Source organism: Podarcis raffonei, chromosome 17 (assembly GCF_027172205.1).
Source record: "Podarcis raffonei isolate rPodRaf1 chromosome 17, rPodRaf1.pri, whole genome shotgun sequence".
Lineage (NCBI taxonomy): Eukaryota > Metazoa > Chordata > Lepidosauria > Squamata > Lacertidae > Podarcis > Podarcis raffonei.
Window position 1 is genome coordinate 30,238,044 of NC_070618.1, and position 121,858 is coordinate 30,359,901.

General features: G+C 45.2%; 4 protein-coding genes across 11 annotated transcripts; 2 read left to right on the plus strand and 2 right to left on the minus strand.

Moving 5' to 3' along the window:
* Window positions 1-9,117: 9,117 nt before the first annotated feature.
* On the plus strand, window positions 9,118-69,386 carry LOC128405193 (ovostatin-like). The gene is made up of 36 exons (XM_053371543.1): window positions 9,118-9,336; window positions 10,118-10,301; window positions 18,338-18,494; window positions 19,651-19,703; window positions 20,787-20,807; window positions 22,360-22,528; window positions 23,277-23,361; window positions 25,294-25,405; window positions 28,101-28,215; window positions 28,343-28,452; window positions 30,234-30,392; window positions 32,269-32,487; window positions 33,678-33,735; window positions 35,223-35,380; window positions 36,470-36,619; window positions 37,958-38,125; window positions 38,762-38,897; window positions 40,320-40,437; window positions 42,619-42,847; window positions 44,010-44,136; window positions 46,026-46,147; window positions 47,892-47,943; window positions 49,468-49,551; window positions 54,013-54,189; window positions 55,613-55,694; window positions 56,160-56,316; window positions 57,092-57,166; window positions 57,686-57,851; window positions 59,830-60,050; window positions 61,155-61,370; window positions 62,857-62,981; window positions 64,133-64,223; window positions 66,965-67,033; window positions 67,120-67,222; window positions 67,681-67,756; window positions 69,177-69,386. Exons 1-35 carry the CDS (start codon window positions 9,269-9,271, stop codon window positions 67,731-67,733), a joined length of 4,389 nt encoding a protein of 1,462 aa, XP_053227518.1. The 5' UTR covers window positions 9,118-9,268; the 3' UTR covers window positions 67,734-67,756; window positions 69,177-69,386.
* Window positions 69,387-73,208: 3,822 nt separating this feature from the next.
* On the plus strand, window positions 73,209-84,930 carry M6PR (mannose-6-phosphate receptor, cation dependent). 3 transcript variants are annotated; one of them, XM_053370714.1, is made up of 7 exons: window positions 73,209-73,495; window positions 74,958-75,130; window positions 78,123-78,283; window positions 78,376-78,485; window positions 79,352-79,482; window positions 81,857-81,983; window positions 83,330-84,930. In XM_053370714.1, the coding sequence occupies exons 2-7, from the start codon at window positions 74,973-74,975 to the stop codon at window positions 83,450-83,452; spliced, it is 810 nt and encodes a 269-aa protein (XP_053226689.1). In that variant the 5' UTR covers window positions 73,209-73,495; window positions 74,958-74,972; the 3' UTR covers window positions 83,453-84,930. The 3 variants fall into 3 exon arrangements, with proteins under 3 accessions (XP_053226689.1, XP_053226688.1, XP_053226690.1); XM_053370713.1 differs by having other exon boundaries at window positions 73,210-73,401; XM_053370715.1 differs by having other exon boundaries at window positions 73,210-73,315.
* Window positions 84,931-87,096: 2,166 nt separating this feature from the next.
* Window positions 87,097-113,930, minus strand: PHC1 (polyhomeotic homolog 1). 6 transcript variants are annotated; one of them, XM_053372109.1, is made up of 15 exons: window positions 113,620-113,930; window positions 103,857-104,015; window positions 102,475-102,585; window positions 100,839-100,916; window positions 99,710-99,859; window positions 98,673-98,828; window positions 96,928-97,429; window positions 95,281-96,068; window positions 94,198-94,360; window positions 93,450-93,586; window positions 93,115-93,229; window positions 92,516-92,624; window positions 91,221-91,368; window positions 88,732-88,963; window positions 87,097-88,116 (listed from the first exon to the last, which is right to left on the minus strand). In XM_053372109.1, exons 2-15 carry the CDS (start codon window positions 103,968-103,970, stop codon window positions 87,962-87,964), a joined length of 2,958 nt encoding a protein of 985 aa, XP_053228084.1. In that variant the 5' UTR covers window positions 103,971-104,015; window positions 113,620-113,930; the 3' UTR covers window positions 87,097-87,961. The 6 variants fall into 6 exon arrangements, with proteins under 6 accessions (XP_053228084.1, XP_053228083.1, XP_053228082.1 ...); XM_053372108.1 differs by having other exon boundaries at window positions 93,450-93,658; window positions 96,928-97,423; window positions 113,620-113,929; XM_053372107.1 differs by having other exon boundaries at window positions 93,450-93,658; window positions 113,620-113,929.
* A 3,832-nt stretch (window positions 113,931-117,762) lies between these two features.
* Window positions 117,763-121,045, minus strand: AICDA (activation induced cytidine deaminase; the record flags this gene model as incomplete). The annotated part of the gene is made up of 4 exons (XM_053371877.1): window positions 117,763-118,421; window positions 118,674-118,789; window positions 119,260-119,530; window positions 120,890-121,045. Coding segments are annotated over 4 exons (597 nt in total), but the record flags the coding sequence as incomplete, so codon positions are not given.
* Window positions 121,046-121,858: the final 813 nt, after the last annotated feature.

Sequence of the window (121,858 nt, forward strand, 5' to 3'; positions counted from 1 at the left end):
ACAAATGCCGGCTCCCTCGGCCTGAAAGCGAGATGAGCGCCACAACCCCATAGTCGCCTTTGACTGGACTTAACCGTCCAGGGGTCCTTTACCTGTTTTACCTTAATGTCTAAAAGGGGTTAAGGGATAACTATCTTCACCCTGCTCTGTTTACAGAGCTTCCCAGGGTCTCGGCTCTGTTTAAACAAGAGCTCTGGATTAGATGAATGGCAATTCCCATGTGGTTAGAGCAGCTAGGAGGATACCTCCTCTTTGATTGGCTGCTTCAGGCAGTTCTTGAAAGGAGTGACTGTGTAACACAGGAAATGCTTCAGTACCTGAGTGAATGGGGACAATCCCTGGAGGATGAGATTGCAAAATGTATGTGCCAAGGGGGAAAAGACAAAGGGTGGAAACTCATTGACCCCCACCTGGCTGTAACTGCTACAGAGAACATTTCCTGAAGAAAAATGAAAGAAAGGTTAAAGAACCCTGGGAACAAAGGCTGAACCCATTGTGTTTTTCATTTTTTAAGAGGTGACCTTTCATAGGAACTACAGAATTATATAGTTGTGGAGCTCAACTTCTGCCAATGTTACATTTTTCATCTCACTGTGCACTACGTAGCTATGAGTTATACAACATGATTTACACAATTATTTATGTGATTACTGACTTAACATAACAATGCAATTATTTCCCCCACCATTCGTGCCAATGCAAATACCCCTTTCAACAGACAATGCAAAGGAAATGCAATTTAAACGAGACAGGGGGGAGCAGTCTATCATATATCATTTGCAGACCGAAGAAAGCAATATTCATTCTAGACATGGGGCAAGTAAGTGAAGGCCAGCAATTCCCACTGCTGCTTCTGCTGAGCCAGTGTGGTGTAGTGGTTAAGAGCGGTAGTCACATAATCTGGTGAACCGGGTTCGCGTCTCCGCTCCTCCACATGCAGCTGCTGGGTGACCTTGGCCCAGTCAAACTTCTTTGAAGTCTCTCAGCCCCACTCACCTCACAGAGTGTTTGTTGTGGGGGAGGAAGGGAAAGGAGAATGCTAGCCGCTTTGAGACTCCTTAAAGGGAGTGAAAGGCGGGATATCAAATCCAAACTACTACTCTTCTTCTTCTTCTTCTTCTTCTTCTTCTTCTTCTTCTTCTTCTTCTTCGTAAGAATCCTCTGACAACCTTGTAAGGTTCTGATTTGATCACAATCTGAACAGAAGCTCAAAATAGTCATCAAAGTTCATTTTGATATAGTGTCAGATAAAGCCACTTCCGACCCTAGGGAGGAGGTGGGGTTGCGGGCTTCCCGCCCCCATCTCCTGTGCGGAGGCTGGCTCTCAGCCCCGTGCGTACGGGGGGAATCCTCTGCCGCGTCATCCCTGGCCAGCCTATCGGGTGGCTCAGGGGGCGTGGCTTGCCGCTCTTAAGGCAAGCACGGCAGAGGAGCTTCCTCTTTGCTGCCGATCAGCTGGCGAATTTCCCACCCACCGTCCCTTTAAGGTTTCCCTTTGACCTTGCTATGGACTTCGGTTGGTCGCCGTTAAGGGGCCTGGTAGGAATTTTTCCACTTGGCAAATTGGCACCGGCCATTTGGTCTTTTCGCCTACCTTGTAGCAAATCGTCACAACTTCCACGGTTTGGCGGTGAGGCATTGGTCAGGGTATTGTTATGTAGATGGATGGGGGGGAGGAGCGCCATCACCTCCCCCGGTTGTGAAGGGTAATTTGGTAAAGGACTCCGGGGGCGTGGCCCTGTCCGAAGTCTGGGGAGGCCAGGGCCCAAGGCACACCCCTGAGCGGTGACCCCAGGGGAGTGCCTAGTTGATGTGCATCAGCAGGGCTCCCCCTGCTGGTGTTAACCCTTCCCGAGGACCAATGCCTAGGCCAATACCGCTCATTTCCTGCAATCAATAAAGTTGTGGCCAATTACGCCCATTAACCTTAACTATGGTGTCTGGCGTCTTTATTTTTTCTGGTGGGAGGTGGGAACTCGCCACGCAATGTTCACACCCTCAGGTGTTGACCTCCTAACATACAAAAGTGCCTGTGGGAATTTGTGGGGGTTGTGTGCCTGGCATGTTCTCTCCCTCCTGGTACCATCAAGGGCCGAGGTTCCTCGCAAGAAGGCCCACTTGCCCCCATTACACATTCAGCTGAATGGCTGGAGAGAGTTTTAGCGATGGCAGCAGGCCAGGGAAACTGGAGCCACAGAGGTTCTATACTGCAGGTCTAACACAGTATAGCACATTTGTCATGGAGGTGGGTGGGGAAGGGGCATGATCTGCAACACACCAGGCAGCCCCTGCCATTTCCTTCCTAGGGGCAGGAGGAGACCAGCAGCACCTCCTATTCTCTGAGATGCCACTGTAGAGATGGCACTGGGACTGCCAAGGAGGTGGAAGATCTGGCCTCCATTGAGTGTACCATAGCTGTTGCGGTTACTGTGGTCAGTAGTGGAGCAAGGTGGGGGCAGTGGGGGCGGGTTGCCCCTGTTAGAATTCCTGCTCTGTGATTGCAGTCATGGGATTGTTGTGTTTCACATGACATGATATGTTTTGACTCCACAGAGTGGGAAGTGACGAAGACAGGATGTTTGTGTTACTGTGTTCCATGAAGTGGGACTATTGTCCTTTGTTCCTTTTCTCTTTGCTGTCTGATGCTAGAGAGAGAGGGAGCCGTGTTGCAGTGTTCCTTGTGTGTTTACAGTGTTACCTCGGGTTAAGTACTTAATTTGTTCCGGAGGTCCGTTCTTAACCTGAAACTGTTCTTAACCTGAAGCACCACCTGCGCTGCAGGAGCAGGATTTCTGTTCTCATCCTGAAGCAAAGTTCTTAACCTGAAGCACTATTTCTAGGTTAGTGGAGTCTGTAACCTGAAGCGTATGTAACCTGAGGTACCACTGTATATGTAAATAAAGTAGATTAGCCAAAATGCTGAGTTGCTGAGGTCTGTCATGCATGGTGCGCAAACTCTGCGGATCCCTAAGTGTGCTGGCATCGGTCTGTTGGCATCGGTTGCTGTGATGTTCATGCTGAAGAAGGCTTTTGAAGCTCCTGAACGATCGACCAGGAGGGAGAGAACATGCCAGTCGGGCATGTGTCTCTGCCAGGGTCCTACTCGAGTGTAGGCTGAACTCCTGACAGCCCTTGGTGCCACCACTGAGGGGGGGTGACAAAATGCTGGGGGGCACTCACCCCGGGGTCTGCAGCATGCCCAAACCACACGTCTCTCCCCACGGAGCATCCTGCCCCAGCTGGCCCCGCCCCCACATGCGGCTGGCCCCACCCCCAGGCACAGGGCACGCACACCGCCCCAGATGCCCGATTGGCTTGCTCCGTCGCTGACTGTAGTGGCAGCAGTGGTGGCAGCAGGCAATGCATTCCTTTGAGGCTGGGTGTGCCCACCCTGCGGGTCCTGCCACCCCAAGGGGTCCCCTCGCCTCACCTCATGGGGGGACCAGCCCTGAATGTGAGAACACCTGCTTCTGAAATAGTCAAGTAGCAGAAGAGTTGCAGGAACTTGTTCTCTCCCCTCCCTCATTTCAATTGAAATGCCACAGGTTCCTGATTATGAAAGCTCACCTTTTCAGCTCAGAAATGTGGCAGGGGGACTGCCTTTCTAAATCTGCTTCCCAAGCCTCAGCTCCCACTGACTAGCACATCTTGCCAACAACAAGTGGAGGAAATTTGGCTCATAGCGCAGCCAATTTTCTTAATTTGTTGTCGTGGTTGATTCAGAAACGATCCCTCTGGATGTAACACAATTTGGTGCTAATCCCTACTGGAATGCAAAAATATTGAATTACCAAATTCAGGCCAATAACATCACTAAAAGTACACGTCAATTGCTTCTTGTTGAGTAAACAAGGTAGTATAACTTTCTCATTCTTAAATGGTGGATATTGCTAAGAAGAAAACTAACCAGAGCAACTCAGAGAGGGTGAAAAAGGATTATTTGCTAAGATATTTGTCAGGGAAGGATGGGTGAAATCCCCTCCCACGCATTTAACTGACAATAAAGTGGGTTTATATTTGCTCAGCTGAACCAGTTGAACAATTCTTTTCCTGGGAAACTGTCCCTGCAGATAAACAATAGATTATGGGCTCATCCACATTTCTGCTTGTCCTGTACCTAAAAAGATAGGGTCCAAGCAGTTTCCCCCCTGTTCTGCACATTTCTCAGGAGAAACCCACTTTTTAGCTCTAATTTGGAACCAATGGCAAGCTGCAGAAAACTCAACTTGCTGTTTGCTCTGATTGAGCACTAAATAGCAGTTTTTGCCAGCAGGACAAGAGGGAGTATGGACAAGCCCTAGGTTTTATGCAGCATGTAGACCCATTGAAATTAATGGACCTAAGTTAGTCATGTTCTTTCATTTCAATGGGTTTACGCTGAGCAAAACTTAGACACACCATTCTGCTTCAGAGCTGCATAGCAGGAAAGTTCTGTACCAATCTCTAAAGAACTGAAGAGTGTTGAAAAATTCAAATAAGACAACATCATACACACATTATTTCACTGAAATGTGGTTCTTATGATACCTCTATTATTTGACTGCATATAACACATACAGTGGTACCTCGGGTTACATACGCTTCAGGTTACATATGCTTCAGGTTACAGACTCCGCTAACCCAGAAATAGTGCTTCAGGTTAAGAACTTTGCTTCAGGATAAGAACAGACATTGGGCTCTGGCGGCGCGGCGGCAGCAGGAGGCCCCATTAGCTAAAGTGGTGCTTCAGGTTAATAACAGTTTCAGGCTAAGTACGGACCTCCGGAATGAATTAAGTACTTAACCCGAGGTACCACTGTATACGTATCTTGTGTCTGTTGTGAAGGTACATGTTTCGCATAAAGATTAAAATCATGTTCCTCAGCTACCTTTGCCCATACTGCCATTTAATCCAAGGATGGGGAAACCGAACATATCATCATCATTTACTATATTTGTATCATGATGTCATCAACAAAAACCACAGAAAAGCACAGAAATATGCAACTATGGCTTGTGTCCCACGTGCACCTAGGTGTGACATTCAGGTACAATGACTGCAAAGAGAGAACTTGTGGGATGAAACGTGGCCACAATTTATTTTAGTTATCAGAGTTTGGTGCGGTGTGAAACAAGGGTCCATCTATTCAGGAAGTCCGCCTCCTGAGCAATACCTCTCTCAGCCCACCTGCCGGACAACCGGAGGAAGGTCTCCACAAACTCGGGCCCAACATGGCGCAGGCTGCTGCAGCCTGAGCGTGTGGCAGGTGTCCTCTGCTCACTGAATTAGGCCTGAGGCCATAAAACTCCACCTTATGGGAGTCCCCTCACAAGCTATAGATCCTGCCCACAGTTGTGTCAAATTGGAACTGCAATACAAGCAGCGCATAGCCTTGGGGAAGTGAAAAGCTCGCCACCTCAAGCCAGTTGAGGCTTCCCAGTTGAGCCAATTCCTTCCCAACCGCACCAGCCAGTGGCCAGTCAAAACCCAAAACACAGAATCAAGGGAGAGGAGCAAGTTTTCCCCATTGCCTCACACCCAGGGCCGGATTTAGGTTTAAGGATGGCGCTAGGGACGGGGGGGGGCGCTATGGGTTAAACCACAGAGCCTAGGACTTGCTGATCAGAAGGTTGGCGGTTCGAATCCCCATGACGGGGTGAGCTCCTGTTGCTCGGTCCCTGCTCCTGCCAACCTAGCAGTTCAAAAGCATGTCAAAGTGCAAGTAGATAAATAGGTACCGCTCCAGCGGGAAGGTAAATGACATTTCCGTGCGCTGCTCTGGTTCGCCAGAAGCGGCTTAGTCATGCTGGCCACATGACCCGGAAGCGGTACGCCGGCTCCCTTGGCCAGTAAAGTGAGATGAGCGCCACAACCCCAGAGTTGGCCACAACTGGACCTAATGGTCAGGAGTCCCTTTACCCTTTACTAAGCTACTGAAGGTAATGGGGCTCATTATATGTCCAGCTGTCCTTTGTCAACAACAAAGTGTCGCTGTTTTTTGTGTTGAATATATGCTATATGGTAATTTATGGACCTAATTTAAGGCCATTTGCACCTGTTGCCATGCAACCAGTCCATGCAGAATGTAGGCACCCTATATATAGAAATGAGCAAACCAGTGATATTTTAGGGAGCAGACGAGCAGGCGGGGCCCATTACTTACATCATAGGAGCCTACACAACACAAAACACTGTTGCTGTATAGAGGTTTTGTTTTATTTGCTTTTTATCTTATATTTTGGAAATGTACATCCAGGTTTTTTTCCTTTACATTTTTTGGGGGGGCCCAAGAGAGTGGGGCCCTAAGCTATAGCTTGTTTCGCTTATACGTAAATCCGGCACTGCTGGACGTCACAAAATGGCCCTGTTATGTAATGTCACTGTGCCAAGATTTCTGATACAACAAAAATGAACACAAAACAAGATAAACTCTTTCCTTTTTTTTAAAGAAATATTTATTAAAGTTTTACAAAAACATAAATACAAGAACACATAATAAAAGAAAAAAGAAAAAATAAAGATACAACATACAAAAGCAAAGAAAAAATAAGAAAAATTAAAAACAATTCCATTTTTCATAACTTAAAACTCATTTGCTTGTTTCTTTGACCTCCTCACACCTCCCCTTCTTGTATTCCCATTTAAATAATCAAATCAGCAAATCCTTACCCTCTTTCATTTATCTTAACTCTATATCTTAACATTTTATAACCCTATATTTTCATCCATTATCAATTCATTTTTGCATATTCTTATTAACTTTGTTGCTAGTACCACTTATTTCCAATCCAACATCATTTTTAACATTCATTAATTTTACAGTGTTTTCGCAAATACCGTATTTTTTGCACCATAACACTCACTTTTTTCCTCCTAGAAAGTAAGGGGAAATGTCTGTGCGTGTTATGGAGCGAATGCCTGCGGGTGGCGGGTGGCGGGGGGATCTGCTGCAGTCGTGAGCAGAGGATCCATGGTTCCCCTTCCATCCCTCCTCCGTGGTTACAAAGCATGGATCCACATGGATCCTCAGGATTTTTGCATTGGGCTACTCCAAACTCACTGTCAGATCACATGTCTGTGGCCACAGCATGAACCACAAAAATCATATATCCACTATTTCGTTTAGAATATTTTTTTTCTTGTTTTCCTCCTCTAAAAACTACGTGCGTGTTATGGTCTGGTGCGTGTTATAGAGCGAAAAATACGGTAGTCTTTAAATTTCTTCCAATCTTCTTCCACCAACTCTTCTCCCAGGTCTCGGATTCTGCCAGTCATTTCCGCCAATTCCATAAAGTCCATCACTTTCATCTGCCACTCTTCCAGGGTGGGTAGATCTTGTGTCTTCCAATACTTTGCAATAAGTATTCTTGCTGCTGTTGTTGCATACATAAAGAACGTTCTATCCTTCTTTGGCACCAATTGGCCGACTATGCCCAGGAGAAAGGCCTCTGGCTTCTTCAGAAAGGTATATTTAAATACCTTTTTCATTTAATTATAGATCATCTCCCAGAAAGCCTTAATCTTTGGGCACGTCCACCAAAGGTGAAAGAATGTACCTTCATTCTCTTTACATTTCCAACATTTATTATCGGGCAGATGATATATTTTTGCAAGCTTGACTGGTGTCATGTACCACCTATATATCATTTTCATAATATTCTCTCTCAAGGCATTACATGCCGTAAATTTCATACCGGTGGTCCACAACTGTTCCCAGTCAGCAAACATAATGTTATGACCAATGTCTTGTGCCCATTTAATCATAGCAGATTTAACCGTTTCATCCTGCGTATTCCATTTTAACAGCAAGTTATACATTCTTGAAAGTATCTTAGTTTTGGGATCTAACAGTTCTGTTTCCAATTTTGATTTTTCCACCTGGAAGCCAATTTTTTTATCCAAGTTATAGGCCTCTCTTATTTGATAATAATGCAGCCAATCTCGCACTTTATCTTTTAATTTCTCAAAACTCTGCAATTTCAATTTGTCTCCATCTTGTTCCAATATTTCCCAATATTTCGGCCATTTGGCCTCCATATTGAGCTTTTTCTGAGCCTTGGCTTTCATTGGTGACAACCACCTTGGGGTTTTATTTTCCAATAAGTCTTTGTATCTTATCCAGACATTAAACAATGCTTTCCTGACAATATGGTTTTAAATGCTTTATGTGCTTTAACCTTGTCGTACCACAAATATGCATGCCACCCAAAAACATTGTTGAAACCTTCTGTGTTTCTCAAAATGTCTGTGTTCTCAAGAAGGAGCCAGTCTTTCAACCAGCAGAATGCTGCTGATTCATAGTAAAGTTTAAAGTCTGGCAGGGCAAATCCACCTCTTTCCTTTACGTCAGTTAGTATTTTAAATTTTATTCTGGGCTTCTTGCCCTGCCAGACAAATCTAGAAATATCTTTCTGCCACTTCTTGAAACAGTCCATCTTGTCCAGAATTTGCAATGACTGAAACAGAAATAACATTTTTGGCAATACATTCATCTTTATAGCTGCAATTCGACCCAACAAGGAAAGCTTCAAATTTGACCATATTTCCAAATCTTTTTTCACTTCTGTCCAACATTTCTCATAATTATCTTTAAATAAATTTAAATTCTTAGCAGTCATATTAACCCCCAAGTATTTTACTTTCTTAACTAATGTTAAACCTGTCTCCTTCTGAAACCTCTCTTTCTCAATTGGTGTAAAATTTTTCTCTAAAACTTTGGTTTTTAGCTTATTCAACTTAAATCCTGCCACATGACCAAATTCTTGAATCAATTCTAATACTCTTTTTGTACTAGATTCTGGCTCCTGTAACGTCAAAACTAGGTCATCTGCAAAAGCTTTCAATAAGATAAACTCTTTCCTTCCCACTTCAGATCAACCTCTGACAAGTAGCTTTTAAGACTCCATAAATGCCTTCAGAACTGGAGGCCAGGGATTGCCAATGCAAATTCAAGTAACCACGACAGGCTTTTTCTGGCTTTGTTATTTTTTACTTTCTTGCATCAGATTAAGGAGGATGGCCCAATTTCCCTGTACTAGGTCACAGAAGATATTTAGATAGCCACAACCAGATACAGCTGGGTGGCAGAAAGTTCACCTTTTTCTGATAGGTTCTGAGGAGTGTCAGGGGGTGGACGTGTGGCTCTTTCATATGTCCTTGCTGGGTTTATAAAGCTCTGGCCTCCAAACGCAGCCAGGGAGACAAAGGCAGAACTCGCTTTTCCATTGTGGAGATTGCAACATTGTGGTCATCCTCAACAGAGCTCCAGCTCTCTAATCATTCAGGGCCATGTTGGGGCTGCAGTTTGTTCTGGGTATTCTCATATTCCATTTTGGTGCTGCACAGGAGGCAACGTTGTAAGTTATAACCAGCATCTTCTTTTAATATTTATTAGTTGACTGTGATTAGCTTCTTTGTTTAGCACAATGCTGCTTTTATCTGATGTTTATGAACTTCCATGCCTTTGGTCAGGCTGACATTTCCAGCTAAGATGAACAGAGTCGTCGTAACTTTTCTCCAGATATTATTAACAGGGCAAGGTTAATAAGAGCAAGGTATGAAAGTCTAACTGTAGGGAGTTTTAAAATATATGCATTATTGATTTATGCCCCAGCTTTCCCCCCAATGGAAAGACGGCTTACAGATAAAAACAAGAACCGCTGAAAAGGTAGAAAAATACCACGAAGCACTGATAAAACTAGAACTATATACATTATACATTTTATACATGTATAAAATCTTTTTAAAATATACCAATGATTACAATAAGAAAGCACAATTTTATGTCAAAGTGTTGTCAAGCTTTTGTTGGTGTCAAGTGGCCAGCAGTTGTACAGAATGTCTCCTGCGTGACAAGTTTCACTTGACAAAATCCCCTTACCTGTACAGGTATTACAGGTGCAGTAGCCTGAATGAACCAGATTAAATTTGTTCCTAATTGTCTGTGAATAATAAAGTACTGAATTTTATAATTAACTCATAGTTCTTCTCGGCCAGTATTGCCTAACGGCATAGTAACTTTCCTCATGCATCTGAAAGCAGGCTTTCTGCCAAATAGCTAAAGGATTAGCTTTTCATGTGCCGTGAGTTGCTTTTGCTGGTACAAACTAATACAGATGCTCTTTTGGGATTTCACAGGCAGTATCTCCTAGTAGTGCCTTCAGTACTGCATAGTGACTCTGCAAATACAGCCTGTGTGCAACTTCTCAACCTCAATGAGACTGTAAACCTGAGTGTCTTTCTGGAATATGAGAGGCGTAATGTAACTGTTTTCCAAGAAGCTGTGCAAAGGAAAAACTTCTTCAAATGCAGCTACTTTGTGGTAAGTATTTCTTGCCTCCGTGACAATTAGAAAGAGACATAAACGGAGAGGAAAAAGGGAAAGGGGACCACCATAGACTTGTAGAGGTGGAAGGGACACCAAGGGTCATCTAGCCCAACCCCGTAAGGATGTTGAAATTACAAAATAGGATAGGGAAGAGGAGCAAGAAGGGATAGGAGGCCTGGGAAAGAGCAGAAAATATTGTTACTTGCCCCCCCCCCAATCTCCAAGCAATGCGAGATTCCAGGTATTCCAGATGCTTACTCATGGTTTGCATTCCCTTTTGGAAATGAGGCACAGCAGAAGCTGTGGTGTCATTATGATATATGGTTTATTTACACATATATACAACCTCAGCTTACAATGGAGGGGTTCCAAGCAATGACTTTCAAGCAAATTCTGTTTCTCCCATTCCAGCCGTTTTGGAGTCAAGTTGCTAGCCCACATCGTGCTCTGATCTTCACCCCCTCTTCAGTTTCAGTGTTTTTACACTGGCACCTCCCTCCCCCACTCACATTGGGCAAACTCTCTCCCTTCTGAAACTCTCTCCTAAAAACTCTGGCATTATCTTCTGCTAACTACCCAGAGCCTGGAGTGGGGCTGGCATATCTTTTACCTTCTTGCCTTATTTTTATTCTGTGAACAATCCTGAGATCTTTTGATGAGGGGTGGTATATAAATATAATAAATAGATAGATAGATGATAGATAGATAGATGATAGATAGATAGATAGAATACAAAAATAATTGGTCCACCACCTCTTTTCCCCCTCTTTTAATGGCCCATCTCTCTAGGTGATTTCCTGAATGGCTTGGCCTGTGTTTTAAGCACTTTGCTAAGTTTAGCATCTGGCACACAGGAATTAGAAGAGAGGTTCTGGGATGAGAAGGGGAGTCTTATAACAATAAAATAATTATTAGCTGAGAATGCACGTGAAGCATTTTAAATGCTGTCTTTGCAATAACCCTTTGGAATAGTTCGTTATTCAAAATATTCTTATCTTCCTATGGCAGACATAGTGCAGAGGCGGGAGGCCTCACACTACTAAATAAAGGTCCCTATCAGGGACTGCTCAACTGAGAACTTCCCAACTCTCACCTGCTACTTCGCCATGGTGCTACATCACCCTACCATCAGAAACAGGGCAGCCAGTTAAGTTGGTCAGTCTGCCAATTTCAGAGCATTATCTATCTTGTAGCTCAAGGTAAAGGTAAAGGGACCCCTGACCATTAGGTCCAGTCGTGACTGACTCTGGGGTTGCGGTGCTCATCTCGCTTTATTGGCCAAGGGAGCCGGCGTACAGCTCCGGGTCATGTGGCCAGCATGACTAAGCCGCTTCTGGCGAACCAGAGCAGCACACGGAAACTGTGCCGGAGCGGTACCTATTTATCTACTTGCACTTTGAGGTGCTTTCGAACTGCTAGGTTGGCAGGAGCAGGGACCGAGCAACGGGAGCTCACCCTGTCACGGGGATTCGAACCGCAACCTTCTGATCGGCAAGTCCTAGGCTCTGTGGTTTAACCCACAGCGCCACCCATGTCCCCTTGTAGCTCAAAATACAGCGCAAATAGAATTGTGCTTTTAATTGGAACAACTAATGCATTCCTGTAGACATTTTTCATTAGGCTTTCAACATGTGTTTAGAGAAAAGAGACTCCAACAATTTGCCTTGTTTACATGCTCATACTCAGGTTTTTTGTTGGCATTTGTCTGACTCGAGAGACAATGGACTGCGTCTCTGGAGGTGAAGTCAAACTGCTGAAGAATCACAGCACCTGCTGTGGTTGCAGAGACCAGCAACTCGTAACAACTGCTGCCTCCTGTGTTGTTTTTGCTGCGTTAGCAGCACTGAAGTGATCTCTCTGAGGCACAAGCCTGGGCAGTGTGTATGGAGGTCCTGGGGTGCCCAGACAACAAGACCCCCCTCTTGACCTTTGCTGATAAGGTCCCAAGGAAAGCAGAGTAATACGTTTGGCACCAGCCTGGCTGCAGAAGTTGCCGGAGGGAGGTGTTCAAGGCAGCATCCAACTCTATTCCAGATTTGTGAAGGGTTTACTCTTTAGCCTTTTCTGCTCCCAAAGATAGCCTGCAAGGCAGGGGATGCTTAGGATCAGTTTTCCTTCTCCAAATGGGCTAACTTCCTAGGCTGATGAGCCCCATCTGTTCCACAAGGCAACATGGGGGAAATTAAGTCCCCAAATAGATAACATATCTGATATTAAACTGATAAGAACTTAGTTTGGCTAACATCAAGTTTATTATCTGTTCTATCACATATGTTTACTGTTGTAAACAAAAATTGCCCTTTTCCCTTATGGGGTATCCAAGAGCCCATATAGAGTCTGTTATGTACTGAGTTGAATAGGCTCCAAACTGCAGCAGTCTGATTGGTCCTAGAACAATAGGATCCAAAAGGCAGCAGTCTGATTAGTCCTAGAACAATAGGATTCAGAATGCAGCAGTCTGATTGGTCCTAGAACAATGCAGCAGTATGATTGGTTGGAAGGAACCACCCAATCATGCTCCAGATTGAAGTGAATCCACAAGCTGATTGGCTTACAGTAGAATTCCGGAATTAGCCAATCATGTGCAGCCCATTGTGTAAATAATGTATATAAAGCAGATACTTTGAGGGGACATTCATTCATTCCTCCTCACCACTATGAGCTGAATAAAGAGCATGAAATCACTTTGCGACTCTGAGTATATTTCACTGGCGACGAGGATGGGATCCCGCTGAGCTGACTGCCACACACAGCACCGCAGCACCGCCACCTGCCGCACCGCTGCCTCGCACCGTGTATCCAGGCTTCAGCTCCGGGACACAAGGAACTCAGAATGGCAACCGACAACAGCTTCTCGCCATTCAACCCAGCATCTGGAGACTGGGAAGCGTACGCCTCCCATTTCACCTTCCTCCTAGAAGCCAAAGGGGTCACCGACGAAGAAGACGCCAAGAAGAGGGCGATATTCTTCAGCGTCTGCGGAGAGGAGACGTTTGAAATCGCCCGGGCTCTCCTTGCGCCTGAAGACGTCGCTACTGTTCCATACAAAACAATAATGGAACAGCTGAAGGGGCACTTTTCGCCACAGCCCTCAGTGGTGGCTCGTCGAAATGCCTTCTACGCAAAGCGGCAAGCCCCTGGGGAAACCATAACTGGGCTTGTGATCTCTCTCCGCCAAGCCGCCCGGTTCTGCAACTTCTCAGAGCTGGAGAACATGCTTCGTGACCGCCTTGTCGGTGGCCTGAAGGATGAGAAGCTGCAACGACGCCTCTACGCTAAGAAGGACCTAACGTTCCAGGTCGCTCTGGAGGAGGCCCTGGCAACGGAAGCTGCCGAGAGGTCGACGCAAGAGGCACGGCCGAGCCAGCTGTCCCAACCGAGGGTCCACCACGAAGACCTCACCGACGACTCAGGATCCGACAGGGAGGAGGTGCACCGAGTACAGCAGCGCACTCAAGCAGCCCACATACCACAGCTGCCTCGACGAGAAGGAGGGAGCTGCGCAAGCTGTGGAGAAAGTCACGAGAGGAGGACCTGCCGTTTCCGCAACGCAGAGTGCAGGCAGTGCAGAAAATTGGGACACATCGCCCGGGTGTGTCGGGCTCGGCCCACCCGACGCCAGGCATCAGATGACCAATCCAAGAGCCCCAGGTCCCGGGGCCCAACGCACCAAGGCAACTCGACAGAGCTCACGGACTTCCAGGTATACCAGTTGCCCCACCCCAACGTAGAGAAAATTTATGTTGACGTACAGATAGAGGGGGCCCCATGCCGCATGGAGCTTGACACGGGTTCAACTCTATCCATAATCTCGGCAAGGACCTTAAGGAAACTGTGTCCTACTGGGGGTCCCAAACTCAGGCCGGCCCCATTCACCCTCCGGGACTTCCAAAAACGTAAGGTCCCCACAATGGGGGTGGGGACCTTCAGGGTGCAATACCGAGGGCGGACGCGGCAACTGGACTTGCTTGTGGTCAAGGGCCCCTACATTAGCTTACTGGGATTGGCATGGTTTGGACCACTGGGGCTAGCCGTCACCGGGGTGAACCACACTAGCTTACAAGTGGACGTGGACGCCATATGCAAGGAATTTCCGGGGGTTTTCGATGGGAAATTGGGACAGTATACGGGCCCCCCCATTGCTCTACAGCTTGACCCCGCAGTACGACCGGTCAGGCTCAAGGCCCGCCGGGTCCCGTTCGCCCTGAAACCCCGTATAGACGAGGAATTGGACCGGCTCGTGGAGCAAGGAGTGCTGGAGCCGGTGCCTAATGCCCCCTGGGAAACCCCAATCGTCACGCCCGTCAAGCCTAATGGTTCAGTCCGCATCTGCGCAGACTACAAATGTACCATAAACAAGGCCCTCACGGCCCATGCATACCCAGTGCCAGTGGTCAGCCATGTTCTTGCCACCCTGGCTGGGTCGAAAATTTTTGGCAAGCTGGACTTGGCCCAAGCATATCAACAGCTGCCAGTAGATGAGGCCACAGCAGAGGCACAGACGATTGTGACGCACAGAGGAGCATTCAGGGTAAAGCGGCTGCAATTCGGTGTCAGCGTGGCACCAGGCATATTCCAGAATCTAATGGACTCTCTACTTAAAGGGATTCCTGGCGTCACCCCCTTCTTCGATGATGTGTTGATTGCCGGGCCCACACCAGAGGAGTTTGAGGACCGCCTCCGCACCGTTCTGCACCGTTTCCAGACGGCGGGTCTCAAGGTGAAGCGGGAAAAATGTCTACTAGGAGTGCCTCAGGTGGACTTTCTGGGATTTATGGTGGACGCAGAAGGGGTCCACCCGACTGGGGACAAGGTACGGGCCATTTGTGATGCCCCAGCGCCCAAGAACAAGACTGAACTTCAGGCCTTCTTGGGACTATTGAACTTTTACCATTCCTTCCTTCCCCACAAGGCGGCGGTAGCAGAGCCCCTACACAGACTCCTGGACAAGCGGGCCCCTTGGGTGTGGGGCCAGCGCCAGGAGGCCGCATTCCAGGCAGTCAAGGACTTGCTTGTCTCAAACTCGGTCTTGGCACACTTCGACGAGAGGCTGCCGGTGGTGCTAGCATGCGATGCCTCGCCCTATGGAATTGGCGCTGTCCTGGGACACCAACTCCCGGATGGAAGAGAGGTACCGGTGGCATACTTTTCCCAGACACTCAACGCAACCGAGCGGAACTACTCGCAAATCGACAAGGAGGGTCTGGCAATCGTGAAGGGAGTAAAAAAATTCCATGATTTCTTGTACGGGCGGCCCTTCACCGTGGTGACTGACCACAAGCCGTTGCTTGGCTTATTTGCCCCTGAAAAGCAGACCCCCCAAGTGCTGTCTCCTCGCGTCCTCAGGTGGTCAATTTTCCTTGCCAGCTACCAGTATGCACTGATTCACCGCCCAGGGAAGGCGATGGGCCATGCGGACGCCCTCAGCAGGCTACCACTACCGGAAACAGGCCCCGACCCAGCACCTGCACAAGAGGTTATGAGCCTGGAGCTGCTTCCCGACCGCCCCATTCAGGCACAAGAAGTTGCACACCATTCCAAGAAAGATAGGGTCATCTCCCGGGTCCTGGACTGGGTGTGGAGGGGATGGCCCAGCAGCAGCCCCGGGCCAGAATTCGCCGGCTACACAACCCGCAAACATGAACTGTCGGCCCACAAGGGGTGCCTGTTATGGGGAAGCAGGGTCGTTGTTCCCCAGCCCCTCCGCAAAAGGGTCCTCACAGCCCTACACGAGACACACCCAGGGGTAGTAAGAATGAAGGCCCTTGCCAGGAGTTATGTGTGGTGGCCGGGGATCGACGGAGAGATAGAGGCCTGGGTCAAACACTGCCAGGCCTGCCAAGAATCCCGCCCAGATCCCCCAAGGGCCCCAGTCCAGTCCTGGGAGTCCGCCCGAGCACCATGGTCACGCCTGCATGTGGACTTCGCTGGCCCCTTTCAGGGGAAAACATTCTTCATAGTGGTGGACTCCTACACCAAATGGCTGGAAGTCGCACTGGTACCGTCCACTTCTACGTCCGCAGCCATCCGGGTACTACGCAGGCTGTTTGCAACCCACGGGCTCCCTGACACTCTCGTCTCAGACAACGGGACTGCATTTACGTCAGGAGAATTCCAAACCTTCACAGCGCAAAACGCCATCCGCCACATCTGTTCGGCGCCATTCCATCCTGCCACCAATGGCCAAGCAGAACGCATGGTGCGGACCACCAAGGACACCCTTCGCCGCATGACGCAAGGGGATTGGGAGTACCGCCTTGCCACATTCCTTCTAGCACAGCACAGCACCCCCAGCTCAACAACTGGCCGGAGCCCCGCTGAACTACTAATGGGTCGGCGCCTTGCAATCAGATTGGACCGCCTTCACCCCGATAGAGCTCAGGATGAGGTAGTGGTGGGGGAAGGCAGGAACCCCCGGACCTTCGAGGCCCAGGACCCAGTGTACGCAAAGAATTTTGGGGCAGGCCCAGCATGGGTACCCGCCACAGTCACCAGGGTCACTGGCCCCGTGTCGTACGAGGTGCTAACAGATGGGGGGCAATGCTGGCGCCGCCACTGCGACCAGATACGGCGACGATTCCCGGGAGAAAACCAGGAGGAGGAAAGGTCAGAGGAGTCCCAAGGGAACAGAGGGGCAGTGAGGCCCATAGAGCACGAGGGGCCAGCAGGAGAGGCAGAATCAGTAAATACAGAGAGGACCTGCGAGGCCGAAAGGACACCGGAACCAGAACCACGACTGAGCGAGCCGGTTGCGCCAGACCAGACAGCCCCATCACAGCCAGCATCCTTGGAACACGAGCCAGAACCTGAACCCCGGACCAGGGAACACCCCAGGCCGCAACGCACACGTAGGCCGCCAGCGTACCTCGAGGACTATGAATGCGACCTCCCGGGCAGGACGGGAACTTAGAGGGGAGGGGTGTTATGTACTGAGTTGAATAGGCTCCAAACTGCAGCAGTCTGATTGGTCCTAGAACAATAGGATCCAAAAGGCAGCAGTCTGATTAGTCCTAGAACAATAGGATTCAGAATGCAGCAGTCTGATTGGTCCTAGAACAATGCAGCAGTATGATTGGTTGGAAGGAACCACCCAATCATGCTCCAGATTGAAGTGAATCCACAAGCTGATTGGCTTACAGTAGAATTCCGGAATTAGCCAATCATGTGCAGCCCATTGTGTAAATAATGTATATAAAGCAGATACTTTGAGGGGACATTCATTCATTCCTCCTCACCACTATGAGCTGAATAAAGAGCATGAAATCACTTTGCGACTCTGAGTATATTTCAGAGTCCTTACATAGGTTCCCTATTGGTAGGAGAAGATAACAGAGGCCAACCAGAGAATATTGAGAAGCAAAGCAGCTAGTAAGCTTGATCTTTATTGATCTGTTGCAACAGGGTGCTCCCCTCACCCGCAGGAGAGAGGAGGAACCCAGAAAAATGGCTCGCAAGGCCTTATAAAGACTTTTGAAATTGCCACCCTGTAGATCAAGACCACCCCCAGAAACATCATACATACATCACAGAAGGGGTGTAACCTAAGACCACCCCCCATACATCATACCTACATCACAGAAAAGGCGGTCTTAAAACAGAAATTTGAATGTTGTTTTTCTCCTGTCGTTGTTTATCTCCTGTCTGGCAGGTTACTTGATTGGATTGCCTGGGTAGCCTGGCCAGTCTTTTGTAATGATAAATACTTAGTTCCTGGGCCAGGTCACAGGCTCACACCCTATTCATATCTTAAATGTGCCCTTAAGACAGGATTTGTGAGGAAAGAGACAATGGGAGGTTTCCCACTTTGACCTTGCAGAGAAAACATTTGCTCAGTTTAGGAATCAAAATGGTTCCAGGTTGGTCTTCCTGTGCTGATCTATGTACGTGCTTGGTTGGTACGCTTATGAACATTACCATATATCTAAGACCTCAAAATTCCTATCACATTACCAGACGGGTAAGCCATGTAGCTGTGAGATGCACGGAAGGCAACTACAGGTGCTGGAATCACTTGCTTTCTTCCCTCACAGGTCCCTGAGGCCACTTCCAACCCTGTGGCTTACATCACCATCTCTCTCAAAGGTGCCACCATCAATGTGACAGAGAGGAGGGTTGTGGCCATTCAGAACAAAGGCAGCGTTGTTTTTGTTCAGACTGACAAACCCATCTACAAACCTGGACAGGAAGGTAAGTGATGGTCACGGCATTATCTCTTCTACAGCAATGTGTAAAAAAGTGTTTTGCAGCCCTTCCCAGACTCATCATGAATAGTCTAAATGCTGTAAATATGGGGAGTTGTGGCAAGAACTGTGTGTTCAGCAGCAGACCCTGGTCTGGAAAGCCAAGACACTACTTTTTCTGGGACAAATTTGTGGAGGGGGGAATTATGGATACCACATCATCATCATCATCATCATCATCATCATCATCATATAATTTACTTATACCCTGCTCATCTGGCTGGTTGTTCCTAGCCACTCTGGGCGGCTCCCAACATATTAAAAACACGATAAAGCACCAAACATTAAAAACTTCCCTAAACAGGGCTGCCTTCAGATGTTTTCTAAAAGTCAGGTAGTTGTTTATTTCCTTGACATCTGACGGGAGGGCGTTCCACAGGGCGGACGCCACTACCAAGAAGGCCCTCTGCCTGGTTCCCTGTAACCTCACTTCTTGCAGTGAGGGAATCGTCAGTAGGCCCTCAGAGCTGGACCTCAGTGTCCGGGCTGAAAGATGGGGATGGAGATGCTCCTTCAGGTATACTGGACCGAGGCCGTTTAGGGATTTCAAGGTCAGCACCAACACTTTGAATTGTGCTTGGAAATGTACTGAAATGTGGTCTGACTGCTGACATGTCCATAAATCTGCTACCAGAGGCAGTGGTAGGTTAGTGTAATCCATGTGGCACAACTCAGCACCACCACAATCCTATAGAATGGAGGGCAAGAAGCAGAGGGAGGAGCACTGAATTTTAGCATCATACAGGGTGCTGCAGAAATTTTAGAGCCCCAAGTCCACCACTGCTGCAACAGATTAGTACAGGCTGTATACTGGGTTGGGAATGCAAGGAGGAAACTTAGAAAGGTTAAAATACTTAGGTATTAGGTATAATAACCCACATTTCAAACTCAACCCACTTCACAAACCATGGTGAATAGAACTGGTAATCTGAGTCAAAATTTACTGTATGGCTGAGGTGGAATTTGAATGCAGGTTTTTCATGTCCAAATTGACCTCTTTTTTTCCCCTGGATTGCAGTTTCCCAGAATGATAAAAACTTGCTGTTAGCTAGTGGGAAAGCAAGTGAATTTCTCTCACAGTCTTTTCCTTTCCTCTTTCACAGTGCTCTTCCGAATTGTTTCTCTAAATACGCATTTTCAACCTGATCCTCAAACTGTAAGTATATGGTCAGGAGGAAGAATTTCCAAAAAGCTCCTGGTTTATATTAAAGTCTTTGTGAACCATCTCATCCGCTTTAAAAAAAAGCAGATGCACAACCCATAACCATAGCTTAACACCCAAATAAGCACGCAGAGTCTGAGGCAAAACTTTTTTGGTCCGGTGTTTTCTTGGTCTGCTCCTAAATAGTAGTCTATGCACGTAACTCCAAATGAGATTGAATCAGACCAAAGTAAACCGTTTCAAAGAAGCTGTCTATGCAATTTGGCCTACTAATAAGTGCTTAGCACACATGCAGCATTTTTGCTTTGAAGTTAAAAGCTAATGTTCTCCACTAAGGTTCCTGCAAATGGACTGAACATATCTATTGTTTCTGTGAATGATTCTGAATACTCTTTCTAGGAAATGAAGCAACTCTGGTCATTGTTGGAAAGTCAGTAAATAAATTAAACTTGTGGTAGATGGAATGGAAAGTTTAGCCATGGAACAAAGGGATACGATGACGTTTTAGTTATCCATTTAAAACGTATATCAGCCTTAGCAGCTGTTTTAACAGCAATTATCTGCATTCTTTGCAAATTTATCAAAGCAGCAAATCTACAACATACGCAGACAACAATAGTTTAGTACATGTTACCAATGCAGACAGGCTAATTTGTGAAAATCTAGAATTTCTTTTACCTCTGTTCTGATTAATGATGTCCTCAGGTTTGGCCATTTATTGGGGAAAAGGCAGTCTGCCTTGAAGGAGAGGAGAACTGTCTATGGCTGTCTGCTAGCAAGCATATTCACCTGATATATCTTTGTTCATCCATATGCACAAAATGCACAAGAAGGCTTGTTTCTAATCTTGCTCACTGCCTGAAACGTATTCCCTTATTTTGTTCCACCATCACTGGGATATAAGCTATGCTGCCTCATATATTTAAAAGAGCAAAACTGCACTATTTTTCATTCAGGGTTCAAATCCTCCCTTTAAACACTTGTTGATTAGGAGTTTTGATGCTCAACTCTGAAAAGCTGTTGACATTTAAAATATTTTTCAAACACTAACATTCTCTTCACATTCATCTCTTTCAGTATCCTTTGGTCACCATTCAGGTAAGACTCTTTGTTTTTAAAAGACGCTTATCTGTATTGTATTGTATTGTATTGTATTGTATTGTATTGTATTGTATTGTATTGTATTGTATTGTATTGCATTGTTGCAAGCCCAATTGTTGCACCCCAGTCTCTGAGCAGTGTGAGATTCCAGGGGTTCCAGGCATGCTTACCCAGGATTCATGTTTCCTTTTGGAAATGAGGCACAGTAGAGACTGTGGTGTCTTTATGATAGATGGCTTATTTACACATGTATACAAGGGGTTCACAGCTTCAACACCCCCAAAAGGTCTTGCTTATCCCTTAGCCGCAGCCTTGGATTCAAACAGAACTCAGACATTGCTCTCTGAACCTCTGCTCACTGCTTTGCATCATCACAGCAAACTCTGCTCAGAAACTCAGGCTTTGTTCTCCTATCTAAGAAGTGGAGAAAGGTGCTACTCATTTGTTGTCTAGCACAGAGCCTTCTTTTCTTTGTTCTCTTAATGGCCCATCACCCAGGTGATGGGTAGCTTATATTTAACACTTGCTGGATCCAGGAGATGGGTGAGTCTCAACCAGACTACTCAGACTCATAACTCTATTGTGCTTGAAACTGATTAAGTTTATGTGATTATTTGTAATATTCAGCTGCACCAGGGAATAAAGCAATTGGCAAACAACTTCTGTGAGGAAAGGAAAAGTGCAGGTTGGCTGGGCTTAAGGCACAATCCACATCTATCTTTGTGTGAGAGGCAAAGGACTAGGATGAGGGTTTAGGAGGGGAAGAAGAGAAGGTACTTGGTGCCAGGGCTGGCTCCTGTGCAATGCCCCAGGCTAGCATCCCCTGTCAGGGACTGGCTAGATGATGAGGAGTGGTGGGGGTACCAGCTGGGGAACCCTAAGGGAAGCTGCAGAGGAGGAACACTCAGAGCCCTAGGATTGGTGGTGGGGCGCTGAGGTGGGTCAGAGGAAGAATAGAGGGAGAAATGGTTGGATGCTGAAGAAGAAACATGCTTTAGTGAGCAAGGAGAGCCTGTGACAGAGAGCAGCTCCAAGGACACACATGGCAATGCGTAGGGCAGAACAGAGATGACAGGTGCCCCGATGTAATTTGAGGCTGCTTGGGAAACATCTGGCAGAGAAGGAGACCTAGAACATGGGTAGGCAAACTAAGGCCCGGAGGATCTGGCTCAATCGCTTTCTAAATCTGGCCTGCGGATGGTCTGGGAATCAGCGTGTTTTTACATGAGTAGAATGTGTGCTTTTATTTAAAATGCATCTTTGGGTTATTTGTGGGGCATAGGAATTTGTTCATTATTTCCCCCCAAAAAATATAGTCCAGCCCCCCACAAAAAATTTGCTGACCCCTGACCTAGAGGAAGTAGAGGGCAGGGACAGTCAGTCCTGTCAACTCACAAACATTTTCTTTGCCTCTATGTTGATAGCCTTCAGATTTGGGCTAGTGTTGACTGCTACCTGCTGACTGCTAATCTAGTTCCTCCTGAAACTAAGCAACCTGAGTTGAATCTTTGGCTTCTTGCCTTAATGTGCCTTTATTCTGTGCTTCTAGGATCCCCAGAGGAACCAGATATTCCAGTGGAGAAACGTAACGTCTGAGATCTCTATTGTTCAGCTCTCATTCTCAATAATTTCGGAGCCAATTCTGGGAGACTATGAAATCATCGTGCAGAGTCAATCGGGAGCTAAGACCTCTCATATATACTCTGTCAAGGAATATGGTAAACATATGTACCTGTTATTTTCTAAGGTTCAGAAAACAATTAGGACTTGCTGGAAGATGAAGGTCCTTAATTTTCTGGCCTGGTATAAAAATGTAGCAACTTGGATTTTCAGAAAAGCCACATACAACACACAAAATGTTCAAAGGCAAACACGTACATATCAAAGCTGGAGTTGTATGTATTTGCTGGTAAACAAACCTATTAAATAAACCTGACATTTTAATAAACCACCTAAAATGCAATTACGAAATGAAACGGTAAAACAAATCTTTCCGTGAGAGTCAACCGCTTGTTTACAATGCTGTTTCCTTATAATAGTATCACCATTCTCTTAGACGATTCTCAGTGCAAATGACATAAATTACCTTTAGAAGGTTTTCCCATTTTAAAGCAGTATAAAATATATTTTAAATAATAATTCTCAGTGCTGATAATCATCTGGGAAGTGTGAGGATGGTCTGTCTTTCCTCCTCTCTGCACCCAGGTCTGACCTGACCCAGGAGTGGAGCTGTAGCGTTGGGCCATCGTGAGAGGAAATTGTCTCTGCAGCTCCCTTGCGTGCCAGAGCAAAGCTCCAATGAGAGAACCTGTCATGGGGCTGCCTAGTCGTGCCCCCTCAAAAAAATGTGCCCAGGGCCATGGCCCCCTCACGCCCCCCCCATGCTACACCAATGTGCCAAAGTGTTCAGAATCGCAAACTGTTTCTCTGGAATATATGTTTGAATGTGTCTTTTTCACTCTTCAGTATTACCACTGTATGACATCACTATCAGTGCACCGAAAACAGTCTCTGTGGAGAATCCAGATTTCGTTGTGAAGGTGTGCGGCTCGTAAGTATTGGGCCCAATGGCTGAAGTAGACGTTTTTAGTGGTGGAGGCTGATCTACTGGGGCTAAGGCACAACACTACCTTTGAAAATGCCAGGCAATTATTAAAAATTCCCTACTTACAGTCTCAAAGCCATGTACTCTTTCCTGTCCCACACATAGTTCCCTCCATTCACTCATTAAAAGCTGCAGCAACTGTGGGGTGGAGTCAGGTAAGTAAACTAAGTCTGAGCCACATGCAAATCCAGAGCATTTTTTCAGAAGGTATCAATGGTTCTGCTTCTAACAGATCCCTTCCCTCGCTTGAGTTCAGAATATCTTGAATGGAGAGGGGTGAAAGAAAATGCTGTTAGTATTATTTAGAGCTTGCTTTTTTGTGAATTTATCAGTGAATTTTGAAAACAAAAAGCTTGGTCTCTGTACCTATCTGGATATGACTCCACATCCTTCCCCAAACCTGGGAGATCTTCTCCCAAAGCTCAGAGATAGCAGCAGCTGATAATGATTATTCACATTTTTAAGACTGAGATATGCATGGAAAATATGTTCTGCTGTGCTCTGATGTACTCAAATGAAACATTTATTTATTTGCCTGTTGGTGGAATGCTTTGTTTAGAAAAGTTTTTAATGTTTGATGTTTTATCGTGCTTTTAATATTCTGTCGGAAGCCGCCCAGAGTGGGTGGCATATAAATAATATATTACTATTATTATTATTAATATATATATATTGAAGCGGTATGTGCAAACTCAGTATCCCACCTTCCTCCTCTATTGTTTTCCTCATTTAGAGAAAAAGATGTTTTGGGTACTGAATAGTTAAATAGATTTTGTGGTGGAGAGAAAAGTATTTGCGTTAATTTCTTTAGTGATTGATGTGTAGGTATAAACAGTGCATGAATTCAAAAACTTATGTCATGGTATGGCTTAAGTTCTAAATATGCAGTTTGGAGTCAATCTTCTCTGAAAAGCATACTTGCCCCCGCCCCTTACATGGAAAGTCTTCCTGTGTCCATAGATGTGCAGAGAATAATTGATGCTTTTTCAGCGAGGAGGAGACAATGGTACTCTGCACATGAGTAATGGCACCCTTTCATAAATACCGTATTTTTCGCCCCATAGGGCGCACCGCCCCATAGGGTGCACCTAGTTTTTTGGGGGGGAGGAATAAAGGAAAAAAATTATTTTATTTCCCCCCCCCAGGTGCGGGGCTGGCGCGGGGGAAGCCCGAGCTTCCCCTGACCCCAGCCTCCAGAACAGGCCCCTCCAGGCAGCTCTGCGCAACCCTCGGGAGACCGGCGCACCGACCCCTCTCGCTCTCCAGGCTTCAGGAAGCTCTGCGCAACCCTTGGGAGACTTTGCGCCGGGCTCCCTAGGGTTGTGCAGAGCTGCCCAAAGCCCGGGACTGCAGGGAGCTCTGCACAACCCTCGGGAGACCGGCGCAAAGTCTCCCAAGGGTTGCGCAGAGCTTCCTGAAGCCTGGAGAGCGAGAGGGGTCGGTGCGCACCGACCCTTCTCGCTCTCCAGGCTTCAGCCAAAGCCTGCATTCACTCCATAGGATGCACACACATTTCCCCTTCATTTTGGGAGGGGAAAAAGTGCGTCCTATAGGGTGAAAAATACAGTAAATGATGCACAGGTCATATTGCGATGAAAACGGCAAGGTTACAAATTGCAGTCGCACCAAGTCAAAATGTTACCAGCCACCACTTTAAGGAAGGTTATGTAGGAAGGTTATCAACCGATGCCTACAAAATTTATGTCAGCATGCAGAGGCAGCTGACATTTGCTGAGGCTGAATGCAAAACTCATCAGGTGCATTTATCAGAGGAAACACATTTCAAATGCATCTGTGAATCTGTAGTCCTTTCTGTATTTCTAGCTCTTACGTCTAGGCCATCTATTCTCAAATACCGTATGCTTCTTTCCCTTCTAGGTATACGTATGGGCAGCCAGTTGAGGGGAAAGCTCAGCTCAGTGTGTGCAGAAATCTCAATTTTTATGGAACTTGCAAGAGGGACCCTGTCTGTGAATCTGTTAATAAAGAAGTAAGATACATAGTTCCTTATCATTTTCTGTCCTTCTTCTCCCTCCATTGTCTTCTCCTGTTTTCCTTTCCCATTAGGCTTTTTGCACAGTCAGAAAAATTTATTCCACAAATAATGATGCAGTCCAGTTTGCAATGAAGTAAAAAGTGCTGTATCGTCCAATCCTTTGAATTATACTCTGCAGACCTCAGCCCAGGGTAATATCCACAGTACTTATCCTGCCCTCATGTAATGGATAGGGATGGAGCTGTGTACAGACTTGCTGCCAGGAGACAGATCATAGAGAATCACAGAATTGTAGAGTTGGAAGGGACCACAAGGATCATCTAGTCCAACTCCCTGCAGTGCAGGAATATGCATCTGTCCCATGCAGAGATCAAGCCCACAACCTTGGCATTATCAGCACCATACTAGTGGCGGAGGAACCCTCTCTGGCACCCAGGGTGGGATGCCAAGGGGTGGGGTGAACCGCCCGGTGGCGCATGCACGATGTCCATACGGAGTGTGCGTGTGCGGCATCCCATATGGAGTGCCACTTGGGGGGGTGACTGTACATAGCTATCAACTTACAGATTTGAAAATAAGGGACCAGCAGCCAAAATAAGGGATTTTAGTCAACCAGCAGCCAAACGAAGCCTCAAGCGGTGGTTCCCACAGCGCAGCAACCCGGCAAAGGGGATGCAGCAAGGAAAACCACCGTCACCTCTCTGCTGGGAAGCACTGAGCAAAGGTGAGTCTCCAGGCAACGCGGCCGATTTGATTGGCACAAAGCATGCAAGCTCCACCCCCCAGTCGTTCTTAGACTCCTTATTGGGTGAGCAACGCAGCCAAGCAACACAGTTGGAGCTCCCTGCTCCCTGGCCGGCAGGGAAGGAGGGAGAGGAGCTGCTTCCTTTGAAACCCAGGAAATTTAAGGGACATCATCAATAAGGGACAGCAGTGGGACACGGGGCTGGGATAAGGGACTTTCCCGCCAAATAAGGGACAGTTGACAGCTCGGGGGTGACAAGATGTCCCCTGCCTCCCCCCAGCTGTAGAGCAGCTGAGGGCGCGCACAGTCAATATGAGCGCCGCTTACGGGGTGTCTGTATGGGCTGCCACATATGCGTACTCCGTATGGGCTTCCATGCATGCACCTTCCATATGAGCATCCTAATGGGCTGCCGTGCAAGCAGCATCCTGTACAGACTGCGTATGTGCGACATCCTGTATGGAGTGCACACATGTGGCATCCATACTGACTGTGTGCGCCCTTGGCCACTCTACAGCTGGGGGGAGGCAGGGGCCATCTTGCACTCCCCCCCCAAGTGTAGGACTGCGCCCCCCACTTCATACGCCTCTGCACCACATTAATCAACTGAGCTAGCCTCCCCCCTTTTCCAGTCTGTTGGATGTGAGCTCTAACACTGCCTCTACAAATCTGAACAAAACAAAAATGGTTCATAAAACTGGGGGCATGCGGGAACATAAGAATAAGGAGCCATTGCTTGGTGCTCATTTTTGCTTTTCATTTATTGCTGCATCCTGGAATTGACTACAGCTCACCTCACTGGTCTACAGAGCCCCAGGAATTTTGAGTTCCTTCCTGTCTGAATAAGTATCTGGGTCACAGCACAAAGCCAGGGAGGGCCATGGAAACCAGTAGACTGGGGATTTGTAGAGTGGGATCATTTTCCTACTGTATTCTTCCTTTTGGAGTAATGGTGTCATAAGTCACCAAGTTCAGTCTGAAGCTTATTGGGTATAGGCTTCTTAGTCACTTGGCGGTGGCAGTAATTGGTTAAAGCACTCTAATAGCCTGAAAGCTGTTATTGGCTGAGCTTCCCCAGAATTCCAGAGAGGAGATAAGGGCAGACAGTAGGATCAAGAGATGCTGTGACAGAAGAAGTAGGAAGCTATGAGAATACAGGTCTGAGATGGCAGGAGGCCAAAGGACCAGACATGGACATGAGGGTTGTGGAAAGGAGCAGCCCAGAGGAATCTCAGAAGGGAAAGAAATCTGGGAGAGAAAGCTGCAAAGATAAGGAAAGTTGGCTTGTATTGATTTAAAGACCTCTGATACTTCTCTCATTTATTAATGGTGGGCCTCCAGAAGGAATTTCCAGCATACATTGGATACCACCTGAAGAGGAAGATGCTTTTTTTTAGGGCTGCCTTGGCTTGAGGAACTTAGGAGCAAAGGATAGGGCATGCAGTCAAACTTTCTCCATGAGCCAACTGAACGTGGGCGAGGGAATTGAATCATGTCTGCAGGGCCTTTGAAGCTGTCCATGGGTACCTTTCAGATCTTCCATGGAAGTTGTGGAAGCAGTTCTGGCAGTGCTATAGCTGTGTGAACAGGGCCATAGCCACTCCTGCCAAAATCTTCCAAATGGATATTGGATAATTTAAGCAAAAGCACACATGGGAAACAATACTTGGAGCTGGTCCATGGGAAATTGAGGGGCAACATGTTGCCTTCAAACTCAGCTCTCTTAGGGATGCTGCAAGGACTGGGCATGGCTCCATGAGATCAATAGCGAATATCAACCTAAGTAGGTGGACACTGAATCATATTCAGACATCTGGCATGTATTAAAACACAGTGGCTTCTTGTAAGCTGTTTCTATTGTAATCAATGGCACTGGGCCAGATTTAAGCAACACCAATTAATTTTCCTTCTTGTGTTGGATTCCTTACCCCTCCTCTTTTTCAGCTGGGCAAAGATGGCTGCCTTGCCCATGTCTTCAGTTCCAAGACTTTTGAGCTTAATCGTTCAGGGTACTGGATGAACCTAGATGTGAAAGCCATTGTCACTGAGAAAGGAACAGGTAACCCCTTCCACATAATCAAAAAGAGACTGCTGGGAAAATAAATAAACAGCAGGCATGAAATTATTTTGCATAGTTTATTTCATATTAGTAAGCTAATTATGTTTGTTCTTGGACTCTTGCACAGGGATACAGAGTGAACGTTCAGCCTACATTTCAGTTTCTCGGATACTGGGGACTGTGACATTTCAGAATATGGACCGGGACTATAAAAGGGGGATCCCCTATTGTGGTCAGGTAAAATGAGAAGCTGAGTATGACCCAGCCTAAATGCCTATATCTAGAGATGAGTGACTAAATTTCATCTCTTTTAGGAGTGAAACAGCGAAACTGAAGGAATGCCTTTCTAACTGAGAAACAAAACCACATTTGCCACTGAAATTTCAGCTGAAGGGAAGTTTTAAGTAAATGCAGGGTGGGACATAAACTGATTTGCACAGGCGAAATATCTAATAAAGTCTAGTAACAAACATTACGACTGTCCTACAGATCCCCAGGTTGTCCCTAGATTTCATGAAATCTGAAGTGAATCTGAGAGCTTCTTTTTACTACGAATTTTTTGTTTTCCAAAATAATAAAATTCTTGAAAACAACAACTGGGTACAAGTCTAGTTATGGGATACAATATCTACAAAAAAATTAAATTGAATATGTAGTGTCATTTCAAGCATATTCTTAAGACATATTTGAGAAGTTGGTGGGAGGCAATTGTTATCTTCTTCCCTTACATATGAAAAGAAAGGAGACCAGAATTCAACTGAGGTGGTTTTACTACCCTTCTAAGCCTTGTTAGTCACTCTGAGATAGCTACATCCTGGATGTTGTTGAACCTCAAGGGGTAGCTCAGCCTGAGATTTCCAAAAACATGCTATCGCCAAATGTGTGGCCACCAATAGGAAAACCCCCCCACAAATTCTTATGTCAAATAGTGAGGCTAGAATCTATGTTTAACGAAAGCAGGGCTAAATCTGGATTTGGCGAGAGAGGTTATTTAATGATTATAAAAATAATATCAAACCCTGGTCCAGAACGTATGAATGATTTTTACATTCCCACCAAGCATGAAATAAGTTTTGAGATTCCCACATCCCCTTCAACAGAGAGGGAATAAGGATTTATTGTTTTTCCTAATCAAAACGTGAAACGGAGAGCTCTTGTAGAATACTAGGAGTATGAGCAGCAAGCTGGAAAATCTCCAGTTCAAGTCCCATCTCAGTATGTGGAGCACTCTGAAAATTTGAAATTTACTCTGTAATTATCAACATTAACCTGAAGGTTCTTCCTCGTGTGAAACCCATGAGAAATGTTGGGGAAACCAAAATAAACAGTTCAGTCCTAATTCCCTGATCTTTGCTGCTTGATGGGTAGGTGGGTAGGCAGTGAAATGTCCGCTTCTATAGAGACCCCTGCTGCTCCTTCCAAAATATTGTGTTTGGAGGCAGGCTGCCATTGGCTTTGGATCCACTGGATCAAAAGTCCATCTGATTTCTCAAGTATACCTGAAGGAGCATCTCCACCCCCATCGTTCTGCCCGGATGCTGAGGTCCAGCGCTGAGGGCCTTCTGGCTGTTCCCTCATTGCGAGAAGCAAAGCTACAGGGAACCAGGCAGAGGGCCTTCTCGGTGGTGGCACCCGCCCTGTGGAACGCCCTCCCATCAGATGTCAAAGAGATAAACAACTACCTGACATTCAGAAGACATCTTAAGGGAAGTTTTTAATGTATGACATATTAGTGTATTTTTGGTCTTTGTGGAAGCCGCCCAGAGTGGCTGGGGAAACCCAGCCAGATGGGCAGGGTACAAATAATAAATTATTATTATATTATTCTCAAGGGGTCCAATTTTAAATGCCACCCAACTTCTGCAAGGTGACAGGCCTTCAGGTGTGGTGGTCGCTTCGTACCTCTGCTCCTTAGCTGGGGTTCAGGATCGCTCTGCAAGATAAAGCCTTGGTTTTGGAGAGCGTTGCTTAGTCAGAGATGAGCCACTGATGCTTCTGGGCTTTTCCTTCTCCTTCAGATAAAACTGGTGGATGTTGATGACTCTCCCCTTGGAAATGAGATTGTCCAACTACATGTCAACAACAAAAATGTGGGCAACTACAGCACCGATGGAAACGGCACCGCTGAGTTTTGTATTGATACCTCAACGTTCTTTAGTTCAGATATCTCTCTCAGAGTAAGTGACCGACAGAAGCCAGGGCTATTGCACACTTCTCCAAACACCTCTCCGCCTTTCTCTTTTCTTAAAGGTGCCAGTGCTGTATTGCACATGTTTACATGTAATAGGTGGGTGCGGGTGGTTCTGTGGGTTAAACCAAAGAGCCTAGGACTTGCCGATCAGAAGGTCAGCGGTTCGAATCCCTGCGATGGGGTGAGCTCCCGTTGCTCAGTCCCTGCTCCTACCAACCTAGCAGTTCGAAAGCACGTCAAAGTGCAAGTAGATAAATAGGTACCGCTCCAGCGGGAAGGTAAACGGCGTTTCCGTGTGCTACTCTGGTTCGCCAGAAGCAGCTTAGTCCTGCTGGCCACATGACCCGGAAGCTGTACGCCGGCTCCCTCGGCCAATAAAGCGAGATGAGCGCCGCAACCCCAGAGTCAGTCATGACTGGACCTAATGGTCAGGGGTCCCTTTACCTTTACCTTTACATGTAATAGGTAGCTAGTACCCAAGTCCAGGACTAGGGAACTGTCCCCTTTAAGTAACTACCGTATTTTTCTGTGTATAAGACGCCCCCATGTATAAGACGACCCCTATTTTTTTAAAACCCAAAATTAAGAAATCAAGTTGTGTAGCTCTTTCGGGGGGTGGGGGAGGTCACTTCCGCCAATCGCTTACCCGCCTGCCCACCACTGCTGATCGCTTGCCACAGCCACTGCCAATCGCACACCTCGCCGCAACCACCAATTGTCTGCCCGCTAGCTGCCACCAACAGCCCACCCGCCCACTTGCCGCAGCTACAGCCAATCACCAGCAGGTCTTGCTGCAGCCCCCAATCACCCGCCCAATATCTCCTGCTTGCTGCTGCCATTAATCACACGCGCGCGCCCCTCTGCATTCACTATCCGTGTATAAGACGACTCCCAATTTTTGCCTAATTTCTTTTAGCAAAAAGCATTGTCTTATACACAGAAAAACACGGTATCTCCTGGATCCTTTGCTGTTGCTTGAGGCTCAGGTGGCCTCAGTAGCCTCCGAGTGCCTTCCATCAGCTTTGGCTGGTGGCCCAGCTACACCCCTATCTGGACAGGGATAGCCTAACTACTGTTGTCTATGCTCTGGCAACCTCTAGGTTAGATTACTGCAATGCGTTATACGTAGGGCTGCCTCTGAAGACGATTTGGAAACTTCAGCTAGTGCAGAATTCAGCGGCCAGGTTGCTCACCGGAGCAAGACGGTTTGAGCATTCTGGTCCAACCACACTGGCTACCAATTAGTTTCCAGGTCCAATTCCACGTGCTGGTTTTGACCTATAAAGCTTTAAATGGCTCAGGACTGCAATACCTCAAGGACCACCTCTTTCCATATGAACCTACCTGGACCCTGAGATAAACTTCTGAGGCTCTCTTTCATATGCCTCCTCCTTGAGAGGTCCGGAGGGTGGCAACACGGGAACAGGGCCTTCTCTGCAGTGGCTCCCTATCTGTGGAATGCTCTCCCCAGGGGAGTTTGCCTGGCGCTTTCATTATACACCTTTAGGTGCCAGGCAAAAACATTCCTTTTTAACCAGGCCTTTGATTGATCTGATTTACATCCCATGCCCTTTTAAAATGTGGGGTTTTTTGGGTGGGGGGCCTATTGGGTTGTTGTTTTCATGGGTTTATATCTTGATTTTATTCTGTGAACCGCCCTGGGACCCCCGGCTCTAGGGCAGTATCTAAATTCAATTTTAAAAAAAACAAATCAGTCACTAAAGCTGTGTGTCCCTATTTGCAGCTTGTAATCTGAAGGCCTCCAATGACCCTGACTTATCCAATTTCCCATAGAGAAATAATGTGATGAGCTGATTTCTACATCTTCCTCCTCTCTGCCCTCCCTTCCCCATTGCCTACAGCTAATATATAAACCCAATGACAATTGCAACAGTGATGGCTGGTTATTACCCTACTATCCAGAGGCCTATCATTCAGTCCAGCGCTTCTACTCCAGAACAGATAGTTTTGTGAAGATACACCAGGTGCCAGGAGAGTTGCCATGCGACCAGGTCAGCAGAATCAAAGTCTCCTACAGCCTGAATATAAAAGGACAGAACACTGCAACCTTCTATTTCTTTGTAAGTATCAAATTGCTGCTCAGCTTTCTTTATTTGACATGGAAGTATTTATTGGGGGTGGGGGGGGACATATGCCTGCAAAAAAAGAGAAAGAAGATAAAACAAACAGAGGGCGCCACCAAAATGCAAAAGGAGGTATGTGACCCATAAACAGATGTCAAGAAGGATTTTTTATTAAGCTACCTGACTTGTTTCAATGAAATCTTTTTCTGGAATGATTATTGTAAAACCGTTCTGTGGCAAAAATATGTTCCCAAAGCATTTGAGCCAATGCAGAGCCAGCGGCGGAGCAAGCCAATCGGGCGCCTGGGGCAGTGCGCATGCCCTGCTCCCAGGGGCGGGGCCAGTCGCCTAGGGGGCGGGGCTAGCCAGGGCAGGACGCTCCACTGGGCCTCCGAAGAATCTGCCTGCCTCCTCCCACTCAGCCGCCCCACAGCTGAGGGGGAGGCAGCGGGCGGACCTTTTGGGGCAGCGCAGAGCCTGCGGGCACCCAAGCCACCGCGTCACTCCCAGCTGGGTTCAGTTGTGGCAAAGCCGGATGAGTAGATTTCCCCCATTCTCTATCATTGGTTTTTCTCTGCACTCTTCCTGAATTCTGATTTAACTAGGAGATGATCGTGCGTGGTTAACATTTCCTTTTTTATATAAAAAGACATTTAAAAAACTAGGAAAACGGTGAAATTCATTCTGAATGCAGGTTTAATGCTCCATGCTCCAAAGCTGGAATGAATTTTGAAGTTTTCCTAATTTTTCTCATATCTCTTAATATAAGTTTATATATCCCCCAACCCCCAGCCAGGTTACAGATATGCACTGACAAAACACTGAGTGTGCTGAGCTCAAAAGAATTGATTCCCTTGCTCAAAAGGATAAGAACTATCGGGAATTCCACCACTGCCACTATGGGCCATAGTTACTGAGTGACATGAGGACACGTGGCAATTTTTGCACGGTAAACATTGCAGGATTTTGTGTGTGCACGATCATTAATATATTTTGTACAAGGTGAATAAGGATTCACTGAACAGGAGAGAGAAAAATTAGTTTTGATACATTTCAAAATATCAAAGGGCTTCCAAACTTGTATTAATAATTTGAGATTCTGCTGTGAGGTGATTTTTTTGAACCATATTTCTCCCATACCCTTGAGTTACACTGCCTATTGCTTATTTCCCTCTTGGTGTACACAGGTACTGGTGAAGAACAAAATTATAAACTCAGGCAGAAAAGTTGTCACCCTCAGTCGTGGTAAGTAGTGCTGTGCCAAAATTTAGTGGTGTTTGGTTTTCCTCATGAAAACGGCCATTTTGAAGGGTACGAAAGGGTCTGTAAACCCCCTCCTACTGTTGTGTGTGTTTTCTTGTACCTGTTCACAGCTATTGTTTCCCTTCATTCTGCTCTTAGCTGTTGTTGGCAAGCATTCGGTTCCAATATGCCCAAAACGTTGAGGACTTTTCTTCATTAGTTTCCAAATTGGGCTACACTATAGGGCTGATCTTGGAAAAACTGTTCCTGGAGTACAAACTCGCTGCCTCGTTCCACAGTAAACCCTTAGGGTATTAGACTCCTCTTCAGTGGGGTACCATATTGCCCCCACAATAACAGTTTCTTTGTTTTCCCCTGCTTGGGAATTATTTGGGACCCTCCAGCCTTTGAAATCTCATCTGGCTGCTACTCCATCTTTCTTCCCCAAGGTGATTTGTTTTCTTGGAGGGGGGGTACCATATGTTAGAGACTCAGGGTCAGGGCCAGCCCACCCATGGGGCAGACTAAGATAACTGCCTCAGGCATAGCTGTCAACTGAAAATAAGGGACCAGCAGCCTCGAAAATAAGGGATCAGCAGCCAAAATAAGGGATTTTCAGATCACAGATATATTCAACTTCTGAGCCCCTCCAAGCCAAAGGCAGAAAGCCCAGCCAGCAGCCAAACGAAGCCTCAAGCGGTGGTTCCCACAGCGCAGCAACCCGGCAAAGGGGATGCAGCAAGGAAAACAACCATCACCTCTCTGCTGGGAAGCGCTGAGCAAAGGCGAGTCCCCAGGCAACGCAGCCGATTTGATCGGCACAGGGCATGCAAGCTCCACCCCCCAGTCATTCTTAGTTTCCTTATTGGGTGAGCAACGCAGCCAAGCAATACAGTTGGAGCCTCTCTCCTCCCTGGCTGGTAGGGAGGGAGGGAGAGGAGCTGCTTCCTTTGAAACCCGGGAAATTTAAGGGACATCATCAATAAGGGACAGCAGTGGGACACGGGGCTGGGATAAGGGACTTTCCCGCCAAATAAGGGATGGTTGACAGCTATGGCCTCAGGTGGTGGAGTCCCCCAGGGCACCGCACCCACAGGTGCCCAACAGAAATGGCAGCAGGTTCTGGCGAGATCTCATGAGACCTCACGTTCCCATTTTGCCTCAGGCGGAAAAACTGGATGAGCCACTGTAGCTCTGGGTATAGGAAGAATGTAGGAAGAATGTAGGTGAAATGTCTGCCTTGATTTTGCTTGCAAAATGTGCTCGTGTGTCTAATTCTTGCCCCACCACATACATTCTTTTTTAAAAAGCCCCATTGGTTATTTATTATATTTGTATACCATGATCCTGAACGGTGCTTGAGTCTGTTGAGCCGGTGTAAATTTTGTAAGTGTGCAAGCCTCTTTATCGTCTTCTCTCAAAGCCCTCTGCCAGGAGCCTTGTGTTTCAGACTGAGGATTCCAGCTTGTCTCTCATTGTTCTCCATGCAGATGATTTGGCAGCTTCCAAAGGCCACTTTTACATCTCACTTTCTGTCGATGCAAACATGGCTCCCGTTGCCACGCTGCTGGTCTATACTCTACATCCTGAGAGGGAGGTGGTTGCCGATACTGCCAGATTCGAGATAGAGAAGTGCTTCCACAATAAGGTAAGATAATGCAGTGAGGTAAGAACTGCAAAACTCTTCATATGCAGGTAAAGGTACCCCGACTGTTAGGTCCAGTCACAGATGACTCTGGGGTTGCGTGCTGACAACAACAACAACAACAACAACAACAACAACAACAACAACAACAACAACAATTTATTATTTGTACCCCGCCCATCTGGCTGGGTTTCCCCAGCCACTCTGGGTGGCTTCCACAAAGACCAAAAATACACTAAGATGTCACACATTAAAAACTTCCCTGAACAGGGCTACCTTAAGATGTCTTCTGAATGTCAGGTAGTTGTTTATCTCATTGACATCTGATAGGAGGGCGTTCCACAGGGTGGGCGCCACTACCGTGAAGGCCCTCTGCCTGGTTCTCTGTAGCTTTGCTTCTTGCAATGAGGGAACCTCCAGAAGGCCCTCAGCGCTGGACCTCAGCGTCTGGGCAGAACGATGGGGGTGGAGACACTCCTTCAGGTATACTGGGCCGAGGCCGTTTAGGGCTTTAAAGGTCAACACCAACACTTTGAATTGTGCTCGGAAACGTACTGGGAGCCAATGTAGGTCTTTCAAGACCGGTGTTATGTGGAGCATGTGGAACATGGCGATTTGTTCTTAGGAAAGCTCTTGAAAAGCTGGGTGAGTTAAGCTTTAGTCTCTTTTTGGTCTTCTGGAATTTCAGAAGTTTGCTCATTGTATGGAAGTTGTATGGCTTACAGCAGAATGTGAGGACAAATGTTTAGTGGTTGTCTAACAATCTCCCTCAGCATCAGCTTGCCTCCCTCCCTGTTTCATAGCCTGGGGACTAGCCATCAGTTCCAACAAGCATAAGACATGTTTAGCTAGAAGATGAAATAAATGTGCCCCGCTCCATAATTCATTTTCTTATTCAGCTATACAGGAAGCCCCTACTGATAAGTGAAACAAACCCAGTGTAACACAATAGGCCACAACAGGTTTCTCAGTCTAAGTATGGTGGCTTTCTAAGAGTCTAAGATGGAAAGAAGGCTTTATATTAAGGTCATCTAGAAATCAGTTGGCCTTCCCATGAAATTAATCCTTCAAATGTTTTATACTTGATTTCAGGTCAGCCTCCAGTTCTCCGTGAAGGAAGCTCTTCCAGCTTCAAATGTCAGCCTTGATGTCAAAGCTGCTGCCAACTCCCACTGTGCTCTGCGAGCTGTGGACCAGAGCGTTCTTCTCTTGAAGCCAGAGACAGAATTGTCAGCTGAAAGTGTAAGAGCAAAAGCCACCTGCCTGTTTGTGCCCACACCGAATCTTGCATGCTGAGTGTAATGACCTCAGGCAGGCAAGCAAGCCCCAATAAGAACTAATGAGTCTCTGGCAGTTTTATGCCACATTTAATTACAATTTATGTCCAGAGCATGGCTCTGAGCCTGCCGCTTTTAGCTACGAGTTGGTCATTCTGAGTCTCTGCCCCTGTCACAGCATGAAGGGCGCCAAAGTCCAGTCCTTCCTCTTTTGTACTTCCGTTGCATTTTAACCCTTTCAGCTCTTCTGGTTCTACCTCCCGGTTGCCTGGCAACCCCCTCAATGTCATCTATCTCCTCCCCTCCCTCTGCCTGTGAGCTTTCCAAGTCTGGGAACTCTTGATGAAGGGGGGCTGAACTAACCCACTCCTGCTCTGTCTGTGGCTGAAATCCCTCGCTTCCAGAGTCAGACTCTTGCTCCCTTTGTACTGGCAATCCTTTGTCTCCAGAGTCAGACTCTTCCCAGGCGTTCGATTCAGCCACGTCCCTGACACTGAGTGTCACAGTAAAGAATGCTGCCACCTTTCCAACCATGGCCAGAGGTGGATTTAGGGCAACACGACCAGTTCCCCTGTGCTGGCCACCGAGTTGAAGGGGACGCTGTAGGGCACTGCAAGTATGACGCAGTGCACACCCAGAACAGAATATGAGAGGTGGGGACACCAAATTTGGGGCTTGTACAGGGTGCCACTGAAATTTGAAAGACCAAACTCAGTCACAATGAATTTGCAAGCTCTGGCGTTTCTAGACCTTTCTCACCACCTTCCTTTTTTTCGGGCTTTCGTACCCTAGTCGAGAGACATGTTTTGTCCTGCTCTGAGTATGAGTCTTTGCTTGCTCCCATCCTGCCACCCTAAGTGGTAACCAGGATGACAAAGGGTTGGCTGAGAGGTTGCAAGGGCAGCAGAGATGTTTATAACAGAAACCTCTGCTTTGCTGATGTGCCACTTCTGTAAGGGATACACTAAAAGTTAGGGTTGCCATATTCCCAAAAGTGAAAATCCCCCCCTCCCCCCAGAAAAATATGGCCAGGTTTTCCAGATAGGTTTTCCGGATATTTTGTTGACTCAGCAAAAATCCACTCAGCCGCCATTTTGGCAGCCCGAATCCTGGGCATATGGCAGCCCTACTAGAAGCCAAGATTGTACAGTATGGAATCTTCCAAGGCAAACACAAGTCCCACCCTGTGCAGGCTGAACATTTCAGTCATTTGTGACACAAAATTTCAGTGTCTGTGTCCAGAATTTCATTTTATTTTTAGCCCTGTTTATAACAGACTTCTGCACTGGTTTCTCCTTCTTAGGTCTACAGTCTCCTTAGCTATGATATGTTTGGTTACTACTTCAATGGGCTCAACCTAGAGGATGATCCCCAAGAGCCTTGCATTCCACCAGACAACATATTTCATGATGGCTTGTATTATGTTCCTGCTAGCTTCAACTATGGACCAGATATCTATGGAGAAATAAGAGTAAGACTTGCACATAGTTCTTTTGTGAGCAGTTGAGAGAAAAGAAATGTCTAACCATCTCCATTCTCAGTAGTGTTTTGGAGGGTATTTTTTTGTATTGATTCTCAGCAACATTTCACTGGTACATGACTAAAAACGTATGATTTGAATATTTCTAACTAGCTTTCAAATTACAAAGCAGTCAATGAAATGGAGTTTGGAATATTAAAGGCTATACATTCCAAAGTGGGCAAAGTGTCAGGTGACTCAGCAGGAGACCCATATGACTCAATCAGCTGACATATAGAGGAATCAAGTGGGGTAGAGCTGGAATGTGGTCGAAGAGGAGAACTGGTGTAAACTGTTTTGCAAATATGTTTATACTAGGCAAAAACGGCATATAAAATAAGGAGAAATTTGCACTAAGATGTTGATTAATTTTCATGAGAAATCTTTTTTCAAAAGTTGCAATCATGTAGAAATGTGGAGAATTTAAGATTAGAAATATGAGAAAGAGAGAGAATCTGAAATTGACAGATCCCTCTATCCCTAGGAATAAATGATCTAAATAAAGAAATAATGGAGATGATAGTAATATTAAGAAAAAGAGGAATGTGTGCAAAATCTTGAGCTATTTATTATTATTTTCAAATTCAGGCTACAGGTGTAAAGTTTGTAACCAACTCCCGGCTTCGGCAACCGGTTATATGCTCCAGTGGCCATGGTCCTTTTCGGCCTTTTGAGGAGTCATCTGAAATTTTTGCCAGAACCACATCTGGCCCTATCTTTGCAGGTAATTTGGGTGGGGATGGTGCAAACCCATAATGTTAGATGGAGAAGGAAGTGTAGAACTGCAGAATATCCTGAACTTTTCCTCAGCTTTTGCTACCATTCAGCATGGTTTCCTTCTGGAGTGCCTTTTTGGGATGGGAGGGGGGCTTACTATTCTGGGCTTACCTAGTGAGTCGGTTCCAGAAGGTAGCAATGGGGAACTGCTGTTCTGCCCTGTGCCAGAAGCCTGTTGCATCTCACAGGCTTTTTCACATCTGCATGAAGTTGCTTGGAGATGTCACCTGGAGTTTGGTGTCAACCATATGTAGATGGAGGTAGTGGAAGTTCTGAATCGGTATGTGGCAGCAGTTTTGGACTGGATGAAAGTGAACCAGCCAAACTTTATTCCAGACAAGTTGCCTGGGGTTCTGGTAGGTAAAGGTAAAGGGACCCCTGACCATTAGGTCCAGTCGTGGCCCTGTGTCATTCCCTCTTTGTGATGGCCTGGGACTAGGGCTCGGACTCGGAGCCAGAGGAGTCTCAGTCCGCACCGGATCCTTTGCCCCAGGTGGCATCTGAACCGAGTCTGGGGCCTGATTCTGAAGAGCCCCAGTCTGCAAAGGTTCCCCTGCCACAAACACCAGCTGGGCCGAGTCAGGGGCCTGAGCCTGCCCTGGCTCCAGATGCAGGGATTACCTCATTGCCTTCAGCTGGGCAATCACTTACAGCTGCTCCACTACCAATTGGGTTAGGAGAGGCTGAGGCGGCCTCTGGGTCTAGTAACCCACCAACATCTCCTGAGCTGCAGAGACTGAGGTCTGAGAGAAGGAAAGACCTGAGTACTCGCAGGAGGAGTGCTTGCCTTCGGGCGAGACAGGGAGGCGAGATCAGGACCGGCTGTTACCCTGACAGAGATAAAAGGCTGCTGGACCCCACCCCAGGTTGCAGGAGCAACGTTGCTGTTTGCCAGAACCTGCCTGTGATCCTGTGCCTGACCTTGCCTGGTTTCCTGCCTTGTGTCCTGCTTTGGCCCTGTCGGACTGAATCCTCACAGAACCCTTGGATTTGGGACTGGACCTGGACCGCGTTACTCGGGTTACCCCCGGGCCCAGCACACTCTTCTATTTCAGGAACTTACGCCTTCCCCATGTCATATCTGCCATTTTGCTGAGCATTTTCCAGCACTTGCTCCATATAACCAATGTCATTCCACAGGAAGGGTTAGGCTCCAGGTTGTTGGTTTCTGGGACCCAGGGGAGCTGGATAGTCATCGAAGTAAGCCAGAGCATGGTCCAAAACAGGCACAACTCCTTCTCAGACCAAGCAAGATTAACGTCTACAGATTTTTTTGCATAGGGGATAATGTAGCTGCTCCTGCGTCCTGCCACTTACCGCTGCAAATTCATAGAACTAAGAGTCCAGATATCCTTTCTTATTGTTTTAGAATCTGCGCCACCGCCACCGGCACCACCTCCTTCAGGAGACGTATCTCGAGATAGAGTTATTGAGACAGTTCGGAGGTTCTTCCCTGAAACTTGGATCTGGGAACTGTTTGGTATTGGGTGAGTTGACATTGGCTGTTATTGGCATTGGCCAAAGATTTTGCAAAGAACAATGAGTATCCAGAGTTGGCCAGCACCCAGTTTGTTCTACCTGGGGAGGAGGGAGGATACTGTTTTACTTTGCATTTAAAGGTGAATATAGCTAATTCTCACTTTCTGAAGCAATATGCAAATCAAAACAATGTCATCCTTCAGAATTTGCATGTCTCCAAATTTTGCAGTGAAGTTCTCCACCCATGTATAAAAATGCATGTATCAGTAAATGTAACTTAGGAGAATGCGTAAGATTAGGGGAAATATGCAAAAAAATTGATATATTTGGCAAGATTGCATACAAAGCTGTGTGTAAGAGAAATTTGCACCAAAATGCTGGTGAATTTTCATAAAGACTTTTTTAAAATAACAAAATGATGTAGGCATGTGGGAACTGGATTTAAGATTGGGAAAACGGAAACCTGAGAGAAGCAAAATTGGCAGATTCAACCATCCCTGGTTCTACCTCAGGGGTGGTTAACATGTGGCCCTCCAGATGTTTCTGGTCTACATTGGCTATGCTGACCAAGGCTAATGGGAGTTGGGAGTTCAGCAACATCTAGTGGGCCACAGAATCCCTCTTCCTGATCCCTCCTCCTTGCATGTCATTCCTCTTTCAAGTTAAAAGGGTGCTTCTGAGGGTACATTGCCTGAGATCTACCAAAATCTTGGGAACAGCTCTAGCTGGGAATGACATTCCCTGGGTTCAGTGCATACAGTGGTGCCTAGCAAGACGAAAAGAATCAGTTCTGCGAGTCTCTTCGTCTAGCTGTTTTTTCGTCTTGCGAAGCAAGCCCATTGGCGGATTAGCGGATTAGCGCTATTAGCGGCTTTTAGCGGCTTATCGGCTTAGCGGATAAGCGGCTTAGCAGCTTTGAAAAGGGGGGGGGAAGGGGGAAAAAACCCGCAGGAACTCACAAGACATTTTCGTCTTGCGAAGCAAGCCCATAGGAAATTCGTTTTGCGAAGCACCTCCAAAACGGAAAACTCTTTCGTCTAGCGAGTTTTCCGTCTTGCGAGGCATTCGTCTTGCGGGGCACCACTGTATTCTGAGTCTTGCAAATAAGATTGTGTTATGCAAACCACAGAAGGCCTTTCACTGGCCTGTCTGGCAATTTCTGCACAGGTTTGATTCTGTTTATAGAATCCTAGAATGGTAGAGGTGGAAAAGACTCTGAGGGTCATCTAGTCCAACTCCCTGAAATGCAGGAATCTCAAGAAAATCATGCATGGCAGATTACCTGCTTAAACACCTGCTTAAAAACCTTCAAGGAAGGAGTGGGAGTCTATTCCACTGCCAATCAGCCCTTATTGTCATAAAGTTCTTCCTGATATTTAGTCTGACTCTCCTTCCTTGTAACTTGAAGCCATAGATTTGGGTCCTAGCCTCTGGAGCAGGAAAAAACAAGCTTGCTCCATCCTCCACGTTGACAGCCTCTTAGCTATTTGAAGGTGGCTATCATATCTCCCTTCAGTTTCCTCTTTACCAGGCTAAACATATGCAGTTCCCTCAATTCTCTTTGCTGCTCCCCGCTAACAGAGTTTCTATGCTGCAAACCAAATGATTTTTGCATCTGCTGTAACCCTAGACTTAGTCCTTTCAAGGTCATGTTGCTTCCCCCACCCCTACTGCTATCCAAAAACAGGATATGTTTTTGAGGGTCCTGTCTTTCTCCAATTATCAGAAGCGGGTTAGCAAGAACTGTACAGTCATACCTCAGGTTAGACGTTTCAGGCTGTGCGATTTGGGGTTGTGCACTGCGCTGAACCCAGACGTACCGGAATGGGTTACTTCCAGGTTTCGGTGCTTGCGCATGTGCAGAAGCACTAAATCATGCTTTGTGCATGCACAGAAGTGCCGAATCGCTACCCGTGCGTGTGCAGATGCGGCGCTGCGGGTTGCGGATGCTGCGGGTTGCGGACGTGCTTCCCACACAGATCACGTTCGCAACCCGAGAGTCCACTGGACATAAAGTGTAGCCTGCTGCAGTAGGGAGAGTGATTTTTAAATTTTTTAAAAGTGATGTGGGTTTCAACTTAACCCAACGCCATAAGAACATGGTGAGGCTTTTCATCTCGGTAATGTGGATATAAATAGTCAACCCTGTGGTTCTATATATACCTTTTTTGTTTTTCTCTCCTTATTAGTTCAGATGGACATGCAAAACTCACCTACGTCGTCCCTGATACCATCACAGAGTGGAAAGCCAGTGCCTTCTGCTTGGAGAAGCAGGCTGGGTTTGGCATCTCCAGGCCGGCCACCTTGATTGCCTTCCAGCCATTCTTTGTTCATGTGACGCTGCCTTACTCCATAGTTAGAGGGGAAGATTTCCTCTGTAGAGTCACTGTCTTCAACTACCTGCAGGAATGCATTCAGGTTCATCCTCTCATTCCTTCTTTGCTCTCTTTCATGTCTAGAAAAGACCCTTGCATATTGTTTTTGTGGGTTGGGGTGCAAACCATTCACATCAGTGAGATAAACAGGAAAAAGCTAGACACATAGATTCCAACTGAGTTTGTACCAGTTTAGATATTGTGCCTTTTCTTAGGAATCCTGGGGACTGTAGTTAGTTAAGGTGCTGAGAGTTTCCTTTCAGAGATCTCGAGCTCCCTTCTCACTATAATTCCTTGGGAAGTGAGACTGATGGCTAAACCAGTTGTACTCTGTCAGGCCTTTATTGGCCTATATAAACAACTTGTCTTTTTAATTAGCTGGCTTAATTTATAACACATTCCCATTTATTGTTTTTGCATTTGTATTTAAACAGTTAGATGCTATTATGTGCAAAGGATTTACTTGGAACATTTACAGTGCCTTCTGATGGCCTACATAATAAATGTTGAACTACATTGGTTCCTTGATCTGGCAGAGATATTTTTTACACTAGTGCTGTGCACCAGATTCAGATAAATCCTGAACCCAATTGGGCCAATTCAAGGCCCTTTGTGCCCTGTCTGGCTCAAGTTGAAGTAGCTACAAATAACTGAAGAATGGATTGAGTTGTCCCAAATCTGTAGATCACTATAGTTTCTCAGAAAGCCAGACAGACTGTCTCCAAACTGTTGCAATTATTAATTACAGCACCATATAAGGAAGGAGAAGGGGAGGAAGGGAACTGGAAGAGGGCTAGAATGATCTCACCCAACTTCACCAATGATGGTGTTTGGGGAGAGAAGCTAGATTTTGAGAGCTGCCAGGATATCCTAGAATACTATCACACAACCCAACACTTTCCAAGTACTGTCCCTTAGAAAGTGTTTAGTGGAGTTGAGTGGCATTTATTCAGCTTGTGTTCATCCTCTATCCTTTCCCAATCCATCCCAGTACTGTCCTTATTTTAAGTTTGTCTCCAAATTTTGGCTCTAGTTTTTAGGTAAGTTTTCTGTTACTATAGATCCCTGATATAGTAGAGAAGACTGAATGAAATACCTTTTTGTCTTGGTTTTCTCTGCCCTGTCTGAGGTTAAAGCATCCTCCCTTAGTTCTAGGAAGCCACGCTAACTTTGTTAATTAACTGTAGTTTCTCCCCTTATGGCAGGTCAATGTATCAATGGCCGTATCCCGGGATTTCCAAGCCCATCTTCTCTCACCTTTGAATGATAAAGGATGTGTGTGTGGCGGTGAGAGGAAAACATACATTTGGAATATTAGCGTTAAAAAACTTGGTGAGTGAGCTTCTTTTTTCCTCTCTGCTTTGTAAACTGGTAGTCTTGTCTGTTTTAAACTTGCATAAGAAATGCAGTTCACCAAATGTAAATGCAGAATGCCTTCACATCTGACTAACCAAGTCTTTTTTCTATAACCATGCCCTTCCTGCAAGACAGTAAAATCAAGATATTTTGTCAAGCTTCTGGTGGGGTACATTCAGCTTGATGTTTGGGGATGGGTGACTATATCCATTTTGTTTTCTCTCACTTTCTGATTTTTCCATTCTTAAATTTAGTTCTCTACTTCAGTTTGTTCATTTCCCCCCTAATAAATAAATTAAAAAGCCATCATGAAAATTCATCAGCATTTGGGGGTGATTTTTTTCTGTGGTACACACAGTGCCGGATTTACGTATAAGCTAAACAAGCTATAGTTTAGGGCTCCAAGACCCCCAAAAAAATTAAAGGAAAAAAACTGGATGTACATTTCCAAAATATAAGATAAAAAACAAATAAAATAAAACCTACATACACTGTGTAGGCTCCTGTGATATAAGTAATGGGCCCCACCTGCTCCCTAAAATATCACTGATTTGCTCCTTTCTACATACATTCTGCATGAACTGGTTGTGTGGCAACATGTGCAAATGGCTTTAGATACCTATTAGGTTCATAAATTACCATATAGCATATATTCAACACAAAAAACAGCGACAATTTGTTGTGGACAAAGGATAGCTGGACATATAAAGGGCCCCATTACCTTCAGTAGCTTAGGGCCTCATCAAACCTAAATCCGGCCCTGGGTACGCATTTTTAGATGCAGGTTTGTGTAGCCCTCCCCCTGTCAGGGCAGAGTGGGAGGGTCTCAGAGTTCTCTCTAGAAAACCTCCAGGAAAAATTCTGTGAGCTTCAACTCATATCATGTCCCTATAAATTGTTGGCCTGACTGCTCTTTGAATATCCCACTGTTTGCCTAATACACACATATTTACAAGGCAACTTTTTCTAATAAAATGAATTTTTGTATGTTATTTTCACTAATTTATGCATCCATATGCATGTTTTACCCTAGTACATGCATTTTTGTACACATTGCTTGGCTGGAGAACTGCTTTGCAAAATTTGCGGAAGTGCAAATTTTGAGGGATGGGTGTGTGTCAGTTTGCATATTATTTCAGGAAATTATAATTAGGTATATAAACCTTTAAATACAAACTGAAACAATTTTCTCCCTCATCTGTAACCACAAGTTTGTAGGTCTATAATTGGCCTGTTTTCCAGTGTTGACCATCTCCCTAATTTTGTAGCTCCGTAGAACTCAATAGTTTAATTCTATTTTTGTTCATTTGCATGAACCGCCAGCTCTGCATTCTATTAAGCTCAGGTCCAGTTTCCCACTAGGAGTTTTTCAGTTTCCTGACCCTTCTTGCTTTCAGAGTTGTATCTGTAGAAGAAATCTGAGAAGCTGAAAATTTGCCCATGAAAGGTTTTATTTTGGGTTTTTGCTGCATCTTTTCCAGGAAGCATATCAAAAATGCAACCCGCCATGGGTAAATTACAAGTTCCAGAGAGAAACTGGCACAATGAGAGCAAGATCCTTGTGCAGAGAGACGGCAAAAAACCTAAATTAATCGGTTTTCTATTTGTAATCTTCTTTCTAAGGGCTCATCCAGACTTCCTTTTGAGTTGCGCTTTAAAGCTCCTTATTCAAGTGGGTTTTGTTTTCTGGTTTTTGTCAGCAGGAAAATCCATGTTTTATCAGTGAATTGGAGCAAATGGCAATACACACACACACACACACACACACACACACTATTACTGCTTGCTTCGATTCAACAGTAAAATGCAGGTTTTCCCAGGGAAAGTGCCAGAACAAAAATAAAAATTAATATGTTTGCTTTCAGGTGCTGTGACCTTGTCTGTTACTGCTGAAGCTCCACAAAACAGCGGGGACTGTGGAAATGGAACATCTGGGGGCTTGGATGTGGGACGGAAGGACACCCTGATCAGAGAATTGCTAGTAGAGGTACAGTGGGAAGATCTGAGCTTCCAAAAATGTGCTTCCTTCTCAGCGGCTAATTAGCTAATTCAGTCAGGATCAAATGTGGAGCAATTCCCGTTTTCCCTGTAAGGGTATCTCATACTTGCTACACACTGCGTTTTACACCCAGTGGACTGGACATTCGTTTCCTTCCACCACTTTATCCTTTCTTTCCACTACTGTGCGAATACAGTATAACATCCGAAGTACTTCGTGTTATTGTCATTTTGAAAATGTAAGTAGCCTTTATGAGTTGAAAGGCAGGAAAGAAAAACATTAAATGATGGTGATGATGATAATTTATTTATACCCCACCCATCTGGCTGGGTTTCCCCAGCCACTCTGGGTGGCTTCCAACAGAATATGATTATGATTAACAAAGCAATAAAACATTGAACATTAAAAACTTCCCTAAACAGGGCTGCCTTAATATATCTTCTAAAAGTCAGATAGTTGTTTATTTCCTTGACATCTGATGGGAGGGTGTTCTACAGGGCGGGTGGCACTACCAAAAAAACCCTCTGCCTGGTTCCCTGTAACCTCACTTCTCAGTGAGGGAACCGCCAGAAGGCCCTCGGAGCTGGACCTCAGTGTCCGGGCTAAACGATGAGGCACTCTGCATTGTGAAATTCCAGTAGCAATGCTGGATCAAAAAGCACCCCCCCAAACTATGGGCCTAATCCTTTAGCAGGGAGTACAGCCACCCTCCAGAACACCTGAATACCACCATCCAAGACAGAAAAACCACCAACCAACAGGATCTCTTTCTTTGGTCAGGATCCAGTTTTAAATTCATTGACCCTCATAAAGCTAAGTGTCATTCATAGACAGAGGTCCAACAGTTCTACCACATGTGGATCTATTAGCTTGAATCACTGCATGAACTAGAATTAAAACAGAGCTGGTAATGGTGGATAAACCTTCATTTACTTTGGACTGGAACGTCATCCAAAAATGTAGTATCTTGATTCCTTGGGTGGGACTTCAAACTGTACTTGTTGCAGGAATAAAATTTGACTTTTAGTAATTCACTGGCATAGCAATCTAAAATAGGTATATTTTGGAGATTAAATGGCAAAGGATTCTAGTATTGTACAAAAAGGCACTAGAAATCAGTGTGCTCTTGGGCTGCTTCTGTTTATTTCCACGGGTCTCATAGCATAGTTACCTGATAGATTTTGTCTTCAAGATCTAAACAAATTAATAATATAGACGGCCAATGTGCAGAACTGCAGTTTCTGTCTTATAACTAGCAGAATGGTCAGTGACTACTGTTCTCAAGAGGAGACAGAGGCAGAGAAGAGTGGGGAGATATGAGAACTCAACAATTGTTTATATATGCAACAGTTTAAATGAATGGCGGAACTGGACAGTTTTAAGTTTTGACAACTTGCTGGGGGGGGGGGTCGGGGTGTATATGTTTAACTTGCTCTTAGACTGTCTTGTTTGTTTTCGTGAATTACATTGTAATATCCAGCATCTACAAACAACAAAAATCTGATTGACGATAAGCAAGGGAATTCAGATTCCAAAAGCCATAGTAAGCCTAGACAGATTTAAGTCAGCATCATGTTACACTACAATATAATATTGCTTCTCAATGTGAGTGTCAGTGGTGATAGTTATCGTTTATAAAGATCTAGGATTTCCCTGTTTTGCTATTTCTTTGTTTCATTCATTCTTCATTCATTCATTTGTATGTCCTCTTTCTGCCTCTTTGTTCACATAGCCTGAAGGCATTGAAAGAGAATTAACCCAGAGCAGCCTTATCTGTGCAAAAGGTAAGAGGGTTGCTCTCTTCTGGTGGGCTGCTATGAGCATGGGAACTGAAGGAACCTGTCAAAAAGTAATGAAAGGTTCATGGGATCAACTAATAGTACTGTACTGGGGATGCTGGCTTTTTCCTGCTACCTGCAAATAAGTAAAAATAAAGAAGAGCCTTGCATCACTTCTGCTGCAAATTTTCTATGCTCGGCTTATATGGGGGAAATGATTAAACCAGGGTTTAAGGGTTTGTTTTACAGCCCTGTCAAATCATTAGGATGCACCAAGTCAGAAGAGGAATGTTTCCAACATACTCCTCAGCTGAATTTCTGTTGATTTTTGGCGTTCCAAATTACCTGGGATTGTTTCTGAAGTGGAACTGGGCTCTTTTGTTCTAGTTTTCATATACCGGTATATATCTGAATGTTGTACAGAGCACAAACACAGGCAGTTTGTTGCAGTTCTTTATTCAGTTCATTTTGTCTTCCATTCCTCTACATACCTAGTGTGCAAAAAATCACTTTTGTTACAGTATTTGTGGCTAGTTGACTATTCTTTTTGCATAGCGTTTCACTAATGTGCAGGAACATCGGTAAGAAAATATACCGAAAGCCTTGTATGGTAACATCAAGACTGCTCAACTGTGAGTGGGTTGTCATGAGATCTAGGGCTTCAGTTCTTGTGTCCCAGTTATGGAATTCCTTGTCCAGAAAAAATATGCCTGGCCAATCTTTGTGCAATGGCCAGACAATTTTCTCTGGGCAAGATCTTTTGTGAATGGGATGGCATCAGGGCTGAGCTGCTGTCAGCTATCAGAGATGAACCAGGAATGGCGTCATGGTATCGCAGCGGAAGAACTGAGATAGGGGTCGGAGTCATGGAAGGAAGCCAGGAGAGCTGTGTTGCGAAGGGGCGCTTGGAAACCTGGAGACCTAGAAAAAACCTGCCTCACGTAGCAGTGACACTCACAGCAAGCTTTTGAAATACATATGTAAACAAACAGAAGAAGGCTCTCCCACGTTTATAAATAGGTAGCAAGATCAATCTCTTGAGGTTGATTGTTGTACACCTGTTTATGCTTATTTTCTGCTTGTAGCACTTGGTTTCTATACTCCTTTGCATTCAAATAAATAAATAAGAAGGAAGGAAGGAAAGGAAAGAAAGAAAGATTGGTAAAATAAGCTATTGAACTATGCAGGACATATTAGTTAATTTGAAACCCAAGAAAGAAAGAGGACTCTGAAATGTTTAATGCATATCTGTTAAGCTTTGTGTATAGATTTTTACATTAGGAAAACTTTTATATGTCACTTGTAACACGATGAAGAAGGTTTAAAATTGAAACAATAGGAGTGTAAGGTTTTTTAAGAACGTGCGTGAAAGAGTATTAAATAATGAAACCAAGAGGGGGATGGGAGTCAATCAAAATTATGGTTCAAAAATTTGTTGAAGGTTTTTTTCTTGTTATATTTGGAAATTTAATAAATTGTTATTTTTAAAATGCATTTAAATACATTTTAAGTTTAATATTTTAATTGCAGGTGCTGTCGTCTCTGAGCCAGTGTCTCTGAAACTCCCTGAAAATCTTGTGGAAGGATCAGCCAGAGCTTACTTCTCTTGCATAGGTCAGTTTGTAGGTTTCTTGCAAGGACAAGGTTGTCATTCACTCTCACTCATTTGGGTAATAATCTTGGAGATGTTTTAATTGGAATCTTATTTTGCTTCTTATGAGTCAGGAGACATCTTGCATGTCAGAAAAGATTTGTCTGTTCTGAGATCCAGCGCCAAGGGCCTTCTGGCGGTCCCCTCATTGCGAGAAATGAGGTTACAGGGAACCAGACAGAGGGCCTTCTCAGTACAGTGGGACCTCGTGTTACATACGCTTCAGGTTACACACTCCACTAACCCAGAAATAGTGCTTCAGGTTAAGAACTTTGCTTCAGGATGAGAACAGAAATCGTGCTCCAGTGGCACGGCAGCAGCAGGAGGCCCCATTAGCTAAAGTGGTGCTTCAGGTTAAAAACAGTTTCAGGTTAAGTACGGACCTCCGGAACGAATTAAGTACTTAACCCGAGGTACCACTTTATGTGTCTGGTTGGCTGCAGTGGCTAAAGAATGCTAGACTAGATGGCCCTTTGGTCTGATCCAACAAGGCTCATCTTATTGCATAAAGGGTAAAGTCAAAGTAGAAAACAAAGATGTGAACAAACATTCAGAACAAAAGTAAGAAAATCCTGCTCCAGTCTGCTCAACATACAACAACGCAACATAATGGAGGAATGACATATGAAAGTCACTTAGGCTGCAATCTTCCACCCACTTACCTGTGAGTAAATCCAATTGATCTCTGCAGACTTACTTTTGAGTAGTCATGGCTAGGATTATGCTATTGGAGCAGACCTGCCCTGCTTGGTTCTCATTCCTCTTCGCAGATGCAAAGGACTCCTGTACCTTTGCAGTTACACACAAGAGGAGATTTGTGACAGGTGCAATGCATTGTACAGCGACAAGAACATCTGGAAGCAAGGGGGAAATAGCTCTGCAGATTGACAGTTCCAAATGCATTTTTTTTTCTCTATTGGGGAAATTTCTTTGGTACAGCAACACGGAACGAATTAAGTACTTAACCCGAGGTACCACTGTAGTGGCGCCCGCCCTGTGGAACGCCCTCCCATCAGATGTGAAGGAAATAAGCAGCTATCTTATCTTTAAAAGACATCTGAAGGCAGCTCTGTTTAGGGAAGTTTTTAATATTTAATGCTGTATTGTTTTTAACACTTGATTGGGAGCCGCCCAGAGTGGCTGAGGAATCTCAGTCAGATGGGCGGAGTATAAATAAATTATTATTATTATTATTATTATTATTATTATTATTATTATTATTGCCTTTTACTACTTCTTCATAGGTGTAAAGTCTTTATTTCCACTTCTGACTTTGCAATTCGCAGAGATACAGATTTCACATGCCATGCAGCTCCTCCTCAGTAAACCGTTCCTGTCTTGGCAAAGATATATGGCATTATTACTGGTGTTCCTGTGACTATTTTTGCTCCCTCGTTGAGCCTCCCTAGTTCAAATGCAACAGCTCCCATGTTCAGGCATCAGGAAATGAGTTCCACGTGGTAACACTCCATATAGAAGTCATATGTTCATAGGTCTAGCTATGCACACCAGCCCAGTTGCAAGGAGCGCAATTTCCACACAAGCATATGTTCTTGGCAACCAGTGATGTTTGATAGGTAAAGGTAAAGGGACCCCTGACCATTAGGTCCAGTCGTGACCGACTCTGGGGTTGCGGCGCTCATCTCGCTTTATGGCCGAGGGAGCCGGCGTACAGCTTCCGGGTCATGTGGCCAGCATGACTAAGCCGCTTCTGGCGAACCAGAGCAGCGCACAGAAATGCCGTTTACCTTCCCACCGGAGCGGTACCTATTTATCTACTTGCACTTTAACATGCTTTCGAACTGCTAGGTTGGCAGGAGCAGGGACCGAGCAACGGGAGCTCACCCCGTCGCGGGGATTCGAACTGCCGACCTTCTGATCGGCAAGTCCTAGGCTCTGTGGTTTAACCCACAGCGCCACCAGCTATCTCCATGCAATAAGGCAAGCGTGCATGCAAGTGTAGCAATTTCTGCATGTGTAATGAGCCTCCAGAAGCATTTTTGGGCAGCTTTCATGAGGGGACTATTCTAGGGTTGTGCATCAACAAATAAAGCTTAGAACTCCGCCCCCACCCTTTGCATTTTAAACAGTCTGATTTGGCTCAGACCACTTTGGAGCTGCCAGATCCAACTCGAGGGTCCATGTCTTCCTTGTTCTTTCTTCTCCATTCACTACAGTGGATGCCCGGGTTGCGAACGTGATCCATACAGGATGCACGTTCGCAACCCGCAGCGTTCACAACCTGCAGCAGCACGTCTGCGCAGGCTGCAATTCGACGCTTCTGCTCATGCGCAAAGTGCAATTTAGTGCTTCTGTGCATGTGCGGCCGCCGAAACCTGGAAGTAACCCGTTCCGGTACTTCTGGGTTTTGGTGGTCCATAACCCGAAAAAATGCAACCTGAAGCATCTGTAACCCGAGGTATGACTGTATTGGGAAATTTTAAAAAATTGCCTTTACATCTCTCTCTCTTTATGTTATGTCTCTTCCCCCCATCCCACCCCTACTGCTAAAGAAAAAAAAGTCCCTCCAGAGTGGATAAAGCCAGCCAAATTAACAATGCTTTATTCTGAAATGTTTAATATAATTTTTGTTGTTGTTAATTTTACTGTGTCAAATGTGCATTGTGTCGTTGACTTCCTTGGTAATGTATTTATTTTGAAATCTTTAAGATAATATTTTAGTTTCCTGTTACTGCATTCCTGCCTTGAATGTATATTTTATATTTGACATTTATTCCAGATTGTTTTATTGAATGTAGTTTGTAAACCTCTTGGATAATTTTTTTTCTTAAAAATATAAAGCGGTATAGAAATGAAATGACGATGATGAAGAAATTAGGGGCAAAAAGGTCTAGAGCCTTTTGTACCAAGTGCCTCTAAAATACAGAATGTGATCTTTTTAAAAAGCAGCTTTTTTATTTTGGGTGAAGAACTGGATGAAATTTGCAGGCAAGGTTGCCCCTTCTGAACATATGAATCCTGGCAAATCCCAGAAGGCTAGCTTCAGTGGTTTTCTCACAAGGGCAGCCATTGTAGTTTTAGGGTCGGAATAACTTAATTTCTCCCAGTGTTTTCTGGACAATTGGTCTAAAATATTATAGACATAAGAGAGGTGCCTCTGGTTAAGAAACCTGTCAAACTGCAGACAAATATGTTTTTTTGCGCAGCATCTTTCAAGTTGCTTTTGGGATTGGGAAGAACTAAAAGGGATTTGCTTTTCCAGGTAGAATCATTCCCTCTGGTTATTAACTGAATTTGGCTGTCCCAGCAGGGCTTTTCATTTGGTTTTTCACCACTCTATTGCTTGCTCTTCCTCCAAAATCCCTGATATCACAGTGTAGGATAAGTAGGTTGGGGAAGAAAATTGATTCAGGTCTCATTTGAAGATGAACCTATCAAATTCACACTTTCAGAAGCAGTGTGTGAATGGAAACACAGCAGTCTTTTGAAATGTTCACAGTTTGCAATGCTTACAAAACAATGCTTACAAAAATGCATTTGCAAAAATGAAGGGGGAAACATGCAGAAAAATAGGTTGGTGAAAATACACACAAACACACTGTGCTGGAGGGAACTGCTTGAAAAAATATGCACATATGTCATGCTGACAAAACCATATTTCTCCATACTTCTGTTAGAAGCTGGTGAATGCCCAATTTCAACTAAAGCGTGGTGGGCTGCCCTAAAACATTGGCTCAGGATTTCAGTGTTTGATCTAGGGAAGGGTTTGTACTAACACCTGACCAATGAGGAGTTTGTCAGCAAATGGCAGAAAAGCATGGCTAGAAAAGCCACCTCTATTGGTCTGTCACCACCCCCAATTGCATTACCTGGGTTATGAATGCGCCCTAAAGACGTTAAAGCAAAGATTATGGGATAATGCACACAGTGACTTGCGATCTCAATCACACGCAGTCTGTAGTCCGCTGGCAGTAGGAGCACAATATGGGCATGCCTTTAAGTTAACATCTTACATTAAAAACCTGACAGTACCAAATTATCGAAGGCTTTTCACCAAAGCCAGACTAAACGTCTTTCCTTCTGCAGTGTTGGATGGCAGGTTGAGAGGAGTTCACTACCAGGACAGACTTTGCTCGTGTGCTCAAGACATCGATTCCATAAAACATACTTTGCTGCACTGTGCAAAATGTGAGCAAGCCAGGGCTGAACTGATACTACCCTTGCTGGTACGTTTCTCGGGAAAATCAGAGGCTCACTATGTCAGGTTTCTATTGGAAGACTGGACAAACACTAGCACATTAGCAGTGGCAAAGTTTTTATCAGTGGTTGCAAGAACCACTGATCCCTATCTTTTGAACAAAATGCTTGTTTAACCTGGAGGTAGGCTGTAGGAATTGTGCATTGCTTTGTAACGATTTGTTGGGTCTCTGGACCGTAATAAAGATTAATTGATTTTTTTACAGGAGACCTCATGGGCACAGCCATGCAGAACCTTCATCAACTTCTCCGGATGCCCTATGGCTGTGGGGAGCAGAACATGGCGCTCTTTGCACCTATCATTTACGTCATGGAATATCTAAATGCAACAGGACAACTGGATGAGGAGACCAAATCCAAGTCCATTGGATACTTAATCAGTGGTAGGAGGCTTGTGGGCTTTCCATGGCTGTCATGTTTGCCACAGTGTGAACAGAAAACCAGACTAGATGGACCTTTCCTCTCATTCATTAGTGCTTTCCTTACATTCTTATGGCTAACACTTACCTTGGCATTCATTTTGCCTGGGACTAAATGTGGCATTGGATTGAACTGCATGTACACAAACATACATACTGCCCGTCATCTTCTCTGAAAAGGTCCACTGGAAAGACCATTTTACTTTTGAAACACAATGTGGATCCAGCCTTTTAATTTAAGAACTCTTAAAGGTAAAGGTAAAGGGACCCCTGACCGTTAAGTCCAGTCGCGAACGACTCTGGAGGAGCCGGCGTTTGTCCGCAGACAGTTTTTCTGGGTCATGTGGCCAGCATGACTAAGCCGCTTCTGGCGAACCAAGAGCAGCACATGGAAATGCCATTTACCTTCCCGCTAGAGCGATACCTATTTATCTACTTTCACTTTTATGTGGTTTCGAACTGCTAGGTTGGCAGGAGTAGGGACCGAACAATGGGAGCTCACCCCATCACGGGGATTCGAACTGCCGACCTTCTGATCGGCAAGCCCTAGGCTCTGTGATTTAGACCACAGCACCACCCATGTCCCAAAGAACACTTAAGGGTGTTCTAATCATATAGTCAAAATTTATGTTGAGCACTTTAGGGGGAAAATGCTGTTTCTTTCCTGCGGCTGAGGGCTGGCTGCTGGTTGCTCTGCTCCTCTCTCTGGGGTCACATTTTTAACTCTTCCTTAACGTTAAAAACCATGAGTGTAGGTTCGCCTTAGGTACATTTCCAGAGGCAAGATAGTACGTCTTGGGTAGGGGCTCTACACACTTGAAGCCTTCTTTGAGTTGCTCAACATTTTGCTCAGAAGATGCACAGAATTTGTTTTCCGTAATAATGTCACCAGTGCCAGAGTAGGCAATTAATCACCCTGGTTAAGGCTGCAATCCTAGGGCAGGAGTCAACTAATAAGTTCCACTAGTGGAAGTCAGTACAAAGTCTCCCAGTAGTGCAACAGGGATCCTCACATCTTCTCCCCCTGTACACACCCCAAAATTGGCTTGGGGGTTCAGGAGAACCCCTAGACCAGTGTACAAGGGGAGCAGTGGGGGGGGAACCATTACATCTGCCAAACTGAAAAGTTTGGACTGACAAAACAATTGCTATAAAGCCACATTGAATTCTTCCCCTGGACACATTTACTTGGAAGTAAGCCCTAGTCGACAACACATGAACATGCTTTAGAAACATACATAGGATTGTGCTGTACTTTTAAACTGCTAAATTGCAAACACAAGTATTGGGGGCTTTTAACTTCATGTTAAATGAATGTTTTGTTTTAAAAATCTGTGCTCAGTTTTTAAAAAAACCCTGCGGACTTTTCCACATTCTTTTTTTCCAGGGTATCAGAGACAGCTGTCCTATAAGCACCCCGATGGGTCCTACAGTGCCTTTGGGAGCAGGGACAAGGAAGGCAACACCTGGTGAGAGCTTGGAAAATGCAGTAATGTGATTGGTCACAGTGAGTGGATGCTTTAAGCAAGATGGTAGCCAGTTCTTCTCTGTTTACGTGGGATAACATTTCATGAAGTGAACTATAGTCCACAAAAATGTTGCACTGTAGTGTCACTCTTCAAGGTGCCACAAGGCTCTTTCTTTTTCTCCTCTGGTCACTAACAATTCACTAACAAAAACGTTTACCTTCCTGCCACAGCAGTACCTATTTATCTACTCGCACTGGTGTGCTTTCAAACTGCTAGGTTGGCAAGAGCTGGGACAGAGCAATGGGAGCTCACTCCATCACAGGGATTCAAACCGCCGATCTTCTGATCAGCAAGCCCAAGAGGCTCAGTGGTTTAGACCACAGCGCCACCCACTCCCACTGGGCTCAAGAGAGCTTGACCCGAGTTTGGCTGTGATTGCTAATATTCCATGGCATTCTTTTGCAGGCTCACTGGCTTCACGTACAAGTCTTTTGCAAGAGCTTCAAAGACCATTTTTATTGATCCAAATGTCCAAACTCAAAGCGTCATCTGGCTGTCCAGCAAGCAAAAATCAGACGGATGTTTCCAAAATGTTGGAAAACTCTTTAACAACGCATTGAAGGTGATGGCTATGAGCTTGTTGGTTTGTTGCAAAGCTCTCCTTCTTGGGTGGTGATGCTTTTTTACTTCCTGGCAAATGCTTCCTCTCCCTGAGATTTCTGACCCTTAGCTAACTTAAGTACCTGTATTATTTGGAGATACATGACCTAGATTTAAGTGAGCCATGAAGTTTCCTGCCGTCACCTCTGAATCACAGCCTAAACCTCTCAGCCTGCTGCACATCACAGGACTATTACGAGGATAGAATGGGATAACTACTAGGTATGCCAGCTTGAGACACTCGGATAAAAAGCGGGTGTTATGTACTGAAGTTCTCACCCTGGGCCAGCAGGGGGATACTGTAGATAGTTCAGGTCCACATATGCAAATAAGGGATCGAAAGTGATGTTCAGTGATTGGATAGTTACAGAAAATGGTTACTGTTGCGTTCTAGTGGAGCTCTATATAAGCAGGCTAGCTGAACCCTTCAGTTCAGTTCTGTTCTGGCCTGTGAATAAACAGGAGCTGTTTGAAGAATCGCTGTGTCATCTGATATGTTCACCCACAACTCAACAGCGGGGAACCAATGTGATTTTAATAACAAACATAATGGGCCTTTCAGCAGCAGGTAAATGCCTTCATGTTCCAAGAGGCTTTGGGGAACCTTACCAAGTCTGCTATTTGCTTCCATGTTGTCCCCTTCCTTCCTTCCTTCCTTCCTTCCTTCCTTCCTTCCTTCCGTCCTTCCTTCTTCATTTTTTAAACTTGTTCTCTCTTTCTGTGTTGTGCATTTCAAGGGAGGAGTAGAAGATGAGCTTTCACTGTCGGCCTACATCACTGCAGCTCTCCTTGAGTCTGGATTCCTCAGCTCGGTATTTATTTTTTGGTGTTGTCCAGTTGATTTAGTTCAGGGTCAAAGAAAGTGCATGTAATAGTAGACTGGGAAGAAATAGTTTAGGCATACAGTGGTACCTCGGGTTAAGTAGTTAATTCATTCCAGAGGTCCGTACTTAACCTGAAACTGATCTTAACCTGAAGCACCACTTTAGCTAATGGGGCCTCCTGCTGCTGCCGCACCGCCGGAGCACAATTTCTGTTCTCATCCTGAAGCAAAGTTCTTAACCTGAAGCAATATTTCTGGGTTTGCGGAGTCTGTAACCTGAAGCGTATGTAACCTGAAGTGTATGTAACCCGAGGTACCACTGTATAGAAATGGTGGAGAAAGGAGGCCATACATGGACTATTGTCCATGTTTCTGTTTTGAATATCTAGATTGGATGCAGTGTGCCTGGAAGAACAGCACTGGATGTTTGCTTGATGTTTTTAACCTGTTTGATGTTTTTTGTGGCATCTGCAAACTCTGACAGAGCCTTTCTCTCCCTCCAACCCAGCATCCAGTGGTCCGAAATGCCTTGTATTGCTTGGAGGCCGGATTAGAAAAGGGAAATCTCACTGTCTATGACCAAGCACTTCTTGCTTATGCCTTTCGCCTAGCTGGTAATAAGCCCAAAGCGGATCTCTTATTGGATGAGCTGATTAAATCGGCTACGAAAGTAGGTGAGTCGCATTTCCCAAAATGTGGACACATTTGACAGAATGAATGACGTGTTGAAACAAGAATGAGCAGTCATGTGAGCAAAATTATATAATGTTGTGGACATTCAGGAGTGCCAACCAGGGCCTTCTACAGTAGTGGCACCTGCCTTGTGGAACGCCCTCCCATCAGATGTCAAGGAAATAAACAACTACCTGACTTTTAGTAAGCATCTGAAGGCAGCCCTGTTTTTAATATTCTGTTGGGAGCTGCCCAGAGTGGCTGGGGAGGCCCAGCCAGATGGGCGGAATATAAGAAATAAATTAATAATAATAATAATAATAATAATAATAATAATAATAATAATTTACTTTCTTTGCACATAGGCTGGGCCCTCCATTACACTCACCAAATAAGACCCAAATTTGCATAAAATCTGCATGCACTTTATGTCACATACAAATTTGTACCTTTTTTTCAGTCAGGGGTAGAGCACACATAAACAAATCAGAAGTCACAAGTAATAAGCTGTCCAGCAAACAGAATATCAGCAGGTGAAGCAATCCCCAGAATTGTAGTCCCATACTATGAAAGGCTTACTCAGTTGAATAACTGCCTGTCACATAGTTGATAAAGGCATGAGAGCTATGCTGACCTCTCCTGCCAACCCTAAACCATGCAAAGAACTCAGGTTTAATGAGTTGTAACTTGTAAATGAGCCTATGCTACTGAAAATATTTTATGGAGCTTTTAGGTAGACAATACTGTATTTGTTGAGTGACCAGAAGTAGCATTTCAGATGGAGGAGGTCAAAACTGACTTAAGATTTATAGCAGTTCTGCTCAGATGCTCACGTTTGGATAAATTCAAGATTTAAATAGTTAAAAAGCAAACAGTGTGTTCATTTGTTGGTGTTATTTATTAATACCTCATAACAGCTACAGCATTCCACCCCCTTCATTTTTGAACAAAAGGGATTTGAGATCCCCGCTCATAAAACTCACTTGCTGCCTATGAGTCAGGCACTGTCTCTTTGGCTAACTTGCCTCATGAGTTTCTTTGGAAAGTAAAACGGAAAGGGAAAGAACTGCTATCAGTAAATTGCAGCTAGGAAGGCAACATCATGTGCAATACTGACTCTTTTCTTGAAATTGAAACAACGTCCAAATACTTGTTAAAATATTCAAAAGCTTTAACTTGCCGAACATATAGCTAAAGAAGGATATATATACATCAATTCCAAGAACCTCCATAACCAGAGAGGGGGTTTATGGGGGGGCATTCTCCCTGAATCTTGCTGCTATAGTTACCGTATTTTTTGCTCTATAAGACTCACTTTTTCCCTCCTAAAAAGTAAGGGGAAATGTGTGTGCGTCTTATGGAGTGAATGCAGGCTGTGCAGCTATCCCAGAAGCCAGAACAGCAAGAGGGATCACTGCTTTCGCTGTACAGTGATCCCTCTTGCTGTTCTGGCTTATGGGATTCAGAATATTTTTTTTCTTGTTTTCCTCCTCCAAAAACTAGGTATGTCTTGTGGTCTGGTGTGTCTTATAGAGCGAAAAATGTGGGAATTTAACCAACCTGCCCCCCATTCCACTGTTGCATTTCCTTAAGGAAGAAAACAACACATCAAGAGATCGTATAACAACACTACTTCAATTGCGAAGCACATAGTGAACATTTCTCTCCATTCCACCATTCCACGCTGTTAAAAACAGCAGCAACAAAATGTTTGGGCTGCTCAATATATGTTTAAGATTAACTTGTGTAACTGTATATGGGGGGAGAGAGAGAGAGAGAGAGAGAGAGAGAGAAGTGATGACACTAGAAACCGAAGCTGAATAAAGTCTGGTGGTCTCTGTACAGGGGCTTAATGAGGCAGATCTCTGCTTCTGTGATATTTCCTCCCTGGATCTGGAGGATGAGTATCAGATTCCTGCAAGGAAATATTGGCTTGACCTGCCTCTGGACTGTTTCCTTAGCCTCTCTTTCAATTGTTAGGTGGCTCATTATATTGGGAGCGTGAGGATAGGCCACCTGCAGAAGAGTCTCCTTCCTTCTACCCTCGTGCCTCATCGTTCGAGGTCGAGATAGCTGCTTATGTGCTCCTTGCACTGCTCACCGGAACCACACCGACTCCAGCACAACTGACAACAGCTTCGCAGATTGTCCTTTGGCTTACCAAGCAGCAGAATCCTTATGGAGGCTTCAGCACCACCCAGGTATAGTAACTCCTATGCTCTGTCCTCCATCGCATGGGCTACAGCCAGGCCTCTGCATACTTGGCAATAAAATCATTCATATATATATGAATAACTCAGAGGAGTTATGAGCTATGCCATGCAGGGCCATCCAAGATGGACAGGTCATAGTGGAGAGTTTTGACTAAATGTGATCCACCTGGAGCAGGAACTGGCAAGCCACTCCAGTATCCCTGCCAAGAAAACTCCATGGACAAAGACAACAACAAATATATATATTTAAAGGGAGTATGCAAATTAAAAGTGAAATGAAAAGAAAAATTAAAATATGATACCTCCCATTTATGCTCCTCTGAGTACCTTGAGGGAAAGGGAGGGTGCAAATATGGGGAATAAAAACAAATTATTCACCAAGAGAAGCTTTTTGAGATTATGCAAATTTGTGTTTTAAAATGGATGTAAGAGTTGTTTGTATTGTCTTCTTTAACTGGGGAAATTGCTCCTGGCTTCAGGGAGACAAGGGTCTTCCATATCACCTGCTAAGTGAGATCATTTTAAACAGGTGGTTCTGGGGAACAAGTATGAAAACTTCTGTGTGCTGGTTTTTTGTTTTTGTTTTAGTGAGCATAGGTTATTCTTCAGTTTTTGCTATTTAAATCACTAACCAGCTTAAATAAAATACTGAAGGACCTCAGAAAAAAATGCACATTAAGTTTGTGAAATTAAGGCCTCCACCTTGGAAGAGGAGGAAACTGGGAAATGGTGCAAAGACGCAATTTTCCATGGAACAATGCTATTTTATTGCATACATGAGTGGAGAACAAAACAAGAGTCTACGGGATTTTTTTGTTGATCCTAGACCAGATACAGTAATATCCTTTTTTGTTTATGCACCCATAAATAGGAAAAGAAGAAAGAGATATGTATATTGCTTTTTGTATTGTGCTGTATCCTGGGGTGGAGGGAGGGCGTGCTTTTAGTTACCAGTGTTGAAAATTTCAATTTAAAGATATTAAAAGATAATAAAGGAACCACTCTGGCCTGTAAGAGAAATTTATAAACCTTTCCTACATAGCACTTGAACAAAGCTTTAAGCATCCTTTCATTGCCGCTATTCTCTTGCAGGACACAGTAGTGGCTATACAAGCTTTGGCTCTGATCAGCCAATATACCTTCTCTAAGGATGGCCGGAACTCAGTCAGAATCCATTCCAACAAGCCTTTTGAGAGAGTCTTTGAAGTGAACAATGACAATCGCCTATTGCTGCAGCGGACTTCCCTGCCTGACGTTCCAGGAGAGTATACAGTGGAAGTGAATGGCACTGGGTGTGTCTTTACACAGGTAATTGTTGATACACCTTCAGGGCTGTCTTAAGCATATGCGGTGCCAGGGTGCAAAGATCCAGGCACCCCCCTGCCCCCAGGTTGCCCAGTCCCAGGTGTGCAGGAGGGAGGAGCCAGCCAGCCGGCTGCCTCAGCATCTTGCTGGCTCGGTCGCCCCCGAACTCGCGGCACAGAGCCTCCCGCAGCAGAAGAGCCGGCCATGGCGCTCCAACTGATGGGTGGGCTCTTCCCCAGACAGACTCAATTCTCGGGCCCTGGACTCTCAGCCTGGCACCCCTGAGAGCCCAGCGCCCAGGTGCCCCGCACCCCTAGCACCTATGGGTAAGATGGCCCTGTGCACCTTGCACACTTGCGAAGACGAAAATGATTTCAAATGCCATCTTTTGCTATGTGCACATTATTTGTTATGGCACTAGCCAGGGATGGCGGCAGGATTTCCTGAGCCTGGTACACATATGTGGATTGGGGCCCCTGCTTCTCTGGCCCACCCCACAATCTGTTGATTATGATGTTGTTGTTGTTGTTATTCATAGAATTGTAGAGTTGGAAATGAGCACAAGGGTAATCTAATCTTTTGCCTAACCCACAACTCTGAGATTAAGAGTCTCATAGCGACTGAGCTAAGCAGGCAAGTCATTATTACTAATTTAATTTCTTTACCGCTTTATGTTTTTAAGAGAGAGAGAAACCTCAAAGCGGTTTACGACACATTGAAGCATCAAATAAAACGATCCAGAACAGAATGTTACTGAAGAAAGTCAGATATAAAGTATACTTTCCAAGCAACATAATTAACAGGAAACTTATCTTAAAGATACCAAATAAAACAGCTAATTTGGCTTTGTATGAGAGGATAGGTGGTGGTTGGCAGGAACCAAGCAATTCTTCTTGGAACTAAAAGAATCTGCAAAATATGTGGACGTAGGTGATAACAAGATACACATGACCACCACAGGCAACAATATCTCTCTCATTTACTATCATTTAAGACTCTAAATGAGACGCGGGTGGCGCTGTGGGTAAAAGCCTCAGCGCCTAGGGCTTGCTGATCGAAAGGTCAGCGGTTCTAATCCCCGCGGCAGGGTGCGCTCCCGTCGTTCGGTCGCAGCGCCTGCCAACCTAGCAGTTCAAAAGCACCCCCAGGTGCAAGTAGATAAATAGGGACCGCTTACTGGCTGGAAGGTAAACGGCGTTTCCGTGTGCTGCGCTGGCTCGCCAGATGCAGCTTTGTCACTCTGGCCACGTGACCCGGAAGTGTCTCCAGACAGCGCTGGCCCTCGGCCTCTTCAAGTGAGATGGGCGCACAACCCTAGAGTCTGTCAAGACTGGCCCGTACGGGCAGAGGTACCTTTAACTTTGCCTTTTTAAGACTCTAAATAAGCTAGTGACTCTCTTCAAGACTATGCCTTTCACACACATTGTGAAGGCCACATTGCCTTGAGTTTATTTTTTCACTCCCCTGTTTTTTATTCCATGTTTTCTAGGCAGTTATGAGATACAACGTCCTCCTTCCCAAAAAGTCTTCTGGGTTTTTCCTCTCTGTGCAGACAGCAAACGTCTCTTGTGGAGACACCTTCCAGACAAAGTTTGCCATTGCCATCACAGCCAGGTACCTTTTTATCAACTTCGTATGCATAGATTGTGCGTGTGTGGAAGGGAAAGAAAAAAAGGTGTAACTTAAAACAACAGTTCCAGAGAGACAGAGCAGAATAGTCCTGCGGCTGCGTACATTCCTGTATGTGCTTCTATTGCCAACCTTTTAAAATGGGTTTCAGTTCAGTAGTCTGGCATGTAAACAATAAGCTGGTGAAGGTTGCAGTCCTGTGCATTTAGGCCTAAGCTCCATTGATAACAGGTATTTCTGGGTATGAATGCAGAAGGGATAATTACAGGGACTATGAATATGGATGGATATGGACAATACGAGTGTGTTGCTGGAGTAACTGGACATGAGAAGGGGTTAATTTCCTTCATGAGTATAATCACCCCATGGATGAGCTAACAGCCAGGCCAGTTGCTATGGTAACGGCCCAGTGCCCCAACTATATCTGTGAATTAATGCATGTCGGCTCACTTGCAGAGTCTGTTAGTAGAGTTGTCCAGTGTTACGTCCTGAATTGATGAAATTACTTAGAGCAACGGAGATACTTTGTACTTGTATGTATCTGTATATATCTGTATCTACAAGTTGTATATCTCTACGTCCATAACTGTGTTACTGAGCCTTATCTTCTGCAACAGAAAACTATCTGAACCTTTCTCTGCTTCCGTGTAGTGACTGGTACAGGGAGCAACTTCCACTGTGTGGTTATCTCACCTGAGATTTCCAACATGTGTGTAATTAGCAATTAGGACAATGTTTTAGTACCCCTAGGATTTCATCCCAACATCAGATATATAGACAGCAGGTCCCTCTGTCGTATGTTAGCTATCTAGCTTCCCACAAACCGCACCCCGGTCCCCAATGGGCAGCTGCTGCCACAGTACTGGAGATTGCATTTCCTAGAAGTACTGGAGTCATTACCAGCCAAGTAGGCGTGGAATGACATTGGCCAAGGTATTTGAATCTGAAATGAGATGGTAAAGGAGCTTCGAAGCATAGACAGAGTACAAACACACAATTTGTAAGCAACAGCATTTTCCCTCTTATCCTACAGATGCATTTTACCACTAAACAATTAAATATATATATTGCACACTGTATCCCAAGATGGCTTTGGTCCAGGGATTCAGATTGACCCAGTCTTCCTTTCCTTTCAGATACACCGGGAAGCGCAATAGCTCCAACATGGCCATCATTGATGTGAAGATGCTTACAGGCTTTGTACCTGACCAGGCATCCCTGCAAAAGGTAAATGTAAAAATGTGGAATGGCTTTGGGGAATAGGACTGTGGGGCATTTAAATTTGCAAATGCATCACCTGCCACAAGAGACGGGAGGCTTCGCCTACTGGCTCCCACCAACCTGGCTATGACTACCAATCAGACAACGTGGCCTGTGTGTCAAACAGCCAAAGGTCCATGTCCACACTGATCAGCTGTACTCTGTCCCTGCAAAAAATGTCCATTTGTTAGTGCTGAGTACTGGGGTGTGGAGCGGTGTGACCTTGAGTTGCTTTCAATGAAGTAAAACGAGGGCATGGCTGACTTTCCTCTGTGTAGACCAGGGGTGTCAAACTCAAATTCATCGGGGGCCGCATCAGCAGTTTGGTCACCCTCAAAGGGCCGGTTGTATCTGTAGGACTATGTGTCCACTCTTTATTATCACTTTCCCATCTCTCCTGAAATTGACTTCCCTCTGCATCAGCTCCGCCTCCGCCACTTCCACCGCCTCCCCAAGGCCTGGTCGCTCTTCTTGCACTTGTACTTGTCCTTGCACATCTTGTTGCGGTGCCTCTTGCACATCCAGGGCTTGCGCTGCTTGGCCACTTGCGTGGTGGTCTCGCTGCAGCCTTTGTAGGTGCAGCTCTTGCAGCCGCAGCTGCCTCCTCCTCCTCCCCCAACTGGGCGCAACCCTCCTCCTCGTCGTCCAGATCCTCCAGGCTTCCGCCGGGGCTGCCGGCACTGTCGCCTCCGTCGCCGTCCGCGTCGCCCGCCACCGCCGGGCCCAGCTCGTAGAAGACCATGAGGCCTGAGGGCGCCTCCGAGGCCCCCCGCGATGGTGGCTGCAGCTGCCGCACCACCTGGGGCTGCAGCAAGGTGCCCACCGCCTCCCCGTCCCCGCCGCAGGGCTGCATCACCAGCAGCGTGAGCAGCTGCGGCGGGCAGGGGGAAGGCAACGATGAGGAGAAAGCGGCCGAGCTGCCGCTCGTGTTCCTGGAAGCCTCCGTCCCTTCGGCAGGCCTCGCAGCCAGGGCCTCCTGCAGGGCCCCTCGGCTGCCACAGCAACGGCAAACGGGCGCCACGGGCCGGGCGCTGACAGGTTGCCGGCTATTACGCACGTGCGGGGAAGGCGACGCGCACACGACCTCCACCTCCTTTCCCCGGAAGCTCACTTAAGCGCGCAAGCGCAGAGGCGGCGACGGCGGGGCTTTCCCCCCAATCCTTCCCCGCCTGCGCATGCGCGTTGCATGCCCGACGTCACACATGTTCAAAAAAGGCCGCTAGGGTAAGTGATCTCCTTTATGATATTGGAGTTAGCGGGAGGATTTGTCGCGCGCATGCGCCGTCGCGTTGGCAGCCTGTTCGATGGGCGGGTGGGAAGCGACTGGGCTTCTAATAGCGGGCTGGGGCTACACGGCTACATGGGCCACATGACGAGGTCTGACAGGCCGGATTCGGCCCGCCGGCCTTGTGTTTGACACCCGTGGTGCAGACCCTCCAAGTCCCTATTTTCCAGGGACATCCCTAACTTAGAGAAGCTGTTCTGGTTTCTGATTTGATCCCGGAATGTCCTGTTTTTCCTTAAGGTAAAGGTGAAGGTACCCCTGCCCGTACGGGCCAGTCTTGACAGACTCTAGGGTTGTGCGCTGTCCGGAGACACTTCCGGGTCACGTGGCCAGAGTGACAAAGCTGCATCTGGCGAGCCAGGCGCAGCACACGGAAACGCCGTTTACCTTCCCGCCAGTAAGCGGTCCCTATTTATCTACTTGCACCCGGAGGTGCTTTCGAACTGCTAGGTTGGCAGGCGCTGGGACCAAACGACAGGAGCTCACCCCGCCGCGGGGATTCGAACCGCCGACCTTTCGATCGGCAAGCCCTAGGCGCTGAGGCTTTTACCCACAGCGCCACCCGCGTCCCCCCGTTTTTCCTTAGGTTGTCTCTATTTTCATTGGAGAAATGTTGGAGGGTATGGAGTTATCCAACCCCTGAGCCATCTGAAGGCAATCCTATATAGGGAAGTTTTTAAAATGTTTAATGTTTTATTATGTTTTTATATACGTTGGAAGCTGCCCAGAGTGCTAGGGCAACCCAATAAGATGTGTGGGGTATAAATAGTAAAATTATCATTATAGAATGGGACGTCCCTATTTTCATAAGAGAAATGTTGGAGGGTACATCCATGCCCCATCTACCTTTGTTGGGGTCCTGTGCCCACATCCATACATGGCATTGCAATAGATTTTGCCACCAGAACTGCTCTGGGAAGGAAGCAGTGACCGCTAACTGCATCCTGGTCATTGACTGCAGAGAACTGGCTTCTTCAAACATACAATGTGGCTTTTCAACATTCTAAAATGTAACAGACTCCACTTGTTCTCCTTCCTTTTCATAAAGATGATCTATAATACATATATTTTATTGTTTCGTGATGGATGCATGCATCAATATTATTCCAGCAAAGTTTATTGATTTCTTACATCCGTATCTGATTTGTCCCATGTTTCCCTTTTGTGTGCGTATTGCAATCCTTTGTCTTAAATAAAAATAAATAAAACCTCTCGCCAATGAAAGCAGGTGATAGGCGAAGAAGTAAACAAATACCTTTGGTGCAAACTGTGCATTTGTTAATTAGGTGTAATCAAGTGCTGCCGCGTGAGCCTTGCAAAGCGTTCTCCTCACGATGCGTTAGAAGTCATTCCATACTCCTTCTAGTGTGTCTTCAGATGGCCAGTGAAGGTTCTCATCTTTCCTGTGCTTCCTTGTTCACAGCTTCGTGATGACAGAATTGTGATGAAGGTGGAAAGCAAAGAAAACCATGTCATCGTCTACCTGGACGACGTACGTTCTGCTCAGATCTGCCTCTTGTTTTGTGGAGTATTAACTGGCTACAAGACTAACGATTCCCATTGTGCTTTTATTCCCAGGTCACATCCAAGGGAATCAGTTTCGGCTTCATAGTTGCCCAAGACCTTCCAGTTTCAAATCTCAAACCAGCCTCGGTGGTCATGTATGACTACTATGAAACAGGTAAAGAAAAATAATATGCCATAGAACAGCCTTCCCTCATCTGATGCCATCTAGATTTTTTCGACTGCCGACTGCCTTCATCCCCGACCAGTGACCATTCTGGCTGGGGCTGACGGGAGTTGTAAACTGAGAGAAAACTTTATTCTATACCTAGGCCTTGGACCTTTAACTATCTGTGGCCTTTTAGAAGTGGGTGGGATGTTTTTAATGTATTGATGTAGGAGTTTTGCTTCTTTGATGTTTGGTTGTAAGTCATTTTGGGTTGCCTTGGGCAAGATAAAGCAACTAAAAATAATAAGAAATAATAAAATCTTGAGAGCATTATTATTATTATTTTCATTTTTTAAATTGAAAAAAATAACATTAGAAGGCATCAGGTCTGTGTGTGGTAGAATTAATTTGCCATAAAGCATATGGGATGGTCAAATAATCAAATTCTTTTACTTTCTCTGCTACAGATGAAATTGGTATTGCTGAATACAAGTTTCCTTGCCATGCTGATGATCCTTGAACCCTTTGGATAATTGGGAGAAAGTAAGTTGGAAGATAGGAGCTTCAAACTTGGACGATCGTTATCATATCTGGTGACTGGGGATGGGGAGAAAGGCGGTGAAGAAGATGGTTTCATAGAAAGGATCCAGCAATGGTCTTCTGTGTATTACAGTTGGTCTTCTCTAAAAGCCATGAAAAGTCTTTACTTTTTCATCTACAGTCATGGAAGGAGTAGACACTCGCTGGCCTCAGAAATTAAAAGTGCTAGAAGACATTCACATCATAGCTTCAATGCAAAAAAGATGAGGGAATGATTTCACACTCCAGACATCTTTCACTCATAAATGCATCCTTGCAAAGGAATTTCAAAATTGCATGACATTCTGAACCAAAATGTATTAGGAAGTTTGATTCTGTATGTTTAGCATTCAGTCAAGGATAGCGTAACATCCTTCTCTGGGAGGGGGAATAGTGGTTGCATTGAGTGCCCCTGTTTGCCTCACTGAGGGACAAATTATTTTTTGTTAGATCATCAATTTCACATTTGAGTTATTTGAGAACTCTCAGGTGGATGCCATCTGGACTCGGCAATTTGTCAGTTTTTATTTTGTTTATTAGGCCTAAAACTTTATCTCTTGTCACCACCACCTCCCTCAGTTCCTAAGACTAACTTTCTTGCAAAAGTTATTTCAGGTACTGGGATCTGCCCTATATCTTCCGTTGTGAAGACAGGTGCAAGGGAAGTTTCCCTCTTCTTGAAAGCAATGTTCTCCTTCTCCGAGACTCTCATTCTCCCTGATAGCAGGGAAACTATCATCGTGGGAGTGGGGCACAGCTATAATGTCCCCCCAAGGCCTCATCCACCAACCTCTCTGCCTCTTTTAGCTCTTCCAGGTCTGCCACCTTGGCCTTAAGGTAACAAATTTGTTCCTGGAGAGCCAGGAGCTCATTGCACCCTGTACACACTCATGACTTCTGTCAAACAGGAAGATAAGTTGTACATATGACAGACAATGCAAAACATTGGAAAGCCTTTATGCCCCTGCTGGCATTCTAACTGCCTAGTTGTTTTTTGTAGTTTAAGTTGCTTTATTTAGAGCTTGGGTTTTCCGTAAGTCAATGGAGGGAGGGACAGAATGACACGACCTGGCCTCTTCTCTCTTCTCACACACATCTGCTTAACTTGCTTTGGTGCTTTGTCAGGGGGGTCTCCCTGTAGCTCATGGATCAGGTTCCCCACTAGCTTGCTCTAAATTTGTACACCACCTGGCTAGTTCCTCCTAGCTGTAGTGTCTGCTTCTCAAAACTAAAATGAGATTTCTTTAGTTTTACTCTGATCATTGTTCCCAAGTGTCATATTTCAGTATCTAAAACTAAGGCATCAAAGAGTAGCCTATGGAAGTTGAGCCATTCATCGTTTTAAATTGGGTTAATTAATGGTTTATTTTGTTTGTTTCTGCAGGACAAAGTTATGTCATCATGAAAATATATTCCTCAATTAAGTCTGCAATCATCCTAAGGGAGGTCTTCAAGGAGAATCATATTTGTTAAACTATTAGGTCTTGGAAGAAAATCACTAGAAAATACACCTTTCAACTGAGAGTTCTGCCACTCATTTCAATAAGAGGCTGTTTCATCAGTTCTTTGCAATAAAATCTTGTGATTATGAAGAGTGCCTTGCCTGCTCATTTTAATCTCCAATGCTGATGGTCCAGACTCTGTTTACACTGGGTGGATTATATAAGACCTGGTATAGGATAGCACCCTGGTATAGGATAGTTGGACACAGGTGGCGCTGTGGTCTAAACTGTGGAGCATTTTCGGCTTGCCGATTGGAAGGTCGGCAGTTCAAATCCCCGCGACAGAGTGAGCTCCCATTGCTCAGTCCCAGCTTCTGCCAACCTAACAGTTTGAAAGCACGCCAGTGCAAGTAGATAAATAGGTACTGCTGTGGCAGGAAGGTAAATGGCGTTTCCGTATGCTCTGGCTTCTGTCACGGTGTCCCGTTGTGCCAGTAGCGATTTAGTCATGCTGGCCACATGACCCGGAAAGCTGTCTGTGGAAAAATGCCAGATTCCTCGGCCTGAAGCGAGATGAGCACCACACCTCATAGTAGCTGTCAGGGAACTGCCATTGGAAGAACAGGAGGTGAAAGGGCTCACAGAGGTTGGGAGAGACTTATCGGCTGAGGAGGGAACCAGCAGGGGGAGAGGAGGAGCTCCAAGGGAAAGTGAGTCGGAGGGATGGCTCAGAGACACTTCCAGCGAAAACAGTGGGGAGGTTTCAGGACCTCCTATAGGGACACCCACTCCGGAAACTGTCGCGCCGAGAGTCCAGAAGGCGCGTTTCCGTTAAGGAGCTTTTATGCTGGAAGAAGTTCCGTAAACGCCAACTGTCGGATTCTACCAGCGATTGACGGAGCCATGCCTAAGGAGCTCCGTTACAGACAGAGGTTTGTGGACTTAGCCAAACTCTGAGGGACTAGGAATTTCACGCACAAGCAGCTCATCATCCCATCACAGTAGCCTTTGACTGGACTTAAGCATCCAGGGGCCCTTTACCTTTACCTTTTTTACCTACTACCCACCTTCCTTAACATTTGGTACCCTCCGGACATTCTAGACTATAACTTCCCTGTTCAAACCTCAATTCAGCCACAAATTCATTGGATAGCTTTACCCCAACGCAGTGCTTTTCTTCTAGAAAGAAAAGGTGCCAGTGCTGTGTACCCTTGAGTACCCCCAGCAAAAAAGCACTTCCCCAACCTAATATGGAAATCCTGATGGTGGGCTATCTTACAATTTTGCAGCCGGCCCAGCCATTATGTGCATTGAGGCCAGCACCAGGAGCAGAGGAGCCGGCACTGAATTTGGCCAAGATGTCTCCAATTTCAGGTGAGATTTCATCAGAAACCAGCGAGATCTCACCTGAAATCAGTCCCAATGCTGGCGCCACTTCTTGAAGGTGGCAGGGCAGGTGACACAGGTGGCAGATGCAGCGGCAGGGCGGTGCTTCCTATTTGGCCTCAAGCAGCGAAATGGGACATGCCTCCCCTGAGCTGATATAAAACCCGACTCCCATCTTGGTTCTGAATGGAGAAAATTCTGATAAGGAGCCAAAACATTTGACTGACAGGTGAGGCTTTGCGGTCTGGCCTACTGTCCCTTCAGGCCATGCTCTCTGAGAGGCCATGGTGCCGTCACCAGCCACACTAATGGAACACTCTTGCAGGCCTCATGGCCTCCTCCGGCACTGGAGCAGCTACGCAGCATTCCCGGGAAGGGGTCCTGATGTTCTGGGACTCACAGCTGCTCTCTTGTGAGCACCCGGTATAGCAGAGTTAAAGCAGTGCAGACGGAGTTGGCATACCTACTTTAGTTCTACTAATTACAGATTAAAGAACATAACAAACACGTATGAGAGGAGCAGCCCTCATACAGACATCCTGTCTCGTCGCAAGACAGAGCAGAAAGAAAAAATACATCATCAACCTTTACTACGGTCCAGAGACCCAACAAATTGTTACAAAGTAATACACAATTCATACAGCCTACATCCAGGTTAAACAAGCATTTTGTTCAGAATAAAGGGATCATTGGTTCTTGGAGGTTGAGAGGAGTTCCCCACCAGGACAGACTTTGCTCGTGTGCTCAAGACATCGATTCCATAAAACATATTTTGTTGCACTGTGCAAAATATGAGCAAGCCAGGGCTGAACTGGTATTACCCTTGCTGGTACCTTTCCCGGGAAAATCAGAGGCTTACTATGTCAGGTTCCTATTGGAAGACCGGACAAATGCTAGAACATAAGCAGTGGCAAAGTTTTTATTGGTGGTTGCAAGAAAAAATACAATAGTACCAGAGACAGAAGTCACATTTCCCCATTTGCTCTGACAACAGTTCACCTCCACAAAGAAGCAAGGGCAGCAACTGACTGAGGAAATGAGGAATTTCTGCTTTAGAAATAGAAACATTGAAGGGGTACAGTTAGGGTTACCCCAGAAAGCCCTAAAAACTGTTTGTGAATCCCCCCCCCCGCCAGGCCTCGGCGTACACATTTTAAAATTGCATATTCCTCTAAGACAAAAAGCACGAGCTAAGCAGTCCTCTCTGTAACAAAAACGCTGTAACAAACCTACAGCTGAGAACAGTAAAGCTTTTCGCTCCCCAGATCCAAGATAACCTTGTCCTGGTACATTGACTTGCAACATACTTCCGGGAGCAGAGCCAGAGAACGAAAAGCAACATTTCTACGTAAGAATCTGTGAAGGGGGAGAGTTTGAAAAAAGGATAAAACCTGCTTGTAAAATGTTTTCGGTGCGGCCTGTCTTTTGTGAACTGAATCACACAGGTGCCTCTCTCCCCCCACCCCCCACCCCATGGCAGAATAAAACGCTCTTTCTCTGGTGTCGTTTGGCTCCTTTTGTCTCTGCTCGGGTGCAACAATTATTCCTACCCATGGATTAAAAAGGCTACAACATGACTCTTGTTGCTGCCAGGATGAGTTGATGGAACCACTGAGCCACCATAATAATATAAAGGACAGGGCATTTTGTGTTATGCCCCCTGGAGCACCCATACTTCTTTTCTACTTGTTACAGCTTCTCTCCATTATAGTCTCACCTTGCCACCCTCACACAGGCAGCTACAGATTTTGCCCTTTCTCTGCAGACCGCTCCAATCTCAGTTGTGGTTAGAGCATTTTTAATTTGCATCATTTCCTGGACTAGTACGTGCAAATAAGCAACAGCTGTGTTTCCTTTCATGAGAACGGCAACAACTTCATAAAACATAAGCTAACAATTGTGAGTTTCTAGTTGATGACCATAATCTGTGCACGTTCTTTTGGGGAAATGCTGATTTAACAAAAAAAGAAGCTAGAATTATGTAGGAGAAAGGCAATTGTTGAGAAAAGGAAGGGGAAGGAGAACCTCATGCTAAACTTTTGAGCTGCTTGGCGTGAGAAAAGTGCGATATAAAAACGCGAATACGTTATTCATTTAAATCTTATTTATTAAATTTGTATACACCGCCCTTCATCCAAGGGTCACCGCGGCGGCTTGCAGCATTTAAACACCAAAAGCTCGTAGCATAATAGCGAACATCACAATAACACACGGCACAGCATTTTATTTTATTTATCCCATTCATATAATAAACTGTCAGATATTCAAAGTCTGAAGGGGAGGGAGGGGAGGCCTCGTGATTATCCCGTGACAGCCGCTGAAGAGCCAATGAGAGCCGCCCCCGCCTTCACCCGCCTCCTCCTTGTCGTCGTCGACAAGACCAAGAACTGGAACGGAGGCGGGTTGGGCTCCGAGTCGCCTGTCACGCCGAAGCCCCTCCGCGAACTCGCTCCTCCGCCTCTCATTGGTCAGGTTGCAAGCACGGGAAGGCGGGGCCGGAGGTAGGGGAAGGCGAAACGACTCGGCGAGCCGCTTCCACCCGATTGGACCAAAACCCTCCCTTACCCCGCTTCCTCCTTCCGGTCGACAAGAGGATGAGCCTTCGGCTGTACGGCACGGGCTGCTGCTTCCTCTTCCGCTTGTGTAGCATGACTGGTCACGAGCCGCCCTCCTCTTCCTCCTCCTCCGGGCTCCGGTAACGGCTTCGGGGGCCGGCGACAGGCGCGGGGAGGAAGGCCGAGACGCGACGTCGATCGCCGCAGTGGGCCGGGGCAGCCCCAGGTGACGGCGCCGCTCCGCGACCCTGCTCCCCTTCTCCTTCCCCCTTTCCCCTCAGCCGCACCTCGCTTGCTGCAGGCTCCGGGGGGCGAGAGAGGTGAGGGGGCGGAGGGCATGTGGGACCCCCACCCCCCTCCTCCTCAAGCTCCGGCCTCGCTCCCCCCCCCCCTTTGAAGAAACCTGGCGGCAGTCGAGTTGTGGAAATGGCGGGGCTTTTGGGGCACTTGGGGGGGTGGGGTGGGGGGTCAGGGAAGGGCTTTGCAGGGGTGAGGTAGAGGGTGACCAGCAGGCGGCCTCGGCGCCCGGGGCCTGCCATGCCGAAGGGCGAACCCGTCGCAGGGACACGCGCGCTTTTAGTTACGTCTGCACGCGAAGCGGGGCGGACACGTGAGCCGCAGGCAGGTGGGTGCCCGGTGCCGCGTTCCGCGTGGCGCTCTACCTCCGCAACTCGAGTGACGGGAACGAGGCCGCCTCAGGAGTTTCGTCCCAACCCCGCCGCCACCTGTATGCGGCTCCTTCCAAAGCTCTCTCCGCCCATCTGTGGAACAGATTCTTTGCAATTCTGAGCACAAGGGCTGCCTCCTCCCCGCCTAACCCCAAATCCTTAGGATTCAATGTTTCATTTTGGGCTATCAAGGGTGAGAGTGGGTTCTCAGTTACTGAGAGGATGTTGACTTTTCCTGGACTGATCTTTCAAAGCCCACACCCAGAGTTAGAGCAGCGAGAGTCTTCCAAGGTGAACATTTCCAACATGATAGGCCACACTCAAGACCTTTGCTGCAACTGGCAATTTCGCCAAAATGGCTCTTTCAAGTGTGCTAATAATTAAGTATTAAAATTTATCAACAAAGTCAATGGCACTTTATGAGCTACTTAAATTTGTCCGTGCTGTACCTGTAGTTAAAAAGAAGGTGACTATTCATGCATCAAAGACATTAGGCCAGCCTTGCAAATACGTTTGCAGAAATTATCATGCAGCCCACCTACATTTGGATGGCTTGAAATGCAAAACAAAAAAGCAAAATGCACCTACTGACTGATTTCTAAAAGCTTCCATGTGTGGTCTGAGTGAATCATCGTTTATGAGATGCTCACTTCTTGTTTTAATGATTAACAACATAAAAATAGCATATGACAATGCAGAATTAACAACAGTTTCTGAGAGTGGTTTGAGATGAGACATAACGATAGTAAGAAACACTGAACTGAAGATGTACTTCATACATTTCAAAGAGGATGTGAAACATATCTGTTGGGGGAAATGAGGGTTCAGCCTACTGAGTGGATCCAGTTGGCCACTCCTGCCTTAAAAGTAGTGAATTTCCTCTCTCTCAGTGCCAAATTATTGCAGGTTGTCATTTATGTGAGACTAATATCCCAGTTGTCTCTTAATTCAGGACTGTGAGATTGCTTATAGAATGTCCACCTTTCCATGTAAAAGCCATAATGAAAAAGTAGGCGTTGATTGTTCAGTTGATCTCTGCAACTCAGGTTTCATGTCAGGCTGCCATATTAACGCCTTGTCTACATCTGTTCTTCATCACCTGCCCTTACTCTAGACAACTGCTTGTAGAATGTTCCTGGCTCACCCTTGCTTCCATGCTGTGCTGCTAGCCCTCATAACCACTGTGATGGCAAAGGACAATGAATGTGATCTACTTGGGGAGGAAAGCAGTGAATCCACAAAAGAAAAGAAGCTGCTGGAGAGGTTGACGCCAATTTTCGGCAGAAGGTACAGTGCCTGTGGCTGATTGACTTGTTGGGGTGGCTTCAATGTGGCTGATGTCAGGAGCAATTGCTCAAGAGGGATTTTTGAGTCACTGCCCTTGGGGAATATCCAACCACCTTAGCTGCTTGTCAGGCCTGGCTAGTGTCAACAAGTGATTTTCATAAGAATTCTACTTGCTCATAGTGATTGCGTTCCTGTTGTGAAAAGATGGCTGCTGAATGAGTTTATTCCGCCCCCAATAAAATTAACAGCTCATTGGCAATATTCTGCTGTTCACGAGGCCTTGTGGACATCTGGTATAGATACTTAATGCCCTTACTGGGTAAGTCTCAGATATAATTTCCAGATGTTTTGGGACTACAACTCCCATCATCCCTGACCACTGGTCCTGTTAGCTAGGGATGATGGGAGTTGTAGTCCCAAAACATCTGGAGGGCCAAGTTTGGCCATGCCTGAAACAGCACCTCTGTTCTTGCACTACTTGAATACTTACCCCACCAATCCGCAATCCAAAATCTGCGAAAGGAAATATGCAGGTATTCATTATTGACACCTGGGTGAGCAGGCTGGGAAGATTAGGCATTAACTGGGTTGGGGAGAGTCACAGCTGTAATCCCTAAGGAGGCCAAACCCTACTGACTAGATTTGAGGGGTTTCATGGTGTTGAGTCATTGGAACAGACTGGGGATGCTGCTGGTCTCTTGTCCACCCCATTGCATGGCACTTCCTTTGCTAACCAGAAGGTTATCTTGAGCATGGTGTTGGAGAATCCTTCCAGAGTAGTGCCACGTACCTTCAACACCCACTCCAATTCAGCCTCCAGTGAACTAGCTTAGGACCTCATGGCCACCTGGACAACCATAGATTTGTCCTGATCAATCAGTGGTGCAACCCATGTGTCCAAACAAACATACTCTGGACCTGGTCTTTGCAACAGAGTGGGATAGCTTGGTTCAGTTGATTGTGGGGTTTGTAATGAGGCCGTTGTCTTGGATGGACCATTTCCTGATTTGGTTTGGGTTCCCTCTGATGGTATCACCCATAGGGATGGAGGGCCTATTGAGATGGTCCACCCTGTAGACTAATAGACTCATAAAGGTTCCTGAATACTTTGGGGGGATTTTCCAGCTGAGATGGCTAGCACTCCTGTTGAGGCTCTACTCTTGCTGTAGAACAGCAAGATGCACTGGGCCATAAACACAGTTGCTTCAGGGGTCATCATTGCAACTGGTGAGCATGCCAGGGTTCCCTGGTATACCAGGGAACTGCATGATTAAACAGGAGTGGCAATGGCTAGATTGTAAATGCAACACTGACCAGATACAGGCAAGAATACTTGGTCATGTATACCACATGGCAGCAGTGACTGCAAATAAAGTGTGCCTCTCTGCCACCAGTGCCTCTTCAGTCCAGCAGGGCTGTTTCAAGTGGTGAATAAGCTGATTACATCTGCCCAACATAGGGTATCTCTGAAGTTCTGGGCACCAGTTATAGCAATACCAGATAACCATCTAACTCAGGATTTGTTGGCTCTGTGGAGAAGCTGGTTATAGGAGTTTGGCTGACTGACCCTTGCCCATCATGTCTATCCAGAGGGGATTGGTGGAGTGGGCTCAAGGATTGATCAGTGCCATACTGCAGAAGGGGGATGTGCTGCCTGCCTTGAAGGACCAGAAGGATCCTTCAGAGGACCAGAAGTGTTACATTACAATTGCCTGTTCACAATCTTGGGCAAGATTCTTGAGAGGCTGGCGGCAAGCCACCTGCAGGCATTATTGGAGGAAGTAGATTAATCCGAACGGATTTCAAACTGGCTTCAGTCCCAGAGACGGAGCCTAAACTTCCTTGGCTGCCCTGCTAGATAATGTTTGTTGGGAGAGAGGCAGGAGTTGAGTTGATTCCTCTCAAACTTTCCACACCTCTTGATTCCTTTCACCCTGGTATCTTTCTGGCCTGGCTCTGAGTATGGAAGGCACTGTGTTGCAGTGGTTCAGTTCGTGCCAGCAAGACAGGATCCTGGAGGTGATTGGAAGTGGAAGGACTGTTCCATCCAGGGGAATTGACGTGTGGTGTCCCACAGAGCTTCATCTTAACACCCTTGTTGTTCAACATCTATATGAAGTTGCCAGGGACACATAATGAGGTGTCATCAGTATGCCAATGATGCTCAGCTCTATCTCTTGTTATGTCAGAATTGGAAGAGGCCGTTCAGGTTCCTGACCAGTGCTTACAAGTGGTAATAGGCTGAATGAAGACTCTTGAATTGAAACTGAATCAAGACAAGACAGTTTCTTGGAATGAGGGTGGGATGTCACACTGCCATGGAAAGGGGTTGCTCTTTGATCCAGCTCCGTCACTTGAGTCCCTGGTGACTTCAGAGCAAGGAGTGCTTATTTCTAGCTCTGGCTGATTTGCAGAGAAGGCTTGGCACCTGTGATCCATGCTCTGGATCAACCGTATTGGGGAAAGCCTTCTTTGTGATGGCTACTAAACCCTGGAACTTGCTGCCCCCAGATGTGTATGCTTTGTGTCAACGTTATTTACATTTTGGTGACATGCACACATTTTCACTCGGGCATTTGGGGGATGGCTGGATGTGAGTATCCGAAGCTGTATTGTTTTACTTAGATCAGTGTTTTCAGCTTTTGAAAAATACAGTTGTATTTTAATTTGTATTCCCCACCCTGGGACTTCTTGTAAAGAGCAGGTAACAAATATATGTTTAAAGGGAGATACATGCTGATCTCCCTTTTTTTCATGCCTCAGGATTTGGGGTGTTTCTCATTCACTTTAGAGCAGAATTTGTAGAATGTGATTTATTTATTTTTAAGTTTGTGAAAACCTCTCCTAATGGAATTTGGAATAAAGGGGGTTGGCTGGTATAGATGCTCCTTAATTTGAGTGGGAAGGACTATGGTTAGGATCCCTCCCACCCCCGCAAATGTGTGAGCAGCAATGCTTGTAAGGCTTCTCTCTGTGGCATCTCCCTCTGCAGTTTTGAAATTGAAGGTGAGAGTGAAGGTGAGAAATACACCTACAAGTTCCGGGTGTGTCGAAATGCTAGCAATAAGACCAATTCTGGCCTGGTGCAGATCAACAATAAGCAACAGACAATGGTGTTGGGACGAATCAACGAGACCCATCTTGCCAGTGGAAGTAAGATACATTTATCCTCCAACAACTCTTATCCATTGCTCTTCCAATACCACATATGCCTCACAGGGTGTCTTGGTTTTCTGTCTTGGCAGGTTCATGGATTTTACTGACCTATAAGGGGGGAGACCCCTATACTAGCCACTGTGGGAAGGAGCCGAGAAAAGCCATAGTAATGATCACCTGCAACAAGAAGACACTAGCAGTGAGTAGCTACTGGAAAGGGTTATTAAAAAAAAAAATAATTCCAGGGTATATTGGCCAATGGTTAGGAGTCACCCCTCATTACACTACCTCCAGTATTAATCACGCTGAATAATTTAAGAGCTGAATTACATGCTTGGAAAATGAGATTTTTCAGCTTGGCAGGAATACCACGATGCTTGAACTTATATGTTGGTTGGAGGGGAAAGGCTGCTCACTTAGAAAATGAACACGTTTTGAAGAAGGGTAAAAGGTAAAAGTAAAGGGACCCCTGACCATTACGTCCAGTCGTGCCCGACTCTGGGGAGCCAGCGTACAGCTTCCAGGTCATGTGGCCAGCATGACTAAGCCACTTCTGGTGAACCAGAGCAGCGCACGAAAACACCGTTTACCTTCCCGCCGGAGAGGTACCTATTTATCTACTTGCACTTTGACGTGCTTTCAAACTGCTAGGTTGGCAGGAGCAGGGACCGAGCAACAGGAGCTCACCCCATCACGGGGATTCGAACCACCGACCTTCTGATCAGCAAGTCCTAGGCTCTGGTTTAGCCCACAGCGCCACCCGAAGAAGGATAGTCCAGGGCTATTGGGAGGGCTGGGAAGTTCCTGTTGTAAAGAAAAAGTCAAACACAGAGTCTCCTACTAGCATTTTAAAGTACAGCCCAGGAGGCCTACAGCATATATTTATCTGAACATGTATCTCGCTCAGAAGTGGGAGGTGGCACTGTTAGATGGTTCTTGAAGAAAATGAAGGACACTGGCGAGCATAGTTCTCAGGGGAAGGACGGAACTTTGTCCCTGTATATATTTAAGGTGATAGATGTCTTTTATTGGGCTTCCATGCGTGTGCTATCTTCCCATAAACAGAGTGGTTTCACCATGGTGTCAGAAGAACGAGATAAGATGGAGGAATGCTTCTACCTCTTTGAATTAGAGAGCAGCTTGGCCTGCCCTCCAGAAGACTCTCACTTAAGTATCGGCTCTATATTGCTCATTACGTAAGTTTGTCTAAAAGTTTTAATACTTTTGAGAGCCAGTGTGGTGTAGTGGTTAAGAGCGGTAGTCTCGTAATCTGGGGAACCGGGTTCGCGTCTCCGCTCCTCCACGTGCAGCTGCTGGGTGACCTTGGGCCAGTCACACTTCTCTGAAGTCTCTCAGCCCCACTCACCTCACAGAGTGTTTGTTGTGGGGGAGGGAGGGAAAGGAGAATGTTAGCCGCTTTGAGACTCCTTAAAGGGAGTGAAAGGCGGGATATCAAATCCAAACTCTTCTTCTACTCCATCTTTGGTTTAGCAATTTCCAGGGTAGCTTACATGCATATTCTTTTTAAACATATAAAACGGGATTAAAAAATGAAAATAACAGTTAAAACTGAGCAGCATCAGAGCAACTTGAGAGATAAAAGCCATTCTGATAATACAGTTTAATAGTGCCTGGTTTCAACAATAAGTTCTTTACTTGGTGCCAGAAAGACATGAGATTTGGTACCAACAGCCTGGTGTATATGTGTACAATCTTAAGGCCTGTACTTTGGACTAGTTGAAATTTCAAATGTGTCCCCACATTCAGTGCATCACGGCAGTGTAAGTTGTATGCCACCAGTTCATGAATAGTGGCTGTTTCTTTTCGGGTGGGAAGGTGGGCACTAGACTTGGAACGTAGACGGCACTTCATGCCATAAAAAGGTACAGCTTCTGGGTCATGTGGCCAGCATGACTAAGCCGCTTCTGGCGAACCAGAGCAGCGCACGGAAACGCCGTTTACCTTCCTGCCGGAGCAGTACCTATTTATCTATTTGCACTTTGACGCTATAGATGCCACTTAAAGGCTAGATCTTAAAAGCATTCAAAGCTGCAAAGTGCAACCCCATCTAAAATAGGCTCTCAAAACAGGCACATGCCCTACCAACAAGTAGCTTCAATTTCTCAGGACTTGGCGAGAAAGTATTCCAGATTTTCAGAGTATCTCACCTGGAGGTTCAGTACAGATTTTAAACAGAATTGGGGACAAAGCTTTGAAGAGTACAAGTGGTATCGGACATTAGTATTCCCAGTGTTGCCCTTGTCAACTGAGCATACAGGGTAGAAATGAAACAGTGGAACACATTGTCCTCCATTACAGAAGGGTGCCATGGTGCTGTTCCCTACTTTCAGTGCCTTATTAGAAAGGGTCTAGAAAAGTAATCTGCTGAAAGTTTATCCACGAGACACTTTTCTGTAAATGCGAATCCACAGAATCAGGTTTTGTATGGAGCATAGGATGAATGAAGTAAAGGTCTTTGGCCATGGGGAATGGAAGGTTTAGCCCAAGGCAGTTGCTTTAAGACAAAAGAATACATATGTAGTTAGGGGCACTGGCTTCCTGGTAAATATTTAGTTAGGCATGACAGTATGGCATGTGTTTATATCAGAGCTTTCCACACTTTTCACGTTGGTGACACACTTTTTAGACATGCATCATTTCACAACACAGTAATTCAGTTTTACTAGCAAACCAGAGGTTAAACTAACCCCTTTCCAGCCCCGGGAGGAGTGCGGGGAGCATTTGTGGGACACACCCACACACTGCAACCAACACACTAACTTCTCAGGACGCACAGTCTAGAAAGCTCTGGTTTATATTATACATATGACAAATGCCCTGGGCCTTGCAATTTCATAGATGCACAGGAGAGCCTAAATTACTGCTCACTGTTTAGACACGAATTATAAGCACAGCTTCTGATTGGGCTTCAGCAAATCTCACAAGATGTTGGAAGATTTGGATGTTACAAACGGATACAGTGGTACCTCAGGTTGCAAACTTAATTTATTCCGGGGGTCCGTTCTTAACCTGAGGCGCGGTTTCGCTAATGCGGCCTGCTGGCGCACGATTTCCGTTCCCATCCTGGGGCAAAGTTTGCAGTCCGGAGCAACTACTTCCAGGTTAGCTGAGTTTGTAACCCGAGGTACCACTGTACAGGGAAATAAACTTGCACAAATGTCCTCAAATGTAGCCCGCAATTTAGTTTCCCTAAAGTGTACCCATTTTCCTCCCCATTTCTGGGCAAATAATTTGCCTGCCATATTGATTCCTATTCCCCATTCCCTTCCCATATTTTATGCTGCTGTGTATACTCAGTGTGATACCTAACAACCATTAAGCCTAAAGTTGTGCACATTGGGCTCTCCTCTGGTTGCTCAAAATTAGAATTTGACTAGCTGCTTTAGGAGTAACACATATTACACCATAAAGGTTGGAATCTCCTATGCCAGTCAGCCTCATTATAAGTTCTTAAGCGGTTTGTAAGAGAACATCAACATGTTCTGAGTTTTATTAGAAATCATAGCTTTTGCCTTCCTGGTTTGTTTGTATTTTGACATTCTCTTTCAGGCTTGCTCCATTGGTTGCAGTGTACCTCATTGGGGGATTTCTTTACCAGCGTCTGTTGGTGGGAGCAAAAGGCATGGAGCAGTTCCCCCACTTGGCCTTCTGGCAAGATCTGGGCAACCTAGTGGCAGTAAGTAGCAAAACAGACAAATCTGTACAGCAGCAAGGGGCAACCTGTGATTCTTCCAGAGTTTGCATCTGATATCATGCACACAAGCTGCGTCTACCTGTGCCACAGGAAAGGTATACAGTGGTACCTCGGATTAAGTACTTAATACGTTCTGGAGGTCCGTACTTAACCTGAAACTGTTCTTAACCTAAAGCACCACTTTAGCTAATGGGGCCTCCCGCTGCCGCCGGAGCACGATTTCTGTTCTCATCCTGAAGCAAAGTTCTTAACCCGAGGTACTATTTCTGGGGTAGCGGAGTCTGTAACCTGAAGCGTATGTAACCCGAGGTACCACTGTATGTGCATTCAGGCATTTTGATGAATCTAGTTTTAACATCTTGTTTTAAGCAGGCCTGGGTAACCTCCAACCTGTGGACCAATCATAGCCCGCAAAGCCCTTTTCCTCATGACATCAGCTGATATGTGGGAGGATGGGATTGAATCCTGACAAACCCCATCCTGATTCAGGAGCTGGCTTGCATCAGAATCTCGCTAAAACGAAGGACTTTCAAACAGCCCTGTGCTGTTCTTTGAAGTCCTGACAATTTGGGCTTCAAAGCACAGCATCACCTGACACCATAGTGATGTCCACCTGTCGTATTCAGCCCTCCAAGGGAGGGAGATAAAAATAGCCCCTAGATAGAAAAGGTGCCTCCACCCCCATGTAAAGAAGCCGCAGTGAAGCTTGGGGACCCAGCTTGTTACAATTTTTTAAGTGCCATTTAGTATGATGTCTAATGCCAGACTGTGATTAATCTCTACTAATATTTGTTGATAAAAGCCACTCTCAGAGCAATGGTTTGAAATTGCATTGTGTCAACTAATAATTTGAGATTACCCAGTTTGCATTCGGACAAAATGATACACTGTTTAATCAGATGGAAGCAGAGCCTTTCAGTTCCTTGCAGCTGCACTGAACGAGAGGGAGTGCATGAATTGAAAGTTTGTTCTGGCTAAACAAACAGATTTATTGTGTTGTCCAAATATAGCTATTGTTTTTGTTGGAGATTGCAGCTAATACATTCCTGTCAGCGGGCTTCCCTTTAGAGTTGGCTTGTTTCCTTGTGGGAACTTCTGAGCTGACACTCTCATGCTAAGCTTTTACTTACTAGTTGCCTATGCAAGGCCTTTGATGTGCTTTAGGTATGGCAGTTGTGCTTATTTGGCTGCCACGTCTTTCTATAGTCCCTTCAGCATTGAAGTCCTCAAATCATGCTAAGAGGTGGAATCTGGATGGAGACAGGGGTTAATACTGCAATCACTATTTGTGGTCTGGCATTTGTACATTAACCTGTGTGTGCTTACAGGATGGCTGTGATTTTGTGTGCCGGTCGAAACCAAGGAATGTACCAGCTGCGTATCGTGGTGTTGGTGATGACCAACTAGGGGAAGAGTCTGAAGAGCGAGATGACCATTTGCTACCAATGTGATCTTTTCTTTCTTTTCCTTCCATGTTTGTTCACATAAGCGGGTGTCACCTGGTCGCTTCCCCCTCATCTTTCTTGTGATCACCCCTTAAGCTGCTTGCTTTTTACCATGGCTGCCCCGTTTTTCCTCTCCTGCTATGAATGAGTACTGGGACTGGGGCGTGGGGCTTTTCTGAATGTAAATCTGTGGTAACAAAACTTTGAAATAGGGGGACTGGACAGAGCCCTGAAGGGCAAATGCTTCTCTAGATTGCCTGCTGAGGCTGATTTTCCTCAGCTTATGAAGAAGTGTTTGTAGGTTTGGAGTGGAGCAGCAAGGGGAACTTCAGTATGTGAAGTTAAAGGGAAGAACCTGAAGGTGCAGGGAAATACTAGTAGCCTTGGGTATGGGGGGTGGGTAGAGTGGCTGGGATTGAGTGATTTTACATATTTTGTATGGGCTTTATTCTACAAAACACTGGATTTCTATTTTCAATTATTCATTTGTACATTTTTCTTGAAAGGTGAGGGAGCTTTCCTTGCATTTTCAGATTCACCCTTTTAAGATGCAGTAGACAGACAGTCTGGAGACTCTTCCATCTTAAAGTATGAATTAAAAGTAGATTTGAGGTCTTCTTTTTTCCAGTTGCTGGTACATGATGATGGCAATAATATGTATATTTTGCTATATGGCCTGAATTGAAATAGAGGCAAAGAGGAAAGAAAGTTTCTCAAAACAGCAGGTGCACCTGAGTGCAGTCCCTGCATTATCACCCCTTTAACTGCTTTACGAGAAAGAGGCATTATCTAGCTTTAGTTGTTTATGTGCTTATGGCGGAGGTTGAAAAATATAAGGAAGACCAGTCCCCTTAGTAGTTCAACAGGGGAATAAGGAATGAAAGTCTGTCGGGGTGGTTAGTCAAAATCTTAGCCACAAAAACCTATGGAATAAACTTATATCCTTCCAGGCTAGTGCAAACATCACTGCTGGTCTGTTCTCAGTCGGGATGTTAATCTAAGTTGCACCTTCATCTGCTTCTTGGAAGGATTGGGATATGATAGGTCTGTTGCTTTAAGAGATTGCTTTCTCTACTTGGTGCATGCTATGCTATCACCTACTGAAGAGATCAGAGCTGCAGCTCAAAAATATTCCTTACTTTTGAAGATAAGCCATTTACAGTTCAAAGTCTCCTGAATTCACTAGTAACACCAGCTATCTCTTGTGAGGAATAATACATTTACTTCGTAGGGAGAGCTGGTGGTTCAAACTGGGCAGCGATCTGTGGGGTACACAGCAAGGCAGAATCTCTCCTTTTCTGACTCAAGAGCAATGATCAGCTCTCCTGATGGAATGAAATTAGATAAACAAAGCTGCATCAAGTGTCTCAAGTTCCCTCCAGCAGGGATAAGGTCACTACAATGGTCACTTTTTCATGGTGGTGTTTAAAAATAACTTTGTACAAAGACACAACTTTAAAATTAAAATGGCTTGAAGCCCTGAACTGTGTGTTTGTGAGTTAATCATAGACTGCAGCTAGGATCATGCTGATGGGGGTTGGAATTTAACAACATGGAAGGGCTGGAGGTTCCCCTCTCTTAAGTCAAAGAAAGCTGCAGCAAATTAACCTCGTTAAATACTACTTTCCTGTTCTTCCTGCTCTCCCAGCCACACAAGGAGAGGGAACATAGCTCAGTAATCAAACACAGAACTTGGCTGGAGAGTGCTTAAATTTCAGTTACCTGTATCTCTAGTTTAGATTCAAGGACTGGGAATATCAACTACTGTATTGGCCTGAATATAAGCCGCACCCGCAAATAAGCTGCACCTTTAAAATTGATGGGGGGAGGAGGAAAAATGACAATACCCAGGCAACTTCCTTGGCTGGGGAGGGCACCACTTTGCTGACAGCGTACGGTCGTGAATAAAAGCCGCACTTTTAGCTTTTCACTGTCTGAATTTTTTTTGGGGGGGGGGGGAGTGCGGCTTATATGCAGGCCAATGCTCTGCTTCACATAAACATGCTGTCAAAGGCCGCCTCAGCCACACCTTTTTGCTTACTGCTATAGCATTATTTAAGCTATTCTTGTAGTTAAGAAGTATGAACCAGCACACACAATGAGATGGCTGCTGCTTCCCCCGCCCTTCCTATAATAGCTATTATAATCTCTTCAATTCACACTAAGATGGTGATCACTTTTAACTAATGGCAGAGGAAATCCGAGCACATTTGACTCTCCAGAGTACTCGAGAGATTCTATACTCCTTGTGGTTAAAAGCTCTCATTTGTTAGTGATATTAAACTTTGTGTTCAGATTTGGGTCAGTTTAGAAAACATGCACTTGGCCGTATTGGGACCCCTAGTTAAGACCACCAAGCCACACACACCAGCCTGGATCTGACATCACGGAGTCTTAAAACCCAAGCACAGTACTTTACAAGACCCAACAATCAGCTGCCCATCAGTGCTTTTCAGGTTGATTTCAAACCTTGTGGGCAAAAACTGCTTGCTTGATGTCACTGACATCAAATAACAGGTGGACAATCCATGTCAAACTTGAGGCCCGAGGTGGGGAAGATAGTCTGGTGCTATGGAAGGAAATTTGATTGAGCCAACAGCCCAGAAAGCTAAGGCATGAATCTCAGCTGGTAGGCATGAAGTAATACTGCCAAAACTCTGGTTCCCTCTAGTGGGCTTTAAAAGGCCTTTTGAGTTGTGAAAATACTACATACCCTAACATTCAAAAAGTTTTAAAATGACATTTTGGCAGATAGAACTTATTAAACACTATTTCTACTAAGCAGAAGTAAATATGCTTAAGCTGAGCTTTATGCTAAGATATTAAGCACACTTAGGTTTGCAACAGAAATGAGTAAACTCCTATAGAAATATATGGAAATCTCTACAAATGATTGCAAGGTAGGTTTAATTGTTTTAAACTACTATACTCCAAGAAATATTGCTAAACCTTGTTCAGTGTTCCAGAACTGTAGCAGAGGACATACAGTTTCAATCTCAGATTTGAAGTTAACACAGTTAACAAATTTCAGTATCCTTAACTGCAATCTACAGTGACAAGTATCATACCTAGTTTTATAAGTACAAGTAAAGCTTTCTCCATAGCTCCCCTGCTCAGTACATGTCCCCCTCCTCAAATTACACTGCTTTAAAAAACTTAAAAACAGTTGTTGGAAAAAGGAATGGAAAAACACATCCTTGACCAAAAGCCATGGCTATCATCCAGCAGATACTGTAAACTGCCCTAAACCTATTACTGGAAGAGTCATACTTCAAAAGGGGTAATGATTAGTACTAGATATCACCACTGATTGGAACAAGCCTGAAATATGCAAGCACAGAACAGTGGAAACACCTGCCCTAGTATAAACTCTGACACAACATAAAATTGGAAAGGTACAGACTTTGAGACAGACATACAGGTTACATCAAAACTAAGATTTTGAACATGCTCTGTATGAATTGTAACAAATCCCTTTTGTAGCTAAAAGCAAAGCTGTACCCTACTTTTGAATGATTTAACATGAACAGCAACAAAGCTTGCCTTCATTTAAACCTGCCATAAATCTCTCCAAGTGAAACTATTGCACTGGTGTGTATCAGGAAAGTCGGGGAGAAAAAAAAAAATCAGGCCACGAGAGGACCGGCAACTTAATTTTTGAAGCATTCTTTTTACTGAAGAGAATATTTGTATAATAAACAAAAATAAACAGGCTTCTGACAGGAGATACAAACCTGCTAGAAGAAGCTTTGTCCCATATGCTCTCAGGCGGAGGGCAAGATACAAAACTAGTAAAAGAAAAAATTCAAAAGCAAGATAGAAACAAATGGTGCTTCAGTACAATTGGATTCTCCTTTGGATATTGAATGGCATCTTCCAACTCCACAAGACATGTAGAATTAAAGTTTTTTCTTTTAAAAATCCCTTGATATCATAGAAGTGCTTGTGTTGTCTTGGCAAGGGTCCTATTTAGGCATGAACAAGCTCCAATCCTTAAGTGATCCAAAACACTTTCCAGTGTTCCGTATGGGGTCAGTTTGCTACTTACTTCCACGTGACGCTATGAACTTGAGAAAGGCGTCCATTTAAAGGACCTTCCAACTTCCCCTCCCTCCCTCATCAAGAGAACCCATTCCCAAACTTCAGCACTAACTGGTTCCCTGGAAAAATGAATCTGTGTAGAAGGGGAAAAGACCGCATGGGAAGGAAAATGAGAAAACAAAAGCAACTCTAATTCTGAGAAGAGGAAGGGTCCTTCTCAGCCCTTCCTCTGAGAAGCCTCACCAGAAAACTCTCATCATCTTTGCTGTATTGCCACCAGAACGATTCAGAGGCTAATTTTCAGGCAACACGAGATACTCTTGAAGAGGTGTTTCGAGGCCTCCTGGGGAGATATACTTCCTCCATGTAGCACCAAGACTGGCTTTTAAGAGAGGTCAGTTTCCCTCCATTCAGTGTTGAGAGCTTGAAATGGTCCCAGCGCGAAGAGGGGGAGAACTCTGGCTTCTTGCGTTACTAGGTCTCTTTGAGGATGTTGATCTTGGCACAGATCTTGAGGGCAGGACCCAGCTTGATATTCATGGCACTCATGAGGTGCTCTTCCTTCAGTAGGAGCAAAGCCTGACCGTCAATCTCCTGTGACCGAAACTCCTCTGCAATCTCCTGGCAGCCTATAGGATTCAAGAAGCAAAAAAACAAAACACCTTGTGAGATGTCAAAGAGGCAAGCAGTTGATGTCATTTTGAAGAACAGGATGTTTGTATCAAATCCCTTAGCAATCTTAATAATTCTCACAACAGGTCTGAGGTGAGTGAGCGAAAGAATAAAGGCTTGCTGAAGGAAAGCTGGCTGAAATGGAATTTCCTAGGCTACAGCTCACATTTTTAGTGATTATGCTGTTAACATACAGATAAGTCATCTATCGTCATGACCTTCATAATTCCTGGAGAACACAGAATGGTGTTCATAGTACAGTGGTACCCTGGAAGTCGAATGGAATCCATTCGGGAAATCCATTTCACTTCCAAAACATTCAGAAACCAAAGTGCGGCTTCTGATTGGCTGCAGGAAGCTCCTGCAGCCAATTGGAAGCCATGCAGGATGTTTGGCTTCCGAAAATTGTTCAAAAATTGGAACACTCGCTTCCGAGTTTCAATCATTCGGGAGCCAAGGCGTTCGGGATCCAAGGTACGACTGAATATTACCGTTCCACAGACTGAAACCTCAGTTATACCCAAGCACCTTGTCGTCTAATCTCACTCCTCTTCTGGTGGTGTCAGACTCACCTTGCAGAGATGCAATGAACTCATACACTTCCTCTACACTCCAGCGGCTGGGGTTGCTGGAGAGGAAGACTGGGTTGATGCCATGGAGGTCAGGGGTAGGCTGAGACATGTTGGAGCTGGCAAGGTCTCGCTCTCCATGACTAGCCCTCACTGAAAGGGGTCCAGGAGATGTTGGGGACAATGCTTCATCATAACTGGAGTTATCAGATCCTCTACTAGAGTCTTCTTGGCCCTAAAAGATACAAGCACCAGAAATAAAAGAAGAGGGGGGGAAGTCATTGAAAAAACTAAGATGATGCACAAGACCTGGGTTCCTACACAGTCCCTTTACTGCTTTAGTTGTTGCCTAGCAAGTATCTTGGGAGCAGTTGCACTGCAATTAGACTCAGAGAAACAGTGTCTGCCTAACTGGACACTCTTAATTGATCATGGTAATGAACGTGGGGAGAACGAAGTCATCAAGTACATACTGGGCCCAAGCTACTAAATACTCTAGAGCTCAATACCTGTTAACTGTTAGCTTCATCTCAGAGATTGAAAATGTACATACTTTGGTACAGTGAACAAGATTTGGCAATACTGACCATTTACCTGGCTTGGTGCTCTTCTGTGCCTCCTTTTTCATAAGGATGGCATGTCCATTGTGGCTTGTTTCTAATTAGACATCTTTGAGAGTATCCAAATAGTACATCACCAGGGATTAAAGGTCTCATCTGATGTACAGAAAATGCAATATCCTATGTCTGAGCGTAAGCATACACCAGACATAGGATATTAATGTTTTCTTACGTCAGATCACACCTTTAATCAGATGTGACATATTGTTTGGATACTCTCAGAGATGATTGATTAGAAACAAAACACAAGGGACAGAACAGCACAAATCTGGGTTAACTCAGGCCAGCCTCTCCAGGTTAGACTACTGTTCTAAAATCAGCTCAACCTACTTATTTTTATACAGCTCCTACCCATATTCCCACGAACAAACAGCGCAATCCTAGTTTACAAGGCACCTGCTGATAGGTAGAAACTTCTTGCTTATTCAGTAGTTATCTAGAAGAAAGAAATGTGAGAACGTGTATGGACTGAGGGAGCAGAGACCAAGTCCAGTAACTGAACATGTTAACAAGAGTCCACAGAAAATTTCCATCTGCCTAGTAAGCACAGAGGAGAAAGATGTGCAAAGATATAAGGAGGGGACCATCCCCTTTGTTTTGCAAGGAGATAGATGTTGCTATGCAACTTCCCTGGATCTTTTACTGGAGTCAGAATTCATTATAAGCACACAATCCACCTCAAAGGATATGTCTTAGAAGGGAAAAAAAGATTCCTAACATGAAGATGAATCTTTATTATGGCCAAAGGCCAGCATAAAAACATGTCCATGTTCCTCATTTACTAAGGGATAGAAACAAAAACACCTGGCCTTGATCTCTGACCCAAGGATGTGTAGAACTCAGTAGTCTCTAAGCAGAAAGACTGGGCATCAGAGGGGCTTATCCAAAAGATCCCACCTGACCTCTAGTGGTGGCATTAAAGAACAGCAGTTTACTTATTATGAATTAAGTAACAAATGTGCACTCTCCTCTCCTGAAGTTCAAAATTCTCTTCACCAAAGTCTAGTAACTTGGAGTTTCCACCTGTCTGGGAATTTTTCTCATGGTGGAGTGCATATAAACCCAAGTGTGCCATAAGGCAAAGCTGGCCAGATTTAATCTGGGTTTTAAGTCTCCAGTTCCGGGTTTTTAAATATAAGATTTCGCTTGGCTTTAATATTGGAACTTACGCCACTGACAGACAACTGTATGACAGTCAGGATGGCATATGCTGTAAAGGCATTATTTTCTAGCCCTTATTTGAGTTGGGAGTCTGTGGTCAACATGACTGGAGACAAGTCTTGTGTAATTTGTGGGTCGGTAGCTCCTTTCTGTCATGCATTCCCTAATAATTAATCCCCATTCAACAAACATAACCACACCAGAGACAAGCACAGCCAGTTGGGCATCTAGTGTAGCAGCTTATAGAGGACCATACATTCCTTCAGCAAGTTAAAGGTGTGCTTTTACTCAACAACTACAGTTCTGGAGGCTCGAAGATTAGGCCACTATTCTCTCAAAGGAGCCTCAAAAGCTTCAGAGAAGGCAAGAATCTAATCTCTATCTTTTGGAAATATTTCCCTATTTCCCCTAGGCTTTAGCCAGGTTCTGTGTGGTTTTAAGTACAATTCCAGTACTTCAACGGCCTTAGCAAATATTGCCCTCATTTCCTTTTGAACTATTTTATTGATGGCTGTAACTGACATTTCTTTTATTCTTGTTTTTACAGTGCTGTATGCTGTTATTTATATAAGAACGGCAGGGTATAAATATTTTAAGCAACAGACTTAAAAGACCTCCAGTCCCTGGCAGATAAGCCCCTCACAGCACCAGAGCAGGTGAAACTCTGCTGTCCTAGGCAAGGAGGAATGAGGGATGGAAGTATACCCTTACCCTGTGACGCTTGCCCTGTATCTTGGCTCGGGCAATCTCTGAGCTGCTGCGCCGAGGCCCCCGTCGTCGTCGGGCATAGTTCGCTTCCTGGAGCTCCTTCATTTTTTTCCTTTGAAGTCGAAGTTGGTGACTGCAGCCCACATTGTACCTGGCACAAGAAGAATAAATGAAGCAAGGCTCGTTTGAGAATTTCTCTGCAAGCTGAAAATACTAACGTGCTAGTCCTTTTCCAGCAAAACAGGTTTGAGTATGGGGGGTGCTCAAGCCCTACATGAAGAGTCATTTCTGCATCAGCCATCTAACCAGGCTTATTGAGATCTTTCCATCAGGAGGTAGCAGCAACATACAGCCTCTAAATTATTACCCACTAAATCTGGGCTTGAGGAATCCAATGGGAAAGGCAACCCTAATACCCAGGTAACACTGTCTGTACAGGTTTAACCTCAACTTTCAGACTTGCTTTCCAGGGAAATAATTCATCATAAAGGTGCCTGAAACATTCTAGGTGCTATTCAGAAAGGGGACTTATTGAAAAGGCACTTCCTCCTGAGAGGGTGGAAGGAGGCATCCGTCCACTAATGGGATAAGTCCCAGCGAGGCTGGGAGAGGCAAGGAACCACACAACTACTTTTGTATAATGTCCCTCTCCTGTCCAATTAGTGGAGTGATCCTAGGAGATGAAGACTTCCTTCTAACAGAGAAGAATTAAGAGCGATATATGGTGGTCTTGGTGGCACAAAGTGCCTTCCATCAGCTTTGGCTGGTGGCCCAACTGTAACCCTATTTGGACAGAGATAACCTTCAGTTGTTTATGCCCTGGTAGCCTCTAGTTTGGGTTACTTCAATGCTTTGCAAGCGAAGCTGACTCTGAAGTTGTTTTGGAAAATACTTCTGGTGCAGAATTCGGTGGTGAGACCGGGACCAGAAGATCTGAAAATATTACATCGGTTCTGGCCCAACTGCAGTGGTTACTGATTAGTTTCCAGTCTCTATTCAAAGTGCTGGTTTTGACCTATAAAGCTTCAAGACCAGAGTAGCTCAACAAGTGCCTCTACCAGCCCAGGCTCTACAGTCCATTGGGGTCCCTTCTACAAGTGTTCGCTCAAAGGAGGTGCAGAGGGTAATCACGTGACAACAGGCCTTTTCAGTGATTTCATCTTGATACTGGTCATCGACCGCAAGAAAATGACTTTACTTTGCAGGGGTGGCTCCCATCTGTGGAATGGTATCCCCAGGAAAACACACCTGTCTCCATCATTATCAAGTCTCAAGGAGAAGTTTCCAAGCGCCATTACCTCTTGGCACACGTTACAGAACAGAACCTTTTGGAACCACGAAATTGATTGGCTGGGCCGTATTTTCCGCAAAACTCGCATTTCAGCAGATTCCCTTTCTTGTCTTGCTCTGAGGAAGCAAGAGAAGCAGACACTTAATAGTTTGTAAAATAACTAGCTTCATTAACTAGCAACATCAGAATGCAAGCGTAAGTTTGTCTGTTTGATAGGAAGCTATACTCTCTGCTGAAAGCCAAGTATGGGAGACTCCCCAGAGAGAAAGAACTGGAAACCCCATTAGCCATTAGCTCTGCAAAGCTGTGTGTAACAAAAGCACATCCCTTGTTCCCCTATGCTTATTTTGAAGTGGTGCTCTTCCTTATTCCACAGATAAAATGGGTAGTGCTTTAGTATAAACCATGTGATCCAATACAGCATCTCCACTCCTTCTCCTTTCCCCTGGGCACCCTTTCAAGAAAGAGTAATTAAAGCTAAGCATTTGGCTTGGCTCTCAGTAACCTACATGTTTGACAAAGGTGAAAAATGTGAACATAGAACTTGAAAGACCCTTACCCCACCCTATTCCTTCTCATTGACTACAGTCCCTAGAGGGGACTCACCTGCAGCAATGCTTTCCCCTCCTGGGGAGTTGCTAGGCTGGTTCTCAGTTTGCCTAGTGGGAACTCCTCCCTGAAGGGGCTTTTCAAATTCTTTTAGGAGCTGAGAGCAGCTCACCTGCATTCAAGACAGTGGAAGGGGGAAACCTGAGTCAGAAAGCAACTTTGTGCAAGAGTTTCATTGTCTGATGCCAAGCATGCTTCAACTACAGGACTAGTAGAATTTCTTTCCTGGCTAACATAAGCCAAGTTAGCAAACGGATCATGCTGGCAGAACAAAGAGAGAAAGAAGCAGAGAGCAGTCCCTGCCCTAGATACCCCAGGCTGAACCCTCTTACCGGAAAAGGCTCTGCCCCTTCCTGAATGACAAAGCCCTCTATGATGTGCGTAAGAATCTGAGGCTTGACAATGGCTTGCGGAGGTTTGGAATCTCCCGTCTGGCGTGACAACATGGCTAAGGTAGGCATAGGAGCAGCTGTAGGAGTGACAGAGCTGGAGTCACTTGGAGGTGCATTGGGGGAGGCACTGGGGAGGGACTCAGATTTCTCTGAAATAACAGAAGCAGCATTAACAAATTAGACCCATCTGAATTCTGTATGCAACTACGCAAATTATGTATTTGCAAATTATGTATTTGCATACATTAAAAAAATAGGCGGAATTGGTTTGGTTTGCGACATCTGTGGACTGCAAGCATTACTGTATCAGTATGGCTTGCGTAGGGCATGCAGAGCTGGGCAGAGAAAGTTGCAGATGTCCACTATGGCAGGATAGCTCCTGCTCATTGTCAACTTCAAGTCACGGATGCCAAATATACGAGATGATCACATGTTGACCAAAGGCATTCACAGGACTGCATTTGTGAGCCGTGTAAGGAAGAAAGTTAAACCATAAAACAAGTCCTGATCCAAATCATTTCCCCCAAGATTCAGAAGCTTCACCTGTGGTTTATGTGTGTGTTTTAAAGTGAAACACCATCACCCAGATTCCGCTCTGTGTACAGGGGCATTCATTTATACATTCCACCCTGAATCTGCCACCAGGCCTAACCACTTATCTGCTCTACAGGGAGCAGGCAGAACTTACCCCTGTTCCCTTCACATCCAAGGCCCCCCTTATCTTCTGTGGCTTTGGGACTCTCTGCCACAGGAGATGACTTAGCAGGCAGGAGAGAAGGTGGCGCACTGGAGTCATCCCTCTCCTCTTCCGATTCTGCTTTGCGCTTGACTGCCGAAGTCTGTGGCTTGCTCTGTGTGGGAAGATGGGAAGGGACATGCAGATCCAAGAGAAGGAAGGAAATAATTCTATCCCAGACACTAAATAGGCAGCAAAATGCTGCTAACCTCCATAGGCTGCATGCAAAGAGATGCAAGTGGACATCACACCACAGGGATCTGCTTCTTCTTCACGCTGCATTTCCTTGCACCCCCATTCCCCAAAAGCCATTCCTGAAGGTCTGGAACAGCATGGTAATAGTTTTGAGAATTCAAGTGACTGAAGGCAGAAAATAGGAAATGGAACTGCACCACAGTGGCTACGATCTACCAGGAAATTTTCCTACGGTGCCTTCATTAAATTAAACAAGAGCTGCAATGTTGTTCGAGTGCAGTAACTTTGTGGATTGGGGGGAAAGGCCTGATAATAGATGGAACCACTGGGTGAGCTGCAAATTATGATCTCCCAAGAAGTGCCATGAGAAAACCTTCCCAATTGCTTTACCACCTTCGAAAGATCCCTATCCAGAAGACGGCATTTCACAGCTCACCCACTGTCTTGTAAAAAAAGATTGGGAAATGCTACTTGGACACCACAGTCTACAGTCCATTCCTGGTAACCAAGGCTACTAGGGAGTCTGTGAAACAGGCAACATACAAATGCAGTCCACCAGTCACATAAAACAGCACACAAAAAGCTAAATAACCATCCTGTTTAGCTGCTTGCCTAGGTCACCAAATACGAGAGGATTGTAAAACAGCAAGGAAGCAGACCACCAACCAAACATGGCAGATAGACCATATGCTTTGCAGGCCTGACTGTACATGGTAAAGGGAATGACTCTCAGTTACTGGATAGCTAGGCTATGTCATACCCCAAAGCCACATGTGTGAGCAAGTGCGGATTTTGGCCCCCCCCCCCAACATTCCTGACTGTACTTGTGAGGTAACTTACAGGTAACTGGACAGGCTGCACGTAGTAGGCAGATGTTTGTGCCTGAGCCATGACGGGAGAGGAAACCGTATTCTTCACCTGGGTCGTGCCCTGGACTTGGGCCACGTTGACCCCCGAAGTGAGCAGTGGAGGGGCTTCTTGTAGAGGAGGAGGAGAACAAGTAGAAAAGGAGGCAGAAGAGGTCTGGGACAATGAGGATGCCGTGTGGGCCTGGGACACCGGCTGGACTACGGCTGGCAGGCCCCGGGTTGCCTGCACTGCTGTGTTCATCTGCGGAAGACCCAGTGCCTGAGCCTGGCCTGAACCTTGCTGGCGGCTGCCAACAACCTGCACTGGGATATGAGGTGGGGGCTGCTGGGACGCTGACATTTTGGCAGCCCCGAGCTGCGGAGACTTGAGGGGGGCTATGGGCGGCTTCGACTGAATGGGGACAGGCGTCTTAGCAGCTGCCTGGCAGAGGTTCTCCTGCTGGAGCTGCACCGGCTGAGGTTGTGACTGCAGCATGGGCTGGACGACAAGGGTCTGGGCTTGCTGTTGGCCCTGGAGGGGCGGGGCCTGCTGCTGAGCCTGCGCTGGACCCTGCTGCTGCTGGGCCAGGGGCGGAGCTTGCTGCTGCTGCTGCTGCGCCAGCTGGAGGTGTGTGGCAGTGTGCAAGAGCTGGGACTGGCGGTGCTGGAACTGCTGCTGGTGATGGATGGCGATTTGCTGCTGGATCACCACTTGCTTCTGGAGGTGGATCTGTTGTTGCTGCTGGATCAGCGAGTGAGGCTGGATTTGGGTATATGTGGCTGTAAAGTATTTTAAAAAAACAACAGTATTATGACACACCATCGGGGTGCACACCGCTTTATAAAGCAATTTAGGCAAAAGAGGTCAGGTACCTACCAACCCCAAGAAAAACGGCAATCTTGGGCAAGGCCAGGAGCACAAGGGTAGGAGGCGAACAAAAGCAGTTGAATACACTTAAGAGTGGGGAGGGACGGTTGCTTAGTGGTGGAGTGCATGCAGAAAGTCCCTGTCCCAAACTCTGGCATTTCCAGGAAAGGAACTAATGTAGTAGAGCTGAACAGGACCTCTGCCCAAGACCTTACAGAGCTACTGCATGCATCACAAAAGTGGCACCTGCAGGCACCCAAAGAGGTCTTCACTGACACTTACTCCTCTCCCTCTGCAACTGGATTTGATGGGGAAAGAAGAAAACAAAACAAAACTTTTTTCAAAGCCAACTGGTGCCTAGGGGTTTGGGAGGAGGCACACCGTTGTGAGGCATGTGTGGTGCCCATGACAGTTTCTCTGGAAATATGCCCAGAAGCCCAAAAGGGCTGGCGTCCCCACCAATACAAACTAGAAGGACAAGCAGAAGGCAGCTTTATATACGTCACATCTCAGTAATAAGCCATCAGTGCAAAATGAAGGAAGTGAATGAGAGTACACTTCTCCTCTCCAGGGCATATCGACTCCAAGCCAACTGCCCAACAAGAAGAAAGCAATGGGCTAAAATAGATTGCAGCCAATCTGCCCTGAGGCATCCAGCAAAGGGCTGTACAATTGTGAAGATGGTGAGCTTGGTTAAGGGGTACATGGATGAAGGTATCAGTCAAGTCACTGGAAGAGTCACCAGTAAGGAAAGCATGAACTGTCACCTACCAGAACTGATCAAGGTCTGGCTTGGGGCTGGTGTCGCTGTCCTGGTCAAGTTCATGCCTACAGTCTGTTGACCATTACCATCTGCTTCAGCCTTCTTTGCTGCTGCATTTTCTCCTTCTGTCTGACTTCCCTGGCTCACAGTCACTGCCTGGGCAGCAGAAGCCACCGGTAAAGGCTGAACTACACCAGTACCCTTCCTCTGGCAGCTGCCCCCTGGGCCGGATGAGGCTGCTTGGCTCAGCCCGGAGGTAGTGTGGCTCCCCACTGAAGATGCCACAACCCCAGAGATGCCATTGCTTCCCGCTGCCCCTTGACTGAGATTAAGTGACTGGCCTACATTGCCAGAAGCGGCTTGAGTCACTGTCAAGGTCTGGCCAGCATGGGTGGCCTGGGGTAGTACTGAGGACTGGGAATTCCCGGATAAAACAGCCTTTGGAGCAGAAGCCTGGAGCTGTGCATTAGCTGCTGAGGTCTGCTGACTTCTGACAGCCAAATTCTGCACCTGGGAAAAAATGCAGAGAGACAGATAGAAAAAGAAAAAGAGGGAGAGAGAGAGAAATAAATGACTCATTAGCTTCAGGTTACAAGAGGCAGGGACCCCTGGTATCTACTCTGGCTTAACCAGCAGTAAAATCTGACCATGCTGAACAGCAGTTAGGAAGCTCTTTCCACTTTTATTTTGGTGCTGCACCCTTTGTCTTGCACCCAAAAATAAGTGTCACAAGGTACTACAGGGAGTGAGGAATCAAGCTTTTTTATTATTTTAAAGGGATCAATCCTTTAAAATTGCAGCTCCTTTCTTCCCCATTTTCAGTAAAATTAAAGATCTCATGGCACTTTCTGTAAGGAGCTTAAAGAAAACCCATTTAACTCAACCCTGTGCAGTCACCCTCACTGTGTTGAAAGGCTGCTCCCTCAAACTGAACCTTTTATATTTGTTTTATGGTTCTCTTTTGTAAGCTATCTTGAAAATCTAGGTTTAAATACACATTTTCAAATAATTAAATAAAAATTAAAAGAAAAGAAACGGAACCTTTTCTTTCTGCAACCCCTTGGTGCACAGCTTGATGCACACTAGGGCCTAACATATATTATTGCCTGTGTTTGGATACACTTTCTCCTAACGCACTTTTGGGATAAAAGATTACTTTTACCTAAAAACCGCTAATTGAGATAGAAAATAGAAGCAGAGAAGTTAGTTCCGAAATGTCTCTAAAGGCTCCAAGAAATGCTGGGGAGGAGGAGGAGGAGAGGGCAAGATATGTAACAAGCGGCAAGCCACAGTCAAAGCCTAAGCAACACTGAAGGTCCACAGAGGTCATTTCCCCTGTCTTGTCAAATTAGTCGTCGGCCTCCCCTTCCCCCCACTTTACCTGGAAAAACCCTCATCATGCAGAAACAGGCACCTCAGGTTTCTGGAGCCCCATCAAGTCTGATTGTTAAGTCTGGAGTACTTGTCAAGCGGCAAACAGCACATGTTCTTCGCATCAGGACGAGAATACAAGTGCATAACCAATCAATGGGGGATAACCAATCAATGCAAAAAAGTGCAGCTGACTAGCTAGCTTCAGTCAGCTGCAAGCATGAACCCAGGTTTTGAGAACTGGAAGGCCACTGGCTGAAGTGTGCAGGGACTGAATGGAACGGTGATGTTCTTCTCATGGGATGTTTGAGCCAGAGGGACACACCCGAGACTGGGGCAGGCCAGGCTGGTCATAGGAACCCCAGAAGAGGGTGTCACTGACCTGGTCTGTGTCTGTGTGGACCCCAGGAGAATGAGTGGGTGGTGCCTCCTGCTGAACAGCAGCCACGGCCCCGTTAGGCATCAGGATGAGCTGGGAGGTAAGAGGTACATTGCGGCCCAAGGTCCGGTTCACCTGCAACAGGTTCCCCAGCTGCGGCTGTTGAGGAGCGTTAGGTGGTGTGGAGATGGGAACAGCAGGAGGGAGAAAAAGGAGGAAAGAAAGCGAACCACAAGCAAATAGGTTATCACGGTGCATGGGGCCTAGGGTCTCCGATAAGACAGTCATTCTGTCTCAGCATTTTCCTCCATCATGGCCACTTTGCAGGCGGTGGAAAGCAGGTTTATTATTTCCAAAAGCCAAACCACCTCCACCTCTCCATACTGGGCCAGCAGCATTGGGTGCCTATAGGTTTGTGTGGCAGATGTTAAGCGTGGAGTGAAGGGAATGAGGGACCCCTGCTAGCTTAGATCAACTGCAAAACTTGTTTTTTCCCATACTGAAAAGCTGTAACCAAGATAACTAAATATAATCTGAGGCCAAACAGATCAAAAGGAGTTTGCTATTTCACAGATATGCAACCAAAGTCAAGGATGGAAATGTGAGGAGGGGAGAGTACGAAGAAGTGTGTTTCTCATTTAGCCTAATTAAGAAGATGGCTTTCCGGAAACTCTTTAAAGAACAGAAGAGAAAGCATTAAAAGTCAGGGTATTTTAAATGGATGAAATGGAGTCGTATTTCAGATGAGCACTTTATTAAGGCTGCTTTAAAAGAGATCTGTTTTGTAATGCATTACATAAAATTGTACCAAGTGCCATGGGGTCTTTAAGATTCATGGAAAATAAAACTGCAAATGACACTAAATATCCTCTGTCCCTGTAGTACATCTGCTGAATTGAGAATCAACCAACTGTTGAAGGGAACAGAGATTGCTAACTTTTGTCTGAGCACAAAATAGCAGACTGTATGAAAGCTGGAGATTCATCAGAGGGCTGCGAGGTATTTATGATGGGTGAAAGCAACACGTGTACAACTCTTACCCGAAGGTACATCTGAGCTTGTGACTGGTTAAGAGGTGGTGATGTGGTGTTACCAAGGAGCACCGATTGTGTCAAGGTGGTGGCACTAGGTGAACTCACACTCTGCGAACGGCTGATTAACTGTGCAGCTGATGTGGTAGCCAAATTAATCTGTAAAGTGAAAAGTTGGTGTGGAGGGAGGGGGTAGAGGAAAAGTAATATTAACAGAATCTAAGCTAGAAACAATTTCAAAGAAAGTGTGGCTGAATTCCAGCAATACGACTGGAACAAGGCCCACCAGCCACTTTTAACTCCTTATTTTATGCTCCCCTCCCAAACCCACCTTGTTAAGAGCCCAGAAATTATCTGAAAGAAAAGTGTGTGGGGAACACAACCCACTCTTTTTAGCAGCCCTACCAGGCTATGTGAAAAGGAGCAGGGGAGCAGCAGCTGCTCTCCAAAACCTCTTTGCTCAAATTATTCTCAGAACTTCAGCAACTGTAAGAACATAACAATGGACTTGCAAACAATGACCATTCGATTATGATTTCTGCACCAGAAGGACTAAATAAAAGCAGCATATGCAGTTTTATTATCAACAAGCGACAAGTGCTTGACACAGCCCTCTTCTGCAGATGCTAATGTTCCCCTTTCATTCAGTTATCATTAGGAAGGAATATCCCCTCTAGGGATGCTGCTCAGTCTTCTCACTTGCAAATAAGGAACTCCCGTTCTCTTTGTCCACCCTAACTAGTCATACCTCATGTTACATTTGCTTCAGGTTGCGCGTTTTCAGGTTGCGTCCTGCGGCGACCCGGAAGTACCAGAAAGGGTTACTTCCAGGTTTCGCCACTTGCGTATGCGCAGACGTGCAAAATGACATCACGCGCATGCACAGAAGCGGCGAATCGCGACCCGCGCATGCGCAGACCCGGGTTGCATTCTTTTCAGGTTGTGAATGGGCCTCCGGAACGGATCCCGTTCACAACCAGAGGTACCACTGTACTCTCCTCCACCAATACTAGCAAACATTCTCTCTTGGTTCTAAATTGCCAAACTCAACACTGAAGTTACCCATCCATAGCCAACTAATTCTCCAAGAAAATAGACATCGGATGGCTAATCATTTGAGGGCAAGTTAGCTGCTTACCGAAGCCTGTGTAGTAGCTGTCTGTTGAGAAGTGCTTGTGTTTGGAGAGCTCGCCTGTCGGCTCGCTGCAATTGTAGCCTGTAAGAAACATTATATATTCTTCCAAAACCAAGATTTAGCCAAGGGCCCCATTATTCCCATGTTTTCTGGTCCTCAAAAGGTAAAGCACAACAAAATGGTCATTAACATCTGCCTCGTGTTTATTTCTCCAGCTTAGTTGAAATGCAGCCTCTATACCAGGGGTGGCTAACCTTTTCCTCTCCATATGTTGCTGGACTACAATTCCCATCTTCTCTGGTTATTGCTCATATTGCTTGGAGCTTATGGGAATTGTACTGCATCTGCAGGGCCAATGGTAAGCCACCTCAACCCTTCAATTAATGTAATTAAACTTGCCCCTCCACAATGCTCCCCAGCAAAGAGCAAAAGAAATGAGGAATTAACCTATCATCAGTACATACTCTCTCTTCAATCAGACAAATAACCAGAGATCTTAATTCTGTTTCACCAGTGTAGGCTGAAGCTACCATTTATTTAGATGCTTTGAGCAAATTGTTGGTATTTCTAGATGTGAGGGAGTTGGGAGTACAGTTTGTGATGCGCAAGACAAGACCTTTACTCTGCTGTAAAAGCATTTTGAAAGCAATGTAGCCATTGCTAAGACAATGGCAGGTGCTGGGCAAGACCTGTTACATGGGCCTGTAGCAGAAGGGAAGTATTTTCATCACAAGCTACAACCGACAGCTACACCTGCTGTGTCAGAATAGGCATTTATCAGACATAGAAGAAACACCTACTCAGGCTCACATCTACAACACTAAGTCAAGTTGTTTCAAAACCTCTCAGGGAAATGTGGAACAGACTTAAGATCATTTTCAACACACGTCATCTAAATTATTATCACCTTCCCCAACTCTTACGTGTCAGGAACAGAACAGTTAACAATATAAAAGGGAGGAAAAGGAAAATGATCTAAATGAGGACTATTTTAAATTCAAGTTTGTTTGTTTTTAAGCGGGGATGACAGAGGGGGGCAAACAGAAACAAATAACAAAAGTTTGCAAAATGCCCTGCTTCATGACTCGTGTAGAGTATGAACGGAAACATAGTTTGTAAATTATAAGGAAGGTCTGCAGCTACTGGGTACATCGCTTTCCACACTGCACCTTCCTGCAGGATCTCTCCTGGCAAGAGCCATGCCACCAAATGTAAGGGGTGAAAGCGAACTTTTGTCTTTAACTGAAATTGTGTCCCAGAACCAACCTGGAGTGCTACACCTTGTAGTGAACTAGCTGGTAGATAGAAAGTGAAGTGGGCAGGGCAGGCTTACATGCGCTCCGCCAACACATGGGATGACCCAGAATGCAATCCCCACACAAATGGGGAGTTGCCTGTACTGGAAAACCTGTACCAATAAGCTCTTAAAGAGGCAAGAGTTAATAAGCATTTTTTTCCCAGAGCAGAACAATCAGTGTCCACTAAGTCCATTACTATGAAAGTACAACGTTCTTTTCCCATCCTTTGAGATTCCCTCCTTGGGCCCTATCCATCCAAAACCTCATTTGTTTATTCCAAACTAGGTGTCTCACTCTTCCCCGTTTTAGGTAACTCCTGTCTTTTGAACAGTCTGTCTCACCTGCTGGACTGCAGCCAGACTGTGTAACTGAGCACTGTTGAGCTGCTGTTGGAGCATAAACTGGTGGAAATACTGGGCTGCATTGGGCTGCCTCTGCAGTGCTTGAAGTGCCTGTAATAAAAAAATGAAAAAAAATAATAATTCAGAATACAAAACAGAACACAACCTAACATGCCCGAGGTCTCACAGGACAAAATAAGTGAAAGCATATAGAATCTCACAGGACAAAATAAGTGAAAGCATATAGAATCACAGCCCCCATCAGCAGATCTGGACCACCACATATTTATTAGTGGAACAGCAGCACATTAGGCTAAAAATGGTTCCACCAGCTTAATTAGAATGGCCAGCAAGACAATAATCCTTAGATCTATTAGATATTAAGCAGGACCTAGCAATGCATGGGGCATGTTTGATGCCTCACATTGATTTTCCTAGGCCACTGGATAAGGCAGGAGTGAAGAACTGAAATTGGTCAAAGGATTTGATCCTTATCACCCCACTCCTGGGGACCAACTTTGACAACTTCAAAGAGACTGATCAGCTGGTTGACAGTTACAATGAGCCCCTCTGAAGTACATTTGCTGGCAGATTGGATTCAAACTGTACGTACAAACTCTGCAGCTGTCTGCAGAGGGAAAATATCCATTTTCAGGTGGAAATGGACAATGTGGGGCTTGCAGCAAGCCCTCTTGAAGGCACACTGCCAGTTCCAATCGCATCACCGATGCTGAAAGCACACCTTCAAAGGGACACACGGACAGGCAATGACCACAACACACACACACACCCTGCAAAGGCATTAGGGAATTCCTGATGGAGAACTCCTTAGTGCAGCTGATCCCAGTGGGGCTTGCTATCAGTGCCAATCAAGCAAACCCTCACTTGAAGCTCCCAATAGCTCCTTTGGAGCTACCTACTTACCTGCCCCAAACCTGACGTCAGGTATGGTGGGAGTACTTAGGGGGATACCGCCCTGCAGACTAAACGGGGAGCTATGCTGAACTTAACAACTGCTTTGCTGCTTCCTGCTCTGGGCATCTTCAGGAAGAAGAGCAAAACAGAAATTGAATAAATAATAAGGCCTGTAATTTGGAGGTTCACCACCCTTGAGATAAGGAGAGGTATTCACTTCTCCAGACTGGCCTCTTCTTTCCTGAAGAGAAGGCTGTCTGCTTCTCCTCTTATGTGAGGAACATAACCAATTCAGTGCTAGTTGAACCTACAGATTCACTGCATTGGCTAAGCCTCTGGAGCAATTTCCCCTGTGCTCATGAACAGGGCACCTACTGGCTAAGCAGCAGTTTCAAGTGATGTGCTGCTAGTCTGGTGATGATACCTTCCAGGGCAGTTTCTCCCCAAGAACAAAGATGGTCCCCCACCTGCACTGCCTGCCGCTCATATAGAGTCATCTGAGAGATCTGAGGGCGAGTGCTTCCTCCAGAGCTTGAGCTGCCACTAGCAGAGTTTGAGTTTTGCTCGCTTTCCGTCTCCATAGTGTCAGGTCCCCAAGATCCTTGCCTGAAGCTTTGTCTCAAGCCCTAGATGAAGAAAACTGGGGGTTAGCTCATGTCACAGAAACTACAACATTTATCTCCCCCTGCATTATAAATTTATGGAACCTTTCCTTCCTAAGCTCATCATCACACAGCTTAACCAAAGCCTCTAAAATGTCTTTCCTGGGCTACAATACTGAGAGAAGAATCTTTGTACACCCCAATAATTGAGGCTATTTTTAAAATAACCATTTAAAATCACACATTTTGATATGCAAATTCCTCCAGATTTATAGCCATGATTCTATAGCACTAAAGCAAAGTTAGGTTACCTGTGAAGATTTAAAAACACGGAAGTCAAGAACAATGCTGATTATTCATAACAAGCATTCATCACTGGGGTTCATCATAGTTTTGTTTTTGTTTTTTACCAGGAAGCATAAGGTGGGCAAAGGAATATCTGAGGGGCTTATACAACATATGGGCTTATGCATGTAACAAATAGGAAGTTTCCTAAGAACCGCCTAATGGATTAAGTACCAACAAGTTTTCTTCTAGCACCACGCTCAGAAATATGCCTGAACTTCTTTGAGGATGTGCCAGGGACACTGAAATGGTTTTGTATCGAGACTTCCGGGTTAGCGCCAATGACGAATGGCGGAGTTCCTCCGACCGGAGGAACGGGCTCTGTGGAAATTGGGTCTTCCCGTCGCGGCGAAGACGGGGACCCGCTAGAAATCCCAGGCGGAGAAGCCTGGGAACGTGGGGTTCGGCAGAGCACCAAGCGCGCCTCCCCTACTCGCGAGGAAACCCCTTTTCGGGGCTCCGGAGTGAAGTGGGGTGAGCAGCGCGGTGCTGCGATCCGATTGCTATTTCCACGGAGGGAAGCCGCACAGCCATCGCCGGAGAGCGCTGACTTTTTCCTGATGACAATTGGACTCTAAATCAAGCACCCGTGAGTAAAAACGGAAAATTGGATTAAGAAATCTGCAAAATTTGTGAATTAGGCAACGAAGCGGGAAGGTTTAAACAGGAAGTTCGCCTTCCGCTTTTTGTATATAGACTGAAGCAAAGACCTTGCAATCTAATAGCCTGGAAAACTGTTTTAAAGTTGGAAATTTCCTGCATCTACAACCAATAAAACCCCCTTGGAAGCAGGAGAAAAGGGGGGGGGGATTTGACTGCTCAATCATGCAGGAGGAGAGTAAAGGAATTAAAGTTTCCATCGTCTCAAACCTGGGGACGGGGTGTCTGGACAGAAATTGTTTGAGACGTCTATTGATTGAAAGTGGAGCATTTTGACAGATAGTTTTTTTAAAAAAGAAGAGAAACAAATTAACTTCAATGCTACTTTCTGCATTTCTGCATTATAAAGAAACAAAGTATTTGAAAACCGAAAGTAATTTCCTTTGTTGGATACATTTTAAAAATGGATACAAATAGAAATTGTGTCCCCTAGAGGGAGCCTGTCAGTTTGTTGCTGCAGCTTACTTGCGAGATTGGGATCGTGGGACCAGCCGTTTGACCTTGAACAGAAATGTGTTGGAAGGAAGGTTTGGTGTCTGCCCTTGGCATGACAAATGTTTTGCTGGAGCAGCTGCATGAGAAAATGAACTTGATGAATGAAAAGTTGGACCTTATGAATGCTGTAGCCAGTGAATATGATTTAACAGGAAATAAGGATAAAGAAGCTATACAGCGACCAATTCAGGAATCTGGTTTGACAGGGCAAGTCCAAGGGCAGATGAGGAAGGAAGAGGCTGAGATTACACCTCAAACAACACAAATGGAGAGATACAAAGTCCTGCAGGAGCAAAAGCCTCTGGCTTTTATAGCTCAATATTAAGTGCCAATGCACATCCTGTCTAAATTCAGAAGATGTGCTCAAGCATGGAGAATTATTTAAGCTGATATCTATCCACACAGCAGTGGCTCTTTCAAGATTATCAAATTTTAGTTGCAACTTGTTTCTTACAGACATTCTATTGCAGGGATATTGCAATTTCCTAGAACTAGCTATGCTGCATTTATCAGAAAACCAAATAATTTTCCAAGATAGCACATGCATTGTCACTGCAGCTTCAAATACAGGTTCATTAATATTCTGATTTTCAAAGCTGTGAACTTTCTCTCCCCAGTTGTGGGGTACACATTTAATGTAAATATTTGTTGCCTGAAATAATAGATACAAAACTGTATAGTCAAGAGTGCTATGAGAGCCATCATGGGAGAAAGGTGGGATATAAAGGTGCCAAATATTTGAGGACTACGCTGGCTGCTGCAGAGAGTGAATAAATTTAAATTAAACCAAATTTTAATTCAATTATTTTTAATAGAAATGACAGTAATTACTACTTTTTTGTTTTAAAGGAAATCTTAAGTTAATGCAAACAGATATGTTAAAATCTACCCCACTTGAAATTAAATCATGACTATATCAGACACACTGAATTAAAGTTGTTTTTCTGTTTCAACAGAAAAAACAAAGGGAGGGAAATCTCACTTTTGAGGTTAAGTATTACATGTGCCACACTATAAGCTTGTTCAGACAGTCGTATCTCAGACTACTAAGACAATATGCACGCGCTTTTGTCACACACAAAGCTCTATTGTACATGCTGCAATTAAACCAGGAAGCTTCCAATTAACCATACTTTCCCACTTCATCCAAACTAGGAAAATGTTATCAGCTTTGGAACAAGCCAGGATATTACACCAAAGTTTGAAGCCAGCATATTAGCTCAGTATGGTTAATTAGAAGTTTCTTGATTTAATCAAAGCTTACGGCAAAGGGGAAAACACAGAGACGGCCTATGCAGGCAAAAGGCTTGAGTATATCACAACTTTATAATCCAAGGTATGATTGGTCTAAATGTTGCCATAAATCATGAATTGTATTCATTGTTATATGTCTTCTGCTGGACCCAGGGCCAGCAAGCAGGGTGGATTTGATTTCAATCAAATTTAAATCACTAGTCAGTAAGACTTGATTTAAATCATTGTTTTTAAAGGAAGACATTCCTGCTGGTATAATCTTTATATTTACAACCAGATGAAGGTTTGATTTTTTGAATAATAAATTTTCAGAGTAGTTTTTAGTTATATAAAAAATTACAGATTTCGTTATACTATTAGAAATACATAGACATATAATTATGAAATTATTGTGAGGCTTAATAAGTTAACTGTTTATATTTGGGCAACTTTTCCACTGTACTTTATTGGAAGAAGAAAAATAATCATTTCCTTAATAACAATTTGAACATTATAGCATATGTATCCATGTTTGTTAACTGATGTGGTTAAACTTTTTTTAAAAAACAACCAACTTAGACTGAGTTTCAGCACACATGAAAAACTTAAAACAAATCCTTAGTTCCTGATTATAGACTTTGGACTATAATGCAACTTAAATAGAAATCTTTAGAAATATTTTCTCCTCCAAAAGCATTTTATTTTAAAAATCCAATTTAAAACAAAATAATCGATTTAATTTTTTTTAAATCCCATTTAAAAAATTTTAAAATCTGATTTTTTATTTTTTAATAATCATTGATTTTTATCTACCCTGCCGGCAATCCCTCAGTGGCTCTAGGATCCAGTGTTTCACCAGGATCCTCAACTGAACCAGCTGGGTGATCTGTACGTACTTGTTTTACATCCTCTGATGGAGGGATCTTAAGAGAGCTGTGCATAAACAAATGCTAGCAAACCTCAATGGACTGAAGCAAACTCGTAAAAAAGAGTGGGCCAAAATTCTTCCACAAGGATGTAAGAGACTGATTAGACTTAATTATTTTTATAGCCTCTACGGGTATTAAATCCGCCCCTGGGGCTTTCCCCTGTTTCAGTTGGGCTACCAGACTCTAGATAAGAGGTCCCCAAACTAAGGGCCGCGGGCTGGATGAGGCCCATTTATCCGGCCCACGGCGAACCCCGCCGTCGCCCACTCTTACCGGCGCTGCGCGGCTGCCCACTTCCGGGTCGGAGGAGCACCGGAAATAGTTTGTGCGTATGCGCAAGCGTTATTTCTGGTAAACATCCAGGTTGGAGAAGGCCCATGCACACAAGCTATTTCCGGTGCTCCTCCGACCCGGAAGTGTGCCGGAAATAGCATGTGTGCACACGTATGGGCACACGTTCCCCCGCCCTCCGCGCGATCGGCGCTGGAGACACCGGCCCGATGCGCGGTAAGTTTGCAGCTCTAGATCTCTGACGTTGTCTGGGCAGCAGGAAACAACAGAGAATGCCCTTCTTCATTTCCAGTATTACACAGACATTCAAACCAGGTTTATCCAACCCATCTTATATAAGTTCCCTGAGCATTCAAAACAACACAACATCTCCCTGTTCCTACAGGACAAAAGCCCAGAAGTGACATATTCAGTCACCAGATTTTGCGTTGCCATGATAGATATTCGTCGAAGGATGGTCTATGCTACAATTCAGTCCTAAATTGAAGGCCCATATTGTTAGATCCGCTCTTTTGAAGCCCCACCCTATATAGTTGTTTTAACTGGTCTTTTAAAATTTTCTTATCAGTTTTTATTCATCCTTTATTTATGCTTAATTAAGTATTCTATGTATATGCTTTAAGCTATGTTTTGTTCTTGCTCCCAATTATTTAATAATCATTCGTTTAGACTCTTACTGTTATACTATTTATTTAGATGCTTTGCTTATGCTGGTCTGTGACCGTAATAAAGTAAATTCGATTCAACTTATGAAGTTATACAGAAAACGATGACATTGCTGCTGAAGGTGGTTCATGAGGTGTGCTTAGTTTTTAACACATATCTTTTCCACTTTGGCTTTATTTCTGCTAAATAAATAATTACACTGTATAGTATGTCATGTGTTGCTGTTCATCTGAGGTTGTATTTACCAAAATTTAAGACCTCATATGTAAAACCACAGAATTCAAAGAGTGTGTACTTCCTTTTTCCCATAATTGTATACTACCTAAGTAATCTTTACATTAACTCTGTAAAGTAGTCAAATAGTAAATTATTATTCTGACAAAACACAAGGATAAAGTTGGAACAGAGCTAATCTAATCTATCTAGTTCTCCTGCTCACGAAGGATCTGCAGTGTAGGATGTAAATACAGTACAGAGTTCCTGACTAATGGCTATCCACTTTCTGTTTATATACCTCCAGCAAAAGAGAGCTCAAAACCTACCAAGGCAGTCTGTTCCACTGCCAAAACTCCTCTTACTGTTAAGGAATTTTCTCCTACTTTTCAGCCTAAGTCAGCTTCTTCTTCATTTGGTCAATGGTTTAATAACTCTACAATGCATAAAAATACACCCCACTGTTCTTATGCTCATATTGCTCCAAGATTCAGGAAAGTAAAAATGGTATAGGATAGCTTATGACAATCCTGGAACATTAACTACTGTCTCAAACTGAGATCAAGGGAACCCATTAGAGAAATCTCTAAATGCAGAATAGATCATGTAAGGAAGATTACAACTGAAGTCATAATACAGATAGTATGGTCAGAGAGTTAAGCATGTGGAAAACATTTGATACATTTTACAGAAAGGTAAAGACAGATGGTTTTCTGGTACTGTATATTACATTCCCTACATATAAACACATCCCAGTAGCAGGCATACCCTATGAGCCTTACAGGATGGATTTTTGCTGCTGCCACCATCTATATTTTATCTCTTGGGAAGAAAGCTCAACAAATGCAGCTCCTGCATAATTGGCATCAAGTTAATGTCCCATTGGTTGAAAATAGGAACTTCCAAATATCATTCTTAGGAATAAATACATTTTCACCAAAGCAGCAAAAACAACATACCCAAAATTTGGGCTGAAGATATGTTTGGAAGGCCACAAACATCGCTGAGTGTGTAACCCTCTTACCTCAATGCAAAAAAAAATAATTGCTGTAACACAGTCACTTTTCAGTGCCCGTTTCTGAAAGTTGGCCAGAGTATTGCAATACACAAGGGAGATTATCAATGCCAATTTTCATACTGTTAAAATCAACACATTTTGTCTTATACTGGTATACAGCAGAAAAACTAAGACACTTTAGCCACACCTGTGCCTTGAATCAATTGATTGAAAGGCACTATAACATATTTACTTACATATTTATTTTTGGAAAGGTATTTGCTAAGCCTGCATTTTTTACAACTTAGGACAGGGTGAATTTTTCATAGTGAAAGGAAATACAAAAGGGAACACTAGATAGTAGATCTTGCTACGGGGACACAAAAGATCTGTGCGCTAAATTCTACCTTGATCTAGTATATTTTGGGGGAAGTGGTTTGTCTTTCCTTCTGTTCTCTGTGGGTTTGGATGCTTCTTGTTATATTGCTGTCAAACTCGGCACAAGGTTTCCCAAGGTGAGGGTATTAGTTTTTATCAACGCTGGACTGCTGGCCACCATTCTGAATCAACATTGCGGGCCCAAGCATTATTTTTGTGTGATCGCACATTTTAGGGCATGAAGGGTCCAAACTACAGCAATTCTGAAACTATTTGGCAGGTCTTTGTCAAATCTGTCATGATGGTTCTAACCTGCGCCTAACCTGGCATGAGAGAGCCTGAGGTGGACAAACTGATCTTCATCTACATTTGGACACTAAAGGCAGTTTTTAATCAACATGGCAGGTCAAATTAACCCTAATTAAACTTTAGTTCACGGAGAGAGAAAAATTGATTTGGGGTCATGCAGACCCCTGGGCTAGTGTGTGTGTATGCACAGTCCTGTTGTCTTTGTCCCCATGGAGAAGGGGACGACAGAGGACGAGATGGTTGGATAGTGTTCTCGAAGCTACCAGCATGAGTTTGACCAAACTGCGGGAGGCAGTGGAAGACAGGGGTGCTTGGCGTGCTCTGGTCCATGGGGTCACGAAGAGTCGGACACGACTAAATGACTAAACAACAACAACAACATGCACAGTCCTAAAACTTTTTAAAAAAAAATGCACTATCCACTTAAAAATATTTTGAGATTTATTCAAATTCCTGGGCAGTGCCAGGCATTTCCCACTAGTAATATATAAAAAAGGAGCATACTTTGGAGTAAAATGAAAATCTGATCTGTTTCAAATGTGAAATCAACCCTCAAACTGAAGACACTAAGATGGCCACAGATGGTCCTCTTACAAGTCAATCCCATCTGACATAGGAAGTACTGTATTTCTATCACTGACTTCTCACCAGAGAGAAACAATAATGATTGCCCTTCTAGAATTCTCCTAATCTTCAAACATCAAGACTGCTCTGCCCAACCATTTTCCATCACCAGAGAAAACTTCCAAATATTTTTGTTTAAAAAGCAGCTACACTGTTGCAAGCAAAGAAACCACACATCATCTGTTTTATCCTAATTATACATATTTCAATGCAGAGTGCTTCCCAGTATGTATTGCCACAAAAAACTCATCTCTCATTTAGTTCGCACACTATTATATGTTGTCTATATACATTCCTTCATCTGCATAGAAAAAAGCAGCATTTAGTCACAAATAACCACAAACATAAGCTTCTGATGTGTTAGGTTGCTCATTGTTTACTTCTGTCCCTTCTACAGAAGGGGCTGTTAGTTGATTGATTCCCAGATGTCCTAGATTAAACAAATTCCACTTGAATCTAGGTAAAAGCCCTGCTTATCCCTGGGCTCGAGTTCAATCATATGAGCAGATCGCTTTGGAGACTTCTTACAAACTTTGCGGCCAGCTCTCATGGTTCACCTGACCTCCCACTCAAAGAATTACAAGGCACATGGGAATGAAAATGTGATTGGGAAAAGGCCATATACCGGTAAGCTGCCATGATAACCAGCTCCCTCCTGGCCAGCAGTTGAAACAAACAACGTAATTTACTCACGTAAGATTTGGTGTAAGGAGTTGCTACGAGTATCAGCCCCGTTTCATATCTTGCCTCAACCAGGCATGTACTAAGTGGTCTCCACAAGGCACTGTTCTTCCAGCCTTAACATATAATAATAAATACTAGTCGTCCACTTTTCACAGCTGTTGTTAATGTTACTGAAGACCTTTCCACATGTGAAATATGCTGTGCAAGGGCTGCTTTAAAGCTGATGTGATCATAGCACCCTGATGAATGGATTAATCAGTCCTGTGCAACTCTTCCCAAATAGCAGCAGCTCCTGGTGCAAATCCACTCCATGTTTGTGCATAAGCATCAAATATTTCTAAGTTACATTTACCCACTGCAAACAGTTACCATATAAAAGCATATAGTAAAGCCGGGGGGTCGTGCAGCCCTCAATGCATCCCTATCTGGCCCTCAGGACTCTCCTCCAGGCCACACACCCTCCTTGGATGTTTTTGAGCTCTGATTATGTCTCATTCCCCTGAATTGAGGATAAAGAGAGATACACAAAGGTGTGTAGAAACTAGCCTAGTGTAGAAGTGCAGAAAAAATACATTAACTACTCCACCCACTTTTGCCGCTGCCCCCACCCACCCCTGGCATGCGGGTCCTAGAAGACTGTAGCCAAATGGTATAAAAATGTACAGCAAATAGTTTTGGCCAAAAAACTTACAAATACTGTAAGTGAAAGGAAATAATCAGACAAGAGAACTTCAATACAGACTGGCATTGCTTCATTATGCATAACAAAAAATTTTTTTCCTTCCAGTAGCACCTTAAAGACCAACTAAGTTAGTTCTTGGTATGAGCTTTCGTGTGCATGCACACTTCTTCAGATACTTCATTCATTATGCATGTTAACTTATCAGTCTACTAAACGAGACTGCCATCAGCAGATAGAGACCTATGGAGAGACTATTAAGATAACGCTGATGCATTTTACTGTATATATCAGTGTACAAAGGCCATGCTGAGGTTGTTTTGTTCATGTTTTATTTTAAAAATGCCCAGAAGGGACTGCAGCCCTTGGTCTGAATAACTTTCCAAACACTCGAGTGCTCAAACTGTTTAACACATAACATCTCACAAAATGCAAGGCAGGTCCATATTATTATCCTCCTATTGCAAAAGGTGGGGGGTGGGGCATGAAGGAAACCCTAAATATTAAGTCTTATTATCAAAGCCTCTTGCATGCAGAGGAAGCACGGAGGAAGCATTGTTTTTTATATTGTATTTTTTTATGCTCCAAACCACCCTGATATCTACGGGTAAGGACGGTATACAAATTTAAAAAGCAATGATAAATAAGTAATAATAAACCAACAGCAGAAGCAGCAAACCATGTGAAAGACAAAGTAATGATGGGAGACCACAGAGCAAGACGAAAGCACTCTAGAGATAAAAGCCTCTTTTTTCTTTTGCAAAAGACTAAAAAACCCTGAAGACGCTCCACAGCCTAGAGCAGGACCAGGGCAAACACGTGTTTGCCGACACAGGTACCGGGGTTACCTGTAGCTTGCCTGCAGAACATGCACAGCCCAGACACCACAACCCAGGTCCACAGGTCGCCGTAACGTGTGAATCAGCCCCGTGGGGTGTTTTGGAAGGAAGAGCACGGGAGGTGATGGGGGGGAGCGGGGCGAAGCGGCCTCGGAAAGGCGGCTCCGGGGAGGCCAGATAACGAGCTAATAACGGGAAGCGGCTGCTGGCGAAGGGGGCGTGGAGCGGGGCGGGCGGCGCTGGCCGCAGCAGCGGGAACAGCCGGGGGCCGCCGGCGCTCGCTTACCTTCGGTTCCGCCTAGGCCCGGTACGTGCCCCGAGGGCCGCTGCGCCTCATGAGGGGCCGGCGGAGGGCCAAGTGGGCCCCCTGCCTTGACGGGAGGCGGAGCAGGGGCGGAGCCGGGGCCCAGCGGGGAGCGGGGGGGAGGGGCCGGCGGGCTGAGGAACCGCGCCCCCCTCCGCGGGTGGGCCGGCCTCCCTGAGGACTAGCGCGGCTCTGCGCCCTCCCAGACGCGAAGACGCCGCCGCCTCCGAGGAATTTAATTTCTTTGGCTGCTGGGCTCCCCCTCCTCTCTCTCTCTCTCTCCCTCAGCCTCTCCACTTCCTGCCAGAGGGGGCGCCGGAGAGGCGCTTTTCCGGGCCACGTGACCGCCCGGCCTCCGACTCCGCCCCGCGCAGGTTTTGCGGTTGCCATGGGGACGGGAAATAGGGCCTAGAGGGGCCTAGCGAGCCCCGCCCTCGCCTGCTTTAGGGGGCCGAGCCGGCCCTCTGGTAGTAACAGTACTTTGCCACCTGGGCAGGTGCGGCTCGTCTTAGCTCGGCCCGGCGAGCGGTAGATCCCGCCGCATCTAGCAGGGCACCGCGGACTCGAGGCCGATGCATCGGTCGCGATTCCCTTCCAGGGTTCACGCCAGGCGCACGCAGGCAGGAATTCAGCCGGTGAAGCTCGAGGGGGAAAGTTGAACCTTTTGGCCTGTTGCGCGGCGCTCGAAATAGTCCGTGATTTAATTATTTATTTATTTATTTATTTATTTAAATAAATAAATAAATAAATAAATAAATAAATAAATAAATAAATAAATAATAAAATAATAAGACTGGCGCAGCCTTACCTGGACCGGTGTGTGTGTAAACTTTGTTTGTTTGTTGCTTAGTCGTGTCCGACTCTGATCCCATGGACCAGAGCACGCCGGGCACTCCTGTCTTCCACTGCCTCCCGCAGTTTGGTCAAACTCATGCTGGCACCTTCGAGAACACTGTCCAACCATCTCGTCCTCTGTCGTCCCTTTCTCCTTGTGCCCTCCATCTTTCCCAACATCAGGGTCTTTTCCAGGGAGTCTTCTCTTCTCGTGAGGTGGCCAAAGTAGTGGAGTCTCAGCTTCAGGATCTGTCCTTCCAGTGAGCACTCAGGGCTGATTTCCTTAAGAATGGAGAGGTTTGATCTTCTTGCAGTCCATGGGACTCTCAAGAGTCTCCTCCAGCACCATAATTCAAAAGCATCAATTCTTCGGTGATCAGCCTTCTTTATGGTCCAGCTCTCACTTCCATACATCACTACTGGGAAAACCATAGCTTTAACTATATGGACCTTTGTTGGCAAGGTGATGTCTCTGCTTTTTAAGATGCTGTCTAGGTTTGTCATTGCTTTTCTCCCAAGAAGCAGGCGTCTTTTAATTTCATGGCTGCTGTCACCATCTGCAGTGATCATGGAGCCCAAGAAAGTAAAATCTCTCACTGCCTCCATTTCTTCTCCTTCTATTTGCCAGGAGGTGATGGGACCAGTGGCCATGATCTTCGTTTTTTTGATGTTGAGCTTCAGACCATATTTTGCGCTCTCCTCTTTCACCCTCATTAAAAGGTTCTTTAATTCCTCCTCACTTTCTGCCATCAAGGTTGTGTCATCTGCATATCTGAGGCTGTTGATATTTCTTCCGGCAATTTTAATTCCGGCTTGGGATTCGCATGATGAATTCTGCATATAAGTTAAATAAGCAGGGAGACAATATACAGCCTTGTCGTACTCCTTTCCCAATTTTGAACCAATCAGTTGTTCCATATCCATATCCATATCCAGTTCCATATCCGTATCCATATCCAGTTCTAACTGTAGCTTCTTGTCCCACATAGAGATTTCTCAAGAGATAGATGAGGTGATCAGGCACTCCCATTTCTTTAATAACTTGCCATAGTTTGCTGTAAACTTTGTAGGAGCTTGCTATGTCCATAGCTGCTCACCTATTTACTGTTTCTTTCTATTTACAGCATTTCTGTGCTGCTTAATTCTTTGCATTTCTAGGTGGTGCACATAAAAATAATCTGTAGAAAATGAGGCAATTTTTTTAAAATGCAGCATCAAACCAAACACAACAAATGGGGTCTCTGCATTTTTCACCTGAGGCCCTGCTCCACACACTGCCTCCAAGGGAGGTGTAGAGGATAGTGGCACGAAAGAGACCTTTTCAGTGTTGGCTCCCCATTTATGGAATGCTGTCCCCAGAGGGAGGCATGCCTGATGCATTCACTATCTGGCTTTAGGCACCAGGTAAAAAACATTTTTATTTACGCAGGTGTTTGGATCTTAATTTTCTGTTTATCTTTTTGTAGTTGATGAGTGAGATACAGTGCGAGTCACTTTCTCTAATACTGTAAATACTTTCCTATTTTATGTTTGGGATGGCCCTCTGTTTAGGTCAAATCAAATGCACTGCCATGTGTTGGAGGATTATGGTTTGAGTCCCCTCTCCCGATTTGGCAGGAATGAATGAATTCTGACTTATGTTGCAGAGTTCCTAGTAATGAAGTCTTAACTCATTTGGCTTCTCCTTCGCCTCCCTCTTTTCTCCCCCTCCCCCAGAATCACAGCTCTTGTGCCTTCAGGAAAAATTGATCAGGTCAAACTTCCCAATAGCCCAGTCCAATGCATGCTTACTCAGCGAAGTCCTATGTTCAAGGAGGCTTACTCTCAGGTAATGTGTATAGGATTGTAGTCTTACTCTTGTTGTGGGAGGGTTCACATTATGCTAAATTTCTGCTTGTTATGTACCCATTTCTGTTCATTTTTAGCTGCTCAGTGCTGCTGCTGTATTGCTTTAAATTTAATATTAATAGAATTTATATAGCCACCAATTTTATATTTCTGTAGCCTTGTGGGCAGGATGGCATTTCTCAACATTTGCAGGCAGTTGTAAAAGGATATTATGAGGCATTTGTTGTTGCATATAAAAACTTGGCAAATAATAGTACAGGGGAAGAGATGGGTTAGGATTCAGATGTATTGACCCCAACCAATGTGTGGGAGGGAAGAAATTGGATACTTGACAATGGATCAATAGGATCTGTTTCAAGGTGGGGGGTCAAATATATCTTCTACAAAATCAATGACTAAATACATTTTTTCTGCCTGCTGTCACCCTACTGGATTCATTGAGGCTTTTGTAGGATTGCAGTATTATAAGGTCTTCCTTCATCCTTATGGAAAGGCATGTGGGAGTCATATGTTAATCTAAGATTCTGCAAATTAATAGTCTTTAAGGTTCCTTAAGTGACTTTTATTCTTTTTTGCAACATATAGAAATGAGAGACTCTATTTCAAGTTGAAGGAGAGAGGGTAAACTTTATTCTCGTGGTTTGCTTTTGATATGTGTGTTTTCATCTATCTCAGAGTGCAGTCCTACATACGGGTCTATTCAGAAGTAGGTGCTTATAACAGATTAAGTTACCTCTCATTCATACTGTTGACAAAAAATTTAAAAAGCTTTTCTACAGCTTCAGTGCTTAGGTGACTACTTCTTCAAGGGAAGAGGATGGTGAGGAAGCAGGACTTCTTTGGCCCCAAAGCAGCCACCAGCAGGTCCCGAAGTCACCAGCTGTCACTTGATCAATAACCTCTCCCCCGCCTCTTTTTGGAACACCCTTTTTGGCCACCACCACAGACCATGTTTCTGTCCTCAAAATAGCTTCACTGCCACACTGAAGCATCTCTGGTGGTGAACCTGTGTGGAGAGGGAGATGCAGAAAATCCAACAGCTCCTGAAACACCCTTTCCAGGAGTTAAAGATTGCTCTCTCATAAGCTCTAGATTTTGTTCCAATATTTTAACTCTTGTCCTCTTCTCTTACTACCATAGCAAAAAAGGCGGGTCTGTGTACATAAAAATGTCTTTATTTACATCCATGAATAAGCATGCCACTCTGCTACATTGAAAGGAATTAATGCTTAGCGAATAAATGTCACAGTTGCCAAGATTCTGGACTTCCTTCTCTGGATCTGCAGTAATGAGATACTGAAGAACTCTTTGGAAGAAAAGAAGAATCGATCTTCTTTAAACTACAGATAAGCAAAAATCAAGTCTTAAATAGTAATACCATAGCAGGCAATTGATCAAATATTGTTAAATACTAAATATATTTACATATCACTTATCCTCATAATGAATTGATCGCATATCAACACAGTGCTTGTGGGGTATAATGACCGCATCATAGTTTCCAAGTCCATTCTGTGCCAGTGTGTGTGTCTGCTGAAAACATGTGTGGCAAGATGCTTAACAGGTTCTGTGTGCTGCTAAGTATGAGGCATTATGGTTCGTATTTTATCTTTTGTTCCAAATGACGTTAGTGCTTTCTGTAGATGCTGAACATTTTGACAATTTAAGCTGGGTCTAAGGTTTTGAACTCCAAATTGATGAAGTTGCTAAGTGGTTTGGCTAAAGCCTCTCGAGCTCTAAGTGCCATCTCTGTAAGATGTTCATTTGTCTAGCTGTCCCCAGTAAAAGCAACGATCAATAGGGTCTTGTGGCTTGGAAAGCCTGTCTCTGCCTTCTCCCAACAAAGAACAGAGCACAGCCCCAGTGTGCACATGAAGGTAGCCTCAGAATGTCTTCCTCATTTATTCCGACATTTTCTCAGGATGCAGGTGTTCATGAAAAGCAGAGAAGGGAAAACTGGGACATGGAGTTGAATATTTCAAGACTATTCTTCCTGGAATGTTGCTGAAATGCCATTTCCCCTCCCCTTTGCCCACTGCCTTAGCATTTCAGAGTCCAAGGATTCGGAAGGCATCTCGCAAGTCATCAACCTCATAAAGTGGCTGTGAAAGAAAGAAGAGAATGGTCAGGTTTGCAGGAGGCACAAGAAGAAGGAGAACAAAAGGTTAGAGGTAAAGCTGATGAGTAATGAAGAAAAGATAAGGGCAGAAAAAAGATGGAGGCTAGTGATCCTGAAAAATCAAGTTGAAGGAAGCAGAGAATGGCAGATGAGAAAAACAAGGGAAGCAAGGAAGGAGGGGAAGAGGTACAAGAAAAGGGGTAGAAAACCTCATTCAGAGGGAAATACTTCTCACCAAAAGGATACGGCGGAGCCTTCTGGTTAGACGCACAGAATTTTCATGAAGCCCTTCCCAAGCTTTGAAGGTCTTCTTGCGGTTCTCTACAAAGGTGTTCCAGCAGTAAAAGTAATCTGACAAAAAAGAGACGTGGTGTTCATTTCCCATTGCTCAACTTCCCCTCCAGATCTTATGCCACCTCCTAAACCCATCCCTAATGGGATGCGGGTGGCACTGTGGTCTAAACCACAGAGCCTAGGGCTTGCCGATCAGAAGGTTGGCGGTTCGAATCCCTGCGACAGGGTGAGCTCCCATTGCTCGGTCTCTGCTTCTGCCAATCTAGCAGTTCGAAAACATGCCAAAGTGCAGGTAGATAGATAAATAGGTACCGCTCCGGCGGGAAGGTAAACGGCATTTCCATGCGCTGCTCTGATTTGCTGGTAGCAGCTTAGTCATGCTGGCCACATGACCTGGAAGCTGTACGCCAGCTCCCTCAGCCAATAAAGCGAGATGAGCACCGCAACCCCAGAGTCGGCCATGACTGGACCTAATGGTCAGGGGTCCCTTTACCTTTACCTAAACCCATCCCTCCACCCTGTTTCACCTTTGAAGGTCATGATGGCAATCTGAGCTCCTGCCCGGTGGAGGCGACGCAGCCCCTCAGGTTCGGCATTCCGTTCCTCACAGAAGTACAGGCGGGCAGCAAAGATGCGCAGGGTTAGGTTAGGGTAGGCATACAAGAAGTCGGCCACATGCCGTGCGCAATCATAGCACGGACTCCATGAGGTGAACCAAGTGATCCGATAGCAGTGCCTTGGATCCAGGTCCCAGGTAGCGATGTAACGCAGGAAGAGAACTTCAACGTGGCAACCCGACTGAAGTAGCAACACAGAAGGATGGGGGGGGCAGGACCAAGATAATACCGATAAACAATGAATGGTCAAACAAAGCATTTGTGCTGAGGCACAAGAAGTGAAGGTGTGGGGGAACATAAGACTTTACTGAAGGTTCCCTGTTTCCAGGACTGAGTTGGTTAGTCTTGGACTAGTTTGTACAATTAGCAGAAACAAACGTTTTCCCTCAAGGATACCATTTTGCCAGTGTATTTGAATGATACCTTCCAGAAACCCTGCCCAGAAACTCAAAAGTGCACAAGTAAAAAGCACATCAAAGAGAAGATTAGATGAGCTTTATGCATATAGTGGTACCTCAGTTTTCAAGCGTAATGCATTCCGGAAGACCGTTTGAGTTCTGAAACATTCAAAAACCGAGGCGCAGACAGTCACAAAAACAAATTGGTTGCAAGAGAGCTCCTGAGATTATCTGAACATAGATTGATTGCATGCAGAAGCCATGTGGCATGTTCGACTTCCGAGGCGTGTTTAAAAACCGAAGCATTTACTTCCGGGTTTACAGCATTCGAAAACCGAAATGTTCATCAACAGACATTCGAAAACCAAGGTACCACTGTATAATAATAATAATAATAATAATAATAATAATAATAATAATAATTTATTTATACCCCACCCATCTGGCTGGGTTTCTGCCACTCTGGGCGGCTCCCAACATCATCATCATCATCATAAAGTGATAAAATATCAAGCGTTAAAACTTCCCTAAACAGGGCTGCCTTGTCAGATGTTCTGTATGTGTGTAAAATGAACACATGGGGAGCCAGTGGGAATCAGTATGCAAGCTCCACCCTGCTTGTGCTCCAGCCTCAAGTCTTTATTTTACATGCAGGCACTTCTAAAGGACCCAGATTACAATGTGAAGGGAGGGTGGTTGTGGGGAGCATGCAAGCAAGCCGCTCTCAAGATCTGTCTCAAAGTGCATAAGTAAAGTTTTTCCATTTGGTTCTGCTATTTGTATTATCTGGCCATTAGAAGGTATAGGGATGATTGGAGGGGAAAGGTATAGGATGTCACTCTAGTAATGTTGGAACTGAGATACCACAACATGGTTACTGCTAATTCCACAATCACTCCTCTTGAAGGCTGGGCAACATTGGCATAGGAAGCAATCATATTGTCAGGCCATCCAATATGATCTCTCCAAATCCAGCAGTACTGAACCAGTGTGGGAATATGCAGAAATGGCAATTGCACCACTAGGATCTAATCTGAGAGTGAAATGGATTGCTAAAATTATGGATAAGATGCTGAGCATTCCATTGCTCATTGGTGCAGAAGGATGGATTAATGGATATGAGCTTCACTCGTGTTTTGTACCTTATTGCGCAGATATCCAAAGTCCAGGGAGCAGGATGTTGCACTGTTCCGCCGTTTGACCACATAGCAAAGGTATGTTTCGTGACGGCCTTTGGCCCAGCGCAAGTTCTTGAAGTTGTAGAGGAATTTCTTTTGTTTCAGAAGGACACTGCCAAGGGAAGCAGATATTGAAGTCGCATGTATTCAAGTATGAATGGGGACAGCTGTGATCTGAACAGAGAGCAACTTTAGTGGAGTCCATTGGTTCAGGAAAAATATATAGAAATGAGAATTCCTGGGTGCCAGGATTCAAGTTTGGGGCAGAGAACCCTTTGGTGAGAGAACCCCAGCAGAGATTTAAAGTCACAAAATTTGAAGCAATGTAAAGCGTGGTAATATAGGCTGTAAAACCTTAATGTGTGCCCTTTAAAAAGTTCCTTCCAAGCTTTCCCAGTTCTCCCAGCATAGGAAAAAGACCACACATTTGTTAAGTTGCCAGTGGTTTACATACAAACTCTTCAAAGGTCAGGTCCATGTGCTTTGGAAAAGTTGCACAGGCACTTTTTACCAAGTGGTAAAAATTCCTAGATTATTAGTATAGGAACTCAAGATTGGCTTGTGAAACCCATGCTGAAACCTCTTTGCATGCTGAGCTTCTCAGGTAGACTAAGGGTGAAAGGCTATTATCACCATCATTCCCCACTAAGTTTAAGAATAAGAATGCATAAAATACCATTGTGTCTGCCACAGGCTTCTTTTTATACTGTATAATGTCTCTAAAGCAGGGTGGGAGCAAGTGTGCAAAGTACAGAGCAGGAGTGTGAAGAACTGTGTTCACCAAAGCGAAACATTCCCTCCCCCAAAGGCAATGCAAAACAGAAGCGAATGGGTTAAAAATAATCCCAGCGCAGCATCACCTCCTTTCTCTGCACTCTCAGTATGGGCTCAGCCAGCTACTTTAGTTTCCATGCATGGATGATCTGAGGGTGG

Excerpts from the sequence above, each read along its gene's own strand:
- M6PR (XM_053370714.1), top strand. The coding sequence starts at position 74,973 with ATGTTCCTGGCTCACCCTTGCTTCCATGCTGTGCTGCTAGCCCTCATA. Across the intron at positions 78,284-78,375 it reads GACCCATCTTGCCAGTGGAA|GTTCATGGATTTTACTGACC; the intron begins GTAAGATACATT and ends CTGTCTTGGCAG. Across the intron at positions 81,984-83,329 it reads ATCTGGGCAACCTAGTGGCA|GATGGCTGTGATTTTGTGTG; the intron begins GTAAGTAGCAAA and ends GTGTGCTTACAG.
- PHC1 (XM_053372107.1), bottom strand. The coding sequence starts at position 103,970 with ATGGAGACGGAAAGCGAGCAAAACTCAAACTCTGCTAGTGGCAGCTCA. Across the intron at positions 91,369-92,515 it reads TCTGTAACGTGTGCCAAGAG|GTACAATGTGGGCTGCAGTC; the intron begins GTAATGGCGCTT and ends TTCTTGTGCCAG. Across the intron at positions 88,117-88,731 it reads GTTCATTGCATCTCTGCAAG|GCTGCCAGGAGATTGCAGAG; the intron begins GTGAGTCTGACA and ends TGAATCCTATAG.
- LOC128405193 (XM_053371543.1), top strand. The coding sequence starts at position 9,269 with ATGTTGGGGCTGCAGTTTGTTCTGGGTATTCTCATATTCCATTTTGGT. Across the intron at positions 10,302-18,337 it reads TCAAATGCAGCTACTTTGTG|GTCCCTGAGGCCACTTCCAA; the intron begins GTAAGTATTTCT and ends CTTCCCTCACAG. Across the intron at positions 62,982-64,132 it reads GCCATTGCCATCACAGCCAG|ATACACCGGGAAGCGCAATA; the intron begins GTACCTTTTTAT and ends CTTTCCTTTCAG.